Source organism: Cyanistes caeruleus, chromosome 10 (assembly GCF_971803275.1).
Source record: "Cyanistes caeruleus chromosome 10, bCyaCae1.hap1.1, whole genome shotgun sequence".
NCBI lineage: Eukaryota > Metazoa > Chordata > Aves > Passeriformes > Paridae > Cyanistes > Cyanistes caeruleus.
The window spans coordinates 25,108,165-25,252,343 of record NC_141710.1 but is presented as its reverse complement, the minus strand read 5'-3'; the positions used below and the strand labels follow the sequence as shown (position 1 = coordinate 25,252,343).

Genomic DNA, 144,179 nt, shown 5'->3' with positions numbered 1-144,179 from the left:
AACATCCATATCACAGGCCTACAGTGATTCTAGCACACAGATCCTACAGTGGCTATGTCATTGTCAGTCCCTATCCCAGCCCCACAGTGATTTCAGCTCTAGCCCTGGAGAGCCCTTCCCAACCCCAGTGATTTCAGCTCTTGGCCCACAAGCTTTATTTCACTGCATGCTCTCTTCTTCCAGCTCCAGATGCGTGTTTCTTCAATGCTGCTGGCAGAAACTTCTCCAGGTACAAGGCGCAGGATCTTCTTCCTGTATCCAGCTCGGCAACATTTCAGCTCCCACCCTAGGGCCTAGAAGCCCACCCCAAAGTCAATGTGCCAGCCCCACAGTGAATTCAGGAGCAGCCCTACAGTGGCTATCAAAGATGCAGGCAAAACCCTGGCACTGCCAGCATCTCATCTCCCATGTTAGGGTCCCATTATTTTGGCCCTACCCATCTTGTTCTATTTCCAGTCACAGGACCCAGCCCCAAATCCATATCACAGGCCTACAGTGATTCCAGCACACAGATCCTACAGTGGCAATCCCATTAGCAGTCCCTATCCCAGCCCCACAGTGAATTCAGCACCAGCCCCACAGTGGCTATCAAAGACGCAGACAAAATCCCTAACCCGAACCCATTTCAGCTCCCGTGTTACAGTCCCATTATTTTGGCCCTACCCATCTTGTTCTATATCCAATCACAGGACCCAGCCGCAACATCCATATCACAGGCCTACAGTGATTCCTGCACACAGATCCTACAGTGGCAATCCCATTAGCAGTCCCTATCCCAGCCCACAGTGATTTCAGCTCTAGCCCTGGAGAGCCCTTTCCCAGCCCCAGTGATTTCAGCTCTTGGCCCACAAGCTTTATTTCACTGCAAGCTCTTCTTCCAGCTCCAGATGCGTGTTTCTTCAATGCTGCTGGCAGAAACTTCTCCAGGTACAAGGCGCAGGATCTTCCTCCTGCCTCCAGCTCGGCAACATTTCAGCTCCCACCCTTGGGCCTAGAAGCCCACCCCAAAGTCAATGTCCCAGCCCCACAGTGAATTCAGGAGCAGCCCTACAGTGGCTATCAAAGACGCAGGCAAAACCCTGGCACTGCCAGCATTTCAGCTCCCATGTTACGGTCCCATTATTTTGGCCCTACCCATCTTGTTCTATTTCCCATCACAGGACCCAGCACCAACATCCATATCACAGGCCTACAGTGATTCCAGCACACAGATTCTACAGTGGCTATGTCATTGTCAGTCCCTATCCCAGTCCCACAGTGATTTCAGCTCCAGCCCTGGAGAGCCCTTCCCAACCCCAGTGATTTCAGCTCTTGGCCCACAAGCTTTATTTCACTGCATGCTCTCTTCTTCCAGCTCCAGATGCGTATTTCTTCAATGCTGCTGGCAGAAACTTCTCCAGGTACAAGGCGCAGGATGTTCCTCCTGTCTCCAGCTCGGCAACATTTCAGCTCCCACCCTAGGGCCTAGAAGCCCACCCCACAGTCAATGTCCCCGCCCCACTGTGAATTCAGCACCAGCGCTACAGTGGCTATCAAAGACGCAGGCAAAATCCCTAACCTGTTTCAGCTCCCATGTTACGGTCCCATTATTTTGGCCCTACCCATCTTGTTCTATTTCCAGTCACAGGACCCAGCCCCAACATCCATATCACAGGCCTACAGTGATTCCTGCACACAGATCCTACAGTGGCAACCCCATTATCAGTCCCTATCGCAGCATACAGTGATTTCAGCACCAGCCTTGGAGAGCCCTTCCCTGCCCCAGTGATTTCAGCTCTTGGCCCACAAGCTTTATTTCACAGCAAGCTCTCTTCTTCCAGCTCCTGATGCGTGTTTCTTCATCGCCGCTAGTTGAATCTTCCCCAGGTTCAAGGAGCAGGATGTTCCTCCTGTCTCCAGCTCGGCAACATTTCAGCTCCCACCCTAGGGCCTAGAAGCCCACCCCACAGTCAATATCCCAGCCCCACAGTGATTTCAGCGCCAGCCCTACCGTGGCTATCACAGACACAGGCAAAATACCAGAACTGCCAGAGATTGAGGTCCCCTGTTACATACCCATTTTTTTGCCCCTACCCATCTTGTTCTATTTCCAGTCAAAGGACCCAGCCCCAACATCCATATCACAGGCCTACAGTGATTCCAGCATACAGATCCTACAGTGACAATCCCATTATCGGTCCCTAAACCAGCTCCAGCCCTGGAGTGCCATTCCCAGCCCCAGTGATTTCAGCTCTTGCCCCACAAGCTTTATTTCACTCCAAGCTCTCTTCTTGCTGCTCCAGATGTGTGTTTCTCCAACGCTGCTGCCTGCAACTTCCCCAGGATCAAGGAGCAGGATGTTCCTCCTGTCTCCAGCTCGGGAACATTTCAGCTCCCACCCTAGGGCCTAGAAGCCCAGCCCAAAGTCTATGTCCCAGCCCCACAGTGAATTCAGCAGCAGCCCTACAGTGGCTATCAAAGACGCAGGCAAAACCCTGGCACTGCCAGCATCTCAGCTCCCATGTTAGGGTCCCATTATTTTGGCCCTACCCATCTTGTTCTATTTCCAGTCACAGGACCCAGCCCCAACATCCATATCACAGGCCTACAGTGATTCCAGCACACAGATCCTACAGTGGCTATGTCATTGTCAGTCCCTATCCCAGCCCCACAGTGATTTCAGCACCAGCGCTACAGTGGCTATCAAAGACGCAGGCAAAGTCCCTAACCCGAACCCGAACCCATTTCAGCTCCCATGTTACAGTCCCATTATTTTGCCCCTACCCATCTTGTTCTATTTCCAATCACAGGACCCAGCCCCAACATCCATATCACAGGCCTACAGTGATTCCAGCACACAGATCCTACAGTGGCAATCCCATTATCAGTCCCTATCCCAGCCCCACAGTGATTTCAGCTCTAGCCCTGGAGAGCCCTTCCCAGCCCCAGTGATTTCAGCTCTTGGCCCACAAGCTTTATTTCACTGCATGCTCCCTTCTTCCAGCTCCAGATGCGTGTTTCTTCAATGCTGCTGGCAGAAACTTCTCCAGGTACAAGGCACAGGATCTTCCTCCTTTCTCCAGCTTGGCAACATTTCAACTCCCACCCTAGGGCCTAGAAGCCCACCCCACAGTCAATGTCCCCGCCCCACTGTGAATTCAGCACCAGTCCTACAGTGGCTATCAAAGACGCAGGCAAAATCCCGAACCCGAACCCGAACCCATTTCAGCTCCCGTGTTACAGTCCCATTATTTTGCCCCTACCCCTCTTGTTTTATTTCCAATCACAGGACGCAGCCCCAACATCCATATCACAGGCCTACAGTGATTCCTGCACACAGATCCTACAGTGGCAATCCCATTATCAGTCCCTATCCCAGCCCACAGTGTTTTCAGCTGTTGCCCTGGAGAGCCCTTCCCAGCCCCAGTGATTTCAGCTCTTGGCCCACAAGCTTTATTTCACTGCATGCTCTTTTCTTCCAGCTCCAGATGCGTGTTTCTTCAATGCTGCTGGCAGAAACTTCTCCAGGTACAATGCGCAGGATCTTCCTCCTGTCTCCAGCTCGGCAACATTTCAGCTCCCACCCTAGGGCCTAGAAGCCCACCCCAAAGTCAATATCCCAGCCCCACAGTGAATTCAGCAGCAGCTCTACAGTGGCTATCAAAGACACAGGCAAAACCCTGGCACTGCCAGCATCTCAGCTCCCATGTTAGGGTCCCATTATTTTGCCCCTACCCATCTTGTTCTATTTCCAGTCACAGGACCCAGCCCCAACATCCATATCACAGGCCTACAGTGATTCCAGCACACAGATCCTACAGTGGCAATCCCATTAGCAGTCCCTATCCCAGCCCCACAGTGATTTCAGCTCTAGCCCTGGAGAGCCCTTCCCAGCCCCAGTGATTTCAGCTCTTGGCCCACAAGCTTTATTTCACTGCATGCTCTCTTCTTCCAGCTCCAGATGTGTATTTCTTCAATGCTGCTGGCAGAAACTTCTCCAGGTACAAGGCACAGGATGTTCCTCCTGTCTCCAGCTCGGCAACATTTCAGCTCCCACCCTAGGGCCTAGAAGCCCACCCCACAGTCAATGTCCCCGCCCCACTGTGAATTCAGCACCAGCGATACAGTGGCTATCAAAGACGCAGGCAAAATCCCTAACCCGTTTCAGCTCCCATGTTACGGTCCCATTATTTTGGCCCTACCCATCTTGTTCTATTTCCAGTTACAGGACCCAGCTCCAACGTCCATATCACAGGCCTACAGTGATTCCAGCACACAGATCCTACAGTGGCTATGTCATTGTCAGTCCCTATCCCAGCCCCACAGTGATTTCAGCTGTTGCCCTGGAGAGCCCTTCCCAACCCCAGTGATTTCAGCTCTTGGCCCACAAGCTTTATTTCACTGCATGCTCTCTTCTTCCAGCTCCAGATGCGTGTTTCTTCAATGCTGCTGGCAGAAACTTCTCCAGGTACAAGGCGCAGGATCTTCTTCCTGTCTCCAGCTCGGCAACATTTCAGCTCCCACCCTAGGGCCTAGAAGCCCACCCCAAAGTCAATGTCCCAGCCCCACAGTGAATTCAGCAGCAGCCCTACCGTGGCTATCACAGACACAGGCAAAACCCTGGCACTGCCAGCATCTCAGCTCCCATGTTAGGGTCCCATTATTTTGGCCCTACCCATCTTGTTCTATTTCCAGTCACAGGACCCAGCCCCAACATCCATATCACAGGCCTACAGTGATTCCTGCACACAGATCCTACAGTGGCAACCCCATTATCAGTCCCTATCGCAGCATACAGTGATTTCAGCACCAGCCTTGGAGAGCCCTTCCCTGCCCCAGTGATTTCAGCTCTTGGCCCACAAGCTTTATTTCACAGCAAGCTCTCTTCTTCCAGCTCCTGATGCGTGTTTCTTCATCGCCGCTAGTTGAATCTTCCCCAGGTTCAAGGAGCAGGATGTTCCTCCTGTCTCCAGCTCGGCAACATTTCAGCTCCCACCCTAGGGCCTAGAAGCCCACCCCACAGTCAATATCCCAGCCCCACAGTGATTTCAGCGCCAGCCCTACCGTGGCTATCACAGACACAGGCAAAATACCAGAACTGCCAGAGATTGAGGTCCCCTGTTACATACCCATTTTTTTGCCCCTACCCATCTTGTTCTATTTCCAGTCAAAGGACCCAGCCCCAACATCCATATCACAGGCCTACAGTGATTCCAGCATACAGATCCTACAGTGACAATCCCATTATCGGTCCCTAAACCAGCTCCAGCCCTGGAGTGCCATTCCCAGCCCCAGTGATTTCAGCTCTTGCCCCACAAGCTTTATTTCACTCCAAGCTCTCTTCTTGCTGCTCCAGATGTGTGTTTCTCCAACGCTGCTGCCTGCAACTTCCCCAGGATCAAGGAGCAGGATGTTCCTCCTGTCTCCAGCTCGGGAACATTTCAGCTCCCACCCTAGGGCCTAGAAGCCCAGCCCAAAGTCTATGTCCCAGCCCCACAGTGAATTCAGCAGCAGCCCTACAGTGGCTATCAAAGACGCAGGCAAAACCCTGGCACTGCCAGCATCTCAGCTCCCATGTTACGGTCCCATTATTTTGCCCCTACCCATCTTGTTCTATTTCCAGTCACAGGACCCAGCTCCAACGTCCATATCACAGGCCTACAGTGATTCCAGCACACAGATCCTACAGTGGCTATGACATTGTCAGTCCCTATCCCAGCCCCACAGTGTTTTCAGCTCTAGCCCTGGAGAGCCCTTCCCAACCCCAGTGATTTCAGCTCTTGGCCCACAAGCTTTATTTCACTGCATGCTCTCTTCTTCCAGCTCCAGATGCGTGTTTCTTCAATGCTGCTGGCAGAAACTTCTCCAGGTACAAGGCGCAGGATCTTCTTCCTGTCTCCAGCTCGGCAACATTTCAGCTCCCACCCTAGGGCCTAGAAGCCCACCCCAAAGTCAATGTCCCAGCCCCACAGTGAATTCAGCAGCAGCCCTACCGTGGCTATCACAGACACAGGCAAAACCCTGGCACTGCCAGCATCTCAGCTCCCATGTTAGGGTCCCATTATTTTGGCCCTACCCATCTTGTTCTATTTCCAGTCCCAGGACCCAGCCCCAACATCCATATCACAGGCCTACAGTGATTCCAGCACACAGATCCTACAGTGGCAATCCCATTAGCAGTCCCTATCCCAGCCCCACAGTGATTTCAGCAGCAGCCCTACAGTGGCTATCAAAGACGCAGGCAAAACCCTGGCACTGCCAGCATCTCAGCTCCCATGTTAGGGTCCCATTATTTTGGCCCTACCCATCTTGTTCTATTTCCAGTCACAGGACCCAGCCCCAACATCCATATCACAGGCCTACAGTGATTCCAGCACACAGATCCTACAGTGGCAATCCCATTAGCAGTCCCTATCCCAGCCCCACAGTGATTTCAGCTCTAGCCCTGGAGAGCCCTTCCCAGCCCCAGTGATTTCAGCTCTTGGCCCACAAGCTTTATTTCACTGCATGCTCTCTTCTTCCAGCTCCAGATGCGTGTTTCTTCAATGCTGCTGGCAGAAACTTCTCCAGGTACAAGGCGCAGGATCTTCCTCCTGCCTCCAGCTCGGCAACATTTCAGCTCCCACCCTAGGGCCTAGAAGCCCACCCCAAAGTCAATGTCCCAGCCCCACAGTGAATTCAGCAGCAGCCCTACAGTGGCTATCAAAGACGCAGGCAAAACCCTGGCACTGCCAGCATCTCAGCTCCCATGTTACGGTCGCATTATTTTGGCCCTACCCATCTTGTTCTATTTTCAGTCACAGGACCCAGCCCCAACATCCATATCACAGGCCTACAGTGATTCCAGCACACAGATCCTACAGTGGCAATCCCATTAGCAGTCCCTATCCCAGCTCCACAGTGATTTCAGCACCAGTCCTACAGTGGCTATCAAAGACGCAGGCAAAATCCTGGTACTGCCAGCATTTCACGTCCCATGTTACAGTCCCATTATTTTGCCCCTACCCATCTTGTTCTATTTCCAATCACAGGACCCAGCCCCAACATCCATATCACAGGCCTACAGTGATTCCAGCACACAGATCCTACAGTGGCTATGTCATTGTCAGTCCCTATCCCAGCCCCACAGTGATTTCAGCTCTAGCCCTGGAGAGCCCTTTCCCAGCCCCAGTGATTTCAGCTCTTGGCCCACAAGCTTTATTTCACTGCATGCTCTCTTCTTCCTGCTCCAGATGCGTGTTTCTTCAATGCTGCTGGCTGAAACTTCTCCAGGTACAAGGCGCAGGATGTTCCTCCTGTCTCCAGCTCGGCAACATTTCAGCTCCCACCCTAGGGCCTAGAAGCCCACCCCACACTCAATGTCCCCGCCCCACTGTGAATTCAGCACCAGCGCTACAGTGGCTATCAAAGACGCAGGCAAAATCCCTAACCCGTTTCAGCTCCCCTGGTACAGTCCCATTATTTTGCCCCTACCCATCTTGTTCTATTTCCAATCACAGGACCCAGCACCAACACCCGTATCACAGGCCTACAGTGATTCCAGCACACAGATCCTACAGTGGCAATCCCATTAGCAGTCCCTATCCCAGCCCCACAGTGAATTCAGCACCAGCGCTACAGTGGGTATCAAAGACGCAGACAAAATCCCTAACCCGAACCCATTTCGGCTCCCGTGTTACAGTCCCATTATTTTGCCCCTACCCATCTTGTTCTATTTCCAATTACAGGACGCAGCACCAACACCCGTATCACAGACCTACAGTGATTCCAGCACACAGATCCTACAGTGGCAATCCCATTAGCAGTCCCTATCCCAGCCCCACAGTGAATTCAGCACCAGCCCTACAGTGGCTATCAAAGACGCAGGCAAAATCCCTAACCCGGACGCATTTCAGCTCCCGTGTTACAGTCCCATTATTTTGGCCCTACCCATCTTGTTCTATTTCCAGTCACAGGACCCAGCCCCAACATCCATATCACAGGCCTACAGTGATTCTAGCACACAGATCCTACAGTGGCTATGTCATTGTCAGTCCCTATCCCAGCCCCACAGTGATTTCAGCTCTAGCCCTGGAGAGCCCTTCCCAACCCCAGTGATTTCAGCTCTTGGCCCACAAGCTTTATTTCACTGCATGCTCTCTTCTTCCAGCTCCAGATGCGTGTTTCTTCAATGCTGCTGGCAGAAACTTCTCCAGGTACAAGGCGCAGGATCTTCTTCCTGTATCCAGCTCGGCAACATTTCAGCTCCCACCCTAGGGCCTAGAAGCCCACCCCAAAGTCAATGTCCCAGCCCCACAGTGAATTCAGGAGCAGCCCTACAGTGGCTATCAAAGATGCAGGCAAAACCCTGGCACTGCCAGCATCTCATCTCCCATGTTAGGGTCCCATTATTTTGGCCCTACCCATCTTGTTCTATTTCCAGTCACAGGACCCAGCCCCAAATCCATATCACAGGCCTACAGTGATTCCAGCACACAGATCCTACAGTGGCAATCCCATTAGCAGTCCCTATCCCAGCCCCACAGTGAATTCAGCACCAGCCCCACAGTGGCTATCAAAGACGCAGACAAAATCCCTAACCCGAACCCATTTCAGCTCCCGTGTTACAGTCCCATTATTTTGGCCCTACCCATCTTGTTCTATATCCAATCACAGGACCCAGCCGCAACATCCATATCACAGGCCTACAGTGATTCCTGCACACAGATCCTACAGTGGCAATCCCATTAGCAGTCCCTATCCCAGCCCACAGTGATTTCAGCTCTAGCCCTGGAGAGCCCTTTCCCAGCCCCAGTGATTTCAGCTCTTGGCCCACAAGCTTTATTTCACTGCAAGCTCTTCTTCCAGCTCCAGATGCGTGTTTCTTCAATGCTGCTGGCAGAAACTTCTCCAGGTACAAGGCGCAGGATCTTCCTCCTGCCTCCAGCTCGGCAACATTTCAGCTCCCACCCTTGGGCCTAGAAGCCCACCCCAAAGTCAATGTCCCAGCCCCACAGTGAATTCAGGAGCAGCCCTACAGTGGCTATCAAAGACGCAGGCAAAACCCTGGCACTGCCAGCATTTCAGCTCCCATGTTACGGTCCCATTATTTTGGCCCTACCCATCTTGTTCTATTTCCCATCACAGGACCCAGCACCAACATCCATATCACAGGCCTACAGTGATTCCAGCACACAGATTCTACAGTGGCTATGTCATTGTCAGTCCCTATCCCAGTCCCACAGTGATTTCAGCTCCAGCCCTGGAGAGCCCTTCCCAACCCCAGTGATTTCAGCTCTTGGCCCACAAGCTTTATTTCACTGCATGCTCTCTTCTTCCAGCTCCAGATGCGTATTTCTTCAATGCTGCTGGCAGAAACTTCTCCAGGTACAAGGCGCAGGATGTTCCTCCTGTCTCCAGCTCGGCAACATTTCAGCTCCCACCCTAGGGCCTAGAAGCCCACCCCACAGTCAATGTCCCCGCCCCACTGTGAATTCAGCACCAGCGCTACAGTGGCTATCAAAGACGCAGGCAAAATCCCTAACCTGTTTCAGCTCCCATGTTACGGTCCCATTATTTTGGCCCTACCCATCTTGTTCTATTTCCAGTCACAGGACCCAGCCCCAACATCCATATCACAGGCCTACAGTGATTCCTGCACACAGATCCTACAGTGGCAACCCCATTATCAGTCCCTATCGCAGCATACAGTGATTTCAGCACCAGCCTTGGAGAGCCCTTCCCTGCCCCAGTGATTTCAGCTCTTGGCCCACAAGCTTTATTTCACAGCAAGCTCTCTTCTTCCAGCTCCTGATGCGTGTTTCTTCATCGCCGCTAGTTGAATCTTCCCCAGGTTCAAGGAGCAGGATGTTCCTCCTGTCTCCAGCTCGGCAACATTTCAGCTCCCACCCTAGGGCCTAGAAGCCCACCCCACAGTCAATATCCCAGCCCCACAGTGATTTCAGCGCCAGCCCTACCGTGGCTATCACAGACACAGGCAAAATACCAGAACTGCCAGAGATTGAGGTCCCCTGTTACATACCCATTTTTTTGCCCCTACCCATCTTGTTCTATTTCCAGTCAAAGGACCCAGCCCCAACATCCATATCACAGGCCTACAGTGATTCCAGCATACAGATCCTACAGTGACAATCCCATTATCGGTCCCTAAACCAGCTCCAGCCCTGGAGTGCCATTCCCAGCCCCAGTGATTTCAGCTCTTGCCCCACAAGCTTTATTTCACTCCAAGCTCTCTTCTTGCTGCTCCAGATGTGTGTTTCTCCAACGCTGCTGCCTGCAACTTCCCCAGGATCAAGGAGCAGGATGTTCCTCCTGTCTCCAGCTCGGGAACATTTCAGCTCCCACCCTAGGGCCTAGAAGCCCAGCCCAAAGTCTATGTCCCAGCCCCACAGTGAATTCAGCAGCAGCCCTACAGTGGCTATCAAAGACGCAGGCAAAACCCTGGCACTGCCAGCATCTCAGCTCCCATGTTAGGGTCCCATTATTTTGGCCCTACCCATCTTGTTCTATTTCCAGTCACAGGACCCAGCCCCAACATCCATATCACAGGCCTACAGTGATTCCAGCACACAGATCCTACAGTGGCTATGTCATTGTCAGTCCCTATCCCAGCCCCACAGTGATTTCAGCACCAGCGCTACAGTGGCTATCAAAGACGCAGGCAAAGTCCCTAACCCGAACCCGAACCCATTTCAGCTCCCATGTTACAGTCCCATTATTTTGCCCCTACCCATCTTGTTCTATTTCCAATCACAGGACCCAGCCCCAACATCCATATCACAGGCCTACAGTGATTCCAGCACACAGATCCTACAGTGGCAATCCCATTATCAGTCCCTATCCCAGCCCCACAGTGATTTCAGCTCTAGCCCTGGAGAGCCCTTCCCAGCCCCAGTGATTTCAGCTCTTGGCCCACAAGCTTTATTTCACTGCATGCTCCCTTCTTCCAGCTCCAGATGCGTGTTTCTTCAATGCTGCTGGCAGAAACTTCTCCAGGTACAAGGCACAGGATCTTCCTCCTTTCTCCAGCTTGGCAACATTTCAACTCCCACCCTAGGGCCTAGAAGCCCACCCCACAGTCAATGTCCCCGCCCCACTGTGAATTCAGCACCAGTCCTACAGTGGCTATCAAAGACGCAGGCAAAATCCCGAACCCGAACCCGAACCCATTTCAGCTCCCGTGTTACAGTCCCATTATTTTGCCCCTACCCCTCTTGTTTTATTTCCAATCACAGGACGCAGCCCCAACATCCATATCACAGGCCTACAGTGATTCCTGCACACAGATCCTACAGTGGCAATCCCATTATCAGTCCCTATCCCAGCCCACAGTGTTTTCAGCTGTTGCCCTGGAGAGCCCTTCCCAGCCCCAGTGATTTCAGCTCTTGGCCCACAAGCTTTATTTCACTGCATGCTCTTTTCTTCCAGCTCCAGATGCGTGTTTCTTCAATGCTGCTGGCAGAAACTTCTCCAGGTACAATGCGCAGGATCTTCCTCCTGTCTCCAGCTCGGCAACATTTCAGCTCCCACCCTAGGGCCTAGAAGCCCACCCCAAAGTCAATATCCCAGCCCCACAGTGAATTCAGCAGCAGCTCTACAGTGGCTATCAAAGACACAGGCAAAACCCTGGCACTGCCAGCATCTCAGCTCCCATGTTAGGGTCCCATTATTTTGCCCCTACCCATCTTGTTCTATTTCCAGTCACAGGACCCAGCCCCAACATCCATATCACAGGCCTACAGTGATTCCAGCACACAGATCCTACAGTGGCAATCCCATTAGCAGTCCCTATCCCAGCCCCACAGTGATTTCAGCTCTAGCCCTGGAGAGCCCTTCCCAGCCCCAGTGATTTCAGCTCTTGGCCCACAAGCTTTATTTCACTGCATGCTCTCTTCTTCCAGCTCCAGATGTGTATTTCTTCAATGCTGCTGGCAGAAACTTCTCCAGGTACAAGGCACAGGATGTTCCTCCTGTCTCCAGCTCGGCAACATTTCAGCTCCCACCCTAGGGCCTAGAAGCCCACCCCACAGTCAATGTCCCCGCCCCACTGTGAATTCAGCACCAGCGATACAGTGGCTATCAAAGACGCAGGCAAAATCCCTAACCCGTTTCAGCTCCCATGTTACGGTCCCATTATTTTGGCCCTACCCATCTTGTTCTATTTCCAGTTACAGGACCCAGCTCCAACGTCCATATCACAGGCCTACAGTGATTCCAGCACACAGATCCTACAGTGGCTATGTCATTGTCAGTCCCTATCCCAGCCCCACAGTGATTTCAGCTGTTGCCCTGGAGAGCCCTTCCCAACCCCAGTGATTTCAGCTCTTGGCCCACAAGCTTTATTTCACTGCATGCTCTCTTCTTCCAGCTCCAGATGCGTGTTTCTTCAATGCTGCTGGCAGAAACTTCTCCAGGTACAAGGCGCAGGATCTTCTTCCTGTCTCCAGCTCGGCAACATTTCAGCTCCCACCCTAGGGCCTAGAAGCCCACCCCAAAGTCAATGTCCCAGCCCCACAGTGAATTCAGCAGCAGCCCTACCGTGGCTATCACAGACACAGGCAAAACCCTGGCACTGCCAGCATCTCAGCTCCCATGTTAGGGTCCCATTATTTTGGCCCTACCCATCTTGTTCTATTTCCAGTCACAGGACCCAGCCCCAACATCCATATCACAGGCCTACAGTGATTCCAGCACACAGATCCTACAGTGGCAATCCCATTAGCAGTCCCTATCCCAGCCCCACAGTGATTTCAGCAGCAGCCCTACAGTGGCTATCAAAGACGCAGGCAAAACCCTGGCACTGCCAGCATCTCAGCTCCCATGTTAGGGTCCCATTATTTTGGCCCTACCCATCTTGTTCTATTTCCAGTCACAGGACCCAGCCCCAACATCCATATCACAGGCCTACAGTGATTCCAGCACACAGATCCTACAGTGGCAATCCCATTAGCAGTCCCTATCCCAGCCCCACAGTGATTTCAGCTCTAGCCCTGGAGAGCCCTTCCCAGCCCCAGTGATTTCAGCTCTTGGCCCACAAGCTTTATTTCACTGCATGCTCTCTTCTTCCAGCTCCAGATGCGTGTTTCTTCAATGCTGCTGGCAGAAACTTCTCCAGGTACAAGGCGCAGGATCTTCCTCCTGCCTCCAGCTCGGCAACATTTCAGCTCCCACCCTAGGGCCTAGAAGCCCACCCCAAAGTCAATGTCCCAGCCCCACAGTGAATTCAGCAGCAGCCCTACAGTGGCTATCAAAGACGCAGGCAAAACCCTGGCACTGCCAGCATCTCAGCTCCCATGTTACGGTCGCATTATTTTGGCCCTACCCATCTTGTTCTATTTTCAGTCACAGGACCCAGCCCCAACATCCATATCACAGGCCTACAGTGATTCCAGCACACAGATCCTACAGTGGCAATCCCATTAGCAGTCCCTATCCCAGCTCCACAGTGATTTCAGCACCAGTCCTACAGTGGCTATCAAAGACGCAGGCAAAATCCTGGTACTGCCAGCATTTCACGTCCCATGTTACAGTCCCATTATTTTGCCCCTACCCATCTTGTTCTATTTCCAATCACAGGACCCAGCCCCAACATCCATATCACAGGCCTACAGTGATTCCAGCACACAGATCCTACAGTGGCTATGTCATTGTCAGTCCCTATCCCAGCCCCACAGTGATTTCAGCTCTAGCCCTGGAGAGCCCTTTCCCAGCCCCAGTGATTTCAGCTCTTGGCCCACAAGCTTTATTTCACTGCATGCTCTCTTCTTCCTGCTCCAGATGCGTGTTTCTTCAATGCTGCTGGCTGAAACTTCTCCAGGTACAAGGCGCAGGATGTTCCTCCTGTCTCCAGCTCGGCAACATTTCAGCTCCCACCCTAGGGCCTAGAAGCCCACCCCACACTCAATGTCCCCGCCCCACTGTGAATTCAGCACCAGCGCTACAGTGGCTATCAAAGACGCAGGCAAAATCCCTAACCCGTTTCAGCTCCCCTGGTACAGTCCCATTATTTTGCCCCTACCCATCTTGTTCTATTTCCAATCACAGGACCCAGCACCAACACCCGTATCACAGGCCTACAGTGATTCCAGCACACAGATCCTACAGTGGCAATCCCATTAGCAGTCCCTATCCCAGCCCCACAGTGAATTCAGCACCAGCGCTACAGTGGGTATCAAAGACGCAGACAAAATCCCTAACCCGAACCCATTTCGGCTCCCGTGTTACAGTCCCATTATTTTGCCCCTACCCATCTTGTTCTATTTCCAATTACAGGACGCAGCACCAACACCCGTATCACAGACCTACAGTGATTCCAGCACACAGATCCTACAGTGGCAATCCCATTAGCAGTCCCTATCCCAGCCCCACAGTGAATTCAGCACCAGCCCTACAGTGGCTATCAAAGACGCAGGCAAAATCCCTAACCCGGACGCATTTCAGCTCCCGTGTTACAGTCCCATTATTTTGGCCCTACCCATCTTGTTCTATTTCCAGTCACAGGACCCAGCCCCAACATCCATATCACAGGCCTACAGTGATTCTAGCACACAGATCCTACAGTGGCTATGTCATTGTCAGTCCCTATCCCAGCCCCACAGTGATTTCAGCTCTAGCCCTGGAGAGCCCTTCCCAACCCCAGTGATTTCAGCTCTTGGCCCACAAGCTTTATTTCACTGCATGCTCTCTTCTTCCAGCTCCAGATGCGTGTTTCTTCAATGCTGCTGGCAGAAACTTCTCCAGGTACAAGGCGCAGGATCTTCTTCCTGTATCCAGCTCGGCAACATTTCAGCTCCCACCCTAGGGCCTAGAAGCCCACCCCAAAGTCAATGTCCCAGCCCCACAGTGAATTCAGGAGCAGCCCTACAGTGGCTATCAAAGATGCAGGCAAAACCCTGGCACTGCCAGCATCTCATCTCCCATGTTAGGGTCCCATTATTTTGGCCCTACCCATCTTGTTCTATTTCCAGTCACAGGACCCAGCCCCAAATCCATATCACAGGCCTACAGTGATTCCAGCACACAGATCCTACAGTGGCAATCCCATTAGCAGTCCCTATCCCAGCCCCACAGTGAATTCAGCACCAGCCCCACAGTGGCTATCAAAGACGCAGACAAAATCCCTAACCCGAACCCATTTCAGCTCCCGTGTTACAGTCCCATTATTTTGGCCCTACCCATCTTGTTCTATATCCAATCACAGGACCCAGCCGCAACATCCATATCACAGGCCTACAGTGATTCCTGCACACAGATCCTACAGTGGCAATCCCATTAGCAGTCCCTATCCCAGCCCACAGTGATTTCAGCTCTAGCCCTGGAGAGCCCTTTCCCAGCCCCAGTGATTTCAGCTCTTGGCCCACAAGCTTTATTTCACTGCAAGCTCTTCTTCCAGCTCCAGATGCGTGTTTCTTCAATGCTGCTGGCAGAAACTTCTCCAGGTACAAGGCGCAGGATCTTCCTCCTGCCTCCAGCTCGGCAACATTTCAGCTCCCACCCTTGGGCCTAGAAGCCCACCCCAAAGTCAATGTCCCAGCCCCACAGTGAATTCAGGAGCAGCCCTACAGTGGCTATCAAAGACGCAGGCAAAACCCTGGCACTGCCAGCATTTCAGCTCCCATGTTACGGTCCCATTATTTTGGCCCTACCCATCTTGTTCTATTTCCAGTCACAGGACCCAGCTCCAACGTCCATATCACAGGCCTACAGTGATTCCAGCACACAGATCCTACAGTGGCTATGACATTGTCAGTCCCTATCCCAGCTCCACAGTTATTTCAGCTCTAGCCCTGGAGAGCCCTTCCCAGCCCCAGTGATTTCAGCTCTTGGCCCACAAGCTTTATTTCACTGCATGCTCTCTTCTTCCGGCTCCAGATGCGTGTTTCTTCAATGCTGCTGGCAGAAACTTCTCCAGGTACAAGGCACAGGATCTTCCTCCTTTCTCCAGCTCGGCAACATTTCAGCTCCCACCCTAGGGCCTAGAAGCCCACCCCACAGTCAATGTCCCCGCCCCACAGTGAATTCAGCAGCAGCCTTACAGTGGCTATCAAAGACGCAGGCAAAACCCTGGCACTGCCAGCATCTCAGCTCCCCTGCTACGGTCCCATTATTTTGCCCCTACCCATCTTGTTCTATTTCCAATCACAGGACCCAGCCCCAACATCCATATCACAGGCCTACAGTGATTCCAGCACACAGATCCTACAGTGGCAATCCCATTATCAGTCCCTATCCCAGCCCCACAGTGATTTCAGCACCAGCGCTACAGTGGCTATCAAAGACGCAGGCAAAGTCCCTAACCCGAACCCGAACACATTTCAGCTCCCATGTTACAGTCCCATTATTTTGGCCCTACCCATCTTGTTCTATTTCCAATCACAGGACTCAGCCCCAACATCCATATCACAGGCCTACAGTGATTCCAGCACACAGATCCTACAGTGGCTATGTCATTATCAGTCCCTATCCCAGCCCCACAGTGATTTCAGCTCTAGCCCTGGAGAGCCCTTCCCTGCCCCAGTGATGTCAGCTCTTGGCCCACAAGCTTTATTTCACTGCATGCTCCCTTCTTCCAGCTCCAGATGCGTGTTTCTTCAATGCTGCTGGCAGAAACTTCTCCAGGTACAAGGCGCAAGATCTTCCTCCTTTCTCCAGCTTGGCAACATTTCAACTCCCACCCTAGGGCCTAGAAGCCCACCCCACAGTCAATGTCCCCGCCCCACTGTGAATTCATCACCAGTCCTACAGTGGCTATCAAAGACGCAGGCAAAATCCCAAACCCGAACCCATTTCAGCTCCCGTGTTACAGTCCCATTATTTTGCCCCTACCCCTCTTGTTTTATTTCCAATCACAGGACGCAGCCCCAACATCCATATCACAGGCCTACAGTGATTCCAGCACACAGATCCTACAGTGGCAATCCCATTATCAGTCCCTATCCCAGCCCACAGTGTTTTCAGCTGTTGCCCTGGAGAGCCCTTCCCAGCCCCAGTGATTTCAGCTCTTGGCCCACAAGCTTTATTTCACTGCAAGCTCTTCTTCCAGCACGAGATGCATGTTTCTTCAATGCTTCCGGCTGAAACTTCTCCGGGTACAAGGCGCAGGTTTTTCCTCCTGTCTCCAGCTTGGCAACATTTCAGCTCCCACCCTAGGGCCTAGAAGCCCACCCAACAGTCAATGTTCCAGCCCCACAGTGATTTCAGCCGCAGCGCTACAGGGCCTATCAAAGACGCAGGCAAAACCTTGGCACTGCCAGCATTTCAGCTCCCATGTTATGGTCCCATTATTTTGCCCCTACCCATCTTGTTCTATTTCCAATCACAGGACCCAGCACCAACACCCATATCACAGGCCTACAGTGATTCCAGCACACAGATCCTACAGTGGCTATGATATTGTCAGTCCCTATCCCAGCCCACAGTGATTTCAGCTGTTGCCCTGGAGAGCCCTTCCCAGCCCCAGTGATTTCAGCTCTTGGCCCACAAGCTTTATTTCACTGCATGCTCTCTTCTTCCAGCACCAGATGTGTGTTTCTGCAATGCTGCTGGCAGAAACTTCTCCAGGTACAAGGCGCAGGATGTTCCTCCTGTCTCCAGCTCGGCAACATTTCAGCTCCCACCCTTGGGCCTAGAAGCCCACCCCACAGTCAATGTCCCCGCACCACAGTGAATTCAGCACCAGCCCTACAGCGGTTATCAAAGACGCAGGCAAAATCCCTAACGCGTTTCAGCTCCCCTGCTACAGTCCCATTATTTTGCCCCTACCCATCTTGTTCTATTTCCAATCACAGGACCCAGCCGCAACATCCATATCACAGGCCTACAGTGATTCCAGCACACAGATCCTACAGTGGCTATGTCATTGTCAGTCCCTATCCCAGCCCCACAGTGATTTCAGCACAAGCCCTGGAGAGCCCTTCCCAGCCCCAGTGATTTCAGCTCTTGGCCCACAAGCTTTATTTCACTGCATGCTCTCTTCTTCCAGCTCCAGATGCGTGTTTCTTCAATGCTGCTGGCAGAAACTTCTCCAGGTACAAGGCGCAGGATGTTCCTCCTGTCTCCAGCTCGGCAACATTTCAGCTCCCACCCTAGGGCCTAGAAGCCCACCCCACAGTCAATGTCCCCGCCCCACAGTGAATTCAGCAGCAGCCTTACAGTGGCTATCAAAGACGCAGGCAAAACCCTGGCACTGCCAGCATCTCAGCTCCCCTGCTACGGTCCCATTATTTTGCCCCTACCCATCTTGTTCTATTTCCAATCACAGGACCCAGCCCCAACATCCATATCACAGGCCTACAGTGATTCCAGCACACAGATCCTACAGTGGCTATGTCATTGTCAGTCCCTATCCCAGCCCCACAGTGATTTCAGCACCAGCGCTACAGTGGCTATCAAAGACGCAGGCAAAGTCCCTAACCCGAACCCGAACCCATTTCAGCTCCCATGTTACAGTCCCATTATTTTGCCCCTACCCATCTTGTTCTATTTCCAATCACAGGACCCAGCCCCAACATCCATATCACAGGCCTACAGTGATTCCAGCACACAGATCCTACAGTGGCAATCCCATTATCAGTCCCTATCCCAGCCCCACAGTGATTTCAGCACCAGCGCTACAGTGGCTATCAAAGACGCAGGCAAAGTCCCTAACCCGAACCCGAACACATTTCAGCTCCCGTGTTACAGTCCCATTATTTTGCCCCTACCCATCTTGTTCTATTTCCAATCACAGGACTCAGCCCCAACATCCATATCACAGGCCTACAGTGATTCCAGCACACAGATCCTACAGTGGCTATGTCATTGTCAGTCCCTATCCCAGCCCCACAGTGATTTCAGCTCTAGCCCTGGAGAGCCCTTCCCAGCCCCAGTGATTTCAGCTCTTGGCCCACAAGCTTTATTTCACTGCATGCTCCCTTCTTCCAGCTCCAGATGCGTGTTTCTTCAATGCTGCTGGCAGAAACTTCTCCAGGTACAAGGCACAGGATCTTCCTCCTTTCTCCAGCTTGGCAACATTTCAACTCCCACCCTAGGGCCTAGAAGCCCACCCCACAGTCAATGTCCCCGCCCCACTGTGAATTCAGCACCAGTCCTACAGTGGCTATCAAAGACGCAGGCAAAATCCCGAACCCGAACCCGAACCCATTTCAGCTCCCGTGTTACAGTCCCATTATTTTGCCCCTACCCCTCTTGTTTTATTTCCAATCACAGGACGCAGCCCCAACATCCATATCACAGGCCTACAGTGATTCCTGCACACAGATCCTACAGTGGCAATCCCATTATCAGTCCCTATCCCAGCCCACAGTGTTTTCAGCTGTTGCCCTGGAGAGCCCTTCCCAGCCCCAGTGATTTCAGCTCTTGGCCCACAAGCTTTATTTCACTGCATGCTCTTTTCTTCCAGCTCCAGATGCGTGTTTCTTCAATGCTGCTGGCAGAAACTTCTCCAGGTACAATGCGCAGGATCTTCCTCCTGTCTCCAGCTCGGCAACATTTCAGCTCCCACCCTAGGGCCTAGAAGCCCACCCCAAAGTCAATATCCCAGCCCCACAGTGAATTCAGCAGCAGCTCTACAGTGGCTATCAAAGACACAGGCAAAACCCTGGCACTGCCAGCATCTCAGCTCCCATGTTAGGGTCCCATTATTTTGCCCCTACCCATCTTGTTCTATTTCCAGTCACAGGACCCAGCCCCAACATCCATATCACAGGCCTACAGTGATTCCAGCACACAGATCCTACAGTGGCAATCCCATTAGCAGTCCCTATCCCAGCCCCACAGTGATTTCAGCTCTAGCCCTGGAGAGCCCTTCCCAGCCCCAGTGATTTCAGCTCTTGGCCCACAAGCTTTATTTCACTGCATGCTCTCTTCTTCCAGCTCCAGATGTGTATTTCTTCAATGCTGCTGGCAGAAACTTCTCCAGGTACAAGGCACAGGATGTTCCTCCTGTCTCCAGCTCGGCAACATTTCAGCTCCCACCCTAGGGCCTAGAAGCCCACCCCACAGTCAATGTCCCCGCCCCACTGTGAATTCAGCACCAGCGATACAGTGGCTATCAAAGACGCAGGCAAAATCCCTAACCCGTTTCAGCTCCCATGTTACGGTCCCATTATTTTGGCCCTACCCATCTTGTTCTATTTCCAGTTACAGGACCCAGCTCCAACGTCCATATCACAGGCCTACAGTGATTCCAGCACACAGATCCTACAGTGGCTATGTCATTGTCAGTCCCTATCCCAGCCCCACAGTGATTTCAGCTGTTGCCCTGGAGAGCCCTTCCCAGCCCCAGTGATTTCAGCTCTTGGCCCACAAGCTTTATTTCACTGCATGCTCTCTTCTTCCTGCTCCAGATGTGTATTTCTTCAATGCTGCTGGCAGAAACTTCTCCAGGTACATAGCGCAGGATCTTCCTCCTGTCTCCAGCTCGGCAACATTTCAACTCCCACCCTAGGGCCTAGAAGCCCACCCCAAAGTCAATGTTCCAGCCCCACTGTGAATTCAGCACCAGCGCTACAGTGGCTATCAAAGACGCAGGCAAAATCCCTAACCCGTTTCAGCTCCCCTGTTACGGTCCCATTATTTTGCCCCTACCCATCTTGTTCTATTTCCAGTCACAGGACCCAGCCCCAAAATCCATATCACAGGCCTACAGTGATTCCAGCACACAGATCCTACAGTGGCAATCCCATTAGCAGTCCCTATCCCAGCCCCACAGTGAATTCAGCACCAGCCCCACAGTGGCTATCAAAGACGCAGACAAAATCCCTAACCCGAACCCATTTCAGCTCCCGTGTTACAGTCCCATTATTTTGGCCCTACCCATCTTGTTCTATATCCAATCACAGGACCCAGCCGCAACATCCATATCACAGGCCTACAGTGATTCCTGCACACAGATCCTACAGTGGCAATCCCATTAGCAGTCCCTATCCCAGCCCACAGTGATTTCAGCTCTAGCCCTGGAGAGCCCTTTCCCAGCCCCAGTGATTTCAGCTCTTGGCCCACAAGCTTTATTTCACTGCAAGCTCTTCTTCCAGCTCCAGATGCGTGTTTCTTCAATGCTGCTGGCAGAAACTTCTCCAGGTACAAGGCGCAGGATCTTCCTCCTGCCTCCAGCTCGGCAACATTTCAGCTCCCACCCTTGGGCCTAGAAGCCCACCCCAAAGTCAATGTCCCAGCCCCACAGTGAATTCAGGAGCAGCCCTACAGTGGCTATCAAAGACGCAGGCAAAACCCTGGCACTGCCAGCATTTCAGCTCCCATGTTACGGTCCCATTATTTTGGCCCTACCCATCTTGTTCTATTTCCCATCACAGGACCCAGCACCAACATCCATATCACAGGCCTACAGTGATTCCAGCACACAGATTCTACAGTGGCTATGTCATTGTCAGTCCCTATCCCAGTCCCACAGTGATTTCAGCTCCAGCCCTGGAGAGCCCTTCCCAACCCCAGTGATTTCAGCTCTTGGCCCACAAGCTTTATTTCACTGCATGCTCTCTTCTTCCAGCTCCAGATGCGTATTTCTTCAATGCTGCTGGCAGAAACTTCTCCAGGTACAAGGCGCAGGATGTTCCTCCTGTCTCCAGCTCGGCAACATTTCAGCTCCCACCCTAGGGCCTAGAAGCCCACCCCACAGTCAATGTCCCCGCCCCACTGTGAATTCAGCACCAGCGCTACAGTGGCTATCAAAGACGCAGGCAAAATCCCTAACCTGTTTCAGCTCCCATGTTACGGTCCCATTATTTTGGCCCTACCCATCTTGTTCTATTTCCAGTCACAGGACCCAGCCCCAACATCCATATCACAGGCCTACAGTGATTCCTGCACACAGATCCTACAGTGGCAACCCCATTATCAGTCCCTATCGCAGCATACAGTGATTTCAGCACCAGCCTTGGAGAGCCCTTCCCTGCCCCAGTGATTTCAGCTCTTGGCCCACAAGCTTTATTTCACAGCAAGCTCTCTTCTTCCAGCTCCTGATGCGTGTTTCTTCATCGCCGCTAGTTGAATCTTCCCCAGGTTCAAGGAGCAGGATGTTCCTCCTGTCTCCAGCTCGGCAACATTTCAGCTCCCACCCTAGGGCCTAGAAGCCCACCCCACAGTCAATATCCCAGCCCCACAGTGATTTCAGCGCCAGCCCTACCGTGGCTATCACAGACACAGGCAAAATACCAGAACTGCCAGAGATTGAGGTCCCCTGTTACATACCCATTTTTTTGCCCCTACCCATCTTGTTCTATTTCCAGTCAAAGGACCCAGCCCCAACATCCATATCACAGGCCTACAGTGATTCCAGCATACAGATCCTACAGTGACAATCCCATTATCGGTCCCTAAACCAGCTCCAGCCCTGGAGTGCCATTCCCAGCCCCAGTGATTTCAGCTCTTGCCCCACAAGCTTTATTTCACTCCAAGCTCTCTTCTTGCTGCTCCAGATGTGTGTTTCTCCAACGCTGCTGCCTGCAACTTCCCCAGGATCAAGGAGCAGGATGTTCCTCCTGTCTCCAGCTCGGGAACATTTCAGCTCCCACCCTAGGGCCTAGAAGCCCAGCCCAAAGTCTATGTCCCAGCCCCACAGTGAATTCAGCAGCAGCCCTACAGTGGCTATCAAAGACGCAGGCAAAACCCTGGCACTGCCAGCATCTCAGCTCCCATGTTACGGTCCCATTATTTTGCCCCTACCCATCTTGTTCTATTTCCAGTCACAGGACCCAGCTCCAACGTCCATATCACAGGCCTACAGTGATTCCAGCACACAGATCCTACAGTGGCTATGACATTGTCAGTCCCTATCCCAGCCCCACAGTGTTTTCAGCTCTAGCCCTGGAGAGCCCTTCCCAACCCCAGTGATTTCAGCTCTTGGCCCACAAGCTTTATTTCACTGCATGCTCTCTTCTTCCAGCTCCAGATGCGTGTTTCTTCAATGCTGCTGGCAGAAACTTCTCCAGGTACAAGGCGCAGGATCTTCTTCCTGTCTCCAGCTCGGCAACATTTCAGCTCCCACCCTAGGGCCTAGAAGCCCACCCCAAAGTCAATGTCCCAGCCCCACAGTGAATTCAGCAGCAGCCCTACCGTGGCTATCACAGACACAGGCAAAACCCTGGCACTGCCAGCATCTCAGCTCCCATGTTAGGGTCCCATTATTTTGGCCCTACCCATCTTGTTCTATTTCCAGTCCCAGGACCCAGCCCCAACATCCATATCACAGGCCTACAGTGATTCCAGCACACAGATCCTACAGTGGCAATCCCATTAGCAGTCCCTATCCCAGCCCCACAGTGATTTCAGCAGCAGCCCTACAGTGGCTATCAAAGACGCAGGCAAAACCCTGGCACTGCCAGCATCTCAGCTCCCATGTTAGGGTCCCATTATTTTGGCCCTACCCATCTTGTTCTATTTCCAGTCACAGGACCCAGCCCCAACATCCATATCACAGGCCTACAGTGATTCCAGCACACAGATCCTACAGTGGCAATCCCATTAGCAGTCCCTATCCCAGCCCCACAGTGATTTCAGCTCTAGCCCTGGAGAGCCCTTCCCAGCCCCAGTGATTTCAGCTCTTGGCCCACAAGCTTTATTTCACTGCATGCTCTCTTCTTCCAGCTCCAGATGCGTGTTTCTTCAATGCTGCTGGCAGAAACTTCTCCAGGTACAAGGCGCAGGATCTTCCTCCTGCCTCCAGCTCGGCAACATTTCAGCTCCCACCCTAGGGCCTAGAAGCCCACCCCAAAGTCAATGTCCCAGCCCCACAGTGAATTCAGCAGCAGCCCTACAGTGGCTATCAAAGACGCAGGCAAAACCCTGGCACTGCCAGCATCTCAGCTCCCATGTTACGGTCGCATTATTTTGGCCCTACCCATCTTGTTCTATTTTCAGTCACAGGACCCAGCCCCAACATCCATATCACAGGCCTACAGTGATTCCAGCACACAGATCCTACAGTGGCAATCCCATTAGCAGTCCCTATCCCAGCTCCACAGTGATTTCAGCACCAGTCCTACAGTGGCTATCAAAGACGCAGGCAAAATCCTGGTACTGCCAGCATTTCACGTCCCATGTTACAGTCCCATTATTTTGCCCCTACCCATCTTGTTCTATTTCCAATCACAGGACCCAGCCCCAACATCCATATCACAGGCCTACAGTGATTCCAGCACACAGATCCTACAGTGGCTATGTCATTGTCAGTCCCTATCCCAGCCCCACAGTGATTTCAGCTCTAGCCCTGGAGAGCCCTTTCCCAGCCCCAGTGATTTCAGCTCTTGGCCCACAAGCTTTATTTCACTGCATGCTCTCTTCTTCCTGCTCCAGATGCGTGTTTCTTCAATGCTGCTGGCTGAAACTTCTCCAGGTACAAGGCGCAGGATGTTCCTCCTGTCTCCAGCTCGGCAACATTTCAGCTCCCACCCTAGGGCCTAGAAGCCCACCCCACACTCAATGTCCCCGCCCCACTGTGAATTCAGCACCAGCGCTACAGTGGCTATCAAAGACGCAGGCAAAATCCCTAACCCGTTTCAGCTCCCCTGGTACAGTCCCATTATTTTGCCCCTACCCATCTTGTTCTATTTCCAGTCACAGGACCCAGCCCCAACATCCATATCACAGGCCTACAGTGATTCTAGCACACAGATCCTACAGTGGCTATGTCATTGTCAGTCCCTATCCCAGCCCCACAGTGATTTCAGCTCTAGCCCTGGAGAGCCCTTCCCAACCCCAGTGATTTCAGCTCTTGGCCCACAAGCTTTATTTCACTGCATGCTCTCTTCTTCCAGCTCCAGATGCGTGTTTCTTCAATGCTGCTGGCAGAAACTTCTCCAGGTACAAGGCGCAGGATCTTCTTCCTGTATCCAGCTCGGCAACATTTCAGCTCCCACCCTAGGGCCTAGAAGCCCACCCCAAAGTCAATGTCCCAGCCCCACAGTGAATTCAGGAGCAGCCCTACAGTGGCTATCAAAGATGCAGGCAAAACCCTGGCACTGCCAGCATCTCATCTCCCATGTTAGGGTCCCATTATTTTGGCCCTACCCATCTTGTTCTATTTCCAGTCACAGGACCCAGCCCCAAATCCATATCACAGGCCTACAGTGATTCCAGCACACAGATCCTACAGTGGCAATCCCATTAGCAGTCCCTATCCCAGCCCCACAGTGAATTCAGCACCAGCCCCACAGTGGCTATCAAAGACGCAGACAAAATCCCTAACCCGAACCCATTTCAGCTCCCGTGTTACAGTCCCATTATTTTGGCCCTACCCATCTTGTTCTATATCCAATCACAGGACCCAGCCGCAACATCCATATCACAGGCCTACAGTGATTCCTGCACACAGATCCTACAGTGGCAATCCCATTAGCAGTCCCTATCCCAGCCCACAGTGATTTCAGCTCTAGCCCTGGAGAGCCCTTTCCCAGCCCCAGTGATTTCAGCTCTTGGCCCACAAGCTTTATTTCACTGCAAGCTCTTCTTCCAGCTCCAGATGCGTGTTTCTTCAATGCTGCTGGCAGAAACTTCTCCAGGTACAAGGCGCAGGATCTTCCTCCTGCCTCCAGCTCGGCAACATTTCAGCTCCCACCCTTGGGCCTAGAAGCCCACCCCAAAGTCAATGTCCCAGCCCCACAGTGAATTCAGGAGCAGCCCTACAGTGGCTATCAAAGACGCAGGCAAAACCCTGGCACTGCCAGCATTTCAGCTCCCATGTTACGGTCCCATTATTTTGGCCCTACCCATCTTGTTCTATTTCCCATCACAGGACCCAGCACCAACATCCATATCACAGGCCTACAGTGATTCCAGCACACAGATTCTACAGTGGCTATGTCATTGTCAGTCCCTATCCCAGTCCCACAGTGATTTCAGCTCCAGCCCTGGAGAGCCCTTCCCAACCCCAGTGATTTCAGCTCTTGGCCCACAAGCTTTATTTCACTGCATGCTCTCTTCTTCCAGCTCCAGATGCGTATTTCTTCAATGCTGCTGGCAGAAACTTCTCCAGGTACAAGGCGCAGGATGTTCCTCCTGTCTCCAGCTCGGCAACATTTCAGCTCCCACCCTAGGGCCTAGAAGCCCACCCCACAGTCAATGTCCCCGCCCCACTGTGAATTCAGCACCAGCGCTACAGTGGCTATCAAAGACGCAGGCAAAATCCCTAACCTGTTTCAGCTCCCATGTTACGGTCCCATTATTTTGGCCCTACCCATCTTGTTCTATTTCCAGTCACAGGACCCAGCCCCAACATCCATATCACAGGCCTACAGTGATTCCTGCACACAGATCCTACAGTGGCAACCCCATTATCAGTCCCTATCGCAGCATACAGTGATTTCAGCACCAGCCTTGGAGAGCCCTTCCCTGCCCCAGTGATTTCAGCTCTTGGCCCACAAGCTTTATTTCACAGCAAGCTCTCTTCTTCCAGCTCCTGATGCGTGTTTCTTCATCGCCGCTAGTTGAATCTTCCCCAGGTTCAAGGAGCAGGATGTTCCTCCTGTCTCCAGCTCGGCAACATTTCAGCTCCCACCCTAGGGCCTAGAAGCCCACCCCACAGTCAATATCCCAGCCCCACAGTGATTTCAGCGCCAGCCCTACCGTGGCTATCACAGACACAGGCAAAATACCAGAACTGCCAGAGATTGAGGTCCCCTGTTACATACCCATTTTTTTGCCCCTACCCATCTTGTTCTATTTCCAGTCAAAGGACCCAGCCCCAACATCCATATCACAGGCCTACAGTGATTCCAGCATACAGATCCTACAGTGACAATCCCATTATCGGTCCCTAAACCAGCTCCAGCCCTGGAGTGCCATTCCCAGCCCCAGTGATTTCAGCTCTTGCCCCACAAGCTTTATTTCACTCCAAGCTCTCTTCTTGCTGCTCCAGATGTGTGTTTCTCCAACGCTGCTGCCTGCAACTTCCCCAGGATCAAGGAGCAGGATGTTCCTCCTGTCTCCAGCTCGGGAACATTTCAGCTCCCACCCTAGGGCCTAGAAGCCCAGCCCAAAGTCTATGTCCCAGCCCCACAGTGAATTCAGCAGCAGCCCTACAGTGGCTATCAAAGACGCAGGCAAAACCCTGGCACTGCCAGCATCTCAGCTCCCATGTTAGGGTCCCATTATTTTGGCCCTACCCATCTTGTTCTATTTCCAGTCACAGGACCCAGCCCCAACATCCATATCACAGGCCTACAGTGATTCCAGCACACAGATCCTACAGTGGCTATGTCATTGTCAGTCCCTATCCCAGCCCCACAGTGATTTCAGCACCAGCGCTACAGTGGCTATCAAAGACGCAGGCAAAGTCCCTAACCCGAACCCGAACCCATTTCAGCTCCCATGTTACAGTCCCATTATTTTGCCCCTACCCATCTTGTTCTATTTCCAATCACAGGACCCAGCCCCAACATCCATATCACAGGCCTACAGTGATTCCAGCACACAGATCCTACAGTGGCAATCCCATTATCAGTCCCTATCCCAGCCCCACAGTGATTTCAGCTCTAGCCCTGGAGAGCCCTTCCCAGCCCCAGTGATTTCAGCTCTTGGCCCACAAGCTTTATTTCACTGCATGCTCCCTTCTTCCAGCTCCAGATGCGTGTTTCTTCAATGCTGCTGGCAGAAACTTCTCCAGGTACAAGGCACAGGATCTTCCTCCTTTCTCCAGCTTGGCAACATTTCAACTCCCACCCTAGGGCCTAGAAGCCCACCCCACAGTCAATGTCCCCGCCCCACTGTGAATTCAGCACCAGTCCTACAGTGGCTATCAAAGACGCAGGCAAAATCCCGAACCCGAACCCGAACCCATTTCAGCTCCCGTGTTACAGTCCCATTATTTTGCCCCTACCCCTCTTGTTTTATTTCCAATCACAGGACGCAGCCCCAACATCCATATCACAGGCCTACAGTGATTCCTGCACACAGATCCTACAGTGGCAATCCCATTATCAGTCCCTATCCCAGCCCACAGTGTTTTCAGCTGTTGCCCTGGAGAGCCCTTCCCAGCCCCAGTGATTTCAGCTCTTGGCCCACAAGCTTTATTTCACTGCATGCTCTTTTCTTCCAGCTCCAGATGCGTGTTTCTTCAATGCTGCTGGCAGAAACTTCTCCAGGTACAATGCGCAGGATCTTCCTCCTGTCTCCAGCTCGGCAACATTTCAGCTCCCACCCTAGGGCCTAGAAGCCCACCCCAAAGTCAATATCCCAGCCCCACAGTGAATTCAGCAGCAGCTCTACAGTGGCTATCAAAGACACAGGCAAAACCCTGGCACTGCCAGCATCTCAGCTCCCATGTTAGGGTCCCATTATTTTGGCCCTACCCATCTTGTTCTATTTCCAGTCCCAGGACCCAGCCCCAACATCCATATCACAGGCCTACAGTGATTCCAGCACACAGATCCTACAGTGGCAATCCCATTAGCAGTCCCTATCCCAGCCCCACAGTGATTTCAGCTCTAGCCCTGGAGAGCCCTTCCCAGCCCCAGTGATTTCAGCTCTTGGCCCACAAGCTTTATTTCACTGCATGCTCTCTTCTTCCAGCTCCAGATGTGTATTTCTTCAATGCTGCTGGCAGAAACTTCTCCAGGTACAAGGCACAGGATGTTCCTCCTGTCTCCAGCTCGGCAACATTTCAGCTCCCACCCTAGGGCCTAGAAGCCCACCCCACAGTCAATGTCCCCGCCCCACTGTGAATTCAGCACCAGCGATACAGTGGCTATCAAAGACGCAGGCAAAATCCCTAACCCGTTTCAGCTCCCATGTTACGGTCCCATTATTTTGGCCCTACCCATCTTGTTCTATTTCCAGTTACAGGACCCAGCTCCAACGTCCATATCACAGGCCTACAGTGATTCCAGCACACAGATCCTACAGTGGCTATGTCATTGTCAGTCCCTATCCCAGCCCCACAGTGATTTCAGCTGTTGCCCTGGAGAGCCCTTCCCAACCCCAGTGATTTCAGCTCTTGGCCCACAAGCTTTATTTCACTGCATGCTCTCTTCTTCCAGCTCCAGATGCGTGTTTCTTCAATGCTGCTGGCAGAAACTTCTCCAGGTACAAGGCGCAGGATCTTCTTCCTGTCTCCAGCTCGGCAACATTTCAGCTCCCACCCTAGGGCCTAGAAGCCCACCCCAAAGTCAATGTCCCAGCCCCACAGTGAATTCAGCAGCAGCCCTACCGTGGCTATCACAGACACAGGCAAAACCCTGGCACTGCCAGCATCTCAGCTCCCATGTTAGGGTCCCATTATTTTGGCCCTACCCATCTTGTTCTATTTCCAGTCCCAGGACCCAGCCCCAACATCCATATCACAGGCCTACAGTGATTCCAGCACACAGATCCTACAGTGGCAATCCCATTAGCAGTCCCTATCCCAGCCCCACAGTGATTTCAGCAGCAGCCCTACAGTGGCTATCAAAGACGCAGGCAAAACCCTGGCACTGCCAGCATCTCAGCTCCCATGTTAGGGTCCCATTATTTTGGCCCTACCCATCTTGTTCTATTTCCAGTCACAGGACCCAGCCCCAACATCCATATCACAGGCCTACAGTGATTCCAGCACACAGATCCTACAGTGGCAATCCCATTAGCAGTCCCTATCCCAGCCCCACAGTGATTTCAGCTCTAGCCCTGGAGAGCCCTTCCCAGCCCCAGTGATTTCAGCTCTTGGCCCACAAGCTTTATTTCACTGCATGCTCTCTTCTTCCAGCTCCAGATGCGTGTTTCTTCAATGCTGCTGGCAGAAACTTCTCCAGGTACAAGGCGCAGGATCTTCCTCCTGCCTCCAGCTCGGCAACATTTCAGCTCCCACCCTAGGGCCTAGAAGCCCACCCCAAAGTCAATGTCCCAGCCCCACAGTGAATTCAGCAGCAGCCCTACAGTGGCTATCAAAGACGCAGGCAAAACCCTGGCACTGCCAGCATCTCAGCTCCCATGTTACGGTCGCATTATTTTGGCCCTACCCATCTTGTTCTATTTTCAGTCACAGGACCCAGCCCCAACATCCATATCACAGGCCTACAGTGATTCCAGCACACAGATCCTACAGTGGCAATCCCATTAGCAGTCCCTATCCCAGCTCCACAGTGATTTCAGCACCAGTCCTACAGTGGCTATCAAAGACGCAGGCAAAATCCTGGTACTGCCAGCATTTCACGTCCCATGTTACAGTCCCATTATTTTGCCCCTACCCATCTTGTTCTATTTCCAATCACAGGACCCAGCCCCAACATCCATATCACAGGCCTACAGTGATTCCAGCACACAGATCCTACAGTGGCTATGTCATTGTCAGTCCCTATCCCAGCCCCACAGTGATTTCAGCTCTAGCCCTGGAGAGCCCTTTCCCAGCCCCAGTGATTTCAGCTCTTGGCCCACAAGCTTTATTTCACTGCATGCTCTCTTCTTCCTGCTCCAGATGCGTGTTTCTTCAATGCTGCTGGCTGAAACTTCTCCAGGTACAAGGCGCAGGATGTTCCTCCTGTCTCCAGCTCGGCAACATTTCAGCTCCCACCCTAGGGCCTAGAAGCCCACCCCACACTCAATGTCCCCGCCCCACTGTGAATTCAGCACCAGCGCTACAGTGGCTATCAAAGACGCAGGCAAAATCCCTAACCCGTTTCAGCTCCCCTGGTACAGTCCCATTATTTTGCCCCTACCCATCTTGTTCTATTTCCAATCACAGGACCCAGCACCAACACCCGTATCACAGGCCTACAGTGATTCCAGCACACAGATCCTACAGTGGCAATCCCATTAGCAGTCCCTATCCCAGCCCCACAGTGAATTCAGCACCAGCGCTACAGTGGGTATCAAAGACGCAGACAAAATCCCTAACCCGAACCCATTTCGGCTCCCGTGTTACAGTCCCATTATTTTGCCCCTACCCATCTTGTTCTATTTCCAATTACAGGACGCAGCACCAACACCCGTATCACAGACCTACAGTGATTCCAGCACACAGATCCTACAGTGGCAATCCCATTAGCAGTCCCTATCCCAGCCCCACAGTGAATTCAGCACCAGCCCTACAGTGGCTATCAAAGACGCAGGCAAAATCCCTAACCCGGACGCATTTCAGCTCCCGTGTTACAGTCCCATTATTTTGGCCCTACCCATCTTGTTCTATTTCCAGTCACAGGACCCAGCCCCAACATCCATATCACAGGCCTACAGTGATTCTAGCACACAGATCCTACAGTGGCTATGTCATTGTCAGTCCCTATCCCAGCCCCACAGTGATTTCAGCTCTAGCCCTGGAGAGCCCTTCCCAACCCCAGTGATTTCAGCTCTTGGCCCACAAGCTTTATTTCACTGCATGCTCTCTTCTTCCAGCTCCAGATGCGTGTTTCTTCAATGCTGCTGGCAGAAACTTCTCCAGGTACAAGGCGCAGGATCTTCTTCCTGTATCCAGCTCGGCAACATTTCAGCTCCCACCCTAGGGCCTAGAAGCCCACCCCAAAGTCAATGTCCCAGCCCCACAGTGAATTCAGGAGCAGCCCTACAGTGGCTATCAAAGATGCAGGCAAAACCCTGGCACTGCCAGCATCTCATCTCCCATGTTAGGGTCCCATTATTTTGGCCCTACCCATCTTGTTCTATTTCCAGTCACAGGACCCAGCCCCAAATCCATATCACAGGCCTACAGTGATTCCAGCACACAGATCCTACAGTGGCAATCCCATTAGCAGTCCCTATCCCAGCCCCACAGTGAATTCAGCACCAGCCCCACAGTGGCTATCAAAGACGCAGACAAAATCCCTAACCCGAACCCATTTCAGCTCCCGTGTTACAGTCCCATTATTTTGGCCCTACCCATCTTGTTCTATATCCAATCACAGGACCCAGCCGCAACATCCATATCACAGGCCTACAGTGATTCCTGCACACAGATCCTACAGTGGCAATCCCATTAGCAGTCCCTATCCCAGCCCACAGTGATTTCAGCTCTAGCCCTGGAGAGCCCTTTCCCAGCCCCAGTGATTTCAGCTCTTGGCCCACAAGCTTTATTTCACTGCAAGCTCTTCTTCCAGCTCCAGATGCGTGTTTCTTCAATGCTGCTGGCAGAAACTTCTCCAGGTACAAGGCGCAGGATCTTCCTCCTGCCTCCAGCTCGGCAACATTTCAGCTCCCACCCTTGGGCCTAGAAGCCCACCCCAAAGTCAATGTCCCAGCCCCACAGTGAATTCAGGAGCAGCCCTACAGTGGCTATCAAAGACGCAGGCAAAACCCTGGCACTGCCAGCATTTCAGCTCCCATGTTACGGTCCCATTATTTTGGCCCTACCCATCTTGTTCTATTTCCCATCACAGGACCCAGCACCAACATCCATATCACAGGCCTACAGTGATTCCAGCACACAGATTCTACAGTGGCTATGTCATTGTCAGTCCCTATCCCAGTCCCACAGTGATTTCAGCTCCAGCCCTGGAGAGCCCTTCCCAACCCCAGTGATTTCAGCTCTTGGCCCACAAGCTTTATTTCACTGCATGCTCTCTTCTTCCAGCTCCAGATGCGTATTTCTTCAATGCTGCTGGCAGAAACTTCTCCAGGTACAAGGCGCAGGATGTTCCTCCTGTCTCCAGCTCGGCAACATTTCAGCTCCCACCCTAGGGCCTAGAAGCCCACCCCACAGTCAATGTCCCCGCCCCACTGTGAATTCAGCACCAGCGCTACAGTGGCTATCAAAGACGCAGGCAAAATCCCTAACCTGTTTCAGCTCCCATGTTACGGTCCCATTATTTTGGCCCTACCCATCTTGTTCTATTTCCAGTCACAGGACCCAGCCCCAACATCCATATCACAGGCCTACAGTGATTCCTGCACACAGATCCTACAGTGGCAACCCCATTATCAGTCCCTATCGCAGCATACAGTGATTTCAGCACCAGCCTTGGAGAGCCCTTCCCTGCCCCAGTGATTTCAGCTCTTGGCCCACAAGCTTTATTTCACAGCAAGCTCTCTTCTTCCAGCTCCTGATGCGTGTTTCTTCATCGCCGCTAGTTGAATCTTCCCCAGGTTCAAGGAGCAGGATGTTCCTCCTGTCTCCAGCTCGGCAACATTTCAGCTCCCACCCTAGGGCCTAGAAGCCCACCCCACAGTCAATATCCCAGCCCCACAGTGATTTCAGCGCCAGCCCTACCGTGGCTATCACAGACACAGGCAAAATACCAGAACTGCCAGAGATTGAGGTCCCCTGTTACATACCCATTTTTTTGCCCCTACCCATCTTGTTCTATTTCCAGTCAAAGGACCCAGCCCCAACATCCATATCACAGGCCTACAGTGATTCCAGCATACAGATCCTACAGTGACAATCCCATTATCGGTCCCTAAACCAGCTCCAGCCCTGGAGTGCCATTCCCAGCCCCAGTGATTTCAGCTCTTGCCCCACAAGCTTTATTTCACTCCAAGCTCTCTTCTTGCTGCTCCAGATGTGTGTTTCTCCAACGCTGCTGCCTGCAACTTCCCCAGGATCAAGGAGCAGGATGTTCCTCCTGTCTCCAGCTCGGGAACATTTCAGCTCCCACCCTAGGGCCTAGAAGCCCAGCCCAAAGTCTATGTCCCAGCCCCACAGTGAATTCAGCAGCAGCCCTACAGTGGCTATCAAAGACGCAGGCAAAACCCTGGCACTGCCAGCATCTCAGCTCCCATGTTACGGTCCCATTATTTTGCCCCTACCCATCTTGTTCTATTTCCAGTCACAGGACCCAGCTCCAACGTCCATATCACAGGCCTACAGTGATTCCAGCACACAGATCCTACAGTGGCTATGACATTGTCAGTCCCTATCCCAGCCCCACAGTGTTTTCAGCTCTAGCCCTGGAGAGCCCTTCCCAACCCCAGTGATTTCAGCTCTTGGCCCACAAGCTTTATTTCACTGCATGCTCTCTTCTTCCAGCTCCAGATGCGTGTTTCTTCAATGCTGCTGGCAGAAACTTCTCCAGGTACAAGGCGCAGGATCTTCTTCCTGTCTCCAGCTCGGCAACATTTCAGCTCCCACCCTAGGGCCTAGAAGCCCACCCCAAAGTCAATGTCCCAGCCCCACAGTGAATTCAGCAGCAGCCCTACCGTGGCTATCACAGACACAGGCAAAACCCTGGCACTGCCAGCATCTCAGCTCCCATGTTAGGGTCCCATTATTTTGGCCCTACCCATCTTGTTCTATTTCCAGTCCCAGGACCCAGCCCCAACATCCATATCACAGGCCTACAGTGATTCCAGCACACAGATCCTACAGTGGCAATCCCATTAGCAGTCCCTATCCCAGCCCCACAGTGATTTCAGCAGCAGCCCTACAGTGGCTATCAAAGACGCAGGCAAAACCCTGGCACTGCCAGCATCTCAGCTCCCATGTTAGGGTCCCATTATTTTGGCCCTACCCATCTTGTTCTATTTCCAGTCACAGGACCCAGCCCCAACATCCATATCACAGGCCTACAGTGATTCCAGCACACAGATCCTACAGTGGCAATCCCATTAGCAGTCCCTATCCCAGCCCCACAGTGATTTCAGCTCTAGCCCTGGAGAGCCCTTCCCAGCCCCAGTGATTTCAGCTCTTGGCCCACAAGCTTTATTTCACTGCATGCTCTCTTCTTCCAGCTCCAGATGCGTGTTTCTTCAATGCTGCTGGCAGAAACTTCTCCAGGTACAAGGCGCAGGATCTTCCTCCTGCCTCCAGCTCGGCAACATTTCAGCTCCCACCCTAGGGCCTAGAAGCCCACCCCAAAGTCAATGTCCCAGCCCCACAGTGAATTCAGCAGCAGCCCTACAGTGGCTATCAAAGACGCAGGCAAAACCCTGGCACTGCCAGCATCTCAGCTCCCATGTTACGGTCGCATTATTTTGGCCCTACCCATCTTGTTCTATTTTCAGTCACAGGACCCAGCCCCAACATCCATATCACAGGCCTACAGTGATTCCAGCACACAGATCCTACAGTGGCAATCCCATTAGCAGTCCCTATCCCAGCTCCACAGTGATTTCAGCACCAGTCCTACAGTGGCTATCAAAGACGCAGGCAAAATCCTGGTACTGCCAGCATTTCACGTCCCATGTTACAGTCCCATTATTTTGCCCCTACCCATCTTGTTCTATTTCCAATCACAGGACCCAGCCCCAACATCCATATCACAGGCCTACAGTGATTCCAGCACACAGATCCTACAGTGGCTATGTCATTGTCAGTCCCTATCCCAGCCCCACAGTGATTTCAGCTCTAGCCCTGGAGAGCCCTTTCCCAGCCCCAGTGATTTCAGCTCTTGGCCCACAAGCTTTATTTCACTGCATGCTCTCTTCTTCCTGCTCCAGATGCGTGTTTCTTCAATGCTGCTGGCTGAAACTTCTCCAGGTACAAGGCGCAGGATGTTCCTCCTGTCTCCAGCTCGGCAACATTTCAGCTCCCACCCTAGGGCCTAGAAGCCCACCCCACACTCAATGTCCCCGCCCCACTGTGAATTCAGCACCAGCGCTACAGTGGCTATCAAAGACGCAGGCAAAATCCCTAACCCGTTTCAGCTCCCCTGGTACAGTCCCATTATTTTGCCCCTACCCATCTTGTTCTATTTCCAATCACAGGACCCAGCACCAACACCCGTATCACAGGCCTACAGTGATTCCAGCACACAGATCCTACAGTGGCAATCCCATTAGCAGTCCCTATCCCAGCCCCACAGTGAATTCAGCACCAGCGCTACAGTGGGTATCAAAGACGCAGACAAAATCCCTAACCCGAACCCATTTCGGCTCCCGTGTTACAGTCCCATTATTTTGCCCCTACCCATCTTGTTCTATTTCCAATTACAGGACGCAGCACCAACACCCGTATCACAGACCTACAGTGATTCCAGCACACAGATCCTACAGTGGCAATCCCATTAGCAGTCCCTATCCCAGCCCCACAGTGAATTCAGCACCAGCCCTACAGTGGCTATCAAAGACGCAGGCAAAATCCCTAACCCGGACGCATTTCAGCTCCCGTGTTACAGTCCCATTATTTTGGCCCTACCCATCTTGTTCTATTTCCAGTCACAGGACCCAGCCCCAACATCCATATCACAGGCCTACAGTGATTCTAGCACACAGATCCTACAGTGGCTATGTCATTGTCAGTCCCTATCCCAGCCCCACAGTGATTTCAGCTCTAGCCCTGGAGAGCCCTTCCCAACCCCAGTGATTTCAGCTCTTGGCCCACAAGCTTTATTTCACTGCATGCTCTCTTCTTCCAGCTCCAGATGCGTGTTTCTTCAATGCTGCTGGCAGAAACTTCTCCAGGTACAAGGCGCAGGATCTTCTTCCTGTATCCAGCTCGGCAACATTTCAGCTCCCACCCTAGGGCCTAGAAGCCCACCCCAAAGTCAATGTGCCAGCCCCACAGTGAATTCAGGAGCAGCCCTACAGTGGCTATCAAAGATGCAGGCAAAACCCTGGCACTGCCAGCATCTCATCTCCCATGTTAGGGTCCCATTATTTTGGCCCTACCCATCTTGTTCTATTTCCAGTCACAGGACCCAGCCCCAAATCCATATCACAGGCCTACAGTGATTCCAGCACACAGATCCTACAGTGGCAATCCCATTAGCAGTCCCTATCCCAGCCCCACAGTGAATTCAGCACCAGCCCCACAGTGGCTATCAAAGACGCAGACAAAATCCCTAACCCGAACCCATTTCAGCTCCCGTGTTACAGTCCCATTATTTTGGCCCTACCCATCTTGTTCTATATCCAATCACAGGACCCAGCCGCAACATCCATATCACAGGCCTACAGTGATTCCTGCACACAGATCCTACAGTGGCAATCCCATTAGCAGTCCCTATCCCAGCCCACAGTGATTTCAGCTCTAGCCCTGGAGAGCCCTTTCCCAGCCCCAGTGATTTCAGCTCTTGGCCCACAAGCTTTATTTCACTGCAAGCTCTTCTTCCAGCTCCAGATGCGTGTTTCTTCAATGCTGCTGGCAGAAACTTCTCCAGGTACAAGGCGCAGGATCTTCCTCCTGCCTCCAGCTCGGCAACATTTCAGCTCCCACCCTTGGGCCTAGAAGCCCACCCCAAAGTCAATGTCCCAGCCCCACAGTGAATTCAGGAGCAGCCCTACAGTGGCTATCAAAGACGCAGGCAAAACCCTGGCACTGCCAGCATTTCAGCTCCCATGTTACGGTCCCATTATTTTGGCCCTACCCATCTTGTTCTATTTCCCATCACAGGACCCAGCACCAACATCCATATCACAGGCCTACAGTGATTCCAGCACACAGATTCTACAGTGGCTATGTCATTGTCAGTCCCTATCCCAGTCCCACAGTGATTTCAGCTCCAGCCCTGGAGAGCCCTTCCCAACCCCAGTGATTTCAGCTCTTGGCCCACAAGCTTTATTTCACTGCATGCTCTCTTCTTCCAGCTCCAGATGCGTATTTCTTCAATGCTGCTGGCAGAAACTTCTCCAGGTACAAGGCGCAGGATGTTCCTCCTGTCTCCAGCTCGGCAACATTTCAGCTCCCACCCTAGGGCCTAGAAGCCCACCCCACAGTCAATGTCCCCGCCCCACTGTGAATTCAGCACCAGCGCTACAGTGGCTATCAAAGACGCAGGCAAAATCCCTAACCTGTTTCAGCTCCCATGTTACGGTCCCATTATTTTGGCCCTACCCATCTTGTTCTATTTCCAGTCACAGGACCCAGCCCCAACATCCATATCACAGGCCTACAGTGATTCCTGCACACAGATCCTACAGTGGCAACCCCATTATCAGTCCCTATCGCAGCATACAGTGATTTCAGCACCAGCCTTGGAGAGCCCTTCCCTGCCCCAGTGATTTCAGCTCTTGGCCCACAAGCTTTATTTCACAGCAAGCTCTCTTCTTCCAGCTCCTGATGCGTGTTTCTTCATCGCCGCTAGTTGAATCTTCCCCAGGTTCAAGGAGCAGGATGTTCCTCCTGTCTCCAGCTCGGCAACATTTCAGCTCCCACCCTAGGGCCTAGAAGCCCACCCCACAGTCAATATCCCAGCCCCACAGTGATTTCAGCGCCAGCCCTACCGTGGCTATCACAGACACAGGCAAAATACCAGAACTGCCAGAGATTGAGGTCCCCTGTTACATACCCATTTTTTTGCCCCTACCCATCTTGTTCTATTTCCAGTCAAAGGACCCAGCCCCAACATCCATATCACAGGCCTACAGTGATTCCAGCATACAGATCCTACAGTGACAATCCCATTATCGGTCCCTAAACCAGCTCCAGCCCTGGAGTGCCATTCCCAGCCCCAGTGATTTCAGCTCTTGCCCCACAAGCTTTATTTCACTCCAAGCTCTCTTCTTGCTGCTCCAGATGTGTGTTTCTCCAACGCTGCTGCCTGCAACTTCCCCAGGATCAAGGAGCAGGATGTTCCTCCTGTCTCCAGCTCGGGAACATTTCAGCTCCCACCCTAGGGCCTAGAAGCCCAGCCCAAAGTCTATGTCCCAGCCCCACAGTGAATTCAGCAGCAGCCCTACAGTGGCTATCAAAGACGCAGGCAAAACCCTGGCACTGCCAGCATCTCAGCTCCCATGTTAGGGTCCCATTATTTTGGCCCTACCCATCTTGTTCTATTTCCAGTCACAGGACCCAGCCCCAACATCCATATCACAGGCCTACAGTGATTCCAGCACACAGATCCTACAGTGGCTATGTCATTGTCAGTCCCTATCCCAGCCCCACAGTGATTTCAGCACCAGCGCTACAGTGGCTATCAAAGACGCAGGCAAAGTCCCTAACCCGAACCCGAACCCATTTCAGCTCCCATGTTACAGTCCCATTATTTTGCCCCTACCCATCTTGTTCTATTTCCAATCACAGGACCCAGCCCCAACATCCATATCACAGGCCTACAGTGATTCCAGCACACAGATCCTACAGTGGCAATCCCATTATCAGTCCCTATCCCAGCCCCACAGTGATTTCAGCTCTAGCCCTGGAGAGCCCTTCCCAGCCCCAGTGATTTCAGCTCTTGGCCCACAAGCTTTATTTCACTGCATGCTCCCTTCTTCCAGCTCCAGATGCGTGTTTCTTCAATGCTGCTGGCAGAAACTTCTCCAGGTACAAGGCACAGGATCTTCCTCCTTTCTCCAGCTTGGCAACATTTCAACTCCCACCCTAGGGCCTAGAAGCCCACCCCACAGTCAATGTCCCCGCCCCACTGTGAATTCAGCACCAGTCCTACAGTGGCTATCAAAGACGCAGGCAAAATCCCGAACCCGAACCCGAACCCATTTCAGCTCCCGTGTTACAGTCCCATTATTTTGCCCCTACCCCTCTTGTTTTATTTCCAATCACAGGACGCAGCCCCAACATCCATATCACAGGCCTACAGTGATTCCTGCACACAGATCCTACAGTGGCAATCCCATTATCAGTCCCTATCCCAGCCCACAGTGTTTTCAGCTGTTGCCCTGGAGAGCCCTTCCCAGCCCCAGTGATTTCAGCTCTTGGCCCACAAGCTTTATTTCACTGCATGCTCTTTTCTTCCAGCTCCAGATGCGTGTTTCTTCAATGCTGCTGGCAGAAACTTCTCCAGGTACAATGCGCAGGATCTTCCTCCTGTCTCCAGCTCGGCAACATTTCAGCTCCCACCCTAGGGCCTAGAAGCCCACCCCAAAGTCAATATCCCAGCCCCACAGTGAATTCAGCAGCAGCTCTACAGTGGCTATCAAAGACACAGGCAAAACCCTGGCACTGCCAGCATCTCAGCTCCCATGTTAGGGTCCCATTATTTTGCCCCTACCCATCTTGTTCTATTTCCAGTCACAGGACCCAGCCCCAACATCCATATCACAGGCCTACAGTGATTCCAGCACACAGATCCTACAGTGGCAATCCCATTAGCAGTCCCTATCCCAGCCCCACAGTGATTTCAGCTCTAGCCCTGGAGAGCCCTTCCCAGCCCCAGTGATTTCAGCTCTTGGCCCACAAGCTTTATTTCACTGCATGCTCTCTTCTTCCAGCTCCAGATGTGTATTTCTTCAATGCTGCTGGCAGAAACTTCTCCAGGTACAAGGCACAGGATGTTCCTCCTGTCTCCAGCTCGGCAACATTTCAGCTCCCACCCTAGGGCCTAGAAGCCCACCCCACAGTCAATGTCCCCGCCCCACTGTGAATTCAGCACCAGCGATACAGTGGCTATCAAAGACGCAGGCAAAATCCCTAACCCGTTTCAGCTCCCATGTTACGGTCCCATTATTTTGGCCCTACCCATCTTGTTCTATTTCCAGTTACAGGACCCAGCTCCAACGTCCATATCACAGGCCTACAGTGATTCCAGCACACAGATCCTACAGTGGCTATGTCATTGTCAGTCCCTATCCCAGCCCCACAGTGATTTCAGCTGTTGCCCTGGAGAGCCCTTCCCAACCCCAGTGATTTCAGCTCTTGGCCCACAAGCTTTATTTCACTGCATGCTCTCTTCTTCCAGCTCCAGATGCGTGTTTCTTCAATGCTGCTGGCAGAAACTTCTCCAGGTACAAGGCGCAGGATCTTCTTCCTGTCTCCAGCTCGGCAACATTTCAGCTCCCACCCTAGGGCCTAGAAGCCCACCCCAAAGTCAATGTCCCAGCCCCACAGTGAATTCAGCAGCAGCCCTACCGTGGCTATCACAGACACAGGCAAAACCCTGGCACTGCCAGCATCTCAGCTCCCATGTTAGGGTCCCATTATTTTGGCCCTACCCATCTTGTTCTATTTCCAGTCACAGGACCCAGCCCCAACATCCATATCACAGGCCTACAGTGATTCCTGCACACAGATCCTACAGTGGCAACCCCATTATCAGTCCCTATCGCAGCATACAGTGATTTCAGCACCAGCCTTGGAGAGCCCTTCCCTGCCCCAGTGATTTCAGCTCTTGGCCCACAAGCTTTATTTCACAGCAAGCTCTCTTCTTCCAGCTCCTGATGCGTGTTTCTTCATCGCCGCTAGTTGAATCTTCCCCAGGTTCAAGGAGCAGGATGTTCCTCCTGTCTCCAGCTCGGCAACATTTCAGCTCCCACCCTAGGGCCTAGAAGCCCACCCCACAGTCAATATCCCAGCCCCACAGTGATTTCAGCGCCAGCCCTACCGTGGCTATCACAGACACAGGCAAAATACCAGAACTGCCAGAGATTGAGGTCCCCTGTTACATACCCATTTTTTTGCCCCTACCCATCTTGTTCTATTTCCAGTCAAAGGACCCAGCCCCAACATCCATATCACAGGCCTACAGTGATTCCAGCATACAGATCCTACAGTGACAATCCCATTATCGGTCCCTAAACCAGCTCCAGCCCTGGAGTGCCATTCCCAGCCCCAGTGATTTCAGCTCTTGCCCCACAAGCTTTATTTCACTCCAAGCTCTCTTCTTGCTGCTCCAGATGTGTGTTTCTCCAACGCTGCTGCCTGCAACTTCCCCAGGATCAAGGAGCAGGATGTTCCTCCTGTCTCCAGCTCGGGAACATTTCAGCTCCCACCCTAGGGCCTAGAAGCCCAGCCCAAAGTCTATGTCCCAGCCCCACAGTGAATTCAGCAGCAGCCCTACAGTGGCTATCAAAGACGCAGGCAAAACCCTGGCACTGCCAGCATCTCAGCTCCCATGTTACGGTCCCATTATTTTGCCCCTACCCATCTTGTTCTATTTCCAGTCACAGGACCCAGCTCCAACGTCCATATCACAGGCCTACAGTGATTCCAGCACACAGATCCTACAGTGGCTATGACATTGTCAGTCCCTATCCCAGCCCCACAGTGTTTTCAGCTCTAGCCCTGGAGAGCCCTTCCCAACCCCAGTGATTTCAGCTCTTGGCCCACAAGCTTTATTTCACTGCATGCTCTCTTCTTCCAGCTCCAGATGCGTGTTTCTTCAATGCTGCTGGCAGAAACTTCTCCAGGTACAAGGCGCAGGATCTTCTTCCTGTCTCCAGCTCGGCAACATTTCAGCTCCCACCCTAGGGCCTAGAAGCCCACCCCAAAGTCAATGTCCCAGCCCCACAGTGAATTCAGCAGCAGCCCTACCGTGGCTATCACAGACACAGGCAAAACCCTGGCACTGCCAGCATCTCAGCTCCCATGTTAGGGTCCCATTATTTTGGCCCTACCCATCTTGTTCTATTTCCAGTCCCAGGACCCAGCCCCAACATCCATATCACAGGCCTACAGTGATTCCAGCACACAGATCCTACAGTGGCAATCCCATTAGCAGTCCCTATCCCAGCCCCACAGTGATTTCAGCAGCAGCCCTACAGTGGCTATCAAAGACGCAGGCAAAACCCTGGCACTGCCAGCATCTCAGCTCCCATGTTAGGGTCCCATTATTTTGGCCCTACCCATCTTGTTCTATTTCCAGTCACAGGACCCAGCCCCAACATCCATATCACAGGCCTACAGTGATTCCAGCACACAGATCCTACAGTGGCAATCCCATTAGCAGTCCCTATCCCAGCCCCACAGTGATTTCAGCTCTAGCCCTGGAGAGCCCTTCCCAGCCCCAGTGATTTCAGCTCTTGGCCCACAAGCTTTATTTCACTGCATGCTCTCTTCTTCCAGCTCCAGATGCGTGTTTCTTCAATGCTGCTGGCAGAAACTTCTCCAGGTACAAGGCGCAGGATCTTCCTCCTGCCTCCAGCTCGGCAACATTTCAGCTCCCACCCTAGGGCCTAGAAGCCCACCCCAAAGTCAATGTCCCAGCCCCACAGTGAATTCAGCAGCAGCCCTACAGTGGCTATCAAAGACGCAGGCAAAACCCTGGCACTGCCAGCATCTCAGCTCCCATGTTACGGTCGCATTATTTTGGCCCTACCCATCTTGTTCTATTTTCAGTCACAGGACCCAGCCCCAACATCCATATCACAGGCCTACAGTGATTCCAGCACACAGATCCTACAGTGGCAATCCCATTAGCAGTCCCTATCCCAGCTCCACAGTGATTTCAGCACCAGTCCTACAGTGGCTATCAAAGACGCAGGCAAAATCCTGGTACTGCCAGCATTTCACGTCCCATGTTACAGTCCCATTATTTTGCCCCTACCCATCTTGTTCTATTTCCAATCACAGGACCCAGCCCCAACATCCATATCACAGGCCTACAGTGATTCCAGCACACAGATCCTACAGTGGCTATGTCATTGTCAGTCCCTATCCCAGCCCCACAGTGATTTCAGCTCTAGCCCTGGAGAGCCCTTTCCCAGCCCCAGTGATTTCAGCTCTTGGCCCACAAGCTTTATTTCACTGCATGCTCTCTTCTTCCTGCTCCAGATGCGTGTTTCTTCAATGCTGCTGGCTGAAACTTCTCCAGGTACAAGGCGCAGGATGTTCCTCCTGTCTCCAGCTCGGCAACATTTCAGCTCCCACCCTAGGGCCTAGAAGCCCACCCCACACTCAATGTCCCCGCCCCACTGTGAATTCAGCACCAGCGCTACAGTGGCTATCAAAGACGCAGGCAAAATCCCTAACCCGTTTCAGCTCCCCTGGTACAGTCCCATTATTTTGCCCCTACCCATCTTGTTCTATTTCCAATCACAGGACCCAGCACCAACACCCGTATCACAGGCCTACAGTGATTCCAGCACACAGATCCTACAGTGGCAATCCCATTAGCAGTCCCTATCCCAGCCCCACAGTGAATTCAGCACCAGCGCTACAGTGGGTATCAAAGACGCAGACAAAATCCCTAACCCGAACCCATTTCGGCTCCCGTGTTACAGTCCCATTATTTTGCCCCTACCCATCTTGTTCTATTTCCAATTACAGGACGCAGCACCAACACCCGTATCACAGACCTACAGTGATTCCAGCACACAGATCCTACAGTGGCAATCCCATTAGCAGTCCCTATCCCAGCCCCACAGTGAATTCAGCACCAGCCCTACAGTGGCTATCAAAGACGCAGGCAAAATCCCTAACCCGGACGCATTTCAGCTCCCGTGTTACAGTCCCATTATTTTGGCCCTACCCATCTTGTTCTATTTCCAGTCACAGGACCCAGCCCCAACATCCATATCACAGGCCTACAGTGATTCTAGCACACAGATCCTACAGTGGCTATGTCATTGTCAGTCCCTATCCCAGCCCCACAGTGATTTCAGCTCTAGCCCTGGAGAGCCCTTCCCAACCCCAGTGATTTCAGCTCTTGGCCCACAAGCTTTATTTCACTGCATGCTCTCTTCTTCCAGCTCCAGATGCGTGTTTCTTCAATGCTGCTGGCAGAAACTTCTCCAGGTACAAGGCGCAGGATCTTCTTCCTGTATCCAGCTCGGCAACATTTCAGCTCCCACCCTAGGGCCTAGAAGCCCACCCCAAAGTCAATGTCCCAGCCCCACAGTGAATTCAGGAGCAGCCCTACAGTGGCTATCAAAGATGCAGGCAAAACCCTGGCACTGCCAGCATCTCATCTCCCATGTTAGGGTCCCATTATTTTGGCCCTACCCATCTTGTTCTATTTCCAGTCACAGGACCCAGCCCCAAATCCATATCACAGGCCTACAGTGATTCCAGCACACAGATCCTACAGTGGCAATCCCATTAGCAGTCCCTATCCCAGCCCCACAGTGAATTCAGCACCAGCCCCACAGTGGCTATCAAAGACGCAGACAAAATCCCTAACCCGAACCCATTTCAGCTCCCGTGTTACAGTCCCATTATTTTGGCCCTACCCATCTTGTTCTATATCCAATCACAGGACCCAGCCGCAACATCCATATCACAGGCCTACAGTGATTCCTGCACACAGATCCTACAGTGGCAATCCCATTAGCAGTCCCTATCCCAGCCCACAGTGATTTCAGCTCTAGCCCTGGAGAGCCCTTTCCCAGCCCCAGTGATTTCAGCTCTTGGCCCACAAGCTTTATTTCACTGCAAGCTCTTCTTCCAGCTCCAGATGCGTGTTTCTTCAATGCTGCTGGCAGAAACTTCTCCAGGTACAAGGCGCAGGATCTTCCTCCTGCCTCCAGCTCGGCAACATTTCAGCTCCCACCCTTGGGCCTAGAAGCCCACCCCAAAGTCAATGTCCCAGCCCCACAGTGAATTCAGGAGCAGCCCTACAGTGGCTATCAAAGACGCAGGCAAAACCCTGGCACTGCCAGCATTTCAGCTCCCATGTTACGGTCCCATTATTTTGGCCCTACCCATCTTGTTCTATTTCCCATCACAGGACCCAGCACCAACATCCATATCACAGGCCTACAGTGATTCCAGCACACAGATTCTACAGTGGCTATGTCATTGTCAGTCCCTATCCCAGTCCCACAGTGATTTCAGCTCCAGCCCTGGAGAGCCCTTCCCAACCCCAGTGATTTCAGCTCTTGGCCCACAAGCTTTATTTCACTGCATGCTCTCTTCTTCCAGCTCCAGATGCGTATTTCTTCAATGCTGCTGGCAGAAACTTCTCCAGGTACAAGGCGCAGGATGTTCCTCCTGTCTCCAGCTCGGCAACATTTCAGCTCCCACCCTAGGGCCTAGAAGCCCACCCCACAGTCAATGTCCCCGCCCCACTGTGAATTCAGCACCAGCGCTACAGTGGCTATCAAAGACGCAGGCAAAATCCCTAACCTGTTTCAGCTCCCATGTTACGGTCCCATTATTTTGGCCCTACCCATCTTGTTCTATTTCCAGTCACAGGACCCAGCCCCAACATCCATATCACAGGCCTACAGTGATTCCTGCACACAGATCCTACAGTGGCAACCCCATTATCAGTCCCTATCGCAGCATACAGTGATTTCAGCACCAGCCTTGGAGAGCCCTTCCCTGCCCCAGTGATTTCAGCTCTTGGCCCACAAGCTTTATTTCACAGCAAGCTCTCTTCTTCCAGCTCCTGATGCGTGTTTCTTCATCGCCGCTAGTTGAATCTTCCCCAGGTTCAAGGAGCAGGATGTTCCTCCTGTCTCCAGCTCGGCAACATTTCAGCTCCCACCCTAGGGCCTAGAAGCCCACCCCACAGTCAATATCCCAGCCCCACAGTGATTTCAGCGCCAGCCCTACCGTGGCTATCACAGACACAGGCAAAATACCAGAACTGCCAGAGATTGAGGTCCCCTGTTACATACCCATTTTTTTGCCCCTACCCATCTTGTTCTATTTCCAGTCAAAGGACCCAGCCCCAACATCCATATCACAGGCCTACAGTGATTCCAGCATACAGATCCTACAGTGACAATCCCATTATCGGTCCCTAAACCAGCTCCAGCCCTGGAGTGCCATTCCCAGCCCCAGTGATTTCAGCTCTTGCCCCACAAGCTTTATTTCACTCCAAGCTCTCTTCTTGCTGCTCCAGATGTGTGTTTCTCCAACGCTGCTGCCTGCAACTTCCCCAGGATCAAGGAGCAGGATGTTCCTCCTGTCTCCAGCTCGGGAACATTTCAGCTCCCACCCTAGGGCCTAGAAGCCCAGCCCAAAGTCTATGTCCCAGCCCCACAGTGAATTCAGCAGCAGCCCTACAGTGGCTATCAAAGACGCAGGCAAAACCCTGGCACTGCCAGCATCTCAGCTCCCATGTTAGGGTCCCATTATTTTGGCCCTACCCATCTTGTTCTATTTCCAGTCACAGGACCCAGCCCCAACATCCATATCACAGGCCTACAGTGATTCCAGCACACAGATCCTACAGTGGCTATGTCATTGTCAGTCCCTATCCCAGCCCCACAGTGATTTCAGCACCAGCGCTACAGTGGCTATCAAAGACGCAGGCAAAGTCCCTAACCCGAACCCGAACCCATTTCAGCTCCCATGTTACAGTCCCATTATTTTGCCCCTACCCATCTTGTTCTATTTCCAATCACAGGACCCAGCCCCAACATCCATATCACAGGCCTACAGTGATTCCAGCACACAGATCCTACAGTGGCAATCCCATTATCAGTCCCTATCCCAGCCCCACAGTGATTTCAGCTCTAGCCCTGGAGAGCCCTTCCCAGCCCCAGTGATTTCAGCTCTTGGCCCACAAGCTTTATTTCACTGCATGCTCCCTTCTTCCAGCTCCAGATGCGTGTTTCTTCAATGCTGCTGGCAGAAACTTCTCCAGGTACAAGGCACAGGATCTTCCTCCTTTCTCCAGCTTGGCAACATTTCAACTCCCACCCTAGGGCCTAGAAGCCCACCCCACAGTCAATGTCCCCGCCCCACTGTGAATTCAGCACCAGTCCTACAGTGGCTATCAAAGACGCAGGCAAAATCCCGAACCCGAACCCGAACCCATTTCAGCTCCCGTGTTACAGTCCCATTATTTTGCCCCTACCCCTCTTGTTTTATTTCCAATCACAGGACGCAGCCCCAACATCCATATCACAGGCCTACAGTGATTCCTGCACACAGATCCTACAGTGGCAATCCCATTATCAGTCCCTATCCCAGCCCACAGTGTTTTCAGCTGTTGCCCTGGAGAGCCCTTCCCAGCCCCAGTGATTTCAGCTCTTGGCCCACAAGCTTTATTTCACTGCATGCTCTTTTCTTCCAGCTCCAGATGCGTGTTTCTTCAATGCTGCTGGCAGAAACTTCTCCAGGTACAATGCGCAGGATCTTCCTCCTGTCTCCAGCTCGGCAACATTTCAGCTCCCACCCTAGGGCCTAGAAGCCCACCCCAAAGTCAATATCCCAGCCCCACAGTGAATTCAGCAGCAGCTCTACAGTGGCTATCAAAGACACAGGCAAAACCCTGGCACTGCCAGCATCTCAGCTCCCATGTTAGGGTCCCATTATTTTGCCCCTACCCATCTTGTTCTATTTCCAGTCACAGGACCCAGCCCCAACATCCATATCACAGGCCTACAGTGATTCCAGCACACAGATCCTACAGTGGCAATCCCATTAGCAGTCCCTATCCCAGCCCCACAGTGATTTCAGCTCTAGCCCTGGAGAGCCCTTCCCAGCCCCAGTGATTTCAGCTCTTGGCCCACAAGCTTTATTTCACTGCATGCTCTCTTCTTCCAGCTCCAGATGTGTATTTCTTCAATGCTGCTGGCAGAAACTTCTCCAGGTACAAGGCACAGGATGTTCCTCCTGTCTCCAGCTCGGCAACATTTCAGCTCCCACCCTAGGGCCTAGAAGCCCACCCCACAGTCAATGTCCCCGCCCCACTGTGAATTCAGCACCAGCGATACAGTGGCTATCAAAGACGCAGGCAAAATCCCTAACCCGTTTCAGCTCCCATGTTACGGTCCCATTATTTTGGCCCTACCCATCTTGTTCTATTTCCAGTTACAGGACCCAGCTCCAACGTCCATATCACAGGCCTACAGTGATTCCAGCACACAGATCCTACAGTGGCTATGTCATTGTCAGTCCCTATCCCAGCCCCACAGTGATTTCAGCTGTTGCCCTGGAGAGCCCTTCCCAACCCCAGTGATTTCAGCTCTTGGCCCACAAGCTTTATTTCACTGCATGCTCTCTTCTTCCAGCTCCAGATGCGTGTTTCTTCAATGCTGCTGGCAGAAACTTCTCCAGGTACAAGGCGCAGGATCTTCTTCCTGTCTCCAGCTCGGCAACATTTCAGCTCCCACCCTAGGGCCTAGAAGCCCACCCCAAAGTCAATGTCCCAGCCCCACAGTGAATTCAGCAGCAGCCCTACCGTGGCTATCACAGACACAGGCAAAACCCTGGCACTGCCAGCATCTCAGCTCCCATGTTAGGGTCCCATTATTTTGGCCCTACCCATCTTGTTCTATTTCCAGTCACAGGACCCAGCCCCAACATCCATATCACAGGCCTACAGTGATTCCAGCACACAGATCCTACAGTGGCAATCCCATTAGCAGTCCCTATCCCAGCCCCACAGTGATTTCAGCAGCAGCCCTACAGTGGCTATCAAAGACGCAGGCAAAACCCTGGCACTGCCAGCATCTCAGCTCCCATGTTAGGGTCCCATTATTTTGGCCCTACCCATCTTGTTCTATTTCCAGTCACAGGACCCAGCCCCAACATCCATATCACAGGCCTACAGTGATTCCAGCACACAGATCCTACAGTGGCAATCCCATTAGCAGTCCCTATCCCAGCCCCACAGTGATTTCAGCTCTAGCCCTGGAGAGCCCTTCCCAGCCCCAGTGATTTCAGCTCTTGGCCCACAAGCTTTATTTCACTGCATGCTCTCTTCTTCCAGCTCCAGATGCGTGTTTCTTCAATGCTGCTGGCAGAAACTTCTCCAGGTACAAGGCGCAGGATCTTCCTCCTGCCTCCAGCTCGGCAACATTTCAGCTCCCACCCTAGGGCCTAGAAGCCCACCCCAAAGTCAATGTCCCAGCCCCACAGTGAATTCAGCAGCAGCCCTACAGTGGCTATCAAAGACGCAGGCAAAACCCTGGCACTGCCAGCATCTCAGCTCCCATGTTACGGTCGCATTATTTTGGCCCTACCCATCTTGTTCTATTTTCAGTCACAGGACCCAGCCCCAACATCCATATCACAGGCCTACAGTGATTCCAGCACACAGATCCTACAGTGGCAATCCCATTAGCAGTCCCTATCCCAGCTCCACAGTGATTTCAGCACCAGTCCTACAGTGGCTATCAAAGACGCAGGCAAAATCCTGGTACTGCCAGCATTTCACGTCCCATGTTACAGTCCCATTATTTTGCCCCTACCCATCTTGTTCTATTTCCAATCACAGGACCCAGCCCCAACATCCATATCACAGGCCTACAGTGATTCCAGCACACAGATCCTACAGTGGCTATGTCATTGTCAGTCCCTATCCCAGCCCCACAGTGATTTCAGCTCTAGCCCTGGAGAGCCCTTTCCCAGCCCCAGTGATTTCAGCTCTTGGCCCACAAGCTTTATTTCACTGCATGCTCTCTTCTTCCTGCTCCAGATGCGTGTTTCTTCAATGCTGCTGGCTGAAACTTCTCCAGGTACAAGGCGCAGGATGTTCCTCCTGTCTCCAGCTCGGCAACATTTCAGCTCCCACCCTAGGGCCTAGAAGCCCACCCCACACTCAATGTCCCCGCCCCACTGTGAATTCAGCACCAGCGCTACAGTGGCTATCAAAGACGCAGGCAAAATCCCTAACCCGTTTCAGCTCCCCTGGTACAGTCCCATTATTTTGCCCCTACCCATCTTGTTCTATTTCCAATCACAGGACCCAGCACCAACACCCGTATCACAGGCCTACAGTGATTCCAGCACACAGATCCTACAGTGGCAATCCCATTAGCAGTCCCTATCCCAGCCCCACAGTGAATTCAGCACCAGCGCTACAGTGGGTATCAAAGACGCAGACAAAATCCCTAACCCGAACCCATTTCGGCTCCCGTGTTACAGTCCCATTATTTTGCCCCTACCCATCTTGTTCTATTTCCAATTACAGGACGCAGCACCAACACCCGTATCACAGACCTACAGTGATTCCAGCACACAGATCCTACAGTGGCAATCCCATTAGCAGTCCCTATCCCAGCCCCACAGTGAATTCAGCACCAGCCCTACAGTGGCTATCAAAGACGCAGGCAAAATCCCTAACCCGGACGCATTTCAGCTCCCGTGTTACAGTCCCATTATTTTGGCCCTACCCATCTTGTTCTATTTCCAGTCACAGGACCCAGCCCCAACATCCATATCACAGGCCTACAGTGATTCTAGCACACAGATCCTACAGTGGCTATGTCATTGTCAGTCCCTATCCCAGCCCCACAGTGATTTCAGCTCTAGCCCTGGAGAGCCCTTCCCAACCCCAGTGATTTCAGCTCTTGGCCCACAAGCTTTATTTCACTGCATGCTCTCTTCTTCCAGCTCCAGATGCGTGTTTCTTCAATGCTGCTGGCAGAAACTTCTCCAGGTACAAGGCGCAGGATCTTCTTCCTGTATCCAGCTCGGCAACATTTCAGCTCCCACCCTAGGGCCTAGAAGCCCACCCCAAAGTCAATGTCCCAGCCCCACAGTGAATTCAGGAGCAGCCCTACAGTGGCTATCAAAGATGCAGGCAAAACCCTGGCACTGCCAGCATCTCATCTCCCATGTTAGGGTCCCATTATTTTGGCCCTACCCATCTTGTTCTATTTCCAGTCACAGGACCCAGCCCCAAATCCATATCACAGGCCTACAGTGATTCCAGCACACAGATCCTACAGTGGCAATCCCATTAGCAGTCCCTATCCCAGCCCCACAGTGAATTCAGCACCAGCCCCACAGTGGCTATCAAAGACGCAGACAAAATCCCTAACCCGAACCCATTTCAGCTCCCGTGTTACAGTCCCATTATTTTGGCCCTACCCATCTTGTTCTATATCCAATCACAGGACCCAGCCGCAACATCCATATCACAGGCCTACAGTGATTCCTGCACACAGATCCTACAGTGGCAATCCCATTAGCAGTCCCTATCCCAGCCCACAGTGATTTCAGCTCTAGCCCTGGAGAGCCCTTTCCCAGCCCCAGTGATTTCAGCTCTTGGCCCACAAGCTTTATTTCACTGCAAGCTCTTCTTCCAGCTCCAGATGCGTGTTTCTTCAATGCTGCTGGCAGAAACTTCTCCAGGTACAAGGCGCAGGATCTTCCTCCTGCCTCCAGCTCGGCAACATTTCAGCTCCCACCCTTGGGCCTAGAAGCCCACCCCAAAGTCAATGTCCCAGCCCCACAGTGAATTCAGGAGCAGCCCTACAGTGGCTATCAAAGACGCAGGCAAAACCCTGGCACTGCCAGCATTTCAGCTCCCATGTTACGGTCCCATTATTTTGGCCCTACCCATCTTGTTCTATTTCCCATCACAGGACCCAGCACCAACATCCATATCACAGGCCTACAGTGATTCCAGCACACAGATTCTACAGTGGCTATGTCATTGTCAGTCCCTATCCCAGTCCCACAGTGATTTCAGCTCCAGCCCTGGAGAGCCCTTCCCAACCCCAGTGATTTCAGCTCTTGGCCCACAAGCTTTATTTCACTGCATGCTCTCTTCTTCCAGCTCCAGATGCGTGTTTCTTCAATGCTGCTGGCTGAAACTTCTCCAGGTACAAGGCGCAGGATGTTCCTCCTGTCTCCAGCTCGGCAACATTTCAGCTCCCACCCTAGGGCCTAGAAGCCCACCTCACAGTCAATGTCCCCGCCCCACTGTGAATTCAGCACCAGCGCTACAGTGGCTATCAAAGACGCAGGCAAAATCCCTAACCTGTTTCAGCTCCCATGTTACGGTCCCATTATTTTGGCCCTACCCATCTTGTTCTATTTCCAGTCACAGGACCCAGCCCCAACATCCATATCACAGGCCTACAGTGATTCCTGCACACAGATCCTACAGTGGCAACCCCATTATCAGTCCCTATCGCAGCATACAGTGATTTCAGCACCAGCCTTGGAGAGCCCTTCCCTGCCCCAGTGATTTCAGCTCTTGGCCCACAAGCTTTATTTCACAGCAAGCTCTCTTCTTCCAGCTCCTGATGCGTGTTTCTTCATCGCCGCTAGTTGAATCTTCCCCAGGTTCAAGGAGCAGGATGTTCCTCCTGTCTCCAGCTCGGCAACATTTCAGCTCCCACCCTAGGGCCTAGAAGCCCACCCCACAGTCAATATCCCAGCCCCACAGTGATTTCAGCGCCAGCCCTACCGTGGCTATCACAGACACAGGCAAAATACCAGAACTGCCAGAGATTGAGGTCCCCTGTTACATACCCATTTTTTTGCCCCTACCCATCTTGTTCTATTTCCAGTCAAAGGACCCAGCCCCAACATCCATATCACAGGCCTACAGTGATTCCAGCATACAGATCCTACAGTGACAATCCCATTATCGGTCCCTAAACCAGCTCCAGCCCTGGAGTGCCATTCCCAGCCCCAGTGATTTCAGCTCTTGCCCCACAAGCTTTATTTCACTCCAAGCTCTCTTCTTGCTGCTCCAGATGTGTGTTTCTCCAACGCTGCTGCCTGCAACTTCCCCAGGATCAAGGAGCAGGATGTTCCTCCTGTCTCCAGCTCGGGAACATTTCAGCTCCCACCCTAGGGCCTAGAAGCCCAGCCCAAAGTCTATGTCCCAGCCCCACAGTGAATTCAGCAGCAGCCCTACAGTGGCTATCAAAGACGCAGGCAAAACCCTGGCACTGCCAGCATCTCAGCTCCCATGTTAGGGTCCCATTATTTTGGCCCTACCCATCTTGTTCTATTTCCAGTCACAGGACCCAGCCCCAACATCCATATCACAGGCCTACAGTGATTCCAGCACACAGATCCTACAGTGGCAATCCCATTAGCAGTCCCTATCCCAGCCCCACAGTGATTTCAGCAGCAGCCCTACAGTGGCTATCAAAGACGCAGGCAAAACCCTGGCACTGCCAGCATCTCAGCTCCCATGTTACGGTCCCATTATTTTGGCCCTACCCATCTTGTTCTATTTCCAGTCACAGGACCCAGCCCCAACATCCATATCACAGGCCTACAGTGATTCCAGCACACAGATCCTACAGTGGCAATCCCATTAGCAGTCCCTATCCCAGCCCCACAGTGATTTCAGCTCTAGCCCTGGAGAGCCCTTCCCAGCCCCAGTGATTTCAGCTCTTGGCCCACAAGCTTTATTTCACTGCATGCTCTCTTCTTCCAGCTCCAGATGCGTGTTTCTTCAATGCTGCTGGCAGAAACTTCTCCAGGTACAAGGCGCAGGATCTTCCTCCTGCCTCCAGCTCGGCAACATTTCAGCTCCCACCCTAGGGCCTAGAAGCCCACCCCAAAGTCAATGTCCCAGCCCCACAGTGAATTCAGCAGCAGCCCTACAGTGGCTATCAAAGACGCAGGCAAAACCCTGGCACTGCCAGCATCTCAGCTCCCATGTTACGGTCGCATTATTTTGGCCCTACCCATCTTGTTCTATTTTCAGTCACAGGACCCAGCCCCAACATCCATATCACAGGCCTACAGTGATTCCAGCACACAGATCCTACAGTGGCAATCCCATTAGCAGTCCCTATCCCAGCTCCACAGTGATTTCAGCACCAGTCCTACAGTGGCTATCAAAGACGCAGGCAAAATCCTGGTACTGCCAGCATTTCACGTCCCATGTTACAGTCCCATTATTTTGCCCCTACCCATCTTGTTCTATTTCCAATCACAGGACCCAGCCCCAACATCCATATCACAGGCCTACAGTGATTCCAGCACACAGATCCTACAGTGGCTATGTCATTGTCAGTCCCTATCCCAGCCCCACAGTGATTTCAGCTCTAGCCCTGGAGAGCCCTTTCCCAGCCCCAGTGATTTCAGCTCTTGGCCCACAAGCTTTATTTCACTGCATGCTCTCTTCTTCCTGCTCCAGATGCGTGTTTCTTCAATGCTGCTGGCTGAAACTTCTCCAGGTACAAGGCGCAGGATGTTCCTCCTGTCTCCAGCTCGGCAACATTTCAGCTCCCACCCTAGGGCCTAGAAGCCCACCCCACACTCAATGTCCCCGCCCCACTGTGAATTCAGCACCAGCGCTACAGTGGCTATCAAAGACGCAGGCAAAATCCCTAACCCGTTTCAGCTCCCCTGGTACAGTCCCATTATTTTGCCCCTACCCATCTTGTTCTATTTCCAATCACAGGACCCAGCACCAACACCCGTATCACAGGCCTACAGTGATTCCAGCACACAGATCCTACAGTGGCAATCCCATTAGCAGTCCCTATCCCAGCCCCACAGTGAATTCAGCACCAGCGCTACAGTGGGTATCAAAGACGCAGACAAAATCCCTAACCCGAACCCATTTCGGCTCCCGTGTTACAGTCCCATTATTTTGCCCCTACCCATCTTGTTCTATTTCCAATTACAGGACGCAGCACCAACACCCGTATCACAGACCTACAGTGATTCCAGCACACAGATCCTACAGTGGCAATCCCATTAGCAGTCCCTATCCCAGCCCCACAGTGAATTCAGCACCAGCCCTACAGTGGCTATCAAAGACGCAGGCAAAATCCCTAACCCGGACGCATTTCAGCTCCCGTGTTACAGTCCCATTATTTTGGCCCTACCCATCTTGTTCTATTTCCAGTCACAGGACCCAGCCCCAACATCCATATCACAGGCCTACAGTGATTCTAGCACACAGATCCTACAGTGGCTATGTCATTGTCAGTCCCTATCCCAGCCCCACAGTGATTTCAGCTCTAGCCCTGGAGAGCCCTTCCCAACCCCAGTGATTTCAGCTCTTGGCCCACAAGCTTTATTTCACTGCATGCTCTCTTCTTCCAGCTCCAGATGCGTGTTTCTTCAATGCTGCTGGCAGAAACTTCTCCAGGTACAAGGCGCAGGATCTTCTTCCTGTATCCAGCTCGGCAACATTTCAGCTCCCACCCTAGGGCCTAGAAGCCCACCCCAAAGTCAATGTCCCAGCCCCACAGTGAATTCAGGAGCAGCCCTACAGTGGCTATCAAAGATGCAGGCAAAACCCTGGCACTGCCAGCATCTCATCTCCCATGTTAGGGTCCCATTATTTTGGCCCTACCCATCTTGTTCTATTTCCAGTCACAGGACCCAGCCCCAAATCCATATCACAGGCCTACAGTGATTCCAGCACACAGATCCTACAGTGGCAATCCCATTAGCAGTCCCTATCCCAGCCCCACAGTGAATTCAGCACCAGCCCCACAGTGGCTATCAAAGACGCAGACAAAATCCCTAACCCGAACCCATTTCAGCTCCCGTGTTACAGTCCCATTATTTTGGCCCTACCCATCTTGTTCTATATCCAATCACAGGACCCAGCCGCAACATCCATATCACAGGCCTACAGTGATTCCTGCACACAGATCCTACAGTGGCAATCCCATTAGCAGTCCCTATCCCAGCCCACAGTGATTTCAGCTCTAGCCCTGGAGAGCCCTTTCCCAGCCCCAGTGATTTCAGCTCTTGGCCCACAAGCTTTATTTCACTGCAAGCTCTTCTTCCAGCTCCAGATGCGTGTTTCTTCAATGCTGCTGGCAGAAACTTCTCCAGGTACAAGGCGCAGGATCTTCCTCCTGCCTCCAGCTCGGCAACATTTCAGCTCCCACCCTTGGGCCTAGAAGCCCACCCCAAAGTCAATGTCCCAGCCCCACAGTGAATTCAGGAGCAGCCCTACAGTGGCTATCAAAGACGCAGGCAAAACCCTGGCACTGCCAGCATTTCAGCTCCCATGTTACGGTCCCATTATTTTGGCCCTACCCATCTTGTTCTATTTCCCATCACAGGACCCAGCACCAACATCCATATCACAGGCCTACAGTGATTCCAGCACACAGATTCTACAGTGGCTATGTCATTGTCAGTCCCTATCCCAGTCCCACAGTGATTTCAGCTCCAGCCCTGGAGAGCCCTTCCCAACCCCAGTGATTTCAGCTCTTGGCCCACAAGCTTTATTTCACTGCATGCTCTCTTCTTCCAGCTCCAGATGCGTATTTCTTCAATGCTGCTGGCAGAAACTTCTCCAGGTACAAGGCGCAGGATGTTCCTCCTGTCTCCAGCTCGGCAACATTTCAGCTCCCACCCTAGGGCCTAGAAGCCCACCCCACAGTCAATGTCCCCGCCCCACTGTGAATTCAGCACCAGCGCTACAGTGGCTATCAAAGACGCAGGCAAAATCCCTAACCTGTTTCAGCTCCCATGTTACGGTCCCATTATTTTGGCCCTACCCATCTTGTTCTATTTCCAGTCACAGGACCCAGCCCCAACATCCATATCACAGGCCTACAGTGATTCCTGCACACAGATCCTACAGTGGCAACCCCATTATCAGTCCCTATCGCAGCATACAGTGATTTCAGCACCAGCCTTGGAGAGCCCTTCCCTGCCCCAGTGATTTCAGCTCTTGGCCCACAAGCTTTATTTCACAGCAAGCTCTCTTCTTCCAGCTCCTGATGCGTGTTTCTTCATCGCCGCTAGTTGAATCTTCCCCAGGTTCAAGGAGCAGGATGTTCCTCCTGTCTCCAGCTCGGCAACATTTCAGCTCCCACCCTAGGGCCTAGAAGCCCACCCCACAGTCAATATCCCAGCCCCACAGTGATTTCAGCGCCAGCCCTACCGTGGCTATCACAGACACAGGCAAAATACCAGAACTGCCAGAGATTGAGGTCCCCTGTTACATACCCATTTTTTTGCCCCTACCCATCTTGTTCTATTTCCAGTCAAAGGACCCAGCCCCAACATCCATATCACAGGCCTACAGTGATTCCAGCATACAGATCCTACAGTGACAATCCCATTATCGGTCCCTAAACCAGCTCCAGCCCTGGAGTGCCATTCCCAGCCCCAGTGATTTCAGCTCTTGCCCCACAAGCTTTATTTCACTCCAAGCTCTCTTCTTGCTGCTCCAGATGTGTGTTTCTCCAACGCTGCTGCCTGCAACTTCCCCAGGATCAAGGAGCAGGATGTTCCTCCTGTCTCCAGCTCGGGAACATTTCAGCTCCCACCCTAGGGCCTAGAAGCCCAGCCCAAAGTCTATGTCCCAGCCCCACAGTGAATTCAGCAGCAGCCCTACAGTGGCTATCAAAGACGCAGGCAAAACCCTGGCACTGCCAGCATCTCAGCTCCCATGTTAGGGTCCCATTATTTTGGCCCTACCCATCTTGTTCTATTTCCAGTCACAGGACCCAGCCCCAACATCCATATCACAGGCCTACAGTGATTCCAGCACACAGATCCTACAGTGGCTATGTCATTGTCAGTCCCTATCCCAGCCCCACAGTGATTTCAGCACCAGCGCTACAGTGGCTATCAAAGACGCAGGCAAAGTCCCTAACCCGAACCCGAACCCATTTCAGCTCCCATGTTACAGTCCCATTATTTTGCCCCTACCCATCTTGTTCTATTTCCAATCACAGGACCCAGCCCCAACATCCATATCACAGGCCTACAGTGATTCCAGCACACAGATCCTACAGTGGCAATCCCATTATCAGTCCCTATCCCAGCCCCACAGTGATTTCAGCTCTAGCCCTGGAGAGCCCTTCCCAGCCCCAGTGATTTCAGCTCTTGGCCCACAAGCTTTATTTCACTGCATGCTCCCTTCTTCCAGCTCCAGATGCGTGTTTCTTCAATGCTGCTGGCAGAAACTTCTCCAGGTACAAGGCACAGGATCTTCCTCCTTTCTCCAGCTTGGCAACATTTCAACTCCCACCCTAGGGCCTAGAAGCCCACCCCACAGTCAATGTCCCCGCCCCACTGTGAATTCAGCACCAGTCCTACAGTGGCTATCAAAGACGCAGGCAAAATCCCGAACCCGAACCCGAACCCATTTCAGCTCCCGTGTTACAGTCCCATTATTTTGCCCCTACCCCTCTTGTTTTATTTCCAATCACAGGACGCAGCCCCAACATCCATATCACAGGCCTACAGTGATTCCTGCACACAGATCCTACAGTGGCAATCCCATTATCAGTCCCTATCCCAGCCCACAGTGTTTTCAGCTGTTGCCCTGGAGAGCCCTTCCCAGCCCCAGTGATTTCAGCTCTTGGCCCACAAGCTTTATTTCACTGCATGCTCTTTTCTTCCAGCTCCAGATGCGTGTTTCTTCAATGCTGCTGGCAGAAACTTCTCCAGGTACAATGCGCAGGATCTTCCTCCTGTCTCCAGCTCGGCAACATTTCAGCTCCCACCCTAGGGCCTAGAAGCCCACCCCAAAGTCAATATCCCAGCCCCACAGTGAATTCAGCAGCAGCTCTACAGTGGCTATCAAAGACACAGGCAAAACCCTGGCACTGCCAGCATCTCAGCTCCCATGTTAGGGTCCCATTATTTTGCCCCTACCCATCTTGTTCTATTTCCAGTCACAGGACCCAGCCCCAACATCCATATCACAGGCCTACAGTGATTCCAGCACACAGATCCTACAGTGGCAATCCCATTAGCAGTCCCTATCCCAGCCCCACAGTGATTTCAGCTCTAGCCCTGGAGAGCCCTTCCCAGCCCCAGTGATTTCAGCTCTTGGCCCACAAGCTTTATTTCACTGCATGCTCTCTTCTTCCAGCTCCAGATGTGTATTTCTTCAATGCTGCTGGCAGAAACTTCTCCAGGTACAAGGCACAGGATGTTCCTCCTGTCTCCAGCTCGGCAACATTTCAGCTCCCACCCTAGGGCCTAGAAGCCCACCCCACAGTCAATGTCCCCGCCCCACTGTGAATTCAGCACCAGCGATACAGTGGCTATCAAAGACGCAGGCAAAATCCCTAACCCGTTTCAGCTCCCATGTTACGGTCCCATTATTTTGGCCCTACCCATCTTGTTCTATTTCCAGTTACAGGACCCAGCTCCAACGTCCATATCACAGGCCTACAGTGATTCCAGCACACAGATCCTACAGTGGCTATGTCATTGTCAGTCCCTATCCCAGCCCCACAGTGATTTCAGCTGTTGCCCTGGAGAGCCCTTCCCAACCCCAGTGATTTCAGCTCTTGGCCCACAAGCTTTATTTCACTGCATGCTCTCTTCTTCCAGCTCCAGATGCGTGTTTCTTCAATGCTGCTGGCAGAAACTTCTCCAGGTACAAGGCGCAGGATCTTCTTCCTGTCTCCAGCTCGGCAACATTTCAGCTCCCACCCTAGGGCCTAGAAGCCCACCCCAAAGTCAATGTCCCAGCCCCACAGTGAATTCAGCAGCAGCCCTACCGTGGCTATCACAGACACAGGCAAAACCCTGGCACTGCCAGCATCTCAGCTCCCATGTTAGGGTCCCATTATTTTGGCCCTACCCATCTTGTTCTATTTCCAGTCACAGGACCCAGCCCCAACATCCATATCACAGGCCTACAGTGATTCCAGCACACAGATCCTACAGTGGCAATCCCATTAGCAGTCCCTATCCCAGCCCCACAGTGATTTCAGCAGCAGCCCTACAGTGGCTATCAAAGACGCAGGCAAAACCCTGGCACTGCCAGCATCTCAGCTCCCATGTTAGGGTCCCATTATTTTGGCCCTACCCATCTTGTTCTATTTCCAGTCACAGGACCCAGCCCCAACATCCATATCACAGGCCTACAGTGATTCCAGCACACAGATCCTACAGTGGCAATCCCATTAGCAGTCCCTATCCCAGCCCCACAGTGATTTCAGCTCTAGCCCTGGAGAGCCCTTCCCAGCCCCAGTGATTTCAGCTCTTGGCCCACAAGCTTTATTTCACTGCATGCTCTCTTCTTCCAGCTCCAGATGCGTGTTTCTTCAATGCTGCTGGCAGAAACTTCTCCAGGTACAAGGCGCAGGATCTTCCTCCTGCCTCCAGCTCGGCAACATTTCAGCTCCCACCCTAGGGCCTAGAAGCCCACCCCAAAGTCAATGTCCCAGCCCCACAGTGAATTCAGCAGCAGCCCTACAGTGGCTATCAAAGACGCAGGCAAAACCCTGGCACTGCCAGCATCTCAGCTCCCATGTTACGGTCGCATTATTTTGGCCCTACCCATCTTGTTCTATTTTCAGTCACAGGACCCAGCCCCAACATCCATATCACAGGCCTACAGTGATTCCAGCACACAGATCCTACAGTGGCAATCCCATTAGCAGTCCCTATCCCAGCTCCACAGTGATTTCAGCACCAGTCCTACAGTGGCTATCAAAGACGCAGGCAAAATCCTGGTACTGCCAGCATTTCACGTCCCATGTTACAGTCCCATTATTTTGCCCCTACCCATCTTGTTCTATTTCCAATCACAGGACCCAGCCCCAACATCCATATCACAGGCCTACAGTGATTCCAGCACACAGATCCTACAGTGGCTATGTCATTGTCAGTCCCTATCCCAGCCCCACAGTGATTTCAGCTCTAGCCCTGGAGAGCCCTTTCCCAGCCCCAGTGATTTCAGCTCTTGGCCCACAAGCTTTATTTCACTGCATGCTCTCTTCTTCCTGCTCCAGATGCGTGTTTCTTCAATGCTGCTGGCTGAAACTTCTCCAGGTACAAGGCGCAGGATGTTCCTCCTGTCTCCAGCTCGGCAACATTTCAGCTCCCACCCTAGGGCCTAGAAGCCCACCCCACACTCAATGTCCCCGCCCCACTGTGAATTCAGCACCAGCGCTACAGTGGCTATCAAAGACGCAGGCAAAATCCCTAACCCGTTTCAGCTCCCCTGGTACAGTCCCATTATTTTGCCCCTACCCATCTTGTTCTATTTCCAATCACAGGACCCAGCACCAACACCCGTATCACAGGCCTACAGTGATTCCAGCACACAGATCCTACAGTGGCAATCCCATTAGCAGTCCCTATCCCAGCCCCACAGTGAATTCAGCACCAGCGCTACAGTGGGTATCAAAGACGCAGACAAAATCCCTAACCCGAACCCATTTCGGCTCCCGTGTTACAGTCCCATTATTTTGCCCCTACCCATCTTGTTCTATTTCCAATTACAGGACGCAGCACCAACACCCGTATCACAGACCTACAGTGATTCCAGCACACAGATCCTACAGTGGCAATCCCATTAGCAGTCCCTATCCCAGCCCCACAGTGAATTCAGCACCAGCCCTACAGTGGCTATCAAAGACGCAGGCAAAATCCCTAACCCGGACGCATTTCAGCTCCCGTGTTACAGTCCCATTATTTTGGCCCTACCCATCTTGTTCTATTTCCAGTCACAGGACCCAGCCCCAACATCCATATCACAGGCCTACAGTGATTCTAGCACACAGATCCTACAGTGGCTATGTCATTGTCAGTCCCTATCCCAGCCCCACAGTGATTTCAGCTCTAGCCCTGGAGAGCCCTTCCCAACCCCAGTGATTTCAGCTCTTGGCCCACAAGCTTTATTTCACTGCATGCTCTCTTCTTCCAGCTCCAGATGCGTGTTTCTTCAATGCTGCTGGCAGAAACTTCTCCAGGTACAAGGCGCAGGATCTTCTTCCTGTATCCAGCTCGGCAACATTTCAGCTCCCACCCTAGGGCCTAGAAGCCCACCCCAAAGTCAATGTCCCAGCCCCACAGTGAATTCAGGAGCAGCCCTACAGTGGCTATCAAAGATGCAGGCAAAACCCTGGCACTGCCAGCATCTCATCTCCCATGTTAGGGTCCCATTATTTTGGCCCTACCCATCTTGTTCTATTTCCAGTCACAGGACCCAGCCCCAAATCCATATCACAGGCCTACAGTGATTCCAGCACACAGATCCTACAGTGGCAATCCCATTAGCAGTCCCTATCCCAGCCCCACAGTGAATTCAGCACCAGCCCCACAGTGGCTATCAAAGACGCAGACAAAATCCCTAACCCGAACCCATTTCAGCTCCCGTGTTACAGTCCCATTATTTTGGCCCTACCCATCTTGTTCTATATCCAATCACAGGACCCAGCCGCAACATCCATATCACAGGCCTACAGTGATTCCTGCACACAGATCCTACAGTGGCAATCCCATTAGCAGTCCCTATCCCAGCCCACAGTGATTTCAGCTCTAGCCCTGGAGAGCCCTTTCCCAGCCCCAGTGATTTCAGCTCTTGGCCCACAAGCTTTATTTCACTGCAAGCTCTTCTTCCAGCTCCAGATGCGTGTTTCTTCAATGCTGCTGGCAGAAACTTCTCCAGGTACAAGGCGCAGGATCTTCCTCCTGCCTCCAGCTCGGCAACATTTCAGCTCCCACCCTTGGGCCTAGAAGCCCACCCCAAAGTCAATGTCCCAGCCCCACAGTGAATTCAGGAGCAGCCCTACAGTGGCTATCAAAGACGCAGGCAAAACCCTGGCACTGCCAGCATTTCAGCTCCCATGTTACGGTCCCATTATTTTGGCCCTACCCATCTTGTTCTATTTCCCATCACAGGACCCAGCACCAACATCCATATCACAGGCCTACAGTGATTCCAGCACACAGATTCTACAGTGGCTATGTCATTGTCAGTCCCTATCCCAGTCCCACAGTGATTTCAGCTCCAGCCCTGGAGAGCCCTTCCCAACCCCAGTGATTTCAGCTCTTGGCCCACAAGCTTTATTTCACTGCATGCTCTCTTCTTCCAGCTCCAGATGCGTGTTTCTTCAATGCTGCTGGCTGAAACTTCTCCAGGTACAAGGCGCAGGATGTTCCTCCTGTCTCCAGCTCGGCAACATTTCAGCTCCCACCCTAGGGCCTAGAAGCCCACCTCACAGTCAATGTCCCCGCCCCACTGTGAATTCAGCACCAGCGCTACAGTGGCTATCAAAGACGCAGGCAAAATCCCTAACCTGTTTCAGCTCCCATGTTACGGTCCCATTATTTTGGCCCTACCCATCTTGTTCTATTTCCAGTCACAGGACCCAGCCCCAACATCCATATCACAGGCCTACAGTGATTCCTGCACACAGATCCTACAGTGGCAACCCCATTATCAGTCCCTATCGCAGCATACAGTGATTTCAGCACCAGCCTTGGAGAGCCCTTCCCTGCCCCAGTGATTTCAGCTCTTGGCCCACAAGCTTTATTTCACAGCAAGCTCTCTTCTTCCAGCTCCTGATGCGTGTTTCTTCATCGCCGCTAGTTGAATCTTCCCCAGGTTCAAGGAGCAGGATGTTCCTCCTGTCTCCAGCTCGGCAACATTTCAGCTCCCACCCTAGGGCCTAGAAGCCCACCCCACAGTCAATATCCCAGCCCCACAGTGATTTCAGCGCCAGCCCTACCGTGGCTATCACAGACACAGGCAAAATACCAGAACTGCCAGAGATTGAGGTCCCCTGTTACATACCCATTTTTTTGCCCCTACCCATCTTGTTCTATTTCCAGTCAAAGGACCCAGCCCCAACATCCATATCACAGGCCTACAGTGATTCCAGCATACAGATCCTACAGTGACAATCCCATTATCGGTCCCTAAACCAGCTCCAGCCCTGGAGTGCCATTCCCAGCCCCAGTGATTTCAGCTCTTGCCCCACAAGCTTTATTTCACTCCAAGCTCTCTTCTTGCTGCTCCAGATGTGTGTTTCTCCAACGCTGCTGCCTGCAACTTCCCCAGGATCAAGGAGCAGGATGTTCCTCCTGTCTCCAGCTCGGGAACATTTCAGCTCCCACCCTAGGGCCTAGAAGCCCAGCCCAAAGTCTATGTCCCAGCCCCACAGTGAATTCAGCAGCAGCCCTACAGTGGCTATCAAAGACGCAGGCAAAACCCTGGCACTGCCAGCATCTCAGCTCCCATGTTAGGGTCCCATTATTTTGGCCCTACCCATCTTGTTCTATTTCCAGTCACAGGACCCAGCCCCAACATCCATATCACAGGCCTACAGTGATTCCAGCACACAGATCCTACAGTGGCAATCCCATTAGCAGTCCCTATCCCAGCCCCACAGTGATTTCAGCAGCAGCCCTACAGTGGCTATCAAAGACGCAGGCAAAACCCTGGCACTGCCAGCATCTCAGCTCCCATGTTACGGTCCCATTATTTTGGCCCTACCCATCTTGTTCTATTTCCAGTCACAGGACCCAGCCCCAACATCCATATCACAGGCCTACAGTGATTCCAGCACACAGATCCTACAGTGGCAATCCCATTAGCAGTCCCTATCCCAGCCCCACAGTGATTTCAGCTCTAGCCCTGGAGAGCCCTTCCCAGCCCCAGTGATTTCAGCTCTTGGCCCACAAGCTTTATTTCACTGCATGCTCTCTTCTTCCAGCTCCAGATGCGTGTTTCTTCAATGCTGCTGGCAGAAACTTCTCCAGGTACAAGGCGCAGGATCTTCCTCCTGCCTCCAGCTCGGCAACATTTCAGCTCCCACCCTAGGGCCTAGAAGCCCACCCCAAAGTCAATGTCCCAGCCCCACAGTGAATTCAGCAGCAGCCCTACAGTGGCTATCAAAGACGCAGGCAAAACCCTGGCACTGCCAGCATCTCAGCTCCCATGTTACGGTCGCATTATTTTGGCCCTACCCATCTTGTTCTATTTTCAGTCACAGGACCCAGCCCCAACATCCATATCACAGGCCTACAGTGATTCCAGCACACAGATCCTACAGTGGCAATCCCATTAGCAGTCCCTATCCCAGCTCCACAGTGATTTCAGCACCAGTCCTACAGTGGCTATCAAAGACGCAGGCAAAATCCTGGTACTGCCAGCATTTCACGTCCCATGTTACAGTCCCATTATTTTGCCCCTACCCATCTTGTTCTATTTCCAATCACAGGACCCAGCCCCAACATCCATATCACAGGCCTACAGTGATTCCAGCACACAGATCCTACAGTGGCTATGTCATTGTCAGTCCCTATCCCAGCCCCACAGTGATTTCAGCTCTAGCCCTGGAGAGCCCTTTCCCAGCCCCAGTGATTTCAGCTCTTGGCCCACAAGCTTTATTTCACTGCATGCTCTCTTCTTCCTGCTCCAGATGCGTGTTTCTTCAATGCTGCTGGCTGAAACTTCTCCAGGTACAAGGCGCAGGATCTTCCTCCTGTCTCCAACTCGGCAACATTTCAGCTCCCACCCTAGGGCCTAGAAGCCCACCCCACACTCAATGTCCCCGCCCCACAGTGAATTCAGCACCAGCGCTACAGTGGCTATCAAAGACGCAGGCAAAATCCCTAACCCGTTTCAGCTCCCCTGGTACAGTCCCATTATTTTGCCCCTACCCATCTTGTTCTATTTCCAATCACAGGACCCAGCACCAACACCCGTATCACAGGCCTACAGTGATTCCAGCACACAGATCCTACAGTGGCAATCCCATTAGCAGTCCCTATCCCAGCCCCACAGTGAATTCAGCACCAGCGCTACAGTGGGTATCAAAGACGCAGACAAAATCCCTAACCCGAACCCATTTCGGCTCCCGTGTTACAGTCCCATTATTTTGCCCCTACCCATCTTGTTCTATTTCCAATTACAGGACGCAGCACCAACACCCGTATCACAGACCTACAGTGATTCCAGCACACAGATCCTACAGTGGCAATCCCATTAGCAGTCCCTATCCCAGCCCCACAGTGAATTCAGCACCAGCCCTACAGTGGCTATCAAAGACGCAGGCAAAATCCCTAACCCGGACGCATTTCAGCTCCCGTGTTACAGTCCCATTATTTTGGCCCTACCCATCTTGTTCTATTTCCAGTCACAGGACCCAGCCCCAACATCCATATCACAGGCCTACAGTGATTCTAGCACACAGATCCTACAGTGGCTATGTCATTGTCAGTCCCTATCCCAGCCCCACAGTGATTTCAGCTCTAGCCCTGGAGAGCCCTTCCCAACCCCAGTGATTTCAGCTCTTGGCCCACAAGCTTTATTTCACTGCATGCTCTCTTCTTCCAGCTCCAGATGCGTGTTTCTTCAATGCTGCTGGCAGAAACTTCTCCAGGTACAAGGCGCAGGATCTTCTTCCTGTATCCAGCTCGGCAACATTTCAGCTCCCACCCTAGGGCCTAGAAGCCCACCCCAAAGTCAATGTCCCAGCCCCACAGTGAATTCAGGAGCAGCCCTACAGTGGCTATCAAAGATGCAGGCAAAACCCTGGCACTGCCAGCATCTCATCTCCCATGTTAGGGTCCCATTATTTTGGCCCTACCCATCTTGTTCTATTTCCAGTCACAGGACCCAGCCCCAAATCCATATCACAGGCCTACAGTGATTCCAGCACACAGATCCTACAGTGGCAATCCCATTAGCAGTCCCTATCCCAGCCCCACAGTGAATTCAGCACCAGCCCCACAGTGGCTATCAAAGACGCAGACAAAATCCCTAACCCGAACCCATTTCAGCTCCCGTGTTACAGTCCCATTATTTTGGCCCTACCCATCTTGTTCTATATCCAATCACAGGACCCAGCCGCAACATCCATATCACAGGCCTACAGTGATTCCTGCACACAGATCCTACAGTGGCAATCCCATTAGCAGTCCCTATCCCAGCCCACAGTGATTTCAGCTCTAGCCCTGGAGAGCCCTTTCCCAGCCCCAGTGATTTCAGCTCTTGGCCCACAAGCTTTATTTCACTGCAAGCTCTTCTTCCAGCTCCAGATGCGTGTTTCTTCAATGCTGCTGGCAGAAACTTCTCCAGGTACAAGGCGCAGGATCTTCCTCCTGCCTCCAGCTCGGCAACATTTCAGCTCCCACCCTTGGGCCTAGAAGCCCACCCCAAAGTCAATGTCCCAGCCCCACAGTGAATTCAGGAGCAGCCCTACAGTGGCTATCAAAGACGCAGGCAAAACCCTGGCACTGCCAGCATTTCAGCTCCCATGTTACGGTCCCATTATTTTGGCCCTACCCATCTTGTTCTATTTCCCATCACAGGACCCAGCACCAACATCCATATCACAGGCCTACAGTGATTCCAGCACACAGATTCTACAGTAGCTATGTCATTGTCAGTCCCTATCCCAGTCCCACAGTGATTTCAGCTCCAGCCCTGGAGAGCCCTTCCCAACCCCAGTGATTTCAGCTCTTGGCCCACAAGCTTTATTTCACTGCATGCTCTCTTCTTCCAGCTCCAGATGCGTATTTCTTCAATGCTGCTGGCAGAAACTTCTCCAGGTACAAGGCGCAGGATGTTCCTCCTGTCTCCAGCTCGGCAACATTTCAGCTCCCACCCTAGGGCCTAGAAGCCCACCCCACAGTCAATGTCCCCGCCCCACTGTGAATTCAGCACCAGCGCTACAGTGGCTATCAAAGACGCAGGCAAAATCCCTAACCTGTTTCAGCTCCCATGTTACGGTCCCATTATTTTGGCCCTACCCATCTTGTTCTATTTCCAGTCACAGGACCCAGCCCCAACATCCATATCACAGGCCTACAGTGATTCCTGCACACAGATCCTACAGTGGCAACCCCATTATCAGTCCCTATCGCAGCATACAGTGATTTCAGCACCAGCCTTGGAGAGCCCTTCCCTGCCCCAGTGATTTCAGCTCTTGGCCCACAAGCTTTATTTCACAGCAAGCTCTCTTCTTCCAGCTCCTGATGCGTGTTTCTTCATCGCCGCTAGTTGAATCTTCCCCAGGTTCAAGGAGCAGGATGTTCCTCCTGTCTCCAGCTCGGCAACATTTCAGCTCCCACCCTAGGGCCTAGAAGCCCACCCCACAGTCAATATCCCAGCCCCACAGTGATTTCAGCGCCAGCCCTACCGTGGCTATCACAGACACAGGCAAAATACCAGAACTGCCAGAGATTGAGGTCCCCTGTTACATACCCATTTTTTTGCCCCTACCCATCTTGTTCTATTTCCAGTCAAAGGACCCAGCCCCAACATCCATATCACAGGCCTACAGTGATTCCAGCATACAGATCCTACAGTGACAATCCCATTATCGGTCCCTAAACCAGCTCCAGCCCTGGAGTGCCATTCCCAGCCCCAGTGATTTCAGCTCTTGCCCCACAAGCTTTATTTCACTCCAAGCTCTCTTCTTGCTGCTCCAGATGTGTGTTTCTCCAACGCTGCTGCCTGCAACTTCCCCAGGATCAAGGAGCAGGATGTTCCTCCTGTCTCCAGCTCGGGAACATTTCAGCTCCCACCCTAGGGCCTAGAAGCCCAGCCCAAAGTCTATGTCCCAGCCCCACAGTGAATTCAGCAGCAGCCCTACAGTGGCTATCAAAGACGCAGGCAAAACCCTGGCACTGCCAGCATCTCAGCTCCCATGTTACGGTCCCATTATTTTGCCCCTACCCATCTTGTTCTATTTCCAGTCACAGGACCCAGCTCCAACGTCCATATCACAGGCCTACAGTGATTCCAGCACACAGATCCTACAGTGGCTATGACATTGTCAGTCCCTATCCCAGCCCCACAGTGTTTTCAGCTCTAGCCCTGGAGAGCCCTTCCCAACCCCAGTGATTTCAGCTCTTGGCCCACAAGCTTTATTTCACTGCATGCTCTCTTCTTCCAGCTCCAGATGCGTGTTTCTTCAATGCTGCTGGCAGAAACTTCTCCAGGTACAAGGCGCAGGATCTTCTTCCTGTCTCCAGCTCGGCAACATTTCAGCTCCCACCCTAGGGCCTAGAAGCCCACCCCAAAGTCAATGTCCCAGCCCCACAGTGAATTCAGCAGCAGCCCTACCGTGGCTATCACAGACACAGGCAAAACCCTGGCACTGCCAGCATCTCAGCTCCCATGTTAGGGTCCCATTATTTTGGCCCTACCCATCTTGTTCTATTTCCAGTCACAGGACCCAGCCCCAACATCCATATCACAGGCCTACAGTGATTCCAGCACACAGATCCTACAGTGGCAATCCCATTAGCAGTCCCTATCCCAGCCCCACAGTGATTTCAGCAGCAGCCCTACAGTGGCTATCAAAGACGCAGGCAAAACCCTGGCACTGCCAGCATCTCAGCTCCCATGTTAGGGTCCCATTATTTTGGCCCTACCCATCTTGTTCTATTTCCAGTCACAGGACCCAGCCCCAACATCCATATCACAGGCCTACAGTGATTCCAGCACACAGATCCTACAGTGGCAATCCCATTAGCAGTCCCTATCCCAGCCCCACAGTGATTTCAGCTCTAGCCCTGGAGAGCCCTTCCCAGCCCCAGTGATTTCAGCTCTTGGCCCACAAGCTTTATTTCACTGCATGCTCTCTTCTTCCAGCTCCAGATGCGTGTTTCTTCAATGCTGCTGGCAGAAACTTCTCCAGGTACAAGGCGCAGGATCTTCCTCCTGCCTCCAGCTCGGCAACATTTCAGCTCCCACCCTAGGGCCTAGAAGCCCACCCCAAAGTCAATGTCCCAGCCCCACAGTGAATTCAGCAGCAGCCCTACAGTGGCTATCAAAGACGCAGGCAAAACCCTGGCACTGCCAGCATCTCAGCTCCCATGTTACGGTCGCATTATTTTGGCCCTACCCATCTTGTTCTATTTTCAGTCACAGGACCCAGCCCCAACATCCATATCACAGGCCTACAGTGATTCCAGCACACAGATCCTACAGTGGCAATCCCATTAGCAGTCCCTATCCCAGCTCCACAGTGATTTCAGCACCAGTCCTACAGTGGCTATCAAAGACGCAGGCAAAATCCTGGTACTGCCAGCATTTCACGTCCCATGTTACAGTCCCATTATTTTGCCCCTACCCATCTTGTTCTATTTCCAATCACAGGACCCAGCCCCAACATCCATATCACAGGCCTACAGTGATTCCAGCACACAGATCCTACAGTGGCTATGTCATTGTCAGTCCCTATCCCAGCCCCACAGTGATTTCAGCTCTAGCCCTGGAGAGCCCTTTCCCAGCCCCAGTGATTTCAGCTCTTGGCCCACAAGCTTTATTTCACTGCATGCTCTCTTCTTCCTGCTCCAGATGCGTGTTTCTTCAATGCTGCTGGCTGAAACTTCTCCAGGTACAAGGCGCAGGATCTTCCTCCTGTCTCCAACTCGGCAACATTTCAGCTCCCACCCTAGGGCCTAGAAGCCCACCCCACACTCAATGTCCCCGCCCCACTGTGAATTCAGCACCAGCGCTACAGTGGCTATCAAAGACGCAGGCAAAATCCCTAACCCGTTTCAGCTCCCCTGGTACAGTCCCATTATTTTGCCCCTACCCATCTTGTTCTATTTCCAATCACAGGACCCAGCACCAACACCCGTATCACAGGCCTACAGTGATTCCAGCACACAGATCCTACAGTGGCAATCCCATTAGCAGTCCCTATCCCAGCCCCACAGTGAATTCAGCACCAGCACTACAGTGGGTATCAAAGACGCAGACAAAATCCCTAACCCGAACCCATTTCGGCTCCCGTGTTACAGTCCCATTATTTTGCCCCTACCCATCTTGTTCTATTTCCAATTACAGGACGCAGCACCAACACCCGTATCACAGACCTACAGTGATTCCAGCACACAGATCCTACAGTGGCAATCCCATTAGCAGTCCCTATCCCAGCCCCACAGTGAATTCAGCACCAGCCCTACAGTGGCTATCAAAGACGCAGGCAAAATCCCTAACCCGGACGCATTTCAGCTCCCGTGTTACAGTCCCATTATTTTGGCCCTACCCATCTTGTTCTATTTCCAGTCACAGGACCCAGCCCCAACATCCATATCACAGGCCTACAGTGATTCTAGCACACAGATCCTACAGTAGCTATGTCATTGTCAGTCCCTATCCCAGCCCCACAGTGATTTCAGCTCTAGCCCTGGAGAGCCCTTCCCAACCCCAGTGATTTCAGCTCTTGGCCCACAAGCTTTATTTCACTGCATGCTCTCTTCTTCCAGCTCCAGATGCGTGTTTCTTCAATGCTGCTGGCAGAAACTTCTCCAGGTACAAGGCGCAGGATCTTCTTCCTGTATCCAGCTCGGCAACATTTCAGCTCCCACCCTAGGGCCTAGAAGCCCACCCCAAAGTCAATGTCCCAGCCCCACAGTGAATTCAGGAGCAGCCCTACAGTGGCTATCAAAGATGCAGGCAAAACCCTGGCACTGCCAGCATCTCATCTCCCATGTTAGGGTCCCATTATTTTGGCCCTACCCATCTTGTTCTATTTCCAGTCACAGGACCCAGCCCCAAATCCATATCACAGGCCTACAGTGATTCCAGCACACAGATCCTACAGTGGCAATCCCATTAGCAGTCCCTATCCCAGCCCCACAGTGAATTCAGCACCAGCCCCACAGTGGCTATCAAAGACGCAGACAAAATCCCTAACCCGAACCCATTTCAGCTCCCGTGTTACAGTCCCATTATTCTGGCCCTACCCATCTTGTTCTATATCCAATCACAGGACCCAGCCGCAACATCCATATCACAGGCCTACAGTGATTCCTGCACACAGATCCTACAGTGGCAATCCCATTAGCAGTCCCTATCCCAGCCCCACAGTGATTTCAGCTCTAGCCCTGGAGAGCCCTTTCTCCAGCCCCAGTGATTTCAGCTCTTGGCCCACAAGCTTTATTTCACTGCAAGCTCTTCTTCCAGCTCCAGATGCGTGTTTCTTCAATGCTGCTGGCTGAAACTTCTCCAGGTACAAGGCGCAGGATGTTCCTCCTGTCTCCAGCTCGGCAACATTTCAGCTCCCACCCCAGGGCCTAGAAGCCCACCCCACAGTCAATGTCCCCGCCCCACTGTGAATTCAGCACCAGCGATACAGTGGCTATCAAAGACGCAGGCAAAATCCCTAACCCGTTTCAGCTCCCCTGGTACAGTCCCATTATTTTGGCCCTACCCATCTTGTTCTATTTCCAATCACAGGACCCAGCCCCAACATCCATATCACAGGCCTACAGTGATTCCAGCACACAGATCCTACAGTGGCTATGACATTGTCAGTCCCTATCCCAGCCCCACAGTGATTTCAGCTCTTACCCTGGAGAGCCCTTTCCCAGCCCCAGTGATTTCAGCTCTTGGCCCACAAGCTTTATTTCACTGCAAGCTCTCTTCTTCCAGCTCCACATCTGCTTCTTTTTCACCCCCTCTCTGCTAGGTGAAGCTGCTCCAGGTTGAGACAAAGGGTCTTTGTTCTTGGTTCCAGCTCTGAGGTTTCACCTCTAGGCTGAGAGATGCCACTCCAACCCCATAGTAATCGTTACTGTATTTACAGCCTGCCCCGTTGTGTACCATTCTATGCTTGCTTCCCACATGTACAGTCACTATGCCCTCAGAACAGTGTTTGCAGCAGTCCCCATCCCAGCCCCAGTGATTTCAGCTTCGGTCCCACAAGCTTTATTTGACTGCCAGCTCTTGTGCTGCACTTCTGCCTCCTCATCTTCCCAGCATTGCCACATCATGCTGCTTTCTGGCTCTCCAGGCAGGATCTCTGTTTTAGCTCTAGCTCTGTGGTTTGAGCTTAGCTCTTGAACCCACAATCCAGCCCCAACCTGACCATCCTTACTGGAGGAACAGCTCTCAAGGCCCTATCCCAGCCCTTACACTGATTTCAGCTCCAGCCATGCAGTTCGCATCCCAGCTCCATATTCCTTATCCCAGCCCCACAACAGTTTTACCCTAAACCCTACCATGTTTCTGTCTGCTCCAGCTCTGCTTCCTCAGCTCCTGCTCTTCAGCTTCCCACTACTGGTGGCTGAAAGCTGCTCCTGCTTCTCACTGCAACCCAGGGCTGTTGATAAGGCCACAAGTCAGTTATTATTGTCACTTCAATGTCTCTAGATATTGTCCTACCCACCCTAATGGGAGCCCAACTTTGGGGACACTTGAAGCCTCTAGCCCAACAGGTACCTTCCCCCTCCCCCTGGGTCTCAGCCCAGCACTTGCCCAAAGGCCCCCCCTCACCCCCCCAGGCATTACCAGGGGCTGGGAATAGCCATTGGGCCCCTGCTCCCCCATCCCAAAAGGTGCCCTTGGGCTGGTTCTCAGGCCCTGGAGCCCTCCCAGCCCCCAGACTCTCAGACTCTCCTTGGTACCAGCAGAGAGGGGCTGCTAATCCCCCAGGCACCTCCTGCAGGCCCTGAGCTGCAGCTCCATCCCCTTCCCCCATGGCATTTATCCAGCTCCAGCCTCAGTATTTCCATTGCCCCACATTGGTCTAGGCCTGACTCCAGTGCCAAGGTCTTTATTCTACACCCTGGGGCTTTATGTCTCCACTGGTCCCACAACGGGTGTTTCAGCCCCAGCCCCACAATCTCTACTGAATTAACATCAGCTATCCAGTAAAAAAGCCCCTAAAGTAATTAAATCTAATAATTAATTAATAGTTAATTAACGTTTAATTAATAAGAAATAATAATTGACTAATAATTACTCAATATTTAATTAATTAATAACTAACATATATTTAATATTTAATTATTAATCAATAAATAATAAATATTAGCTAACTAATAAATAATAAATGTTTAATTAATTATTGATAGATAATATTTAATATTTAATAGTCTTAAATAATAATTAGTAAATAATACTTATAAATAATGAATATTTAATTAAATAATGATTAACAAATAGTATTTAATAGTAGATAATATTTAATCATTATTTATTAATACTTAAACTAATACATACAAGGATAACAATATATCTTGTTAAAAGTAATTATAATTAATAATAATTTTTTTATTTTAATAGAACGAGCAAAGCTAAGCAATGTAATAAAGAAAACCGTTATTATTTTAAATAAAGTCAAACTAAAATAATAAAAACCAAAAAATCCCAGCTTTATTTCCGATATTTTAAACATTATCTTCAATCCAGAAACTACAAAACAGCTCCTCTCTGTTCCTTAGAAGCAGTAGCCCGTCTCCCTGTGCCACTCCAGACCCCGCACCCGCCTCCGGCCGCCCGAAAAGCCCAAGACGTGGCAGAAAGAATTGGCCACGACCGGCCCCACCGGCTCCCAGATGCTGGCCGCAGCAGACGCGGGCATGGCGCCCGACCTCACCGGCGCAGGGCTTCCGTCCTGGCGCACCGGCGCTCCCTGGATCGCGCCCGCGCAGCTCCCGCCGCCGCCGCCGCCGCACCGCCGCCGCCGCCGCACCGCCGCCGCCGCCGCACCGCCGCCGCCGCCGCACCGCCGCACCGCCGCCGCCGCCGCACCGCCGCCGCCGCCGCACCGCCGCCGCCGCCGCACCGCCGCCGCCGCCGCCGCCGCCTCTCTGCCGCTTGCCGCCGCGCCGCCGAACTAACGCCCGCACCTCTCCAGCTCACGCTATTTATAGCCCACGGCCGGCCAGCCCAGCCAATCACAGCCCGAGGCAGCGCCGGGCCCGCCAATCCCAGCCCGCCCGTTCCCGCCGCGCTCGCCTCCGCGACCCCCCGCTGTCCCCTCAGGCTCCGCTCCCGCGATCCCCCCCGCTCCCCCCCCTTCTCCCCGTTTCTTTGGGCGAAATTACGGCCGGGACCTGAACGGGGAGCCCCCGCCCACCCTTCCCGGGACCCAGCAGCACCTCTCGGGGCTGCGGCAGCTCGGCTCCGCCGGCTCCCAAAGCGACAGCGGCCGGAGCGGCACCCCAGCAAAACGGGGGAGCGGGACCGGGCCGCGACTGAGCGGGCTGAGCTTGGCGGGACCGCGCCTGGATTCAAAGGGTGGCTGTGATTGGCCAGCGCGGAGCAAGGCGGGCCGGGATTGGCGGAAGCTTTGAGGCTGCGGCCCATGGGAGCGCGAGGCGCTCAGTTGGGCGGAGCCAGGGGTGCTCGCAGGGTCCGCGGACGCCCTGGGCCCCGCTCGCCAGACTCCCGTCCCCTTCTTCGGCCCTCGCTATTGCCCAGGTCCCGCCTAAAAGGCCCCCGCAGAGCCTCTACCGGAGCGCCCCAGCGGCACTCGGGGCAGGGGGCGGGGAGGGGCGTAGCCGCCAGCTCGCCCGGGTGTGGTGCCAGCTCGCAAAGCTGAGATGGCAGTGCGGAGCAGGGAGCGGCGGTGGGGAGGGCGTGCACAGCTCGCTGCGGGCTCTGAGCGCCTCTTCCCTCGCAGCGGTTCCTCTTCTGCGAGGACTTGGACTGCCCGATTAGGTGCTGGCCGAGGTAAACACCTTAGCAAAATACCTAAGTGCCCGCCCCTCGCCTGCTGCGGGTCTGCTGCTCACCGTCCTTCTCCCCGCAGTCCGTCTGTGAAGCTGAAACTGATCTGCCACCCGCCACTGCTGCTATTCTTAGCCGCCGGCCTGCACGGCCGCCGCTCCTTTTAGCGCAGTGTCCCTGCTCCCGGCCGTGTCACTTTACACACTTAACGCTATTTCACCCCTCCCTGCTATTTACGGACACCGCCCCGCTCACTCCCTCCCCAGGCTCGGCAGCCGCGGAACTGCCGTAGCTCCCGCTGCCGCCTCCCCCCCGTCACCCAGCGGAGCGGGGCAGGGCCCCGGTCGGGGCACAGCGGCAGTACCGCTCTGTGCCCACAAGAGCTCAACATAACATAACTCACTCAAAGGCAGCTCACACAAGAAGGGAAAGAGGAAAGAATAAAACGTCTGCGGAGCTCAAAAAGCAGAAACTTTGTATCCGTGTGCACTAACATCCACGATTTTTTACATTTCCATTTTTTCTTTACATTTGACTTCATCCCCAACAGTTGTCTAAGAAATAATGTTATTAAATCTTTGTTTCTCTTGGTACACCGTGAGAACTTGGTGTTGCTCTGTATGTGTGGCTTTGGCCACGCTTGTGGACATGTAAAGTCAGTACTTGGAGTCTTCTGGACACATCATGGGCAAAGTGTGTCGGAGGGCCCCAGTGGATAAATTGCTGTTCTGTACATCTGTAGTGGTGCTGAGTTTTCCTTTGGTTAAGGAGACCTTAACCACGTTCACTGTGGGGAAAGCTGATGGACTCCTGACTGCAGGGCTGGGGTGATGGTGCTGCCTTCTGCATGCCTTTCCTTTGTGGACACAAACCAGTGGAAAAGCAAGGCCCTGAAGAAACCAGGATCCTCCTGAGAGGGCCACTCTGTTCCAGCAGCAGTGCTGAACACACTCCCCCTCCTCTCCCAGTCCTGGCCAGCGATACAGCATGCAGGGGGAGCTGCCTGGGGAAAATAGAATCTTGGCCCTGCTCCACCAGGTACCAACCTCTTCTTCTGCTAGACAATGTGCCTTCACACAAAAGACGAGTCCCCAAAGGATAGGCCTTGCAGGCTCTTGCCTTGGAGTGGGAGCAGCTCCACCCTGCTTTTTTTCTGCTGACTGTGTGAGTGTGCTGCCTCTCCCTGATGAATTAATCTTGATCTGTGGTGTCATAAAATACGCTCTTCTGATTTTATTATATTCATCTAAGGTTGTATTTCTTCTTAACTTTAGATTTCTCGTTAACATGAGATGAAAGCGGAAATATCTGCTCTGTGTTTTCAAGATGCAGACGGTCCCTGTACAGCTCAGTTTGGGTGTGTGGTTTGCCTCATCTTCTCACAAAAAGATGTTGAAAGGGCAGGAATAGTGAATGAGTTATAATAAGCAAACTACTCCCTGCTGTGAGAGTAAATTAAAAACTTGCAGTATCTTTGTCTAAATTGCAAACTAACCAGCGAATCTTTTACTTTGGAGACTTGAATTAAGGGCTTTATTCCTCCTGTTATTTAAAATCTGATGATGATTCTGATTTCTCTGCTTTTTCATGTCTGTGAGGGACCAATAAGGCTACAGAGTCACAGACTGAGAAGTAGCTGTAATGATTTAAATGACCTAAACCTAAGGAGAGAGTACTGAAGTGTTCAAAAGAGAACCCAAACCTTTCCAGCTGATGAGCTCTGAGGAAATATTAGCTGATCATTCCATTGTGGCTCATTTATTTAAATCAGATCCTGGTGTCTTCTGTAGTGTGGCCAGCACTTGTCAGCAGCCATTTAGTGTGATATATTGGTGGCAAACTTCTTGTCAGGATGTTGGTTGACAGCAGCAGTAAAAACTGTTGAACGCAGCAAAGAGATTTAAAAATGCTCAAGTGTTTTTTGTAATGCTTGTCAGGTACCTTTCTGTGGCTGTGTCACACCTAATGGGCTGTAAAGATGTCACTATAAATCAGTGCTGAAAATGGGACTGGGTACTAAATGCAGGGGTATAAGGAAGGGCAGAGAGAAGAGATCCTTGGAAGGCATTTTGGAAAACTGCTGTGAGGCCAGAAGGCCTTCGGTTCATCCCCAGTGATGCCACGGTTGGGTTAGTCCTGCCCAGCAGCGACAATCCAAGTGTTACATGGACAGTTTTTCTCCCAGCTTCTCTGCCCCAGGAGGCCCACTCCCAACAGGAGGAGATGAAAAGAAGCCTGGACTTCTTTTTGAGAAGGAAATTTTAGGAGGCTCTGTGCCAGCTAAATCCCTGGCTCAGCTGAGGGTTCACGGGGCAGCCTGACTTGGATCAGAACCAGCCAAAACCAAGTCCTCATGCCTAAATATGTCCTGCTTCCTGTAGTTTTTCCCTGCCTTGCTCTTTCTGCTGCACATTTCCTCCCTGTTGTTCATTTTCCAGGGACAAGAATTAGTTCCTTCAGCCAGGCAGACTTGGCCTCTGGCAGCATCCAGTACATCCACACCAGTGAGGAGGAAAAGCACACGGATGCCTTCACCTTTTCTGATGAAAAGAAAAGGTCTGATGTCCTGAAAAGTGAAAAAGAAAAAAGAAAAGTGAAAAAGAAAAGAAAAAAGAAAAAGATGAAAAGAAAAGTGTCTGATGGGACAAACGAGGTCAGTCCCAGCCTGACTTTTGCCTGAGTGGGCAGATGTGGCTGTTCCTCCTTCACCTGCTGTGGGATTTCCCACATCCCTCAGGTCAGGAAGGCAGCAAGGCCTGTGCAGGGAACAGGAACAGGGAACACCTGCCCTGTGGGCTCACCAAGAGCTGAGTGCCTGGTTTTCAGCTGCTTGCCAACTGTTCCTGGAGCTCAGCTTTGATTCAGTGCACTGACAGCGTACTGACGACATCCAGCCCCTGGAGAAATGCCTTTTTCCTGTTTTCTGAAAGAGAAGAAGTCTAGCTGCACATAGAGGGAGAGGGGAAAAACTGAGTGAGAGAGGGAGGGAAAGTGGATGTCCATAAATATCACAGAAAGAGGGAGAATTAATGAGTGGGGAGGGATAAAGAAGTGATCTGGGCTTAGCAGCTCAGACAAGGCTGAAATGAAGAGACCCAAACTGGGGATCGCTGTGCTCTTGCGGTGAAGTCACACTCTTGGAAGGCTGAATTCGGCAAAGGAAGCTTTTCTTCCTGTCCCAGGTGAGCCAGACATTTGACATCACCATAAACCCCGTAGATGACTCCTTGCCCATCGTGCAAATCTTTGGGATGACAGTTCAGGAAGGGGTGAGAAAAACCATCATGGAGTTTGAGCTCAAAGCGACAGATGCTGACACAGAGGTAAGGCAGGACCACCCCCAGCCTCCTTGCTCCCCTCTTGTGCTGCACACCTGGGCTTGTGTTTAAAGACTTAACGCTGAATTTACGCTCAGCATGGATGGAAATGGCACTTCCTCTTCTTCCTGGGTCTGGCCAGAGGCTGAGCTGTCTAACATTGGCTCTATCTCACTGCTGTTTCCCCTGCAGCAAGAGATCTGGCTGCCTGACCCAAAATCCTGCCCCAAAGGTTTTTGCCCTGGCAGAAGTAGCAAGGGACACACTGCCCGGAATGGCTGCAGGACTGGGGGCTGCTCTAGTGTTCGTGGAGCAGGCACAGGGGTGGGTGGGAGCTGTCTCAGACCAGCTGAAGCAGGAATTCGGTGGGATGTGCCTTGTTTTATAGGGAGACACCTACAAAACAAAATCCCTTGAGAGAGGGACAAGGACAGGGCGGGGCTCAGGGAGAACCAAACCAGGAATGTTCTGTGCTAACCCTTGTGTTGGGAACACCAACACAGGGGAGCTGCCTGGCCAGAATCCCTGTCCAGCTCTCCTGAGCTGGAAGGGCAGTGTCCTGAGGTTGTGTCCCCAGCTTTGCCCCTCCATGTCCGGGCACAGGTGGAGTCCCTGATGTTTGGGGCGGTGCAGCCGCCCCGGCACGGGCTGATGGAGCGCAGCGGCCGCGGGCAGCGTCCTCTGCAGGCCACCACCTTCACCATGGATGACATCACATCTACCAGAAGCGCGGCAGCTACAGGCACCGCGGCGGCAGCGCGCTCAGGGACCGCTTCACCCTCACCGTCTCCGACGGCACCAGCCCCCTCTTCGTGGTGCAGGAGGGAGGGAAGAAGGTCAGGGAGGAGAAGGGATGGGAGGGGGCCTTGGGAGCTCACAGGGAGCTGCCTCCTCTCAGGGCAGGGGGGACTGAGATGCTGACTGAATGTTCTCAGTCACATCTTTGCTTCTTCCCCTCCCTGCAAACTCTGCCCTTGGTGCCAGCAGAGCCGAAGGGAGCTGAGCTGGTGACGTGGTGGCTGAGGCTCTGACTCGCACAGTAAGCCCCGTGTCTCTGAACTGTTGCCAGGTGTGGCCCACATCATGTTTAAGGTGGAGATCATGTCCAACGAAGACCGGGAGTGGCACGAGTCCTTTTCTCTGGTGCTGGGCCCAGATGATCCTGTGGAAGCAGGACCTAGGGACCTGCTGATTCAAGGCTGAAGTGAACCTTTAAGAAATGAGAAACAGGTTGAGTATGGAATTATCAGAGCGCAGCACAACTCGCTGCCTGTTGGGGAGGGTGAAACAGGGAAACCTTATGAATGTGATTGTTTGGCAGATCATTCTGAAAAAAGAAGGCTAGAATCGAAGTAGAAATGAAAGCCTGCTTTGAGTCATAAGATACAGAGTACTGGTTACTATATGACCAGAGAACAATAGCCTAGCCAGCTAAAGGAGAATCCCTGCTGATAAAACAATGCCCTTCTGCTGACAGAAAGCCCAAAGGCCAAGAAGCAAGGGAAGAACTTGTAAAGCTTGTAGAGCCTCAAATGCAACACTGTATGTAAAATCTTTAGTGGGTGTATCTCACAGTGATTGGATACTGGGAATTAGAATATTCACTATAGAAAAAGATACATTGGATTGTGACAAGAACTTTGCTCTCTTAGCTTTTCACTCTTAAACCTCTCTCTCTTAACCCCTCTCTTACCTCTTAACCTCTCTCGTACCTCTTGGCTCTTCTCTCTTACCCCTTTACTCCTCTCTCAGCTCCCCTCTTCCCCTCTCTTACTCTTACCCTCTTGGTTTTTCCCCTCTTACCCCTTTCTTGTCTCCCCCCTCTCCTAAGCCTCCCTGGTTCCCCCCACTCTCCGTCTGTTGCTCTTACTCCCTCGCTCCCCTTTTCCAACCTCTCCTCCCCTGCTCTCCCTGCTCTCTCCCCTCCCCTGGACCATGTGGACGCCGAGGCTGGTGGTGGACAAAGGTCCCCCCTCTCTTTACCCTTATAATAAATTGCTTATACCTGAACAGCTTGACCCTAGAGAAGTCTCTCACCGCAAGCGAGCATTTTACACAGCAATATCTAAGCAATGATTTCTAAACATTTATCCAAGCTTAAACAGCTTAGTCCTAATTATCACCACCTTTATAACCAGCGCTCGCCTGCCCCTGCAATACACAGGCACAGGGAGGGCGCTGCAGTTATTTACACAACAGAACAAGTAACATACCAAATTAAACACCCAGCACTATACCTCACTTTTGGAAACAAAACCTGGGCAGACACTTTAGTGTGCAAAACCCCTGTAAGAATAAAACCTGCTTTAAATATCTTAGGCATCAAGCCACAGACACGCCTATGAAATTCAGTGCAGCAGTGACAAAAAAAGGAATTATTTCCTTAACCTGTGAATAATCACCTCTAAGATTCTGTGATGCAGTTGCCACTGCACACAGCCACAAGCCGCCTTTTTATTAACAGGCAAAAGAACAAAGACAATCCCAATTTCTCCCTTCTTGTCTGCAAAGAAACAGAGAAGGGAGAGATGCTTCTCAGAGGAGCATGGTAAAAAGACACATGGTGTAGAATATGGAACAGCTGGTGGTTCAGCATCTCTTCCACTGCAAGATCTAGGGGATATCTGATGCTACCTTGGAGGCAGGAGTCACAAAAACTGCCGGAGAGGGAAGAGAAAGGAGCTCAACGCTATCTGCTCTTAGGTTTTAGCACTGTGACCTTTACCTTAACTTACAGTTATGTGTTTCTGACAGTGTAAATCCCTTTTGTTTTGATTTTAAGAGTACAAGAATTCAGTGATGAAGTAACAGTGGCATACAGCCTTTAATTTCCCCTGGTCCTCTCACCCAGCAATGAGGTCTCACAACAACAATACAACAATAAATAGTTATAGAAGGTAACTCACTGTGCTGAAGAGTTCTTCGGAAGGATGGGAGCCACAATTGAGGCAGATCCTTGGACAGACAAGCCAGAGGTGTTAAGGCCTCGTGTTTCCTCCTTACCCCAGAACCAGCCTCTAAAGGGGAACACAAAGTTCACAGGCTTGTATTTGGAACTAACGCCATATAAAGAACAAAACATCCTAAAAAAGCTACATATCATACAAATAAACCAGCTACCTTCTTTATGCCGCTTTTCTGTGGAGCCACAACTTCATGGAAGTAGATCTTGTTCTATCAATACAATGTTTTATTATTGATGGGCTTGTTGAAATCAGAGGGAACTCCAAGCACCCAGATATTCACAGCAGGCAAACATCTCTCTGAATACAACTGAAAAGGCCAGAAGAGCTGCTCCATGTTACCTCTGATAGCCACGTTTGTCTCTAGAGTACATCAGATGATCAATGCACGGCCTTGAAGCTATTTTTTTTCCCCCTGTGTTCCTCCTTTCCATCCTTCTGCGTAGCCTTGTAGCAGATAAATCTGTTCAATAAAGGGCCCAGCTGACTGTGAGCAGAAGGCAAAGCAGAGGATTTGTCAGCATGAAAACCCACACTGCAAAGATGAACGAGCATCAGGGGCAGTTAAAAATCTGCTAGAAATTAGTGCTAATGTCACACTACCCTCTCTTCCCTGTTTTCCATATCCAAAAGGAAAGGAAGTTGTGTGTGAGCCAGAAAAGCTAAAAGGGTCGGGCAATGTGCTCACCTGCCATCCCACACAGCTCGGTGTGACTTAATGCACCAAACACAAGGGAATCGTTTCCAGCTGGGCAATAGACACCACGAAGCACACAGGTTTTCAGTGCTGTCAGCAGCTGCAAGGGGAGGATTGCCTCCGAGAAACAAACCAAAACAATGAAAATAAAAAAAAAAAACCAGATTAGCATCTATTTCCATCACACATGTTTAAATTTATATACTATATTCATTTATATATGACATGCAATATATAAAGTATCAAAATATATTATTTTAACATGTATACGTATGTTATTATATATTAAATATATTATATACATTTTAATTATATATATTCATTATAAATATAATACATATATTAAAATCAATATATATAATATATATATTAAATACAAATCTCTTTGTATATATTGGCATTACTTATATAGCTTTACTTTTCTGGTTGCACATATGTCTATATCTTTATATATTTAATATACATTTCTATGTTTTTTATTTTTGTTGTATTTATTTAAAAGCCCCGAAGCTAACCTAATAAAAACCAAACAGTCCCTTTATATTAAACGGTATTTAAAAATATTTTAATACATATTTGTTATCATATTTATATACCTTGTTGATATACATAACATATCCTAAAATATATCATATTACCATCTATATATACAGAAATCATATTATAGATTATAAATCAATATATATGTATATATTTCTATTACTTATTTTTACGCCTACATATATATATGTCTATATATATATATTTCTCTATACCTTTATATATTCAGTCTTTAAATATTTTATTTATTTTTATTTTTTTTATTTATTTAAAAGCCCTGCCTCTAACTAAAGAAAAACCAAGCATCCCCTTTATCTTCAATATTTTTTAATATCTATTTTGATCATCTTTATACTTACAGGTATATACTCGGTTGATAACCTGCCCCCGCCCCGCCCGCCGCTCTCACCGTTCCGGCACACAGAGCAGCCGCCTCCTCGGGCTGCTTCGGTCCCAGGGCCGGGGAGCGACCGTTCGGTCCCGATGCCATTGGGGTTTCCGCCATTTCCCCGGGCCGTGGGGGAGAGAACGGAGCGAGAGGAGCGGCAGCAACGTACAGGTCGTCGCGAGTGCCAGAAGCCCCAGAACGCGGCCGCGGCAAGGACCCCGGCAGAGAGAGGCGTCTTCACCGCTGCCTGTCGGCGCCCGACCGGCTCGTGCCCGGCCCCGGCGCCGCCAAGCACACAGCCCGTGTCCGCATGGCCGGAAAAGCCACGGAAAATTGCGCCGGAGCGGCATCGGTGCCAGGGTGTTTGTCAGGCAGTCGAGCGCACGCACCCACCGCCTGGGGTCCTTCCATTTTCCCGCCTTTTTGGCCACCATCCTTGGAAGGTCAAGCTGGCCATGACTGGGGAGCCATCTTGTGCGTGGCGTGACATCACTTCCGCCCTTCCTCGCTGCCATCTTTGTTGTGGCTGAAGCCACTTCCGGTCGAGTGGCCATCTTTGTTATGGCACAATTAAGGCCCCCGCTACTCTCAGCGCGTCTGTCTTACTTGCCTGAACGAAAAACCTGCCGACACCGACCGACTCCAAGCGCTCCGCCCGATTTTCTGCCGCCTTTCCCGGGGCGAGGATGATGGCGGCGGGGCTCAGCGGCTCCGAAGCTGGGTGGCAGCTGTGCCTGTGACGGCAGGCATTGGAGTCAACGCCTCTGCCGGGGTCCTCCCGGCCGGCTCCTGCGGGGGTGGGGCAGTCCTGACACGGATCTGTTCGGCTCGGTTCTTTCCGTCCCGCTTCGGCTCAGCTCGGCCCCACCCGGCCCCGCCCCACCTGGCTCGGAGCACAGCTGCAGTACCGCTCTGTGCCCACAAGGCAGCAGCACTGCCGCAGAGCTCAGCCCAGGGTGGGCGGGGGGTTCCCCTGCACGTGCAGAGAGGCGAGGCAAGAAACCACGTGTGCAACCCCCTTCCAAAAATTCTTCTCTGAGGAACGCCCCAAAAAATGCCCCCATCAAAACTTAGTAAGCCCTGCCTCTAACCAAATAAAAAACAAAATACCCCTTCATTTAAATGTATTTAATATTTATTTCTATCATATTTATCTATATTTATGCACATAGATATAATGCATAATCAATATAAAAATATATTAACATCTATCTATATATTTTTCATATTGAATATTAATCTAGTTGTCTAGTTTTAGATTACTTGTATTTATTTGTTTTTATTTCAATTTATATATATTTCTATATATTTTCATTTCTATATTAATCATTTAAAAGCCCTGCCTCTAAGCCTCTAACCAAATAAAAAACAATTAAACCCTTATTTAAAATGTTTTTAATATCTATTTCTATAATATTGATCTTCCATATTTATACACACAGATATAATGCATAACAGATATTAAAGTACATTACCATCTATCTGTATAGCTTTCATACTGATTATTAATTTACTTGTCCAGATTTGGATTACTGGTATTTATATTTTTTTTATGGCTATATCTATCTATCTATCTATCTATCTATCTATCTATCTATCTATCTATCTATCTATCTATCTCCCTATATTTATTTCGTTATTATAGATGTGTATATTTTCATTTCTATATTATTCATTTAAATGCCCTGCCTCTAAGCCTCTAACCAAATAAAAAACAAAAAGTCCCTTCATTTAACTCTTTTTAATATCTATTTCTATCATATTGAACTTCTTTATTTATACACATAGATATAATACATAACAGATATTAAAATATATTATATTAGCATCTATCCATATAGTTTTCATACTGATTATTAATCTACTTGTCTAGACTTGGATTACTTGTATTTATTTTTTTTTTATCTCTCTCTCTATATATATAGATCTATCTAGCTTCCCTACATTTATTTTTACATGTATACATTTATATATTTCTCTTTCTAATGTTCTGCTTTCTGAAATTTGCATTTCTTTCTCTTGGAAACTCTCCCAATTCATTCAGCTAACACGTCAGAATGACAAAAATATAAATCCCTACTCAACCCCGAGTTCAGAACGCGCTCGTCTCTATGGACCTTAGGCACAGAAATTTCTCTTGGTGCATTTTAATACCTCAGGGATGCACACATGTGTTTTATACACTCCCATTTTACAGGGAAGTAAGAGGTGGAAAGACAAAACCCACTTTCTTAACCCTCAGCCGTTCCTGACATAACAAAACCCTAACGACGGAGTGCACAGAGAGGGGGGTTCCTTTCCAAGGGAATTTAGAGAGGTCAATTCCTGTTCCGTGCCAATACCTACTGTAAAAACCAGAACAACTCCACAGGTTTTTGGATTCTGCACCCAGCCCTCCCAGGGAATTTCCTGGCAGCTCGGGGTCCCCTCTGGGCAAGGGTACCCAGCAAAAGCCCTCCCCATTCCCCGCTCACCTTGCTCCTCCAGCGCAGTGTGTCCCTCCCTCTGGTGGGGACCTCAGCGTGCCCCAAGGGACATGGGAGCCCCCCAGTCTCCACCCCGTCCCCAGCCTTTGCTCCTCACCCCCAAAGAAGGCACAGAACAACTCCAACTGCCGTGGACAGCAGCACCTTGCTTTATTGGAACTCTTTCTAGGTCTAGACTACAGGGCTGGGGTGATGGTGTTGCCTTCTGCATGCCTTTCCTTTGTGGATGCAAAGCCCTGAAGCAACCAGGATCCTCCTGAGAGGGCCACGCCATTCCAGCAGCAGTGGAATGGTGGTGGTTGTGTTTTTCTGGTTCACATTTGGTGCTGTGCATTTATTTTTAGGTAACTATGGTGGTTCATGTGTATTTCTGGTTCGATATGGTGGTCTGCAGATGCATTTTGGGTTGAATATGGTGATGTGCATTTATTTGTGGTTAAAAATGGTTGTGCTCATGCATTTCTGGCCAAACGCGGTGCTGTACATTTGTGTGGTTTCTGGATGCTGTGCCATGTGTGTTTTGGTGGGCCTGTGTGGTGTGGTTTATTTGGAGGGTTGTGTGGGTTGGTTAGTGGATGGTATGGTGCCGTGCATGTGCTGATGAGGTGTGGTTTATTTGGAGGGCTGTGTGGGTTGGTTAGTGGATGGTATGGTGCCATGCATGTGCTGATGAGGTGTAGTTTATTTGGAGGGCTGTGTGGGTTGGTTAGTGGATGGTACAGCAGTGTGCATGTGCTGATGAGGTGTGGTGGATTTACATGGCTGCCGTGATGTATGTACTATTTATTGGAAATATTGGCAATATGATTTTGGTGAACATGACAGGGGTGTTGCTGTCATCCGTGACCTTGCAGTAGGGGGTGAAGCAGCATATATAACATATAAGCATATATAACATCTATACATATCTTATTCATATTGAATAACATATAAGCATATATAACATCTATACATATCTTATTCATATTGAATATTAATCTACATGTCTATGTTTATATTACTTATATTTCTTTTTTATATCTATATCTTAATGTATTTATTATAGATTTGTACATTTTAATTTCTATATTTCTTATTTAAAAGCTCTACCTCTAACCAAATAAACACCAAAGAGCCCCTTTAACTGAAATGGTAATCAAACATTTTTTTAATGTCTATTTTTATCAAATTTATATTTATATACTACATTGATATATGTATACTGCACAGTAGATATTTTTCCTGGTTTAGGGTAAATTTGGGAGAAAAGTTTTGAACGGGGTTTTTAATAAAGAAAATTTAAGTGTTTATTTTGTTTAATTGGTTTGGGAAGAGATTTCTTTGGAGGAAAATTGAAAAAAAATGTTTATTTAATGAGTAAAGTATTTATAATTATAAAAAAATGAATAATAAATAATAAAATTAGTTGTTGTTTGAAGAGATGGTCAATTTAGAAAGTTCTTGTTGTAGTTTTGTTTGTTTAGTTATATATCAGTTTTTTTGGTGTTGCAAAGTGTTGAGGCCCAGACCCCCAAGGGCTGGATGTGTGAGTTTTTGGTCTTTGGGTTTTAGTTTAGAGTACATTAGAATAGAGGAGAAAGAAAAAATATATATAGTTTGGACAATTTTGTTTTTTTAGTTTGTTAAAAATTAATTCAAAGTAAGGGAGACTTTTGTTTTGTTGTAGATAATATCGTTTGGAGAAAGATGTGGGGGAATGAATGTTGTTTTTGAAAATAACTTGTGTGGGGTGTTTTGTTTCTTTTGGAAATTAGTTATATATATAGACAGATAAGAGTAGAGATATTGAGTAAAAAGTGAGGCTTATACTATAATAAAAATAAAAATACTAAATAATAATTTAAATAATTTAATACTAATAAAAAAAATAAAAATACTTTTTATTTAATGCTTAGATTTTTTTTGAGGTACATATTGTGTTATTTTTTCGTATTATTTATCATGTGTCATTTGGTTCTTGAGTTAAGACAGTTTTATGGAGTTTTTTCTATTTAACCTGGAATTGATTTTAATTGCTTTTTTAAATACATTTTTTAATTTGTTACTGGGATTTTGGTGTTGTTAATGATATGTCAGGGTTTAGATTGGGTAGGGTTAGTTTGCTTGGTGGAGTTTGGGGTGTTAATGAATTAGGTGGCTTGTGCTAGATGTTTTTTACTATTTGAAAGACTTTTTTATTTAATGTTTTTAAGAAGGTTTTTAATAGTTTTTTGGTTTGGTTTTTTTTTTTTTGTACTTGGTGCATGGTAGGGGATATGGTATATTTACTGAATATTATGTTTTTTAGTTTAGGTGTTGATAAGGTTGTTTCTGAAATGAGTTTTATGGTTTGATTTAATTTTTTAGGGGTATTATGTTTATAAAGGGCTTGTTTTTTGAGGTTAAGGATGATGTTTTGAGTAGCAGTGTGAGGTATAGGGTACGTTTTTATTTATTTAGTGATTTTTTTTATTATTGTGAGTATGTAGTGTTTATTTTGGTGTGTTTGGGGTACAGTAATGTAGCTAATTTGTTAGGTTTCTTATATTTCTATTTGGATTATTGTTTCTTAGAGGGGGTTCATTTGTTTGATTGTAGTATGTTTTAAACTTAGGGATAATGTGAAAAATATTGTTTATGGTTACATTTATTTTTTGGTTTTGTGTTTATTTGGAGATAGTATTTTTATTTTGATGATTCAAGGTATTATGAGATTATTGAGTTAAAACCAAATTGTTCCTGTATGGTTAATTGCAGTTTATTTTTGATCTTTTTTTTTTTTTTGTAGTTGCATGTACCTGTTTTTTGCTTTGGCGGTTTTTATTAGTTGTATTTTTGGGGATACGAATATTTATATGATGGATTTTAAAGGTAGTTAGTTTTTGTAGTGATTTCTTATTTTTTTAGTAGTTTAATTTTTTATTGTTAATGAGGTCTTTATTTTTATAGAGCATTGATTATTATTTATGAATTAGAAAGTAGCAATTTGGTTAGGTTGTTTTTAGTAATGCTTAGGGCTCATTGAATGGTTTTCAGTTTAGTAAGTTGTTGAGGTTTTTTTAAGCAGATTTGGTTGTGTTAGGTTTTATGTAGCTTTTTGTGTTTTGTTTTACTTTTATGATGTGGTATGAATTATTAGTAAAAAGACTGTAGTGGGGTTTTTTAGCTCCTCTTCTAATAAACTGGGTATAATTACTAATACACTTTTAAAACATGTTACTGGGATTGGGATGTAGGGTAGGCCAAAGAAACAATAAACTAAAGCTATTTGGTAAAAACTTCAGTAATTTTATAAAGTTTTTATCCATCATTATTACTGAGCTTAGCATAACAGCTATTTAAATCTGTGCTCTTTTACTGTGAAAGTTATGTAGTAGGGAAAGTATTTGAGTTATTTTTGGATAAGAAAATAAACTTAGGGACAAGAAAGGCATTAAAACGGCAAAAAAGCTCAGAGACTAGAACAACATAAAGGCCTCCACCCTAAGAGACATGAATTAAGTAACACCATTACAAAGTCCTTTATCCCAACACACAGTAAGTACCAATACAACAAAATTACCATAGGTTTTCCTAACTCTTCTGAACCCCACATTGGGCAGCAAATAATAAAATGCTTAGAAAGCTAAGAAAAAACTCAAAGCACTGCAGGATAACTTCACAGCTCCAGACATCTTGTGTTGATCTAGGAATATGTTCTAGACCCCAACTCCACCCTACATCACAAATTTCAAATTACAGGGGCCTGGGACTTGGCCTTTTACACCTACAGCCAGGCTGGGCAGCAGGGCAGAGCAGCTCCGGGACAACTACACCCAGACACCCGTGACACACCAGACAACAGACGAGGGGACACAATGGGGAGACAAAACTCTGGGCCACAAGAACGGCCGCAAGGACTGAGAGAATGCGGAACGAGATGAGCCGGGTGAGAGTGAAGGCGAGCTGATGAAGCTCACAGAACCCGGGAGGAAGAAGATGCTGACGGAATGACAAACTCCAGGAACCGCCAAGACGGATGCCCAAGAATCTTATGGCAGCAATCCTCTACCTATCTTTGCGTTTCTTCAAGTCCTAAGCCGCAACAATGGATCCTCGCGGCGCACGGCTGTTGACACAGCTCGGAACAAGACATCTAAAAGACATCCGATCGGATGCTTTTCAAAAGAGACGCGATTCCGAGGCCTCTGAGAGCTGCCGAGCCGAGGAGCCCAGAGATTGGAGATGCTATAAGTGTGATGCTGGGGTTTCTGGCAAGCCCCCAGAAGAGATAGGGCAAGGCACGTACAACACAAGAGGCACAAAAGACACAGAAGGCACGACGGACAAGTGACACGACGCGCCCCGAGGCTGCTCTGTCCTGCACACCTCAGCACTGTGAACAAAAGTGAGGCTCTCCCACCGTGCGGCCTAAGGGGCCACAGCCTGGACCTCCCCGTCCCCAAAGCTGACTCAAAAATCCCAGGTCACATGTCCCGTCCCGGCACCCCGCTTTCATCCCCTCCGCGGGTCGTAGCCTTCGACTCAGCTCTCGCATGCCCGGCAGGGTGGATCCACACGAAGCGCCAAGGAAGGCCGCCTGGCTATCCGGGAAGTTCCTGCCATCGCCAGGCTGTCGTCTCTCCGTCAGCTACAAAAAATCAAACAGAAAATCAGCAGCTGATCTTGCTGCGCAGGGCATCGGCCAAAACCCGACAATTCCGCTACTCACGGTGTCCTGCGAACGGCCGTGTCCTGAGGCCGCACGATACGGCCACGCCGGGACCAGACACCGTCGTCGCAGGGCGCGCCTGAGTTAAGAGAAAAAAAAGTGATGTGGCATTGCTGAAACTTGAACAGGCCCTCGCTCCTCCTCCCGACATCCCCAACTCACGGGAAGCCCTCGGCCCGTTCCTGAAGGCCACCCACACGGCCCCCCTTTACGTGGAAAAGGCTCCGTCACGCGGTCCCTGTAACGCTTCCGCAGGGCTCACGGGAGCGGCGAAGCAGGCGTGCCGGCCGGCTGGTTGACGGGGTCTCGACGAAACGCGACTGGACCGCCTAAAGCACGCAAACAAGAAGGGACGCTTGGCGTCGCACCAGAAACTGAGAGCCCAGCGATAACAACAGCCTCCCTCCACCGGTCAACGCTCACCTTGCCCGCTTCACCTTGACTGCTGCTGGCCGGCTCTATTTCCTAAATATAAAGACAAAGAGGAGACCTGTAACACAGTGACCAGTTCCAGTTGCCCTGCAAAGACAAACATTGACTTACCTTCTTGGGGGAACCCCCTTACCCTGGCTGGGGCTCTCGGCCACCGATTTCATCCATCTGCATCTGAAAGAAAGCTGAGACAAAAGTCAAAGTGCTGCAGGGGAACTTCACAGCTCCAGACATCTTGTGTTGATCTAGGAATATGTTCTAGACCCCAACTCCACCCTACATCACAAATTTCAAATTACAGGGGCCTGGGACTTGGCCTTTTACACCTACAGCCAGGCTGGGCAGCAGGGCAGAGCAGCTCCGGGACAACTACACCCAGACACCCGTGACACACCAGACAACAGACGAGGGGACACAATGGGGAGACAAAACTCTGGGCCACAAGAACGGCCGCAAGGACTGAGAGAATGCGGAACGAGATGAGCCGGGTGAGAGTGAAGGCGAGCTGATGAAGCTCACAGAACCCGGGAGGAAGAAGATGCTGACGGAATGACAAACTCCAGGAACCGCCAAGACGGATGCCCAAGAATCTTATGGCAGCAATCCTCTACCTATCTTTGCGTTTCTTCAAGTCCTAAGCCGCAACAATGGATCCTCGCGGCGCACGGCTGTTGACACAGCTCGGAACAAGACATCTAAAAGACATCCGATCGGATGCTTTTCAAAAGAGACGCGATTCCGAGGCCTCTGAGAGCTGCCGAGCCGAGGAGCCCAGAGATTGGAGATGCTATAAGTGTGATGCTGGGGTTTCTGGCAAGCCCCCAGAAGAGATAGGGCAAGGCACGTACAACACAAGAGGCACAAAAGACACAGAAGGCACGACGGACAAGTGACACGACGCGCCCCGAGGCTGCTCTGTCCTGCACACCTCAGCACTGTGAACAAAAGTGAGGCTCTCCCACCGTGCGGCCTAAGGGGCCACAGCCTGGACCTCCCCGTCCCCAAAGCTGACTCAAAAATCCCAGGTCACATGTCCCGTCCCGGCACCCCGCTTTCATCCCCTCCGCGGGTCGTAGCCTTCGACTCAGCTCTCGCATGCCCGGCAGGGTGGATCCACACGAAGCGCCAAGGAAGGCCGCCTGGCTATCCGGGAAGTTCCTGCCATCGCCAGGCTGTCGTCTCTCCGTCAGCTACAAAAAATCAAACAGAAAATCAGCAGCTGATCTTGCTGCGCAGGGCATCGGCCAAAACCCGACAATTCCGCTACTCACGGTGTCCTGCGAACGGCCGTGTCCTGAGGCCGCACGATACGGCCACGCCGGGACCAGACACCGTCGTCGCAGGGCGCGCCTGAGTTAAGAGAAAAAAAAGTGATGTGGCATTGCTGAAACTTGAACAGGCCCTCGCTCCTCCTCCCGACATCCCCAACTCACGGGAAGCCCTCGGCCCGTTCCTGAAGGCCACCCACACGGCCCCCCTTTACGTGGAAAAGGCTCCGTCACGCGGTCCCTGTAACGCTTCCGCAGGGCTCACGGGAGCGGCGAAGCAGGCGTGCCGGCCGGCTGGTTGACGGGGTCTCGACGAAACGCGACTGGACCGCCTAAAGCACGCAAACAAGAAGGGACGCTTGGCGTCGCACCAGAAACTGAGAGCCCAGCGATAACAACAGCCTCCCTCCACCGGTCAACGCTCACCTTGCCCGCTTCACCTTGACTGCTGCTGGCCGGCTCTATTTCCTAAATATAAAGACAAAGAGGAGACCTGTAACACAGTGACCGGTTCCAGTTGCCCTGCAAAGACAAACATTGACTTACCTTCTTGGGGGAACCCCCTTACCCTGGCTGGGGCTCTCGGCCACCGATTTCATCCATCTGCATCTGAAAGAAAGCTGAGACAAAAGTCAAAGTGCTGCAGGGGAACTTCACAGCTCCAGACATCTTGTGTTGATCTAGGAATATGTTCTAGACCCCAACTCCACCCTACATCACAAATTTCAAATTACAGGGGCCTGGGACTTGGCCTTTTACACCTACAGCCAGGCTGGGCAGCAGGGCAGAGCAGCTCCGGGACAACTACACCCAGACACCCGTGACACACCAGACAACAGACGAGGGGACACAATGGGGAGACAAAACTCTGGGCCACAAGAACGGCCGCAAGGACTGAGAGAATGCGGAACGAGATGAGCCGGGTGAGAGTGAAGGCGAGCTGATGAAGCTCACAGAACCCGGGAGGAAGAAGATGCTGACGGAATGACAAACTCCAGGAACCGCCAAGACGGATGCCCAAGAATCTTATGGCAGCAATCCTCTACCTATCTTTGCGTTTCTTCAAGTCCTAAGCCGCAACAATGGATCCTCGCGGCGCACGGCTGTTGACACAGCTCGGAACAAGACATCTAAAAGATATCCGATCGGATGCTTTTCAAAAGAGACGCGATTCCGAGGCCTCTGAGAGCTGCCGAGCCGAGGAGCCCAGAGATTGGAGATGCTATAAGTGTGATGCTGGGGTTTCTGGCAAGCCCCCAGAAGAGATAGGGCAAGGCACGTACAACACAAGAGGCACAAAAGACACAGAAGGCACGACGGACAAGTGACACGACGCGCCCCGAGGCTGCTCTGTCCTGCACACCTCAGCACTGTGAACAAAAGTGAGGCTCTCCCACCGTGCGGCCTAAGGGGCCACAGCCTGGACCTCCCCGTCCCCAAAGCTGACTCAAAAATCCCAGGTCACATGTCCCGTCCCGGCACCCCGCTTTCATCCTTTCCGCGGGTCGTAGCCTTCGACTCAGCTCTCGCATGCCCGGCAGGGTGGATCCACACGGGGTGCGAAGGAAGGCCGCCTCGCCATCTGGAAAGTTCCTGCCATTGCCAGGATGTCGTCTCCTGGTCAGCTACAACCAAGAAGACAAAATATCAATGCAGGAGATTAGTGCCACATCTGTGAAAACCCAGCACTTACCTTCTCTAGAGAATACCCAGGTTCATGGGCTGCACACTTCACCCCACAGGGAGGCAGAGGCTTGCTTCAAAGCAGTATTGGCTGACAGCCAAATGACCACCACCTCAAGGAGGGGAGGAAGACTCTCCAGTCAGTGAGGGACAGAAAGCCCAGGGTACCCCAAGGAGAGAAACCCCAGCTTATATGACAGCAGTAGGCCCTAGCACTCACTATCGCTTCCTGGCTGGCCCTAGCACCAGGGGTACTGCCTGCACCTCTTGAGGGTTCTGGCACTCTGCTGCTTTAGGGTTCCTGCCTGCAGCTGTCTCAAGGAAACGGGAGCGCTGTTAGGGCTACTCTTTAGGGTTTGAAGAGTCCTGTACTCTATCTTCTATCCCAACCTATACCCCTTTTATTTTCACTGTTTGTTTCCAGCCCTCGAGCCCTTGACCTCTGAAGCCCTCCCTCAGCCTCTCTGTGTCACTGCCAAGCTGCCCCACTGAACCCTACAAACTTACAACCCTACGCTTGCAACCGGGGATGCTCCTTATCCATAGGCCCCAAGAGATGTCCCTTAGCCCGGACCAGGCAATCCACAGTTGCTCCCTACCCTACCTAAGTTTGGCCCTGAGACAGGGCAGAGGCTGACAGAGCCGAACTCTTTGCGGAGGCCAGGCACGAAGCCTTACCAACCGCCGCCTCGAGGAGGGGTGGGAGCAATCCCCGGCTGCGGAGGGACAGAGAGCCCAGGGTGGGGCGGGGCGGGAAACCCCCTGTTTCCCCAACCCTGCGGATCGTCCCCCCACTATCTCTTCCTGGCTGGCCCTAGCACTAGGGGTACTGCCTGCACCTCTCGTGGATTCTGGCACTCTGCTGCTTTAGGGTTCCTGCCTGCAGCTGTCTCAAGGAAACGGGAGCGCTGTTAGGGCTACTCTTTAGGGTTTGAAGAGTCCTGTACTCTACCTTCTATCCCAACCTGTACCCCTTTTATTTTCACTGTTTGTCTCCAGCCCTCGAGCCCTTGACCTCTGAAGCCCTCCCTCAGCCTCTCTGTGTCACTGCCAAGCTGCCCCACTGAACCCTACAAACTTACAACCCTACGCTTGCAACCGGGGATGCTCCTTATCCATAGGCCCCAAGAGATGTCCCTTAGCCCGGACCAGGCAATCCACAGTTGCTCCCTACCCTACCTAAGTTTGGCCCTGAGACAGGGCAGAGGCTGACAGAGCCGAACTCTTTGCGGAGGCCAGGCACGAAGCCTTACCAACCGCCGCCTCGAGGAGGGGTGGGAGCAATCCCCGGCTGCGGAGGGACAGAGAGCCCAGGGTGGGGCGGGGCGGGAAACCCCCTGTTTCCCCAACCCTGCGGATCGTCCCCCCACTATCTCTTCCTGGCTAGCCCTAGCACCAGGGAACTGCCTGCACCTCTCGTGGGTTCTGGCACTCTGCTGCTTTAGGGTTCCTGCCTGCAGCTGTCTCAGGGAAACAGGAGCGCTGTTAGGGTTGCTGTTTAGGGTTTGGGGTGAGGTACACCTGAACTCCACCTTAGCTATACCCCTTCTTTTCACTGTTCACTCAGCCTTTTTATTTTTGGAATTCTTGTGACAGATTGAGGGCATTGAGGAGAGACTGAAAAGATTAAATCAAAAGGGAAAAGGAGAAAGATCACCCCTGCAAATCCACACTGGCTCATCTGTTCAGGTGCTGCTTCCTGGCAAAAAGCTTTGTCCCTCACCACCTCCTTTAAGCAGTGCTCCACGTCCAGGTGCATCCACGTGCTCCCCCAGACCCTATGAGATCCTCTCACCGTCACTCCATCAGATGCCACTGGGAGCCCACCAGAAACTCCTCTCCTCCAACAGTTCCATGCCAAAGTTGATTTGCCACTCGTATTTGGCCCTGTAATAACAGCAAAATTGTTGCCCTCTGTCAGGTACATGTTGTTAGACACAGGTTTTTCCATAGCCATCTTTTCAAGAACGAAGTGTCATCCCTGCTTGATTGCTAAATTAACAGTAAATTCTGGAAAACCTAAATGAGAAAAAGAATCTAAAAGACTGACGAGTTAATATGGGAACCTTTATGTGATTAAACTAGTATGCTTTGACATGAAGTGAATTCTTCCAGGTCTACTGCAAAAATCCAATTCCTAAAAAAAAAAAATAACCAAAAAACAAACAGCATCAAATTCCCACCCATATGATCAATAAAATCACAATACCCCCACCAGCCAAGGGAAAAAAATCTTAACCTAGAAAAAATCCAAACCACCTCAAAAAGATTCAACACTGAAACACAACGCATCCTAACACTTCAGCTAACTATACTAAATTTTAAAAACAAATATTCCCTCTATCCACACCACCAATACCACATAAAACAAATAAAGTACTCTCATCCCAGCACCCCCAAATCAAAAACCTAAATTGCACTAAAATCTTTAAAATAATTACAAATTAACCCCAAAATAAAGTTTAATCTCACTAACAAAAAAAAACCCCAAAACAGGTAGCACAAACAAAACCCACACCATACAACCACCAGCAAAAACAGATGCTATGCTCTTTCACTAACAGTTCTTATCACATCAGCAAAGTTAAACATAAATAAAAAGCAACCCTATTGAACTCCACACATCACACCAACTATTAAAAAAAAAAAATCAAACCAAGTCACTGAACTCAAAGCCATTCAACTAACCCTAAACATTAGTAAAAAAACCCCAAATCTCTACATTTATAGTAATACATAAATAATTACCAATACTCTGTAATAAATTTTAATAACTAATTAAAAACAAAAAACCAACCTAAACTACAAAAAGTTCAAAAACACCACCCCCAAAAATATACCTATAAAAAGCCACCATATAAATGCCTGTGTCTGCAGAAATGAAGCTAATAAGAAACACCACAACAGAAAGGAATCCAAACTTATCATCAACACCTAAACTAAAAACCACAACATTAAATAAATAGAACATATACATTATTATACACCAACTACAAACAAAATAAAATTATACAATCAATTACTAAAAATCACCTTAAAACCACTCAAAAAACTTCCAAAAATTAAAAACTGCATCTAACAAAAGCCACCTAATTAACACCCAAAACTCAGCTAACCAAGCAAACCCTACCCCATCTGAACCCCTACATACAATAAACAAAACCAAATACATATCAAAATCTATTTTAATTGATTCTACCTAAAATACAAACCAACCCATCCATAAAATCATCTTTATTCAAAAACCAAATTTCACGTAGTGAACACAAAAAAATGAAACAACACACTATGTGCCACCAAAGAAACTAATATTGAATAAAAACCACATAAATAACTCTGCTTATTAAATATTACTACCACTATTTATATTTACCTGTATCTCTATAAAAGTATATCTAAAAGTAAAAAATAATAATTTTACCATTATGCCAAAGATAAACAATAAAAAATAAGATGTCCTAAAATTACATTGTATTATATCCCCACCATCTGCTTTATGCCCAAACATAAATTCTGTAACTTCAAAACTAAAAAAGAAAAAAAAAACTTTTAACATACAATCTGTATACAATACTAATACAGTCTACCCCAAATTCTCTCTCAACTCTATTGTTTAACAGAGACAACAAAAAATCCATTTTTTACTTTTTTAAAAATAACTTCTCATAGAGAGGAATGACGGGTTTGTCTTTACAAACAAGCTGTGGGTCTGCTGATAAGTTGCAGCTATCAGTGAGAGACAACAGAAACAATGGGATGGATTCCACTAAAAGATCAAAGAGGCACTGAAAGAGTATCACAAATTCCACAAAAGTTAAGAATTAAGAAGGGATTATGCGTGGGGGGGGTAAAGGTATTCCAGGTATCAGGCGTTCCGGGAAGCCTGTACCTCTCAAGTACCTCAGCCCATGGGGAAAGACAAAAGGGACAAGCGGACGGGAATTAGGATAAAAAGGAGGCTGCACCCTCCAAAAATTTGAGAAACCCCAAGGGAATGCCCCATGGCCTCTCCCTTTATTCGAATAAAGTAAAAGGACTCCTCTGTCTCCTCTTTGGACATAAACCTCTGGTGTTTGTGGATTAATTTTCCTGACATCATTGATTAGTGAATACAAAATAATTGCCAAAACCATAGTAACTTCTTCTAAAACTGTTCAACTTGACTCCAATCCCAAAACCCAAGCTACCACCAAAACACCCCACGGCTCAAAAAGACCCACGCCACATCCCAAACACACGTGAAAAAAACCACAAAATCTTCTAAATCTCCTGATCTTTACTCCACAACAAATAAATTATCTAACGTTATTCATTCTTCTTCCTACGCCCTACTTATTAAAATAAACACTTCTTTTCACTTTTCCTCAAAAAAATTTCCTTTAAAATCTATTAAAAAACTAACTGAAACCTGATTTCTATCAAGAAACACATTCATTTTAAAACATTTCCTCCCAATTGGTCTCAGACCTTTCCAAGGTTTGGATCCTGTCCCAGTGCACCTGAACCAAATCAACCTGCTCTGGCTCTGGAAATATCAACAATACCAAACCCAGAGCACGAAGCACCTCGCTGTTCCTACCCCGCTGTGCCTCGGCCCTGTTCTCTCGCATCCTACGCTGCAGAGCGCTGGGAGCCAGGTTCAGCCCCGAGAATTGTCACATCCATTCCCTCGGACATGCCAGCTTCCACGGGGATATTGTGGGGACCCCCTGCATTCCATTCCCCAGTACAGCACCAAGACAAAGTTCTCACTCGGCCCGCGTCTCCAGAAAATTGTGTGCAAGGCATAAACAAACCCCGAGGCTTGAGAAATACAGTCTGCCCAAAAAGCCCAACTCTGCATCCAGGGGAAATGAACATCACAAACAGATTCACGCACCCCAGATGCATGGGACGCTGCCAGCTCGGACCTGCAGTTAACTCGGCAATGGAAAAACCTGAGCTCGAAGCCCTCCTGTGAGGTTGCAAAAGGTATTGGACAGTTTCTAGAAGGCGCCACATCGTTATTTAAAGGCGCAGCTTGGCTAAAGAGCAATACCGACAAAGCCCCGAGACAAAAAGCCCGGCAGGTCGGGCTTTTCCCCCTCCCCTCCTCCCAGCGGCTTTTGCCAGGGCACTCTGAAGCTGATAATCCACAAGTGTCCCCCAGTGGCCCTCGCCGGGACTCGCTCCCGGGCTGGCGCCGCTCCAGGTGCGGGGGGACCGGGGGAGCCACGCGAGCCCCGGCAGCAGCGGCACTCGGCACCCGGGGGCGGCCCCGCGCTCCCGGCTGGAAAGCGGCTCCTCCGGCGGGCGGGGGCAGCTCCGGCCCCGGGAGAGCCCGGCCCGCCCAGCGGCACCGGGACCGGCCCGAAGGGGCCCCGGCAGTGCCCGAGCCCCGCGCCCGGAGCGGACAGAGCGGCCGGGACAGACACAGCTCCGTGCCGCGGCTCCCGCCTGCCCGCCCGGCAGAGCTCGCTCCACCTCAGCACAGCTCTGTCACTCCTTGGGGGCTGCCCAGCCGCCAAATTCCCCAGGGAATGCCAGAAGCGCTGCCGTGCAGGGCTGTAAGGGGTCAGAATCGCTCTCAAAAGCAGCGGGCTCCACGTGACCCCGCCTAATGCTGGAAAAGCCGGTGTTTCTGTCAATTGAACCCCGGAAACTGAGGCAAGGGGGGGGTGTTCGTGCCTTCTTAAACCAATACAATGGCAAATAAATGAGTGCTCCCCCCCTTCAATTTAATCCCCTAAAAGTAAAAAGTTGTTTTTCCCTTGATTGAAATCTCTCAAATGATAGGAAAAGGGGAACACTCAATTCAGACCCTTAAAAAGTAGTGACAATAAGGCTTCCTCCTCAATTTAAACCTCAGGATGATGGAAAGTGGGGGGGTTCCCCTCAAGTCAAACCCACAAAATAGCAACAATATTTCCCCCCTTCCATTTAAAATGGAACATAGGGATTCCCTGTTCACTGACACCCATAACACCCTGGAAAAGGCAGGTTTTCCTCCAATCAGTACCCTTAAAATCATAGGTGGACTCCCCCCAGTTTAAAAATAGATAATAACAGGAGTTTCTTCCCTCAATTTATGCCCCTTTTGTCCTCATAATACCCATTTATTCCGGGGGGGACTGGGGAGCAAACGGCAAAATGAAGTCAAAAGGGAAAATCCCTTTTGCAAATCCCTGCAAACCCGCACTGGCTTACTTGCTCAGATGCTGCTTTAAGCAATGCTCCATGTCCAAGTGCATCCAGCTGTTCTCCCAGATCCTATGAGATGCTCCCGGTATTGTTCCATGAGATACCCCCAGGAAGCTCACCATAAATCTCTCTTCTCCAAGTGCTCCATGCTCAAGCAAAGTGAGATAAACCCGCCCCCTAAAATAGCCCCGGGCAGGACCCACCCATTCTTTACCATAATTGCTCACACCTGGGGCTGCTCTGAGCATTCATCAACCTCACTGCTCACACCTGGGGCTGCTCTGAGTGCTCATCAACCTCACTGCTCACACCTGGGGCTGCTCTGAGCACTCAACAACCTCACAATTCAGTTTGTGCTGTTGCCATCCTACAGGTGAGGGGAGGGGCAGAAGGAACTTGTTGCTCATTCCCTGGACAGCTCATTGTCTGCACCTGACACACTGGGGCACCAGGCTTTCCTTGCTATGGATGAGGACACCTCTCCTCCTCCTGGTGCCCAAGGCTGAAAATGGAATTCCACCTCCACAATTCCATGTGTTTGAGTTTCATAATTCCCAATGTAATTCCCCATGGATCATAAGCCATCAGCTCTAATTTTTCCTCTAGAATCACTGCTGACTTACCTTTCTGTGGAAGTGCTTGACACATGGATGCAGAGTTCAGGGGCTTGTTTATGGCTTATCCTGACGAGCACAAATGAAATCCAAACACCCAGAATTACAGGGAAATATGGATAAAGTTTATAAATACTCCTCTTCCCTGCAAATCCCTGGCAACCTCCCATTGACCTTTTACTCTTAACCTCTGAATTTTGACCTTTGACTCTTGACTTCAGCTCTCTGAAGTTTGATTCCCTGATAATTGACCTTGAACCACATAACCATGGAAAATTAACCCATAACATTGGACCTTGGACCCTTTACTCTTGATCTTTGAACACTGACCATTCACATGTGACCCTTGAAGTTTGAATCCCTGACTTTTCAATTTAACCATTGACCCCTGACCTTTTGCACTTGACCGCAGCCCTTTGACCCTGCCCCAACATCAATATCACTGACCTACAGTGATTACAGCATATGAATGCTACCATAGTTATCTCACCCAGCCGTGTCAATCCCACTATCAGTCTCTATACCAGCCCCCCAGTACCTATAGCTCCAGACCTAGTGACCCTTTCCCAGCCCCAGTGATTTCAGCACTTGGCCCACAAGCTTTATTTCACTGCAAGCTCTCTTCTTCCACATCCAGATGCGTGTTTCTCCAATGCTGCTGGCTGACACTTCCCCAGGTTGAAGGAGCAGGATGTTCCTCCTGTCTCCAGCTCTGCAACATTTCAGCTCCCATCCTAGGGCCTAGAAACCCACCCCAGTCAATATCCCAGCCCCACGGTGGTTTCCTCTCCAGCCCTACAGTGGCTATCACAGACGCAGGCAAAATCCCGGCACTGCCAGCATTTCAGCTCCCATGTTACAGTCCCATTTTTTTGGCTCTACCCATCATGTTCTATTTGGAGTCACAGGACCCAGCCCCAACATCCATATCACAGGCCTACAGTGATTCCAGCACACAGATCCTACAGTGGAAATCCCATTATCAGTCCCTATCCCAGCCCCACAGTGATTTCAGCTCTAGCCCTGGAGAGCCCTTCCCAGCCCCAGTGATTTCAGCTCTTGGCCCACAAGCTTTATTTCACTGCAAGCTCTCTTCTTCCAGCTCCACATCTGCTTCTTTTTCCCCCCTTTCTGCTAGGTGAAGCTGCTCCAGGTTGAGACACAGGGTCTTTGTTCTTGGTTCCAGCTCTGAGGTTTCACCTCTAGGCTGAGAAATGCCACTCCAACCACATCCCAACCCCAAAGTAATCTTTACTGTATTTACAGCCTGCCCCGTTGTGTACCATTCTATGCTTGCTTCCCACATGTACAGTCACTATGCCCTCAGAACAGTGTTTGCAGCAGTCCCCATCCCAGCCCCAGTGATTTCAGCTTCAGTCCCACAAGCTTTATTTGACTGCCAGCTCTTGTGCTGCGCTTCTGCCTCCTCATCTTCCCAGCATTGCCACATCATGCTGCTTTCTGGCTCTCCAGGCAGGATCTCTGTTTTAGCTCTAGCTCTGTGGTTTGAGCTTAGCTCTTGAACCCACAATCCAGCCCCAACCTGACCATCCTTACTGGAGGAACAGCTCTCAAGGCCCTATCCCCGCCCTTACACTCATTTCAGCTCCAGCCATGCAGTTCGCATCCCAGCTCCATATTCCTTATCCCAGCCCCACAACAGTTTTACCCTAAACCCTACCATGTTTCTGTCTGCTCCAGCTCTGCTTCCTCAGTTCGAGCTCCTCAGCTTCCCACTACTGGTGGCTGAAAGCTGCTCCTGCTTCTCACTGCAACCCAGGGCTGTTGATAAGGCCACAAATCAGTTATCATCATCACATCAATGTCTCTAGATATTGTCCTACCCACCCTAATGGGAGCCCAACTTTGGGGACACTTGAGGCCTCTAGCCCAACAGGTACCTTCCCCCTCCCCCTGGGTCTCAGCCCAGCACTTGCCCAAAGGCCCCCCCTCACCCCCCCAGGCATTACCAGGGGCTGGGAATAGCCATTGGGCCCCTGCTCCCCCATCCCAAAAGGTGCCCCTGGGCCCTCCCAGCCCCCAGACCCTCAGACTCATCTGGGTACCAGCAGACAGGGGCTGCTAATCCCCCAGGCACCTCCTGCAGGCCCTGAGCTGCAGCTCCATCCCCTTCCCCCATGGCATTTATCCAGCTCCAGCCTCAGTGTTTCCATTGCCCCACATTGGTCTAGGCCTGACTCCAGTGCCAAGGTCTTTATTCTACACCCTGGGGCTTTATGTGTCCACTGGCCCCACAACGGGTGTTTCAGCCCCAGCCCCACAATCTCTACTGAATTAACATCAGCTATCCAGTAAAAAAGCCCCTAAAGTAATTAATTTTAATAATTAATAATATTTAATTATTTAATAACTGGTTTTAATAATAAATTAATATATACTACTTAATTATTTATACTTAATGCTATTTAATAATTAATATTTATTATTTATTGATATTTAAATTAATAAATATAGATATAAAAGATACCCTTTTAAAAGTAATTATAATTAATAATTTTATTATTTTTATAAAACGAGCAAAACAAAGCAATGTAATAAAGAAAATCGTTATTTTAAATAAAATCAAAATTAAATAATAAAAACGAAAAAAAACCAGCTTTATTCCCGATATTTTAAACATTAGCTTCCATCCAGAAACTACAAAACAGCTCTTCTCTGTCCCGCAGAAGCAGTAGCCCGTCTCCCTGTGCCACTCCAGACTCCGCACCCGCCTCCGGCCGCCCGAAAAGACCAGGACGTGGCAGAAAGAATTGGCCACGACCGGCCCCGCCGCCCCAGGACACCGCCGGCCCCCAGATGCTGGCCCCGGCAGACGCGGGCATGGCGCCCGACCTCACCGGCGCTCCCCGGATCAGCGAGCGCAGGGCTCCCGTCCTGGCGCACCGGCGCTCCCTGGATCGCGCCCGCGCAGTTCCCGCCGCCGCCCGCCGCCGCCCGCCGCCGCCCGCCGCCGCCGCCTCGCCGCCGCTCGCCGCCGAACTAACACCCGTACCCCTCCAGCTCATGCTATTTATAGCCCACGGCCGGCCAGCCCAGCCAATCACAGCCCGAGGCAGCGCCGGGCCCGCCAATCCCAGCCCACCGCGCTCGCCTCCGCGACCCCCCGCTGTCCCCTCAGGCCCCGCTCCCGCGATCCCGCCCGCTCCCAACCCCTTCTCCCCGTTTCTCTGGGAGAACTTACGGCCGGGACCTGAAAGGGGAGCCCCCGCCCACCCTTCCTGGGACCCAGCAGCACCTGTCGGGTCTGCGGTAGCACGGCTCCGCCGGCTCCCAAAGCGACAGCGGCCGGAGCGGCACACCAGCAAAACGGGGGAGCGGGAACGGGCCACGACTGAGCGGGCTGAGCTTGGCGGGACCGCGCCCGGATTCAAAGGGCGGCTGTGATTGGCCAGAGCGGAGAAAGGCGGGCCGGGATTGGCGGAAGCGCGATGCGCTCAGTTGGGCGGAGCCAGGGGTGCTCGCGGTGTCCGCGGTCGCCCTGGGTCCCGCTCGCCAGACTCCCGTCCCGTTCTCCGGCGCTCTCTACTGCCCAGGTCCCGGCTAAAAGGCCCCCGCAGAGCCTCTGTCTTTAGGGGAATCCAGTCCTTAGAGAAGGAAAACAACCTTTGCAGGTGTTGTTTGGATCCTTGTTGTTTACCTGTAAGAAACAGTCAAGGGCTGATGTTCGAATTGTCCAATGATAGTGATGTGTTAGTTTAATAACCAATGAGAGTTTTACCTCTCGGACCTATCTATAAAAGAAGATCTGGAATAATAAAACTTACTCTCTTGTGCAACCCAGCTAGAGAGCCTATGTCGTGCTTCTGCCGTTCCTAATATAGCACAACATCCCTCCCACCTCGAACTCCGGCTGCACTTGGTGTGCCAAACACCTCTTACAAACTGACATCGGGAACCTGGGGGGGGGGGGGGGGGGGGGTGAGTTTTGTTTCCCATAGAAAAGGGCTGCCGTTCGTGTCCCGTGGCCGGGAGCGGGCTTCAGCCTCTGAAAATTACGGACGGAGCCAGATTCCTCCCAGATCCAAGCCGCTTCCACCTAGGAATCGGGCTGCACTTAGAGTGCCAAACACCTCTGACAAGCTGACATCAGGAACCCGGTAGGGTGAATTTTCTTTCCCCCTCCGTTCGTGTCCAGTGGCCCATAGCCGGGAGCGGGTTTCTGCCTCTCAAAATGACGAACGGAGCAGGATTCCTCCCAAACCGCCCCCACTCAGAACTCGGGCTGCCCTTAGCATACCAAACACCTCTGACAAGCTGACGTCGAAAACCTGGCGGGGTTAGTTTCGTTTCCGTTGGAAAAGGGCCACCACTGAGTTTGTGTCCCGGGGCCCGAGGCCGGGAGCAGGAGCCTCCGAAAATCACGAACGGAGCAGGATTCCTCCCGGACCCAAGCCGCCCCTATCGACACTTCAGTGGGGAATTTGAGGGATCTTCCAGATCTCAAAGAGACATCAGCAGTTGATAGTTGCTAGAAAGGTATTTAGTGTATAAAAGCATCAGTCTCAAAGGCAAAGAGTTCAGAGAGTTACAGTCTTTGCTAAAAGCTCTTGGCATAAAGTCCCGAATTCAGAGCAGCAGCTTCTCAGTGTGGCGTTCTGTCTGTCCCAGGCTGCAAAAGCAGTCGGCGATGATGATGGAGCTCCTGTTCTTCTTTGGGTGCCTCTCGCGTGATCCCCAATACAGGGTATTAAATTCATAAATCGTCCAATCAGCTTAAAACACGCTTCTAAAACAATGCTTTCTTGACCAATTTGAACTTAATTCTAACATGCGAAAGCAATGTTCTTTTTACCTAAATCTTACATATAGGGTATTATTTGTCTACATGAAAAAACCTATCTGTTCTATCCAAGAAAGTAAACTATATTTTCATTATATCTAGAGCTAAATTGAATCTGTGAAGATTACTGCTGACTGTTAAACTGGGTAATAAGGCTTTTCACTAGCTAACACAGGCACTTAAGCTATATTAGAACTTACTGAAAACTAAAACTTATAATCTTAATTTATACCCATGGCTTAACATATTTAAGTTTCTCTAAAGACTTTAGTTCTAAAGGCTTTAACTCTAGAGACTTTAATTCAGTCCCTAGGTTTCTTTATCTCCCTGAGAGACTCAGAGGAATTTCAATTTCCTGCAATTCAACAGCCCCTCTGTATGGGATACATTTTGGGATGTATATATGGGATATACTGTGTGTGTAACTACAGGGTGACTTGAAAGCACTTTTTCCCTGAATTCTTATAGTTCTACAGGCAGCACTGTTATTGATACAGGATGGCCTCTTTCAAGGCCTCTCAAAATGAAAAAGGAAAGAGTCAGTCCTCAGTAAAAGTACGATTTTAAAAGTGACTATGTCTGTATATGACTGCATGTCAGTTTTGAGACCCATAGCTTGGCTGAGCAAATGAACAATCAGGAAAATCTAAGAAGAATTTTCAGATGTTTAAAAATTTATTTAGAGACAGATAAGAGGCATACTTCTTTCTTGTTATTTCAGCCATTAGCACAAGAAGAGTAATGTTATCTAAGTACTGAGGGTTTTTAGCATTGTCCTAAAAGCAAGTGCCACTTAAGACATGCTGCATATAGACCCACCAAGAGTTGTTTCAGCTAATTCCATTCCTTTATTGGAAAATGAACAGAGAAGTAGCTCTGTTAAGGAAAGATGGAGCATACAAATCTAATTGAAGCAAAGTGGGATGTAAAGTATTGTGCAGCATTAGCTGTATGCCAGTTCAAGTGAAACTGCTGACTGTAACTCTCTTCTACATATCACAGTCCAATGGGTTCCTAGTGCAGTCTTGTTATAAAGAGGCTTGGCTAATGCCCTTCGTATTTTCCACAATTTTCAGGGCGGGTTTCAATAAATACTGCCAAATATCTGTACCTAAGAAAGCACTCTAACATGTCTTCAGTATTCTCTCCCAAGTAATTCTTTAGCTTTGTTACTCTCTTAGTCTCAGCACTGAAGCCTTTTAAAAATTCATCTCTCTTACTGTCCCTGATTTTCAAAGTCCCTGATTTTCTCTCCCCGCTTCACTATGTCATTGTCATCTCCTCGCCAAGAACCCAGAAGAAACATTATTTTTATTTTTATTTTTGCAAGTCTCTTCCAATTCTAAAAACCCAGAGCTGAAATTCTTTTCAGCCTTTTGTGCCTTTCAATTTTACTTATTCTCATTTATGCTACACCCTCTTCCTCTTTTCTTTCAAGCTTTCATTTCCTTTACAATCCTTTCCTTTACAGCTTTTCCTGCATTCTCCCTCACTATACAGATGCAGAGAGAATGTTTGTTACTCCCCCGCAAGCCCAGCAACTGAGTCTCGGCCCATGTAGTTCAGCTGAGCTCCATCATTATTTGGTCTGGCTACTCTCTTCCATTCCATAATAAAAAAAGTCAGGGAGCTAGGTCACAGCCTACAGCAACTATTATCTTCTGGTTTTGTTATCTGTCTTTTCTGAAAAGGAGCACTGAGAAATCTAAATAGAGTTTTAGCTGGAACTGTAAGAGCAAAAGGTAGAGCGAGATATATGTCTCTCTGTGATTAAAACTGGGGCCACCTTTAAACCAATAATACAAATTTTCCTGGTGCAATGTCCTAACATCCTGAGTCATTCGAAGACTGCAACACAGCAATCAATATAAGAGATTCTGAGAGGCCTCAAAATAATGAAACACATCTGGTTTGGTAATAAAAAGGACACATTTAGGGTGTCCTTTACATGTTTGCATTCAACATGTATTCTTAGCAGACTCAATTGAGTGAAATGAATTTTCAAAGAACTACTAGTTCTGCAGTAGAGTCCCAACATGATGTTGAGAAAAGCAGATAGAAGAAAAAAAACATTGGAAGTCTATATGACTTATGCCTTGCGCCCACTTTACTGGTTTGATCTGATACAAAAGGTCTGGCAACAAAGAAGGGTTGGGAACAATCTCAGTGGGAGCCCTCACACGCATGCACATGTTATGAGTCCAGGCTTATTCATAATGTACTTGAGAACTGAACTAGGGTCACCTATCTACTAGAAGGTAGACCTATCCCAGAAGTAGGTAACAAATGATCTGTACAAATATTGAGAGCCTGCCTGGTCAAATGGGATGAATGTTTGTTGTTCTACAGGAAGCTTATTCTTATAAACAGTGTGACTGAATAAACAGTACCTAGCTTTAGAAAACCTGGGATGGTCAATAGCCTTGTTGCTGCAAAGGAGAGATACAAAGCTGTAGAAAGTTCACTAACCAGTCCTCTTAGATCCCAGAACACTTCAGAAGACTACATGATGGAAGGCAAAAAATACAAGTTTCTATCCCACTAAGCTCACCAGCAAACTGCCAAAGGTCGAAGTATCAGTGAATATGCGTAAGGAGACAACAAAAGGGTGAGAAATGCACTTACACCAGAAAGTGATACCGAGATCTGTCGCAAAAGCTACGTGGCCCTGGAAATGTTCCTGCCTTCACGATGTGCAGAGTAAGATATTCCTATATTAGGGGTTATGAAGATCAGCATTTCTAACCTGCCTCCTTATATGGAGTTAATAGCTCTTTAATCAGTAAAACTCATGTCACTGCTCTTTTCAGTATGGTGGATCCAGTATGTATTCAAGTTTTCCTCATTCATATTCTCATCCCTCAAAAATTAATCATTAGATTTGCAGATAATCATAGAATGGCTTGGGTAGAAGGGATCTGAAAAATCATCTGGTTCCAATCCCTGCCTTGCTCCCACCCTGGGCAGGGATGTCAACCACTAAAACAGGTTGCTTAGGGCCCCATCCAACCTGGCCTGGAACACTTATAGGGCTGGGACAAGAGGTATTATGCTGCATCAAACTAGTAGTTGCAAAAAACCAAACAAAAACAAAACACACACACACACAAAAAAAAAAAAACAAACCACCAAAAAAACCCCCAAAAAACCCAACAAAAAAACCACCCCAAAACAAACAAACAAAAAAACCCAAAACCAAAACAAACCAAAAAAAACACCAAAAAACAAAACAAACAAGCTTTTAAAAACATTCAGAGGTCTTCATCGGGTCCAAAAATGAGGTGGTAGACCTAAATAAAATTAGCTGAGCTATATACAACTTGAAGGTAATTGCTCAGAGTTTAGCTAGGTATACATCAGCTAGATCATCTCTGAATGCAAAGAGAGTGGACAGTATTGAAGTAAAAGGGAATTTAGTACAGGGATTACACTGGAGATAGTGTTAGGGAAGAGAAACAGGTAGTTTGCATCATTAACTTGGTCTACTTTCTTCTACTAAACCAGCTGATCTAGTAAAGACCTCTACCTGTCCATTCTGTTTCTTATGTCCTGGCTGTATTGTCCACGGTCAGGTTTCAATATCACACTGAAGTAAGGGGAATTCCACAGCTTGCTCCCCCCGGACGCTGCAAGTGGTACTAAAACTCTCTATGTAGCAGTCATGACTAGCTGTGAAGATAGAGTTGGGCACAAGCCTTTGAAGGATGTGATAAGCAGTTACAAAACAAGAATTATAGAGATTTCCCTGTCAGAATTTTTTAATATAAGCAGCTCATAAAAAGCTAGATTAAAAACTGAAACACCCCTACTTTAGTATATAGTTTATGGTCCTGTCCATGTCTATCATCTTAACAGTTTAATGGCCACATTCTCTAGCATGACTCTGCAGTGCATAAGAACACTCTTACTAACTAGTTGACATCTCCCAATCCTTTTACCTATCACAGATGTCTCACATTGCTACTCCTGCTGCTACTTCATTTCTTGCTCTTTTGCTCTTTCACTTCTCGTCTGGACCAACGCAAAGCTTTGATCTGTCTTAACTCTCCAAGTGCAGTTAAAATGCGGTACAAGACAAAAACAGTGTATAGATAGTAATTATTAGGAAAATTAGGAAAGTGCTTTTCCCTTAATTTCTATTACTTCAGAACGAAACTCTGTCATCTCTAATACAAGTAGTCACAAAAGGGTGTCATTACAAGTTTCCATATAATAGTGCCAGTAGCTCTACATATAACCTAAGATGCTAGAAAGAAGAAACACATTCTTTTAAGTGAAGTTACAAACATTAAATGTGCCAGGGATGAAGAAGATAATGGAACCAAAACATTTTCTGTTATGCTATTTGTAATTGTTACTGGCTACATAAAGATGTTTACTCTTTGCTGTAGCTTTTTCTCAAGGAAATACTTTCCCTCAAAATATACTGACATAAATGATTCTGTGCTTTATCCAAATGGGCTTCTTGAACATAACCCTTATCAATGTTAAGTGCTTAATAACTACAAGCTAAACTCAATGGTCTCTCAGCTGGACCATTATCCCCATGAAACCTTTAAAGAAATAAAAATACAACTTACGTACAAAGTGGGAAGCGGGGAAAAACATTTCTTTTTTTTTTTCTTTAAAGCAATGCCACAAATAATTCTGTACTATAACTGTTTTTAAAAGGCTAAAAAAAAAAAAAAAAAAAAACCAAAAAACAAAATAGAAGAAAAATATGGGCTGGGAATTTCTACCTAGAAAATTTTTATTCCTTTTATAATAGAGAATACAGAAATAAAATCCAGAAACTTCATAGCATTCACCCCTACAGGATCTAAAATATTCAGAACATCCCTTGATAATGGTTATTAGAAGAATATATGGGATCCCTTAAATAACAAAAAAATATGCCTTAAACTTTTCTTGAAACACTAAAAATTTCACTTTAAGCAGCGCTTCTCCAGAAGATACTGGAGAATACAGAACGAGAAAGTTCTGTAGCCTTGATTTAGTGCTGACAAAATGTTCAAGTTAACCGGTGAAGTTCACTTCATACCCAAGATGTTATAGTCAGAAGCACTTCAGGGCTTCTAAAAAATTTAAATAATCATGGAAAATATAAATTCAGCCACAAAAATAACACTGAAAAACTCAAAGGTTCCAAATGCACTCTAATCCACCCGCTTTGTATCTTAAGTATCACCCACAAGAGCTATAATGGTATAAACTGCTATACCAAACTGATCTTCATAGGCAATAGGCTGCATCAAAATATAAACAACCACTAGCAAAAGTGTCAGAAAAAAGCAAACAGAGCTTAGGCCTTCTTACTGTGTCAGTCATGAAAACAACCAAACAAGTGTCCTTCCATCCCCAGTTAATACTAGCTATTAAATTTATCTTCCTATGAGCAACTAATGTAAAGAATGCAGGGCACGGGCAATATGATTGCTGTTGCCCAGCCCAGTGAACAGAACTGCTGCATCTGCATTGTGAACAATCTGGAAGCTGTGGGGAAACATTGATGAAAATCCTGATAAGAGACAGTGAAAAAATAACCAGACTGTACAGGGAGAAAAGCATGAGTGTTGTTTCAACGTTTGTATTGGATAAATAATCCTATGGTCTGTATGAACTAGGCAGCTGGAAAATCATCATTGAGCCACACCTGATACACATGGACCAATTAATAAGAGAAGGCATTGTCAAACTACTTATGTCCAGCTTCCTAACATAGTCACAAAATGTTTTTAAGAAACCCATTTCATACGGCATATACTGCAAGGCAGCTGTATTTGACACCTATTGTAACTATGACAGAGTGTAAAATTAAGGATTAACCTTTTAACATGTTGACATTTCCTTGGACTGATACACCTGAGATAGCAAATGCACCCAGCACAGCCAACGTGACTGCGCAAGAAGTTGTTTTCTCCAGACTTTCAAGAGAAAAATAATTCTTTATCTCTTAAGTGAAATTTACAGCACTACAGCACACAAACAGTATGACTGAGGTACTCGTAAGACTGACTCAGCACTCCTTTAGCTGTTCACCAGATATATTTTTAATGCCTGGCCCAAGTTTTTTTTAGTACTGTGACAAGACCTCTGTCCTTCAGCACTTTTGACAACAGATTTAGCAGAGATGGGGTTTCTTGCTTACAGACCATTTTGTGATATGACGGTTTTGATAAGGATTTCTGATCATCACCTTATAACCTAGTCTAATGACCTTTTTCTAATGCAAACACACACACATACTAAGATAAAACTCTACTTAAACAAGACCTTGCTAATTAGCCCTTGAGCACACTGGCACACTTGGGTCAGTGAGCCCAGGAATGTGTACCTCTAGGTTCACATCATTCAGCTCTGGTGTCAGTGAGGTCAGGTGTGGAAGTTGTTACACCACAGATCTATACTGCTGAGATTCTGTGGAGTCCTGAGGAAACTATATAAGAAAGACCAGTGTTGCCCAAACTGATGGGGTCACGCTGAAACAATTTCTTTGAGGTCAATTAAAATGACCTCCCAAGAGACATTGCTGTTGCTTCATGCTAGCAGAAACTGCAAAATATCTGCCCATTTAAATTAAATGAGCCCTATGATCACTCCAGTAAAAATGAATGTAGTAATGGTTAAATGCTCAGAAATGGGGTATTAATGCTTACATAGGTTTTTGACAACTGTAATTGATGAGCATTATTGTCAGTGCATGATCTCTATAGTAACAGTCTAGTCCTACACAAAGACTCTAGCTTTGTCTAGTTCAAAGAGGAGGCTGAGGGACAACCTCATTGCTCCCTGCAGGTTTCTGAGGAGGAGGTGTGGAGGGGAAGGTGCTGGGCTCTTCTCCCTGGGAGCCGGAGACAGAATGCCTTAATGGCTCAAAGTTTGGCCAGGGGAGATTCAAATGAAAGAGTTTTAGGAAGCATTTCTTTACCGAGAGAGTGGTGAAAGATTGGAACCGGTTTCCTGCAGGATGGTTGATGCCCCAGGTATGTCGGTGTTTAGAGGCATTTGGATTGTGCCCTTAATAATATGCTTTAACAGTGCTTTAACCAGCCCTGAAGTGGTCAAGCAATGGAACTAGATGAGCAACGCTGATCCTTTCCAAATGAACCGTTCTATTCTATTCTAGATGTTGGAGTCTGGAATACAGAGTTTGGGCCCTTGTTTCTGATACTTAGTTATAAGATCTAGAAAAACACTGAATTTCATATAATATGAAATTCATGAGCATGTTTTCATGGTGATACATGAAAACAAATGTTAAAGTTAGATGAAAAAAGCTAAAAGTGTAAGTGTGTAGATTAGAAAGTTTTTTAAAATCACTGGGTGAAAAAGTTAGTTTAGAGAACAGGAGACAAGATGGAGGATTTAGGGTGTTGTCTCTTGTCCCTTCTTCTTTCTTCTTCATGTTCTTCTCCTAGAGGTTTTTGGGTAATAGTAAGTGATTGGATAGAAAATGCCGCAGTGCATCACAGAGGTGATGGGTCATTGGGTCATTAAGAAAAATAATATACGTGTCTTCTGTTAATTGGGTAAAAATAGGTACAAGGATAAAAGAACTGCGTAGTTCGGGGCCATTTTGTGTATCAGACACGAAGGGTGCCGCAAGGCTTTGTTTGTACCATCAGAAGAAAGAAATGTACCAGACTGCAAAGATTAACCTTGTGTAACCAGCCTGAAGAGACCTGTTAAGTTTTGTGATCACCTGTTAATAAACACGAGAAACAAGATTCTAACGAGCTCGGGAGTTTTCTTCGAATAATAAGAACTGAGATAAGCAAAGCTCCCCCACGAGGGAGGATCCCAAAAGAATTCAGTCCAAAGGAGGCTGAGAAATCCAAGGATATAAAGAAAAATACAGAAGAGATGTAGCAAAAACAGAGAAACAGAAAAAGGATTTTTCAGAGAAAAGTTACACCAGCCCTGAAGTGGTCAAGCAATGGAACTAGATGAGCAACGCTGATCCTTTCCAAATGAACCGTTCTATTCTATTCTATTCTATTCTATTCTATTCTATTCTATTCTATTCTATTCTATTCTATTCTATTCTATTCTATTCTATTCTATTTCTATTTCTATTCTATTCTATTCTATTCCTGATGCTATTATATGTCTTTAGTTAGGGAAGAGGTTAAAGCATCTCATCTTGGTGATACTAAAGTTTTTCAAAAGAGAGTAACTGTATTCACTTAATATTGATCATAAATGCCATTCCTGGTACATCATCCTGATTTTTCTCAAGAACTTTGCATCAACTGGAATTTTTTTCATCTGCTGTTTTTTTAAGCCTTAAGAGTTTTAGCACTTCCTGTAATAAGGAGGAACATTCTTGTTCAGGTGAGATAGTAGAATTTTTTCTGTTTTGAGAGAGCTTAAAACTCTGGTCTGTGAAGGTAGGAAATTATGAGAGTTATTGTTACCTACTGAGGTAGAATACAGCTAGAATTTGGATGCACAATTGTGACTTCTCTATACAAATATAGAGCAAGAGAGTGTTTCACTGTTTCAAGTCAAGTGGTAAAGAGGGAAACAAAGATAAATGCATAGCTGTCCTGCCTGTACCTCTCTCCATGGAAAATGATGAGTGCAACTGGTAACAAACCCATACTTCCTGGTCTCAGCCACACGTCCTGATCGGTAAGTCTTGTGGCCCATCCCAAAAGAATCACTAGAAAAGGGGAGCAGGCAAAGATGAAGCAAAGGGCAAGTTAAGAGAAAACCACACAGACATCTGCCTTGCTTAGCCTATTTGCCAAAGGAAAGGAGGCTTATAAATCAGTTGTACGTGGCTCTGTGTTCTTCAGTGATAATTAAACATTTTCATTAAGTGTGAGAAAGCGGCAGGAGTCTCAGCATTAGAACTTTTTAACAGTCTCGTAATGACCGGTGAGAGAGGTAACTACTTCTCCAAGGAGAAATAAAGGTTCACCTTCTTCCTAATAGATGCCAAGTTAATAATGTAACCAGGAGAACAGCTTCGCCTGTAGCTTGTTTGCATTGCAGATCACTGAGAATCGACCCAAAAGAAAATACAAGAGAATATGAGACCTAGTCACTTCCCTGCTTATAGGAATGTTTATTTTATCTGGCTACCTAGCAAAAATTATAAGAATTCCTCGATCCACTGAACATCTGCTCGCTGCAATGTGCTAAGTAACATGAACCAAGCAAATTAAAGAGCCTAGCTTTTTAGAAGACTATCACATTTATGTAGCAGGTGGATTTTTTTTTAAGAAAACATGGCCAAAACTATAATTGGCTCTGGGATGGGGAGTGTCAATGTAATATTTTGATTATACAAATAGAAACATGAAAGCCTTTTCAGTCCTGTTGGAGTAAGTTATGCTACACTGAAATCCTAGCACTGGAAAAAAATTGTGCCAATTTTTTAAATTCCATGCAGACTACTCTTAAGTACTCGGTAACTGTTCAGTCTACATTTACGGTAAGGTCAAGGTGAGAAGGGCTTCAAAAAGAGGAGGGGATGACCCAGAACAGGTTTTGTCATCAGGGAAGTTTGTGACAACTTCAGGGCAAGACAGAGATGGCTGGACAAAAATGAAATCAAGTCTCTCAATACAGTCTTAAATTAGGCTACATTCTTTTAATCTATGTATGTATTTCACACCATTGAGGCCTCTTTCCTAACCAGACAGATTACCATTTGGATGTTGTAAAAATTGAATTCCAGTACTTTAAATTTGGACTGGATACATCAAATCAACTCTTCTGGATTGCTTTTTAAAATTTTTCCCCCTGGATTTTGCAGTGGCAGAAATAATGTTTAATTCTGAAAACTTCTCTAAAATGTTTTATTAACTTAATGGTTGGACTCACTGTGCACATTTTCCAAATTATTAAGTGTAATTAATTTAAGTGGCTAATCATGTACTTTAGAAGTTTACACTAAACAGTCTTGTTACAGGGGTAGCAGTTTCTGTTACTGCTGTGTAAATCTTAACTACATTTCAAAGCTACCCCTTAGTATTTGGTGTTTTCAAATGCTTTTTTAATTACATTATAAACAAGTTCCCATTAAAATACTATTAGTCATTAAAAATAGGATGTTCTATAATGTAGAAGGGTAACTGGATTTCTGTGGCATGTGTGGTGATGGAATTTTTTAATTGCATGATGACAGGATCATTTTCCATAGGACGTGCACCTTGTTCAGTGTTCCAGTATTCACCCAGTGAGCTGCTATGCAGCGCTTAGTCCATTCTTTCTGAATGCTGTCTCTTTATCCAGCAAAATCTATTCCTTCTCCCTATGTTTTTATCAAGTCTTATTGTGTGCTGACAAGTAACAGTTTCCTTGGTTAGTTCCCATCCTCGTATCTTACTTATCTTTTATGTAGTCTTAAATTTATTCCCTTCCATAAAGACTGAGGCCTAGCCTCAATTTTTTTGCTCAGCCTATCCTAAGCTTAGATGCTTTCCTAACCTAGCCCTCATCTTGCGAGAGCTTTTCCTGAGCATTCTTCTCTTTTCTGTGGGCTTTTTTGCTTCTATCCTCATGTCACATGATCTTTTCCATTTGTACTGGAAGCCAATGGGATACCCGTTTCTCAGGTTCTTCCCGTGACTTTTCAGGTTATGGAGAAAGTGTAAACGGTCAGTATAAAGGCACAGATGTACATGCAATAAAATCACACAAGGGAACCATAAAATTTACAGCCTGTTCAACCACGAACATCAGAAAAATCTCAAACGTGCATATGCAAACAAGCGTTAGCATAGGGGTGGACATGGCACATCTCTGTCATGCTTTCAAGCTGAATAATGGCAATACTAGTTTTGGGGTTTTTTTCCTGATTGTTTAATGTGGAAACCAGAAGGAATTATGCTCTTTTGCTCCATTCTAGCATAACACAAAGGAACCAAGGGAAGGGGGGAGGGCAGTCACCAACAGTGGCTATTCTATTGTTTTATCTCAAAAACTTGGCAAAGCAACAAGCTAGACACAGCTGAAATGCGCTGGCTAAAAATTTCTCAAAGCTTTCATCTGAGACAGACACAAACCTGCCTAATACTATCATAGAGAAAGTTTGTCAAAGCCACGGATACCTGAAAAAGGGTTCCATACTGCAAAATATTAGTAATTTTTTAAATTACATGTAAGAAACATGTAAAACATTACCAGCATTGCCTAAAATTCTGATACGCACAATTTTATGCATACCATGCGTGAATTATAAATTAACGGTATACTCTAAATGCATATTTTGGGTTGGGGTTGTTTTTTTGTGGTTGGTCAAGGAATGCTTCCTTGATTTTGGTATTTTTAGACATCATTTGATTTCAAAACAGATCTACAAAAATTGTCTCAGCTCAAACATGATCTTCCGTATCGGGGAAATCAGAAGTTGGGGTGTTCTTTGTTCATGAGTTTGCATTTGAGATTTTGTTTATTTTTTAAATCCTTTCATGGCTCATTTGCCATATCAAGTCAGAAAGAAATCCCCGTCCTAACAGACTTCCCTCCGTTTTCTGTGATCAAAAAGCAGTTATATTTTATTGTCTTGAGGAAGGTAACGGAAAAGGATCTGGGCATCCTTGGGGCCATAAAATTGAACACGGGCCAAAAACGCTGTAGTGCCCTTGCTGAAAAGGTGAATGGTATCCTGGGTTGCAGGAGGCAGGTCGAGGCAGGGGGATCCCTGCCCTCTGCTCAGCACTGCTGAGGCCAAACCTCAGCAGGGCTGTGCCGAGTTCTGGGCTCCCCAGTATGGAAGACACGAACACATTGGAGAGAGGGCAACAAAGAGCCACAAAGATGACAGAAAATAAAGCATCTCTCCTAGAAGGAAAGGCTTAGAGAGCTGGGACCGTTCAGCCTTGGAGAAGAGGCAGCTCGGCGGATCTCAAACACCTGTATTAACACCTGCAGGGAGAATGCCAAGAGGACGGAGCCAGGCTCTTCCTAGCGGTTTTAGTCCTTCTTCCGGCAGGGCTTAGCGGTCACAGGAGCTACGCTCCTCCCGTATACTACCGCCGCTCCCAGCCTAAGCCACAGCACCCTGACACGATCCTACCCTCTATTCGCGCAGTGGAGTATTTTGAAGCATTTCCAAGCTCCGCTTTACCCGAGAGGCACAGAAATGGGTGGGCAGGGGGGTTTGAGGCCTCCCGGAGAGGGCGCGGTGCCGGTCCCGGAAGGAGGGGGTGACGTGCCGCCGCCGCAAGAGGCTATGGCGGAGGCTCCGCCCGCGGCGTCGCGGGGATTCCTCAGGGCGGGGCCTCCTGCCGCTGCCACGGACGTGCCTCTGCTGGCCCCGCCCCTATATAAGGAGCGGCTTCAGCGCGGTCCCTACCGTGGCCGTCGCGTCTCCCGCAGCCGACCTGCGCTCGGGCACCATGGCAGGTCAGTGTGCGCCCGCCCGGCTTGCACCACCCTTCGCGGGGGCCGCGGGCCGCGCGCCGCGCTCGCGGAGCAGCCACGCGCTCCCGGCCAGCGGTCGCGGCGGCTGCGCCTATTTTTAGGCGGCCGTCCCGGCGGAGAGCGTGCTCCGGCTGGTGGGGGCAGGGGCTGCCCGCGGGGGGGGTCGGAGCCGTCCCGCCGGGCCTCACTGTGCGGTTTGAGAGAACGCGCACGGTGTCGGCTCTCTCCGCGCCTATCTCGATGCTCTGCCTCAGGCTCCGTCCCCTAACGGACGGGATGCAGCCGGCGTGGTGAGGAGCAGGCTGGGTCGGAGATGCCACTTGTAGGGCTACAATGGCTCACAGGGGAAAACGCAGCCCTCTCCTGAAACGCCTGAGAGAGCTTGTGATTTCTGTGATTTTGATACTTTGCAGTGAGTAGGTCCTTACCGGCTCTCCACGAACGTGTTGCTTTTTTCTTCCGTGTTTCTTTTGGTTTTTTGTGGGTTTTTTTTTGGTTGGTTGGTTGGGTTTGTTTTTTTTTATTTTGTTGTTGTTTTTTTTTTTTTTTTTGCGGTTATTTGTTTTGTTTTGTTTTTCTCCCGATTTTCACATGAAGTCAGGAGATTCGGTTTCATTTTCAGGTCTGGAAGCCTGCAGGAAGTCTGCCCCCCCCCAGTGCATGTCTTGATAACATGCTCCTGTCTCTCTAGGAATCCCGTACTCAAAAAAAAAGTCAGATATACTAGCACCTAACGCAGAGAATAGGAGGAAAGGCAAGCGTCTGTGAACTCTGGCTATGCCTACAAAAAATCTTCCAGGGGAATTTTTAAATGATCTGGGGCAAGCACTCCAATAACCTCCTGCATGCCATCAAATGAAAGCTCGCTTTTAGCTCAGACTTCCAGGATGCTTGTGGATTTTTAAGGGCTAGTACAAAACATTGCAAAGAGATATTACAGCCCGTGACCTGGGCAGCCAAAGAGGTCTCTGAAGTGGCATGGTTTTGTCTGGGTAAGTCAGTTAGGAAGCTGTCTCTCATTCTATGTCGTTTTACAGACATACTGTCACCAAGAGTTAATTCTCTTTTGGGCCTAACAGTGGTTGCTGTGTAAACGCAAGATTCTGTGTTTACAGAGAAGGGGAAAAGGATGAGATAGGAGACCCATACACCTGAAATACCTGTTGCTTAGGTAGAATGGACTAGTCTTTGCAGATATAACTTCCATAATAAGCACCAATGGGTCTTACCCAAATTGTAGTGTGGGCTCGTGTACTTGTGAATGTACTTTAGATATAGAATAGAACGTAGTTTATTCAAAACTTCGGAAAGTTATGCTGACTTAGATGGTCTTCAGATTGGCAATATTCACCTCCTGTCGTGCAGTTGTCAAGTTTCCTCCTATAGCTGAGATGCAGTAGGGGGCTTCTTAGCCTTTACTCCATCATTAAATTGACTTTATTTCTCTGAAAACCTTTGTGTGTGACTATTCAGTTTCAAGAAGATGAGAGAGAGTAAAAGTATATCTGCTAACAGGTCAGTGAAGAAAAGACCTGTCTTTCAGTGGCAAGGTCACTTTAAGAATTAGTCTTACACCATTAGGGGAAAAAAACCCAAAAAACAAGCAACGTTCAGATGAATATTGGGCACAATCCCACGTTGTCTACCCTGGACTTTTAGTGAGCTGTCTGAGAGTATAGTTTCAGACTTCCATGTATTGAATAGTAACATGCAAATTACCGAGTGAAAAGCCCTGTCCTATTAGGAGGATGTTTATACAACTTAAAATGTTACACACTTGCCCTTTCAAAGAAACATAAAGTTGGTCTGCAGACTTGCTGAATATGAACTAGTACAAATAGGCAGCTAAAAGTGAAAGAAAATATCTTTATTCCTGGCATCATAGAAGCTTTTTTGATCTTTGTGATTGACCACTATAATCTAAATCCCTTGGGACTAGTTGGTTTTGCTGCTAAGCAAAATAGAAGGTTTTGTAGCTGGTCTAGAGATCTTGCAGACCAGGTTTGCAGAGTTTATAGGCAATTATGGTATATGATTATCTGTCGTTGACTGTTGAGGGGGTATTAAGTTAAAAAGATATTGACGAAGACTGCCTCGAGAACTGAAGAGTTGAGGCAAACAACAATTTTTCTGAAAGGAGTTGGTATTTTAATCTTGCTACTAGGCTTGACAGTAAGCCTTTAAGTGCCCAGGACTCTCACTCTGTTCTAACCTAGTTAACACCTTCTGTAAAGAGAAAATAAATCAAAGTTGCTAAAATAAATTTGGCTCTTGAAATTCTTTGGAAGAAACTGTTTTGTTGATAGAGTGAAAAACGGGTTGGTAGAAAAGAGCATGCTTTCTAAAATGATACAACTTTGAAAGGAGGTCTATATGAAAAATAGTTAACAGGGAACTGAAAAACTTCTATAAGGTACTTGTTTGCTTTTGTCAGTCCCACTCTGGCAATTTAAAACAACATGAAAGAATGCAAAGCTTGTATAAAAAGAGAAGGTGAAGTACTTATTGAAGTACTTTAATAAGGACTATATGGCAAAACCATCTCTCTTAAGCTGTATTTAAGATACAGCTGGAGCAGAAGATCATAGTACCTCTTTTTGTTCAAAGAGCGAAAATTGTTCCTGCAAGTTTTAAATTGCTTTTTGTATTACTAGTTACTTGCCGTTTAAATCTTGCATTCTTGTGACAGAGCTGCAATCATGGGTTGCAGAACAACTCATCTGCAAAATCCTGAGCTAGCAAAACTTAAAACTGTTGTCTAAGATATAATTCAATACTTACTTTCATTTGGAAATGAAATGCAAGTTTTATGTGCTTTAGCTTTGGGGTTGAGAGCTGAACCTAGAGAAACTCTACAAAACCCTACTAACTTTAGGCCAAAAGCACGTCTACTGACTCCAAACACTTTTTGCATAATTGCATATTAGTGGCCAAAGTAGGGCTCTTTAGAATTTGGGACTGTCTCTACATTTGGTGTGACTTATTTAACCTGTGGACAAATTTGAACTGTTGTTCTTTTGAAACGGTCTTGATTTTTGTGGGTCATTTTACTGCATTTTGCCATTTGTCAAGTTACCAACAGCAAATACAGGTATGCGAGTAATCTGCTTCATTGAGTCACATAGGAAGGCCCTATACACAGAAGTAAAGGGCATATCTTAAAGGCCTCACAGCGTGATTACATAACAATACTAGGTTTAGAATGTATGTCTCTCAGAATAAAGTAGTGGATCATGCTAACTCGACCAAGTTCATTTCTTCCAGATCAGTCTTTTGTGACTCTAGCCACAAATGACTCCTATGTGAAAGGAGCACTGGTACTTGGTTCATCCTTGCAACAGTACAGAACAACAAGGAAGCTGACTGCACTCATAACTCCTCAGGTCTCAGATCTTATGAGGTAAGGTCACTCACATACTTCAGACTGCAACAGTTGCTGCTGATGTGCAGGTTGTAAAATGAAAGTTAAATTCCTCAACAGTAACCTTTCAAAACTCTGGAAGCTAACAGCTCATTTCAGCAGAACTTAATTTATCTATGCTATCTGGGGTTCTGTAAGTTCTTCAAACATGAAGCTTTGTGTTTTGGTGTGGTTTTTTTCTTCCCTGTGATCAGTTAAATAGTCTGCAGTTAGAGCTCTAAACCATGACTTGATACTGATATTTCCACTGGATCTTTGCTCTTTTGTAGTCCTACTTAGAATTATCCAACAATGTGATACTGCCTGTGCATTTGTTAGTGCTATGTGTGTATGCATGTGGAGGTGGAAGCAGGGAATTGGTATTTATTTGTTTTGCAGAAGTATTCCTCATCGAGATAATATAACACAAGCTCTCTTGAAATCTAGCAGACACTTCAAATTTTACCATGAGTATGTCAAATTTTACACTGAGTATGTCAAATCAGCAGCTGAACAGAGACTTCTAACGAGGTCACCACAGTACATCAAATGAAGTTAACAGGCTTCCTGCAGCCTCCTTAGAATAGTGTCACTGTGGTATGGACTGGATTCTCTTTCCACATGTAAGAGGGTAAAAAAAAAAGACAAACAAGGAAACAGTAACTATGGGAACTACACATGATGGGTCAAGATTCTCTGCATGAGGAAGAAATTCTGAAAAGAGTTATCAATATATAGACAAAATAGAGAGGTGACTCAATAAAAAAACGCAGTGACTCTCCCTGGAGTCTCCTGGCAGCTAAACAGTCGTATCAATATTAAGATGTTGCACATAGGAATATCCATTCCAGCCTACTAGGTGAGTGTGCTCTTTTAAGATGAGCCCTAAATGTACCCATGTGCTAGTGGAAGCCAGCTAGTCCTATGCCCTTAGTCATACCTATGTACTTAGTGGTGTAATTGGAACTTGCATTTCTCGCCCTATCTCCACTAGCAAAGTATGCCTGAAGTTCAGAAGCACTGTCCACACCGAACTGTCGGTACAAAGGCTGCCTTGCAAAGCAGAGTTCCAAAACTCATTTGCAAGCTCTGTGACGCAAATTGTACTGGTAGTTGCTGAGCATTCAAGATAGCTGTAGAACAGTAAGACTTTACTGATGTTTCCTGTTTTAAGCAGGACCTTAACACCTTAATCTCTTGAACTAATGGTAATGCTCTATTGATGGTAAAGCAAAGGATATCTGGCACAAATTTTCACTAAACTGCCTGAAAGTTTGTCACTCTCTAGCGAATACGATACTGGCTCAAAACATTTCTGTACCCACAGCGATGACTGAGTCAATCTTGAAAAGATTTTATGGGATAAAGAAAGGTTTAGCGACTGGGTCTAGTCAGATGTCTCAAATGTCCTAGATGTCACAAATCCAGAACACTGTAAGTATTGCATAAAATTGTGTCTCAGCAGTAGCTACTGTCCTGCTCAAGCTAGTCTAACAGCTTCCCATTTCTTAACTGCCTGCTCAGAGTAGACTGTTAAATCTGAATCTGGATGGAAAAAAAAAAAACCTTTGTACAAAGTTTCTTCTACATAGCTGTAACTTACTGGACTTGATAGCAATGGCAACTAAAACTCTGTGGAAGAAAAAAAAAACCCAAGAGACTTCTCTGTTCCCCAAAAGTTTGTACATTGCAAACTTTGTGGCAGACAGGTATACTTGTGTGTTCCAACGTATGCAGTCAACTCCTGCCCTTTTTCAACAAGAAATGTTGACAGGTTCCCTGCTATTCCACTTCTTTTACGGAATCTGTCATGTGGTCTGTTGTTGTAGTAACACTAGAACTAAATCTTGCCAATTGACTCTTCCCCAGGAGAGTGCTGGAAAAAGTCTTTGATGAAGTCATATTGGTAAATGTCTTGGATAGTGGGGATTCAGCACACTTGGCGTTAATGAAAAGACCTGAGCTGGGTGTCACACTAACAAAACTTCACTGCTGGGAACTGACACAGTTTTCAAAATGTGTTTTCATGGATGCAGACACAATGGTAAGTGCTTGTGTCCCGTGTATCAGGGTGTATCACATGACCTAGTATCATGGTTGTTGGATTTTTTCCTGTGGGTTGTTTTTGGGTTTTTTAAGCATAGGGGTAATAGAAACCTTTTACCAGATTGACTAGTGCCAGTAAGAATGTGTGTGCCTTTTAAACTAAATTTAACTGTAATGAAGTCTGTGGGGACTATTTCTGTAAAGTATTGTCTTTCATAAGGTGAACACTGACACAAGAACTTTCATTCATGTCTTAATGTTGATGCTAAAATCCATTAAAATGTGATACCACAATTCCTAACCTAAAAGCATCTTTTTAAACTCCTTTACAATTAGGTTTTGTCAAATATAGATGAGCTTTTTGAGAGAGAAGAGCTGTCTGCAGCACCAGATCCAGGCTGGCCCGACTGTTTTAATTCAGGAGTTTTTGTTTACCGACCTTCCATTGAAACATACAGTCAGCTGTTACAGTTTGCCACAGAGAAAGGCAGCTTTGATGGTATGTATTAATTTGTATGTCAGTGTAAGTACACCAAAATGGTGACAGTAGTTGGGATGGCTCAGTAACTACATACATCTCAAGGGGAGTCTATATGATAGAATTCTTAACACAACTATGCAAAAACTGTATCCTTCTCAGAGGCTATCATTACCATATGTAGTCAATTTTTTCAGACTTTGTGAAATAAAAACTGAGTTTGGCCTCCAGACCAAAAGGTGTAGAATCATATAACAAGAAATGAAACTCCACTACTACGCTTCAGACATTCCTAATGCTCAAGGCTTGAATGTTCCATACTAAGCTGCTATAGAAAAAAAATAGTTCTCTTTACCGATATCAAGTGCATGTGGTAGCCTTGGCTGCTTCCCACTATAGGTTACTTGGGATCAGCCACTGTACCAGGTTTAAGCTTGAGAATCCCAGTTCTGCTGTCCTGTAAGTCTACTAAATCTGTCACTGTCACAGTAAATGAGTATGTTGTTTGGAGACGACTATAGTTAAAGGCTTCTGATTATCACTGTTTCCTGTCAATTTCTTTATTTAACTACTGTGGTACAAAACAAAGTCTAAATTAAAAAACTACAGAAAATTATGTAAATAAGACCATAAAATGGAACTCTCGGATTGAAGGTAATGAGCTAGCCCATTGATTTACCTCTCAGTACTTTGTGAAAAGTAAAATACCCAGATGTCACTCCTGGTCTGCAGAATAATCCTTGTTACTGTAACGACTCTTGTGTGTGGCCTTCTAAAGAACATTAGTCAGTCGCATGCTTAATGCCACCTAATGAAAATGAGTACTGTCGTGTAATAAAGGTCTGTACCTTGCTGTGCAAATTGATCACCAACTATGGGAAAATTTATAGCATAATTCTGAATTGTTGCATTAAAACAAACAAAATCCCCAAAACCAAACAAAAAAAAACCCCAGTCACCCCCTCCCACACCCTCCCCCGAAAAAAACCCCAACCCCCTCCCCCCCAAAAGCAAGCAAACAAAAAAACCCCAAATGAATAGAATTGCTACTACAATATGCTTTCTGACTTGAAAGCTAAAGCCACGCAATGGTAAAGCTTCTGTCTTAAATGCAAAGCAACTGTTGCAGCACCTAACAGCAAAAATAGTGGGTTAATTGTTTAGGTATCAAATTCCTTGAACTGTTATTTGTACTTCAGCTTCAAAATTTACTTAGTTTTTATTAAATGGTAGCACTGATGTGAGGAATGAGACCATGAAGACCTAGACCATCTGTATAAGCTATTGCCTAGCTTGGGAACTTGGTAGGGAGAAAGGGACTTGAAAATTAAATTAACTTAGAGAGTAATAAAAGGGTCTAGGAAATTTAGTAAGAGAAACCTGTGAAGGGTCACTGCTTTTAATAGGACAGAGGGATGCAAAGTTAACCTACCAAACTATGTGTAGTTGAAGTCAAGCTGTAAGTTCCTTCTTTGCAGTAGGAGTAACTAGGGAATGGAAAACCTTCTAGAATATTTCTTGCATGTAACAGCAAACAGCTGCCTCCTATGTAGTGATGTTGTCCAGAAATGGCAGAATGATGGCTACTTATATAGACATCTACTGTGTCTGTCTAAATTTCACCTTTCTAGATAATAAAGAGCATGTCATGCAACTACTCTAGATAGCATCTAAAAGTAGTGGATGGAAAAAAAAAAGCTTGGTTTCAGAAGAAATCTGGTAGTACTGCTACCTTAGGAATGTTGCTATGGCTTAGACAATCCTCTGGCTCTTTAGCCTGGGATCCAAAATAGTTGCTTTTACAGTCTTGCTGTATTGTACCTTCATATGTATCTGTAACTATATAGTTAATATAAGCACTGCCTGATTTTTCACCTTATGTCTGAGATCCTGTTTATATATAAACAACCCTCCTGCTGAAGTCTGAATTAGGACAGCTAAATGCTGCTTTCATTGTCTGCTTTGGCACAAATGCATGTAATCTGAAAAAAAAAAGTCAAGTACATAAAACAATCCAAGCAAGAGCAAGTCCTGTAGGGTAAGTTAAGTACACTGTTGCTGCCCCTTAGGTTCTTTTATGATGGATACAAGTTCTCCAAAAGTGCTTTCCTTCCTTTATGGATTGAGAGGCAAGTCAGAGGTTTGAAATTACTAGACTGAGTCTCCAGGCTGTTTCTCACTCTGCAATCTGCATGTATGCTGACAGCTGTAACAGGATACCTAGAATTTATATTTGTCAGTGTACTGTCTGTACATCTAAGTTTATGCCCAGCCTCTAGATACTTCAGCTGCAGAAAACAAATTCTGCTCAAACAGCACTGATGGTATAAACCTTAATGCTGCCCTAAATCGAATCATAGGCCAATAAAAACCTTTTCCTGAGTCAGCAGAGACTGAGTGCTTGAGAAAACTCAAGATTGAAATGAAACATTGCCTACTAACTTAAGCTATCCATTTATCTACTCTTTAGTAATGCTATTTGTGAATGCTGTGAAAGAATACAGCAAGTGAAAGTTGGAGGACTCCCTTCAATCTCCTCGATAAGAGGAATCACCATTTAAAGACTAATCATATTCATTGTGATAAAGAATGAATGGATATAGATAAATAGGTTTTTACTTCTCATTTGCTGCTTATAAACTAGTCTAGTCTGCTCTGGTCCGAAGGCTATATTTATTTTTTTAGCTAATCTACTACTGAGATACCAAACAACTTCAGACTCACTTAACCTTGTAACAACTAACTACCTGCAAACTAAGAGCTGACCTCCTCTGAGCACAGATTGCTATCCTCATTTAGTGGTTAGTCAGGAGCTTTTTACTACAGAACTAGAAACACCTATTGTCTGTTAAGGAATGTAATGGAGTTTTACTAGAGTTGTCACCATAATTACATGTGCTTTTCTTATCAGATCAGTGTGGAGGTAGGTGCATCTGGGACTGCAGGTCTAACAGGCCACTGCTAACTCTGTCAGTGAGATTATGTTGGTTTCATGCATTTGTAAGCATAATTAATAAAACTAGTTGTTGCCATTTCATCTTCTGAGCTGCAGTTTTCCTGAAGCTGACCAGTGCTCAGTTAAACTGTTTTATTGTGGGAGTTTTTTTGCTGCCTTATACAGATTGAATTTAAGGTGTAAAAGAAACTGAATGGCAGAGTTTGTGAGCAGCTTCCTATCTTTTAACAAAAGTATCCCCATCACACTATTTCATTCTCTCTGCATTTTTGGAATATTTAGAGGCTGCAAGGTTTACAGGGTTGTTCACAAATAGAACTGTAGTACTCTGTGCCAGACTTCTACAGGACATGATAACTGCATTACCAACCCTTACTTAGTAAGGTGACTGAAAAAGATCCTTGAACAGCTGTCTGATGCTCGTAGCCTATTAATGCTTTCTCTTTTAGGTGCAGATCAGGGGTTATTAAACACCTTCTTCAGCAGCTGGGCAACAACAGACATGAGCAAACATCTACCGTTTATATATAATTTGAGCAGCACTTCTGTATATTCCTACCTTCCAGCATTTAAAGCGTAAGTTGAAAACTTCAAGAAGACTTTCAGAGCATACATAAACTAATTTCTTGTAACAGAATGAGCAGGCATGATGTGAGCTTTCACAGGTTTTCTAGAAGGAGACTGTTCCTGTCACTCAAAATATCACTGTTTTTTCTCTTAAAAAAAAGGTTGAATTGATGAAAGTCAAATTAATCATCTCAAGATAAACACAGAGAGACAGCTGTATCTGTAGCTTAAACCATTCACCCCTGGTGAAACGCTGAAATTGATTTAGAGTAAGCACCTTTGACAGGTCACTTGCAAAAGGAAACACTCTTCCAGTATTTGGATACAGGCTAGTACAGTTCTAATCAATGGCAGTATGCTCTTCAATCAACTTGAGCTGAACTTCAGCATGTCGCTGGTGGTATCCTTCCCACTTAGATAACTTGCCATTTCTTCTCTCCAATTATTTAGGGTATTTGACAACCAGTAGTTACAGTTTCATCTAGTCAACCTATACCATTCAAATAAGTGTTTGAATGTCAAATTCAAGCTAGAATTCTCTCCTAATGGTCCTTCTAGACCACTGTCAGTTCCTTAAGTAACAGCAAGATGAAAGAAAGAATACAGCCAACCATAAATCATTGCGTGTTTCCTCTGTGACAAAAGTTGTAGCCTCCCTAGCTAGCAGTACTAGTTTGGCATGTGAGTAAACTGTATGTCAGAGGCAGGGTTGTTGACTGTTTTAACAATCCAGGAGAAAGGGGGCGGGGGGGGAAGAAGGGAAACTGAAGCGTTACACAGAAACTCTTTATCTATTATGAGCTACAGAAGTTGGGGGCAAGGGAAAGTGCTAAGTGCATAAAAACAATCTGATCTCTGAATGACATCAGGTTTCTAGTGTCTAAAGCTGGCAAAGCAGGGCTTGCTGGCTCAAGATCAAACTATGTCTTGTGATCAGAATACTGTTTGGAATCTTGTCATGCTGAAAGTGGAACACTTATTTAAAGAAATATATGCAAGCCTCAGAATGACTAAGTAGCTGGATAGCATTGGATAAGCTAACGTCTATTGTAGAGTGGGCTCTCCTTCCATGGCTGGCTGTTAGTCACATGACCTTAATTTTACAAATTACTTTGTTGCCAAGAAAGACTAATTGGATCTGAGGAGCTCCTGACAAAATTTCTCTTTAATTGATCAAATAGCTTACTCGACTGAATTCATCAGACCTTCAAAAATAGAATGCTGGAAATGCAGCCCTTGTAAGTAACATTCCCTGCTCAATAGGTGGAACAAGTTCCCTTGGTTAGATCAGCAGCTATGCTCCTGATAATCACCAGTTGGAATATAGTGAAATTTAAACCTACTGACAGCAATAGCTAAGTTTTTTGCAGCTTTGTACAGCGAGACTAGATTTCACAGCAGTCTCAGTAATCCTTTTTCCAAAGGAAAATGCCAATTCATGACAAATGCTCTCTAACTTCAAAACATTGATGAAGGACTTTTCTGGGAGATGTGGAAAGACAGATTAGTTGCTGAGGCCAGTGTGGACATAAAGCTTCCTAACAGTTGAGCTTAATATCAAAATAAAGTATTGCAGGTCCAGAAAGTACCTAGAAAGCAGAGGCTAAAAACATTGTAGAAGCTTGGCATCTCTTGTTCTGACTGTAAGTGGACAGGATACCAAGAGGACACTTCACCCTTTGCAACAAATGTCACATGATACTTCTTATGCATTCTATTTTCTAGCTTAACTTCCCTTGATTTTTGAACAGTAAGTTTCTTCAGAACAGCAACAGCCTAAGATGCTGAAGAAGAAAACTTGGATTGTTTAGTACTGTGACAGCTAATAAAACTAAGGTGGTCCCCTTATGCTAAATCTTGACTTTTGGGGTTTGAAGTTAAAGTCCAGTAACTGATCTCTTGAAGACATTTGTTTTTCCTGCAGTTAATGCAAGTATTTGGCCTTTCATGCACACACAAGTCTTTACTCTGCAAAGATCAGTTGTATTCAACACATTAAACATGAACATTGAAATACAGTCAGGAGCCTTAAAACAATATGAAGCCCATAACCCCATCCAAATGCAGACTTGGTTTGAATATTCTATGGCTTTTGAAATACACCTATATCGTCTCCATACATAAAAGTCTAATGTCTGAGTCCTGGTCAAAATGACCAGCATCTGCTTAATAAAATGTTAGGCAAGCTACTTCATGTTACTCTCCGTTTCAGTCATGTTATGTCAACAAGAAAGCCTAATATGATACAAACTGAACTAGGTGAGATAGTCCTTGTTAGCAGAAAGACCAGTATTGCATGGTCACAAAGCTGGATCAAGCTGAAACCAAGTTCTGGAACTGTAGGAGAATGACATGAATGTTGTCTCTTTCAGTCTTAAGTTCTTTACTTAAGAAGAGGTGCATCTCATCTATACTTTTAATATAGAACAACATACTGATAACAGTTGGGACAAAGATGGAAGTCCACAGTGAAAATGGAGTTTAAATAGTTTCAAAAAGAAATGAAAATAACCCACCACCAAATCCACCCATGGCTGCCCTAAGGTTATTTAGGAAGTAAGGGCTGTCTAGCAAGACCCCACTGCACCCAGGTCAGGAGTCTTCTAAAATGCCTTGGTTACACAAAGTTATGATTTTGCAGGGACATGGTCTCCTTGCAGCACAGCCACCCAATGATCCATTTCTACAGGGCTATAAACTGAAAGGGTAACTCTAAACACTAACCCTTCTCCACATAATACTTGTAATGCTTAACTCTCTGGCTTGCTGACTTTGGAGTAGAATCTTTTTCACTTTTAAAACCAGTTCCGATTGCAACGGCTGCTTGTGACTGCTCTCTCCCGAGCTATGGACATCATCCTAAAGACGTGAGTTGTCTGTAAGTATTTAAATAGCCCAGACCATTAGGTTTTGGTTGTATTCTGACTAGTGTAATGTAGAATTCAGTTTGCATTTTTTCTATTGTATTGCAATGCTTTCAGTCCTAATAGGCACTGGCAGTTTGATCATTTAGCATTTAGCCTCCTAAAAATATTAATATTTCTGTTTTCTGGAAAAATACAGACATAGCAGGTTAAAAAAAGTTATGTCTGCCAGTCAAAACTCATTTTCTATACACGTGTATAAACTGACTCGTAAACTTTTTTTCTGCCCAACAGGTTTGGTGCAAATACTAAGGTAGTGCATTTCCTGGGAAGTACAAAGCCATGGAACTATACATATGACTCCAGAACAAAAAGCATAAAGGGCAACATGGACGACCCTAAAATAGTTCACCCAGAATTCCTCAACATGTGGTGGGATACCTACATAGCCGATGTTTTACCATTACTAGAACAGCACGGAATTGTTAAAGATATTACTACAGGAGTAAATATGGTATGTTCTTTAGTAATCTTGTATATCCATACATAAGTGTGGATGACAGGTTATTTACCATTGCATCAATTTCCCTTCCCTCTGTCCATCTCATAGCATGGGTGTGGTTTAGTTTGTGGGATGCAGGGTATTTTAGTTTTCTCCTTTTAAGCTTGGAATTAATAATACTACAAAAGAGAAGCATGCTAGACAGGTCTTGGACATAGCTGTATGCTTGCCTAAAACAAACTATGTACCTTGTTAATGTTGCACCAGGTCTTTCACTGGTAACTTCTTGGATGTGGTTACTTCTTTAATGTGTACAGAGAATGGCCTAACTCTTAATGTGTTGCAGCTAATAAGGTTCTCAAGCAGAAGAACCTCAGTTCAGCATGCAGATATGTACATACAGATCTTGCATGGTGAATCACATTTAGGTAAGCCTAGGATAACTTGAGAATCAATACTTATATCAACAGGCAGTGATGAATGCCAGTACTTATTAACATTAAAGGAATGCTTCTAATTCTAGTTCTCATACACAGAGTTTGTAGTTTAGTAGCCTGCATCTGGCTGCAGACTTCTTAGTCTTAGTACATGGACCAGTTTAAGTTCTCAGCCTTTCTAAGAGCAGTTACTGATCTCTTAAGATGTGCTTCTCTTGGTAATCTTGCATCTTTCTAACAAACTATTTGCAGCTATCGGGCTTGGTCTATACTCTGGCTTTCTCTTGTGGCTTCTGTAGAGAGGTATGAAGAACTTAAACTTTACTTTTTTTTTTTTTCTTTTTCCCTTGCCAACTTCTGTAACTCTGCTTTGTTATTTTTCTAGGAAGGCTGCACAATCCCTACCCATTGGCAATGCTTGCTACTGTGCATGATAATATTTACTTTGTTGTCCCATTCTATGGCCTGTTGCTCGCTTTAGCTTTACAAAGTATTTCTATATTTTAACTCTGCCTTTCCTTTTAGGCAGAAGTTACAGAGGCAGTGTCCCACGTGTCAGTATCACCATTATTATCCACTGAATCTTCAGAAGAACGCAAGGAACGGTGGGAACAGGGCCAAGCTGACTATATGGGAGTGGATTCCTTTGACAACATCAAGAAGAAACTAGATACCTACCTTCAGTAGAAGAGCCTGTCTCAAACAGTGGTGATGCAAGGACTTATTCCAGAACTAACAGCTAGAAAGGTATAGATGGTGGTCAGTTACACTTGCTAGTAGCTTGAGGAAAAACTTCTTGGCTGAAGGCCTCTGCAGTGCTACAGATGAAGACTGAGCAAAAGCTAGGAAGCAGAATCCTTGGGCCACCTATTACTGCCCAATTTCCAATTCTCCTTACTAGATAAAACCAGGTATTTTCAGCTTAAAATTTCTTCTGTTTTGATCAATTGGCTCAACATATTCTTTAAACTGGGTTTGTTACTTCACCTCATTAAGGTGATTAGCATTGATTCCTTTGCTTGCTGTTTTAGATGTAAAATCTAATTCATGGGATTGCTCATACACTGGAGTGGTAGCCATTCTGCTTTACCATAGATGTATTAATGACACTGGAATGCATACAATTGTAACAGTAATAGCACTGCTTTGCTCTTCCAGTCACAATTGCACTGAAATTTTGACCAGGTTCTTACGCACAGTGCCTGCAGCATGGCAGAATGCGTTTTTCAGTTCTGTATACTATGGGACTAGTAAACTGAGTTTTATCTGTTCCTTGCAATGTTGCACTTGATACAAAAATAAAAAGTTGTCATGCATTTGTCTTCCCTAAACTCTTGAGCAATTAAAAAAAAGGAGCTCCAAAGCAGTCTAACTAAAATATTTAACAGGTATAAATACCTTAAGCTTTGCTGATGCTACTCAAGCTCTCATTAGCAAATGTCCAGCTTTTAGTTTGTAATTATTTAGAAGTATGTAGTCATTTGCCAGGGAGCTGTTAAGGGCCAATCCCCCTATTAGCTTGCCATAAATATAGGACAGGGCACTTGAGGAAGTACCTGCTGAAGCTGTTTACATTAGTAACTTGAAGTCTGGGAAGAAGGTGTCTTTCTTTCAAGAGGCTAAAGAAACATCATCCCTAATGTAAGCCCTGTACACTGAACTTAATCCCAAACACAACAGTGATACTACTTTGGCAAGGAAAGACTATGTAGTTGCTTAAGTAACTGTATCTACCCTGGTAAGGAAATCTACTCTTTCCATGTGTAAAGCCAGTAAAAGAAAGTGCTTTTTTTGCTACTCTCAGGCTACGTGTACTCCAAGACACATAGAAAAGCAGTAAAAATAAAGCATACTGATGACAGAGATTAGCTGTCATCTGTACTGAGGTTTAGATCTATCCTTTAGCCAAAAATCTAAACAGAACAAAATCAGTGTTCTTTGACAGCTGGATCTTGTACTAATCCAGAAACACTAAGAAAATATTACTTCATTATTTCCTAGTAAAGGAGGACTTTGGCTGGAATCTGGTGGTGGTGTTAAACCTTTAGCCTAGAGCCAAAATAAACAATGGACAAGGACTCACCATTTGCTGGTAAAGCAGAAGACATAATACAAGTATAAGGGTTGGTCTGTTTTAACTTGTTTTCACTAGTAAATTACTCTATGATTTAATTGGTCACCATTTAGGAAAAATGCTAAAAGATGAGGTCCAAACCAAAGTAGCTTGTAGCTACCTGAACTCCCACTTGTAACTAGCCCTTTCCTGTATGGGTTTTTCTTTTGCTGTGTTTTTGTTGTTTGTTTGTTTGTTTTTTTCAATGGATAAATTTGAAGTTGTATGAAAGCAGGAGGGATTGCTAGTTACAGTCTGTAATGACAAAAATATACTTTATCAAACAAATATTGGAGAGTTCTGTGTACTCAAAGGCTACTCTATGGAAAATGGTAAAATAATCTTTTTAAGAGAAACACTAAATTTTCCTCCCCTTGTCTGTATTCATACTTGAGAATAGGCATGTTACTTATTTTTAAGCTAAGTGGGAGAGAACCAAGAAAGTATGAAAGTATGACATTTATCACCTGCCTGAAAATTTGGTTTAGCATGTAAGTTTTGTTACGTTAATACAATAAGATGAGGAGAGATGCTGAATAAGATGAAAACCAGTATGTTTTGGGTTAACAAGTACAGTTAGTGAAGAAAGATAACCTGTGAAAATAATTCTGTTGTAGCCTCTGTAACTCATAGATGCACAAAGCCTCAGGAAAGGTATGACATCTATACCAAATTCTATGCAGCTTATTTTCAATAAAATGACCTTTATGTCATTATTTGCCACTATTTCCTTCACAATTGCTGCAGGCAGCTCTTTGCAGAAAAGCAGAGATCCCTTTTTATCCTTTGCAATAGCCTCGCTTGATACATCAAGCACTTTTCTGCACTAATCTGAAGGTACTCAAAACAGCACTATACTCTAAACATCATTATTCAGAATAATCACAGCACTGCTTAGATTGCAACTCAAATATTGGAACTTCATTTGCCATTGTGAAGCCTACAACACCTAGAAGGTGTTCCTTAAATGGTGACAACTCAGAGCAACTCTTAAAAGCTTATGAAGCATTTTTTCCATATACATCTTTATTTTATGTATAGGGTTAAAAAAACCCCCAAAAAACCCCAAAGAACAAAAACCCCCAAACAAATAAGCAAAACCAGAATGACAGACTATTGACTCAGTCTTTGGAGTTATAAATAATTACAAAAACTCACTTCTAGAACATATTGTTAAAACTCCACAAAAGAGAATGCCAAAAGCCAAAGACTACTTACAGATCATAAAAAGCAGAAAAAAAGTCCAAACAGCCAAAACACCAAGGTGTTTAACCACCTGCTTACTGAACATCTCCATCAAATCAGACAGGAGTTTTCTGTGCTTAGCTTTTACCTCTTTTTTCTCAGATACATTAATGGCTTTCTTGGGAGAGACCATAAAGCTTAGTAGTACCTTTAGTAAATTATATGTGGCTTTGGAACATGGAAATCATAATCTAATAGACAAAAAAAAAAATACTAGTAATTGTGTTCAGTTGTTTTCATAATCACAATCATTGTTTTCATAATCATACTATGCCAAATGTCAGCATACTTTCACATAAGTAATGATGTAGCTTGATTAGTCATAGAAATTACTCTCTTCCCTGTGAAATTTTTACTTGGAAAATGGATATAACAGAAAAAAAGGCCAAATCCCCCCTTCATAATTGCAAATTATTTTTTCAGTTTATCTCTAAATATCAAAATCTGAACGAGAACAATGCAAAGAAAGTTTAATTTAGATAAACTCAATGCAAAAAACCAAAAAGCAAAAAAAAAAAACCAATCCCAAAAAACCCCACTCAAAACCCAACTTCAATCAGGTTTAGCTCTGTTTTCTTGTTCTTTCTCAGCTTTCCAGTGACAGTCAGATACTGGGATTCATGCTGTCTTCCATCGTTCATGTTCTTGTAATTCTTTCTCTAACAGACTTAAAGTATGCCTCTCTCCATAGCTAAGGTGCTGGCTCTCCAAAAACTGCATTAGTTTGTTAGTTTACTTGTTTTTAATTCCTTTCTCACTCCTTTCATTAGCTCGCTTTCTCCAAATAGTAGACATCTTCCCTTTATTTCTCAGTTCTTTTCCATTTCCTGTGCTTGCAATTCATCTTGTAATCAGTAGGCTGATATACTCAGACATAAGAGGTGAAAGGCTTTACAAGCTTTACAGACTCCATTTCTCTGCTGCCAAGTACACCTCCCAAATGTACAGGTGTAGTTTACTAAATTCTTCCCCCATAAGTCAAGTGGCATGCAGATCAGCATTCCATTAAGACACATGTATGGAAGTGAAAAACGTCATTTTTCCATTACAAGAGGAAAAGCAGTACAGGAAGACTGTTATAAAGCTGGCAGCTATTAAATAATTTTTTGTTTTAATTTATTTTGCAAGGACTAACTTCTTCACTGACACGAGTGGATTAGATTCTACTTTCAATATAGCACAGTCTTATTGTTCAAAATGTCTATTGAAATTGCTAGCTAGATAGCATGCTGTCAATACATGCCTATGATTCTAGCATTTTATCAAAAAAAAAACTTTACTTTTACAAAAAATATTGGAGTTCTGTTAAGTAAAATATTAAAAGGAAGTGTTCTGCAAATTTAAGTACTCTCTTTTTACTAACTCCTGGGAAGTAATCATCACAGGAACTCCCTCCTGCACCTGTGTATTATTCAGAAACAATAAAAATACCATCTTTGGACATAGCCTGCAAAAGTATGAAGTGAAGCACTTATGAAGTGTCACTGACCACCTTTTCTGAAACAATTGGTCCAGATGATCTGTCTGTTTATTAGGCAATACTAAGACAGAAACATGAAACTAATTCATTTATAGAGGGCTTTGTCTGAAGAAACATTATTTACCTTTCATTACCTTTTCACCTATAAAATGAGACTAAACGCTTGCCGGTTAGAATGCATGAATACACATTTTGGTTTTGAAGGGTTTTTTGTGTTCCTAAGTATTGTACTAACAAGCGACCTTTAGAAGAAATGAGCAGTGTAAAAATTTCATGAGTTTGTGTGCTTCTAAATTAACATTTAGGAGCAAATTAGTTTTTATAATTTATTTGAAACATTTATATTTTGAGCACAAAGACAGCAAAACTAAAAATTAGCACGGGACATGTAACTTGAAGAGAAGTATTATCCAAAATATTAAATATTTATGCAAAATACACTGGATCAAGCTATAAATCAATCAGAGCCTTAATTTTGTTAAATATTTTTTGTTTTATTTCACTTGCTAAAGGCTTTTTGGTAGGAAAGGCTCCTGCTGCAAGTTCCCTCTTCTTCAGAATTTTCAGGACATTTTCTTCTACTGAATCCTTCACAATGTATCAAAATATAAAAAAAAAAAAGGAGGAAAAGGAAAAAAAAACCACCCAAAATACTGAAATAAAGATGCTATTTTCCTCTAAATAAAAGTTTACGATGAGAAGTTTATGTATTCTGGAAAAAAATGCTAGGGAGCTGAGTATCCTAAGTGCAGTTACGTTATTTAACTATTACTTTGTAAACACGGAGAAAAGGGTTGTAAAGCAGTTGGAGGAAAAGGTGAGGTGTTTGAATTTTTTGTGTTTTTTTTTCTTTTAAACATTTATTGTTAGGACATCTATCTTTTCTTTGCTTTATTAGAAGAGGACCTGGCTTCAATTTTTCAAGTAATATTTTTGTGATGGAATATTAAGAAGCCAGGCTAGCTGCTCTTCCACAGCTAAACTAGCTGCTGTGACTGACAAGAGCATTCTACATACCTTCAAGATAATGAACTGTAACAGCCAGGCTAACCAACAGGTCTACTACCCCATTTGAGTCACTCCAAATAGCTCAACAGGGACATTTAATTTCTTATATTAAAATCTTACAATCCAAAGCACACTTCAACAGTCACTCCACAATTTAGTTTTACTGGTGAGACTGTGATGGCACAATTATTTTTAAAATACCGTAAAGCTTCTTGGAAAATAATTATTTATTCATAACCAGAACACTGTTGGGATCATCTTTCAATTCACCGTAGTAATTACAGCATTATTCTTCTGACCCTGCACGCAACACCTGTCAGAACACTGGTCTTCTGCAGTGGGATTCCAAGCTATTAGAAGCAGCAATGAATAAGTTAAATAACCTCCCTTCAAAACACAGTAGTATGCACATGGCATCACAAAGCAGATATTGTACCACCACCTCTTGAACAAATATTACCTGCAAATGAATTACTCCCTGCCTAATGTCTTATTCTTTAAGTATCCCGCTATAAAGAAAGCTTTGAGAACATCTGGTTATATGTTCATAACAAGCAGGAACTTCAGGTAAATGCTTTAAAAACAGAGTTTGTCAGGAGTCTAGGAGACATCAAAACAATCCTGTTATTTTAATTCTGAAACAAACGCTGCATATACTAACTGCCTCAGTACCTGATGGCAAAATCTAAATCAGCTGGACACAGTCAGTTACTTAACAGTAAATTGGACTCTTAAAAAAGCCCACATATACTTTCGTTAGTATATACAATAATCACCATGTTATGTAAACAAGAAATTTTGCTGAACACAGAATGAGTGTAGCTGTTACTACTTGTACTTTGGATGTAACATTAAATGTAAGGATCTGTGAAATGCAAAGTCTGTGCTCTGCATTTTCCCAGAATGTTTTATCTATCTAGAGGTACAGCACTAGTAGTTCTTAGAGAAGAGATACTTAAATCTACATGAACTGTAATAATGTTCTGTTTCTGATAAGCAAGTCTTATGCAGTGGGCTCGCCTTGTAATGTCACCCACATACTGCAAGTTGTCTAAGAATTCTTCTTAATAACTTGTTTTAGATTCTAAGAACCTCTGATGTCTATGCACACTCAAAGACATCAAGCTACAAAATAAAAACCAAACAAATCTTATTTCTCCAAACTATGGTAGTAAGCAAAACAGCAACAAATTATGTATTTGTCACTGCAAGATGAACATTCCTGGCAAGCTATATATGGCACACTGTTCTATTATTAATCTCACTGTATGAGAACAAAATGAGAACAAACTAGCCCAAACATGCAGAATTCTGTTCCATTCTATTTTTGCTGTAGTTAAGAAAGACTGAGGTGTACAAATTTCACTCTTCCCTCATCAGTCCAGCACAGGAAAAGTGAATTGCAGTACTTCTATACATTTCTGCAGTATCCCATAAAAGGATATCCCAAAGGCTACTGTATTTTACATTGGAAAATACTAAAAAAACTGAGCCTTGGAGAAACATCTGTATATTTGTGGTACTCTCACATTAAAGGTTTGTATTTCTTTCTAAAGGTGAGAATTCTGCATCTATGATTGTATTTAAACAAACAAACAATTTTAAAAGTGGGGGGAGGGAAAAACTAATCTATGGTTGGATAAATATTCTTCCCTTGCACTGTGGTATTACACCTCTCAGAGAAGGAATGCAGACCTCCAAATTATAGTTCTACAATAAATCCACAGAATTTGAAAAACTGGTTACTCCACTGGTATTTCTGCTTCTTAAATCCTGTTATTGCTGCTAGTACGCTTCAAGGAATGATAATGCATGAATGAATCTCATTCGGCCCTGATTATTCCAAAGGGAGATCATGAAGATCATGTGGGCCCACTGCTTCTCCATCAAACACAAGCAGTCAACCACTGCCACTTGGGATAGTCAGCATCACAGGACGGCTACGAGCAGGATGGTAAGTTGCTGTTCAGTGGTGCATAAAGGCAGCAATTATATTTGACCCTAAGTTGTTAGGTATACCTATAGATTGTAGATGCCTTGGTGTTAGCAATGCTTTGTTTCTTTTCTTAAAACTGCTTGCCACAATACGATGAATTCACTATACCTCATTTGTTATCTTCACAGAAGATTAAAATTCTCTTGCAGTTTCCACAAGTATTCAGAGAGTTCTTTAAGAAAAAAAAAACAAAGCAGCAGTCAGACTCGATGGCATTATGGTAGTGTAGGTCTCTTCCAACTGAATGGATCAATGCAGTCCATACACAGACATATTGCAATTAATGAACAAATTCTTCCATGGCAACTACTCCAACTCTCCATACTCTTACTCATAGTTAATTTCTTTCATTTAATAAATAAATAGCTTTTATCTTCATACTGTTACTATTACTGGCCTGATGTCCAAGCTAGTACTTTTCCTTTACTATTTGCGGTGACAGATGCACAAGTCCAAAGCTAAATTATTATTATTTTAATTTACTCTGTTTCTTTCAAGTGCAGATTTTGTTTCCATTTCCATCTGCCAAAAAACTTGGGAATTATATCAGAATGAACAGGGGGAAGGCAGAAAGTGAATAGAAAACCCTTAATGTGGTACAATGACACAACACATGAACCAATTTTGCTAAGAATACAATTTTGCTATCAATAAAGGTAATTTACATTTTTATTCCTTACAAATAATTTTGCATTTCTGAGTGCTTTAAAGAAAGGAAAAAATACTTCCTAAATGTAGGTATTACCAGTACCCCATGACCACAAAAGGTAACCTCAGACTAATGTCTTAATTTATAAATGTGTCACACCACTCTGTTAGTAGTACTACTAGCATTCTTTCCACTTACATGGACTTAAATGGACAGCACAAAAATACAGTGTTACAACAAGAAGATACTAGGGAAACATGAAGAAAAGTCCTATTTATCTTTTAAACAGATACTCATTAGTGTCCTTCTTTCTCAGATGGGCTTTCCATCTGCCTCTTAGGAAAACGCCAAAGAGGCTTCACCTAGATTAGGCCATATCATTATGAACAGCTCATTTCCCACGGGATCCATTAAAAACACCAGGAAAGCTGCTATCACATTTAATCCAACTCCACCCACTTTCAGAGACAAAAGCATTATAGTTCAGGACCCTGCCTGGTTGCTTTGGAAACAACAAATTGCTTTCATGCTTTTCTTCTGTGCCATTGACCCATCCAAATGAGTAAAGGCAAACCCTGATTCTCTAAAGAGAAAGTAAAAATGTTCAATTTAACAATCCATTTTCAGTGACAACAGGAAATAAATACACTAAAATCCTACCTCTGCTTTGAAATGTATATTTAAAATGCTGTTTTCTTTGAGAGATCTTTCTAAAACACCATAAAGACACATGTTTATTAAAAATAACATCAATTCTACTTACTTCAAACAGTTTTCTATCAGTGATAAGAAAGTTATGAACTGAGAAGCAACCAGACATTTAGCAGCTAGACTTAACCCTCTGTAGTTCTACTAAAGTAGGCACATGAGCATTTATCTGAAATCAAATAAAGTATTTATCTGAAATGAAAGGAACTTTTTCTGGCTTGGCTAGAGTCCATTCCTACAGATGGCTTTGATGAAGTTCACGTCAATTGAGAGAAATCACCGTTCAGTAATACCTTTTAAATGAACGAATCTTGAATTCTGTGGGTAGGCTTTCTTCTAATTTCCATAGGAAAGGAAGGTTTCAGCCTTTTTAATAGTCACAAACTACAGGCTGATTGAGAGTGCTTTGGGAAGGAGGATTCTCAACCCATTTTCCAGACATACTTCACGTTGTCAAAAGTCTGCAAGTCCTCTGTCTCCAGGGTACATGGAAAATAGGAATAAAGTACTGGAACTTCAGAAAATAAGGCTTAAGCAATGGACAGCCTAAAGGCTGATCTACCATAGCAATACTCAAAAAGTAAGAAAGGCTTCCCCCAGAAATACTGAGGCAAATAAGGTATGCACGACCTTAGGTGGTGGCTTAGGTTGGCTATGTATGACAGGGGACAAGGAGGCACCAGAAGCTCTCTTGAACCAACATGAGAACAAAAGGAACAAGAAATTGGATTTGAGCCAGAAGAACACTGCTAGTTTTCTCAGTAAGGTTTAGCTATGATGATGTAAAGAACCACTAAATAGAGAATGAAAGTAACTGAACCAGCTAAAAAATAAAATAAAAGAAAAAAAATTTTGATTTATTCTAGAGCACAATGTCTGAAATTAGTTATTAGGACTCCACAAGAAGATTTTTAGGGAATAAATTTGTAACCGACATTTGAAAGAACAATTTCTTCATTAAAAGTGTAAGACTTAACGTTTCAGAAAAGCAATCTCAAAATGAAAAGGCCAAAGTACAAGCAGGAAGATACAAATTCTGGCAGCAAATGAGAGTGAGGCAAAGAAAAATGATGTGACAGACCTTGAGAAACAAATCACAAAGTAAAAAAATAATATTGCAATGTTTTTTCTGACAAGTGTTGGATTGAACCTATGCCCATTTAGTTTTCCCCTCTGGAGCAGAATATATATTGCATAACTAAGATTTAAGAAAGAAGGATTTATTTAGATTTTGTTTTCAAAAGTAAATTAATGTTTGAGTAAGTTTCAGTAGTTATAAAACTGCTCTATCTTCAGAAACCGAAACAAAATGCAAAGCTCTTTACCGGAAGTTTTTATGTACCGAACAATTCCCAGCATCAAATTACAACTGGCGTTCCTTTTGTCTTGTTTCCCTGCTGGAAAATTTGTTTGTGGTGTGATTTTAGTACACACTTTCTTCTGTGTTGACTAGACATGCTGCACAGACTTCTAAATAATAATTTGAACTATGTTATCCATATGTATAATATGTTTAGTATAATTACACAATTATAGAGTATGGTCTACAAAACCATAATGAAAACTAAATAAAACACAATAGAATGCACCTTTGAGCTAGCTATCCTCTCCTGATAAGGCTTCTTTCCATTACTGGAGTCTATTTCCTCTTCTAAGGGACCATTCCACCAAGTTGTCTACTTGAAGCTCATTCTTACAGAGAGGGCATTTGGCTGTGCAAAAGCCCCAAAAACATTAAAAGAAACATATTAAATCTAGTTATTTATAGTGAATGATAAATAGCACCTTTACAAAGCACCTTTTATGCATTTTTTATTCTGATGTTCATGTAAAAAAATTCTCAAGGATTCATTCTTGTAACACACTGTCATTTCTGATGTGACACTGAAAACATTTTATTTGCAAGAACATTAACATGACATAAATACTCAGCCTTCCTTAAAAATGAAGTGGTCTTTCTGAGCATATTTATATTGAAATGAGTAGCTCAAGGTTTTAAAGCAAGGATGTATTTGGGCTATGAGAGTAAGATTATTTAAAATATGAGAAAAATAAACCATCTTTCAACGACAGTATCTTTCTTAGTTACAAACAAAAGAATGACCTTTTACCCTTTTTTTTTTTTTTTCTCAAAGCCTGCACAGAAATAATAGCAGTCTGATGAAATATGCTTTGTCAGGACTAGACACAGGGTATCTTCTCTTTTTCCCCCAACAGACACATGAAAGGAGACATAATTTAACACCAAAAGCCTTTTTCTCTGAAGTACATTCTGGATAAAGCAAAATTTATACAATAGAACTTTCATAGGACTACTCAGAAGAAAATTTAATAATAGACTGTGTGCACTGTACAAATGACAACCCTGTGAAGCAAAAATGACAAACACGAAAAACTTCTGCCTAACAGAGCAACCCTTTAAAATTAGCTAATTCTGTTTATATAGAAATCTGGCCACAGAACCAAGGCAGCTTCAGAGAGGCTACAAAGCAGATCTCACAAAGCACATGAATACTGGGGACTGCTAATCTGGAATGAATCTCTAGGCAATTAAAGAGACTGGCAGTCATAGTCTGATACATTCATTTATTGCAGCAATAAAGATATCCTTTCAAGAGACAGACTCCAAGCAAATTTGAAATAACAGTTTTCCAAACATAGTGAATGAATGAGCCATTCCTGATTTGCCAGCAAACAAAAAATCTTCCAGTGACAAGACAAAATAAATTAATTCTATTAAATCTGAAAAAAGTTTTCTGGAAAAAAACCCCTCCTAACAGTGCTTATAAAGACTTATTTTTAATAAATAGCTCGCATCTTTCTGCATCCCTTCTCCACTTTAGCACCGTAATTATGAAAAAAACACAAAAGTCAGCTGAACATTGCCAACACAGATACCAAAGACTTCTGCTACAAGGATATGAAAGTGGCAAAAAAAGTCTTACAATGAACAGCTAAAAGAAGAAAAAGTATTTGAATGCATATCTGGCAAGCTTTTATAAGAATGCAGTTGATACACAAAGATGTTAGATTACTATAGAGATCTTATAGCTTTATTGTGGCTTCTGCATAGGATCTTTACTTACTTGCACAACTCTAAATTTAGTCTTAACAGAAGACTGAAATGAAGGTAGTATCAACTCTCAAGCTGTTAACTTCCAAGAAGTTTTTCCAGTTTTGGTAAATGCTTTTAGGTTAACATTAGAAAGATAAAATGATTTCTCAGTTCACAATACCACGACAAGCCAAACTTTTCACTCAGCAGTTTTGTGTTTGCAGCTTCACATCTCATTTCTCACTGATGATTTAATGCTGTCATTTTTATTAATAATGGAAACCGTTATTTTGCCCAAAAGAATCCTACTTGAACCCAAGATGCTTTGGGGGGAGGGTATGCAGTTTGTTAGTCTCCTTTGTTTTCAAGGTGATACCTAAAGTACTTTCCCATGTCATTTATTAGGAGAGAATTGCATTCTAACCATTCATGCACAGCAACTACCCAGATCAGATGCAGTACTAGTACAAATACCTATCATGTGGAAATGGTGAATCTCCCAAACTTTTGGATTTAGATGCATGTCAGAGTTTAGGCTAAAAGCTGTGAAAACTTCCTTGGCAATTGATTGAAATTAGGAATCATTTTGAAGGTGAGAAAGCTTATTCACTCACCATTGAAGAAACTTGTGTTAGTTCAGAAGAACAGAATCCACACCTGCCTCTGTTCACACTTCACTGCTATGAAAGCAATCTATAGATCAACATGGGATTGAACAAAGGCAGTAGTTCTGGAGATTCCACAGTCCTTTCTTGGCAAAACAGAGTAAGTAACTTGTCTTTACAGTCAAGTAGTATACAATGATGGTAATTTCATCACATCATAACCCAGTTTATTTTTCTGCATGTTAAAATCACCAGAAAGTTCAGTAGGGGCACTGACTGCTACAGACACATCAAAAACCTCTGCACTGGAAAAAGGCCTCTACAAGTGTTCTTTCCTTCACTAGTTACCCTCAAATTTCTCAGGAACTCTATAGAATGGGATAGCTGCATCAGAATTTTGTGTATCCAGCAGTGGAATAATGTCAGTCCAGAAGTCAGACAGACCACACTTCCCACCTCTGCCTTCTTAGGTTGACTGACTATGCACAAGCAG

The 144,179-nt window shown here is 47.6% G+C and overlaps 1 protein-coding gene and 3 long non-coding RNA genes across 23 annotated transcripts; 1 reads left to right on the top strand and 3 right to left on the bottom strand.

Annotated features, from left to right (window-relative positions):
- Positions 1 to 72,071: 72,071 nt before the first annotated feature.
- Positions 72,072 to 74,118, bottom strand: LOC147651396 (uncharacterized). Its single transcript, XR_015274413.1, has 2 exons — positions 74,065 to 74,118; positions 72,072 to 72,786 (listed from the first exon to the last, which is right to left on the bottom strand). It is a non-coding gene; the product is annotated as an uncharacterized LOC147651396 (long non-coding RNA).
- A 1,474-nt stretch (positions 74,119 to 75,592) lies between these two features.
- LOC147651395 (uncharacterized) lies at positions 75,593 to 83,247 on the bottom strand. 4 transcript variants are annotated; one of them, XR_015274427.1, is made up of 7 exons: positions 83,017 to 83,247; positions 82,109 to 82,235; positions 81,763 to 81,907; positions 81,578 to 81,631; positions 81,364 to 81,474; positions 77,942 to 79,667; positions 75,593 to 77,706 (listed from the first exon to the last, which is right to left on the bottom strand). It is a non-coding gene; the product is annotated as an uncharacterized LOC147651395 (long non-coding RNA). The 4 variants fall into 4 exon arrangements; XR_015274429.1 differs by lacking the exon at positions 83,017 to 83,247 and having other exon boundaries at positions 81,578 to 81,907; positions 82,109 to 82,241; XR_015274428.1 differs by lacking the exon at positions 83,017 to 83,247 and having other exon boundaries at positions 81,578 to 82,241.
- Positions 83,248 to 88,777: 5,530 nt separating this feature from the next.
- Positions 88,778 to 117,365, bottom strand: LOC111944255 (uncharacterized). Of its 3 annotated transcripts, XR_015274574.1 has the most exons (12): positions 117,231 to 117,365; positions 102,080 to 102,180; positions 95,400 to 95,491; positions 92,468 to 93,546; positions 92,348 to 92,389; positions 92,087 to 92,253; positions 91,925 to 92,003; positions 90,787 to 91,843; positions 90,645 to 90,686; positions 90,384 to 90,550; positions 90,222 to 90,300; positions 88,778 to 90,140 (listed from the first exon to the last, which is right to left on the bottom strand). It is a non-coding gene; the product is annotated as an uncharacterized LOC111944255 (long non-coding RNA). The 3 variants fall into 3 exon arrangements; XR_015274572.1 differs by lacking the exons at positions 102,080 to 102,180; positions 117,231 to 117,365 and adding an exon at positions 99,791 to 99,940 and having other exon boundaries at positions 90,765 to 91,843; XR_015274573.1 differs by lacking the exons at positions 95,400 to 95,491; positions 102,080 to 102,180; positions 117,231 to 117,365 and having other exon boundaries at positions 90,765 to 91,843; positions 92,490 to 94,960.
- GYG1 (glycogenin 1) lies at positions 117,126 to 133,653 on the top strand. Of its 15 annotated transcripts, none has more exons than XM_086844177.1 (9): positions 117,667 to 117,993; positions 118,200 to 118,569; positions 120,842 to 120,977; positions 122,847 to 123,021; positions 123,360 to 123,522; positions 126,907 to 127,033; positions 130,183 to 130,402; positions 131,080 to 131,130; positions 131,353 to 133,653. In XM_086844177.1, exons 3-9 carry the CDS (start codon positions 120,973 to 120,975, stop codon positions 131,512 to 131,514), a joined length of 903 nt encoding a protein of 300 aa, XP_086700303.1. In that variant the 5' UTR covers positions 117,667 to 117,993; positions 118,200 to 118,569; positions 120,842 to 120,972; the 3' UTR covers positions 131,515 to 133,653. The 15 variants fall into 15 exon arrangements, 14 of the variants coding, with proteins under 14 accessions (XP_086700298.1, XP_086700299.1, XP_086700304.1 ...); XM_086844176.1 differs by having other exon boundaries at positions 117,671 to 117,989; XM_086844172.1 differs by lacking the exons at positions 117,667 to 117,993; positions 118,200 to 118,569 and adding an exon at positions 117,126 to 117,559.
- The last annotated feature ends 10,526 nt before the right edge of the window (positions 133,654 to 144,179 follow it).

Excerpts from the sequence above, each read along its gene's own strand:
- GYG1 (XM_023932688.2), top strand. The coding sequence starts at position 117,911 with ATGGCTCACAGGGGAAAACGCAGCCCTCTCCTGAAACGCCTGAGAGAG. Across the intron at positions 123,022-123,359 it reads TCATGGATGCAGACACAATG|GTTTTGTCAAATATAGATGA; the intron begins GTAAGTGCTTGT and ends CTTTACAATTAG. Across the intron at positions 123,523-126,906 it reads AGAGAAAGGCAGCTTTGATG|GTGCAGATCAGGGGTTATTA; the intron begins GTATGTATTAAT and ends TTTCTCTTTTAG.